General features: G+C 44.5%; 1 long non-coding RNA gene and 1 pseudogene across 5 annotated transcripts; one reads left to right on the top strand and one right to left on the bottom strand.

The window, feature by feature from the left end:
- Positions 1-2,876: 2,876 nt before the first annotated feature.
- Positions 2,877-4,167, top strand: LOC113833427 (annotated as a pseudogene).
- Positions 4,168-37,891: 33,724 nt separating this feature from the next.
- Positions 37,892-141,519, bottom strand: LOC103160117. 5 transcript variants are annotated; one of them, XR_003481101.2, is made up of 6 exons: positions 141,360-141,519; positions 140,446-140,608; positions 125,738-125,798; positions 107,612-107,977; positions 93,899-93,965; positions 37,892-38,927 (listed from the first exon to the last, which is right to left on the bottom strand). It is a non-coding gene; the product is annotated as an uncharacterized LOC103160117 (long non-coding RNA). The 5 variants fall into 5 exon arrangements; XR_003481100.2 differs by lacking the exon at positions 37,892-38,927 and adding an exon at positions 91,696-93,797; XR_003481098.2 differs by lacking the exon at positions 37,892-38,927 and having other exon boundaries at positions 91,696-93,965; positions 141,360-141,516.
- Between the last annotated feature and the right edge of the window lie 2,660 nt (positions 141,520-144,179).

The following is a 144,179-nucleotide window of genomic DNA, read 5'->3' as shown; positions in this document are numbered from 1 at the left end:
ACCTTATGTATCTCAGCTGTCACAAATCAAATTTGGTCTGATAGCAAGCAGCACGTAGGTGACAACTTTGGGTCCTCCTGACCCAGAAGCTCTTGTAGTTTGAAGAGCCTGTCTCATATTTGTCCCTTTGCCACTCTCTTTTGTGGAATTCTTATGCTATGATAATGACTTAATCATCATCATCATATCATCATCATCATCATCATCATCATCATCATGAGAAAGTCTCCCAATTAGGGGGGGGGCAACTGAATTTCCTCTCTGATGATGAGCTCATCCTACAACCAAGAAATAAAAGCCATAAAAGAATTGCTTTTTTCTGCTATCGTTAAACTGCCTGGGTCAGGCTTCCAGACTAAGCATGAGTTCTGGGGACAACACTTGGGTAAGAACCCATGTGCAGTCTATGAAGGAACTCGTGGTGGCAGGAGGGGGTGGTGACAGCTCAAGCTCATTCTGCTGACAGCCTAGACTATCAGGAACATCCACTGGAAGGCTCTGGAACTGTGTTCTGGGCTAATGAGATGTCCACTGGTCAGCCATCTATCATTAGCCTAAGTAACCTACATCTGAGCACAAGCAATCCAGATGACCATGTCATAGTCTTCAGGATGGCACAGAAAAGTTTCAGGGTGATTAGTGGCAATGCTAACTTTAACTGAGTCTTCACATCACGCCTGGAGTTAACTGTGGCACAGTTAAGTCAGTCAATGTTCAGGCCATGCCACCCAGAGAAGGTAGGGGTGTGGAGATCTGATTCATCAAGACATGCTCAGGTCTATACAGTCTATACACCAAAAAGCAGCAAGACACCTCCAAGGACTCTCATGAGGCATTCTGTTATTCTCAGAAGGTCCGCTGACACCTCACTAAGGATGGATGCAAGGATGTTTTTTTTTTTCCCTAATAAATACTTGTGAAGATCAACAGTAGAATACAAGGTTCACTTTCTCCAGTACAGCTAAGCAGTGGTACCCAAGCCAGCCTACACAGCAGAATCACTCAGTTGGCTTTATTGGTTTGGGGTGTGTGTGTGTTTAACTGCAATGATGCACAAGAAATGAATTCAGAGACCCTGATTAAATGAGTCAAGGGTGAATCCTAAGAACTGACTTTTTTTTTCTTTTTCTAAACATTTGCCAGGAGAGTCAAATGTCAAATGTACTGTTAGGATTCAGGACTGTTTCGGGGTTGGAGAGTTGGTCCATCGGGAACAGGCACCTGCCAGAGGGCATCAGCATGACCCTTGAGAGCCACAAGGAGAGAATCAGTCCCTCAGGTTGCCCTTTGACCTCCACATGGCTGTCATGGTGCCTGCACATGGGCACACAGGCACCAAATGAAATGTTTTTGAAAAAATACTTTAACATACAGACTGAAAAAGCCATGCTCCTCTGAAGAGAGGGAGAGATCCAGGTTCATTTGCTAAAGGTTGTGTAACAAAAGGCCATAGATTAGGTTGCTCAGAGAACAAAGCTTACTTCCATTCATTCTGAAAACTGAAGTCCAAGTGGGTTGGTTTCCTGTGAAGTATCCCTCTGTGTATAGACCCAACTAGAGTGCCTCTCTTGCTTTAAAGACACAGTTGTATCTGATTTGGGGGCCGTCCTAATAACAGCCTTGTGTAACTTAATCATCCCTTTCATGATCTTGTTTCCAAAAGTGACCACATCCTGAGTCACCGAAACTTCCATATTTGAATCTAAGGCATCTCAGACTACAACAAAGAACTATCAACTCCTGCCCCACTCAGTTCGCTCTCGACACCTCCTCCTCCCATCAATTCAATGCAACAGACTCACATGCATCTGCTTGTACATATATTCCTCTACTCTAGAACCATCTATTATCCTCAGTGCATGAAGAAGGATGTCTTAACTCCTTAGCCTGGCAAAGCAGACTCCCCCTCTCTGCCACCCAAGCCCTTCATCCAGTCTCACATCTGTCTTCCTCCCTGATGGTCTCTCATGCCTTCCAAGCTGAGCTGTTCTCCTGAAACTCAAGTGTAAGGATAAATCTTCCTGCCAGCCACCTGCTTCCACCACTATGTGGGCACCCAAAATAATAATACACAGAGTCTTATATTAGGCACAGTGCTGCTGGACAATGACTAGGATTTCTTTCTTGCTATCTGTCTTAATTATCAACCATAACCATAGTCTATATATTTTATAACACTAATCGGACGCCAGCAGCAGGTGTCTTCTCTTATGGAGGATGCTGGCGGAATGCATCCTGTCTTCCTGGGATCACATGGTGGCTCCACAGAGAGGAGGAGGAAGAGGGAGAGATTTCCTACTTGTCCCTGCTTATATTCTGAGTCAGTCTACTATGTCACTTCCTGCCTGGATCACAAGACCTCTTTTTACTGCATTTCCCAGAATCCTCCTCGACTCCTAGTCCCACCTATATTTCTGCCTCATTGGCCCAGCAGTGGTTTATTCAACAACCAATAAGATAAATATACACAGAAGGACGTCCCCCATCACTCAAGTTTCTTATATTCTGCAAAACAGTCTAGCCTGGCTCCTTTGTTCCAAATTCTCAGCCACTAGATGGTTCATCAAGATACTTAAGACTACTCACACCATGACACCGACGCCCTAGCTGCAGCGCCACCTGCAGAGCACTGGGCAGAATCATGGGGGACTTCACCATCTTCACCGTCATGTTCCTGCTGGCACTGGTGGGAGTGGTGCTGTACCTCTACCCAAGATGGTAACCTTTCACACATTGTGAACAGTGGAAGTTTGCATGAGTTCCTGGTTAATTTGCATGAAAGATATGGGCCTGCAGCCTCTTTCTGGTTTGGCAGATCACTTGTGGTCAGCTTGGGCACTGCCAACATACTGAAGCAGCACTTTAACCCCAATAAGACTTCTGACCCATTTGAAACCATGTTTAAGTCATTAATAGGGTATCACTCTGGTGGCAGGAGTGTGAGTGAAGACCACATGAGGAGGAAACTGTATGGAAATGCCATGACGGCTGCTTTGCAGAGTAACTTTGCTCTCCTGGTAAAGCTTTCAGAAGAATTGTTGGATAAATGGCTGTCTTGCCCAAAGACCCAGCATGTACCCCTGAGCCAGCATGTACTTGGTTTTGCTTTGAAGTCTGTCACATGGATGGCACTGGGTAGCATGTTTGAAGAGGAGCAGGAAATCATCCATTTCCAAAAGATTCATGGCACTGTTTGGTCTGAGATTGGAAAAGGCTTTCTAGATGGGTCACTTGATAAAAATGCCACTTAGAAAAACCTGTATGAAGATGCCCTCACGTAGCTGGAATCTATTTTAAAGAAAATCATAAAGGAACAAAAAGGAAGGAACTTCAGTCAACACATCTTCATCGACTCCTTAATGCAAGAAAACCTTAATGAGGGGGCTGGAGAGATGGCTCAGAGGTTAAGAACACTGACTACTCTTCCAGAGGTCCTGAGTTCAATTCCCAGCAACCACATGGTGGCTCACAACCATCCGTTATGAGATCTGGTGCCCTCTTCTGGTGTGCAGATATACATGGAAGCAGTATGTTGTATACTTATTAAATAAATAAATAAATAAACCTTAATGATCAGCAGATCCTAAAAGACAGTATGATATTTTCTCTGGCCAGTTGCATAATAACTGCAAAGTTGTATACCTGGGCAATCTGTTTTCTGATGACATCTGGAGAAGTTCAGAAGAAGCTATATAAGGAGATAGACCAAGTTTTGGGGAAGGGTCCTATTACTTCAGAGAAAACTGAACAGTTAATATTACCAGCAAGTGCTTTGTGAAACTGCTCCGACTGCCAGACTAAGCCCAGTTTCTGCCCGGCTTCAAGACATTGAGGGAAAAGTTAGCCCATTTGTTACTCCTAAGGAGACCCTCATCCTTTATGCCCTCAGTGTGGTTCTTCAGGACCCCAGCACTTGGCCATCACAAGTTTGATCCAGATCGCTTTGCTGATGAATCAGTGATGAAAGTGTTTTCCTCACTTGGCTTTTCAGGCACATGGGAATGCCCAGAACTGAGGTTTGCTTACACAGTGGCCACAGTGCTAGTGAGCATGCTGGTGAGATTATGCCTGCTTGCTGTGGAGGGACAAGTTTTGGGGACGAAGTATGAACTGGTCACATCATCAAGGGACTCAAAGCCATTCGCCTTTGCCCCATCAGTTGTCTAGAAACGTACTGACTTAGTTATGAAGATGCTATATAAGCCAAAGTTCAAAGCCATCTCTCTGAGAACTATTCATTTTCTGGGTTCATCTGTGTCTTTATGAAATGCATATGCTTCCCCCAGAACAGCTGGTGACAAGTTACCAGCCATAGTACCCACGACTGTATAAACTGACTACATGCCCTCTCCACGGTACGGTTAAGATGAAGATCTTATTGTAGATATGAGAGAGAGAACATGGCCAGCAAGCAGACTAGACCTGGCTAGGGTTATCTGCCAGAGAGGGGAGAACAGCCAGGGGATGGAATAGAGAAAACACAGTAAGAGAAACGGGAGCAGAGCATAAGAGAGACCAGTGAAAATAGCAGGGTTATAAGGAGGAGTAGCTGCAGGGAAGGAAGCCCTTGGGCTGGAGGGATTTTACAGTAGAGGAGGTGGGAAGGGCTGGGATGCAGGTGTGGACTTTGAAATGTGTATCCAGTACCTGTGATCCCGAGGGAGCTGGGAGGCCAGCATGATACACTCACAGGTGCCATAGGTAAGCCATGTGTGCCTTCTGCCAGAGGTAAGGAAAATGCCTCCTTTTCCTTTTGGTAGAGAGGAACCAGCTTCACAAGTTCCTGAGGAGTGTTGGCATCTACCTAACCACAAGAAACTCTCCTATAGTCCAGGTTGAGCTCATTTCTGGACATTTAGACTGCCTTTTGGAGTTTGGGAAGTTGGAGCGTCCTTTGGGCCTGACAACGACATGCTAAAAATCAGTCACAGTGGATATTCAACTCTAAGCTGCTCCCCGACCTGCCCTGAAATGTGTTCTTGTTCCATTACACACTGTGATCTGTGTTGTTTCTGCTTTCAGAAGCTAAGGACAAAAAAAGAATGGGAGGAGGTTTGCTGTCTAATCCTGAAGCAAAGCCGAAGATGCTGAATACTGTAGGGAGCCGTCCCTGCATTCTCCATTACAAGATGGCGCCTGCATCCGGCAGGCACCGAATGTAAACAAGATTATTGCGCAGGCGCTGGGTAAATTTCCATTCCTTGATCTCTGCCTATTCCGTGGCGTCATATGGCCGGATGAGCTACAGCCAATCATAGGGTGACACGTCCCAGGCGGCGGCTGCCAGCCTTTATTAGGGGACGGGATTCTTGGTTCAGGGTCTCCGCTCTGGTAAGCTTATGCTCTCCTCTCAAGACGCATTAAAGCTTTCCTGCAGAAGGATCCGAGTGTCCTGCGTATGATTTCTTGCTGGCGAGAAATACAGAGCGTGCGCGGGACATATGGTGCCGAAACCCGGGAACATGTGAACATTTCCAGCACCTCGGAGACCCCTCTAACGAGGCGGATTCAGAACTGCAGGGTGGTAAATTCGGAGAGGTATGATTTTTCTGGACTTTGGCTTGGGAATGTTGCTATTGTGGGAGGTTAATATAGAGGCTTCTATGCTTTTACTAGGAGCTATTTTGACTTTTCTCACTGTTGTAGCAATCTTAAAGAAGTCCAGAATTACATATCAGAAACCGAATGTGGTGAGAGATGGGGCGCGCCTAACAATAAAATATAAGAAAAAAGGACCTCCCGGGATGTCTAGTGACAAGGGAGTGAATAATTTGTTAACAGAAAAAACAACAAATAAGAAAAAAGGACCTCCTGGAATGTCTACTGACAAGGGAGTGAATAATTTGTTAGATGATTCTGTAAATAAGTTTAAAGCTTTAAATCTTGATAGCTCTAATGACTCTAAAAGCTCAAGAGATAAAGTTTTAGAGGAAACAGCTCAGCTAGGTGAAAAAGAAACAAAAAAGGAGGGAGAGAAAATAGGGAATAACCGGTCACACCCCGGTAAATTTAAGAGAAATAAAGACTCAAAACCTAGCCTCTTCCCTGCAACGAAACTGGAAGCCTTGGAGCTGAGCAGCTCAGACTCTGAGATTTTAGACTCTAGCAAGGAAGCAGAGCTAGAGAAAGAAGCAGCACGATACCACCCCGATAGATATCGGCTGCCAAAAATGCCAGCGGGTGTGCTTCCATCAGCACCCCCACTATTTGGTACCGACTCCTTTTTACCATCAAAGGAGCGGAAAAAATTACAGATGGCTTTCCCAGTCTTTGATAGGGGAAAAGGCCGTGCATGTTATTCAACACTGCTTGGAGGCCTGGGATGCCTGGAAAAAGCCTCATATCCTAAAGTTGCTCAAGTAATTTATGTATGCTTGTTTTAAAATGTTCTATTTCCTGGTACGGCCATTTTGTAGCTGGTCACATGACTGACGGTAGCCATTTTGCTAAAGTTAAAAAAAGGATACTTAAACCGCCATCTTGACTAAAGGTGACCACATGGAAATCAGAGGTACCATCTTAGAAACAAGTTTTTCAGTTAAGATTTAAAATGTTAATGCTTCTATATATTACAGAAAGACCTTAAGGGAATTTAAATTTCTTTTTAAAACCAGTTTTTCAAATGTTTGATTTTATTAATGTTTATACTTAAAGAGCTTCAATTTAGAATTTTTAAGCAAAGCCTGACAATGTAAAGTTCTTGTTTTGTAAAAGATGCTAATCTATTATGTTGGTAGCACACACCTTTAAGCTCAGGGTGTTGGTGACACACGCCTTTAAGTTGAGGGCGTTGGCGGCATACGCCTTTAATCCCAGCACTCGGGAGTAAGAGACAGATGGATCTTTATGAGTTCAAGGCCTGCCTGGTCCGGCAGATCGAATTCCAGGACAGGCTCCAAAGTCAGAGAAAAACCCTGCCTCAGAAAGAAGTTAAGCTACTGTTTAAGGAAGTTCAGCTGTATTACAGAAATAAGACTTTACCTAGCCACCTATGTGCTTCTTAAAAACAGATAATGGGCCGGCTTATACCTCTCAAAAGTTCCAGCACTTCTACAGATGGAAATTACCCATCTAACTGGCCTACCTTATACAAGGCATTATGGAACGTGCCCATCGCACACTTAAGTCTTATTTAATCAAACAAAAGGAGGGAATGGGAGCATCCTTACCCTCGGTGCCAAGAGTTACAATATCCATGGCACTCTTTACCCTTAATTTTCTAAACACCGACGCTCAGGGCCATACAGCGGCCAAGCGTCATACCTCAGAGGAGATGGTAAAATGGAAAGATGTCTTAACTGGTCTTTGGAGAGGCCCGGATCCTATTCTCATAAGATCCAGGGGAGCGATATTGTGTTTTCTCACAGGATGAAGAAAATCCCCTGTGGATCCCGGAAAGACTCAACCTGAAGAGCCTCTTCGGACCTTCAAAAGTCGGAACTCCACCCTTCCCCCGGGAGTTGAGAGCCGCTATTGTTATCCAGATTAACTCCTGTCCTTGGCGGAGAGATTGTCACTGCTTAAGGGGTGGGGGTGGGATTGTTTGGTGCAGCCGTTTGCGGATTGATGTTACTTTTGGCTGGCATGTAAGCTCAGGGCTCAAACTAAGAGAGACAAGGTGGTTATCGCCCAAGCGCTTGTAGCTTTGGAACAAGGAAGCAATAGGCCGCTGGCCAGACAGCTCTTGCACACCCGGAGCCTAGGCTCATTGCACAGGGTAGAGTGCCTGGCTTGAGCAGCCCATGAGGGATGTCGAGCAAGGCATCGCACAGAGAGTTGCACAATATGCAGGCTTCTCTGGGAGGCATGTTGTCCTGCATAAGGGTTGCCTGCCCTAGTCTCCCTTTCCCAGAAAAACGGCAGAGGACAGGTCGAGAGTGCTTCGGGTCAAGCTAACAGCCTAGTTGCGACTCCCGTACACAGTCTTAATGTTTGATTTTGGGAAGGTTCAACCTCTGCCTCTATCCCTCAACATATGGGTGACCTATTTGCTTGTAAAAATATAAAGCCTTATCATTAATTAATAAAAAAAGGGGGATCTGTAGGGAGCCGTCCCTGCATTCTCCATTACAAGATGGCGCCTGCATCCGGCAGGCACCGAATGTAAACAAGATTATTGCGCAGGCGCTGGGTAAATTTCCATTCCTTGATCTCTGCCTATTCCGTGGCGTCATATGGCCGGATGAGCTACAGCCAATCATGGGGTGACACGTCCCAGGCGGCGGCTGCCAGCCTTTATTAGGGGACGGGATTCTTGGCTCAGGGTCTCCGCTCTGGTAAGCTTATGCTCTCCTCTCAAGACGCATTAAAGCTTTCCTGCAGAAGGATCCGAGTGTCCTGCGTATGATTTCTTGCTGGCGAGAAATACAGAGCGTGCGCGGGACAGAATACAGGAACACAAACCCTGGATGGAACAGGCGACTCTAGACAAGCTGATGGGCAGTAGTGACTGATTGAAAATGGAAACCCCATCGCAGCAGTCCTCAGATGCATTAGAGGGAGCACCACTACCCCCATGGTAGGCTGTTATTGTTGTTTTAATGCATTTTATTAACTGAGAGCTGCATGTAGGCATCCGATGCATTTTGATTATTTCCACCCTAACTCCTGCCCTGCCGGAGTCCATGACCTCTTATTTTTAGAACGACTGAGTTCAACTTGCGCTACCATATACTCACGGATGTGGGGCCACCCACTGGAGCATGTAGACCTACCAGAGGCCACACCGTTAAAGAATTGACTCTCCTGCCACCCATCAATTGTCAACAGATCCTTAGTGAAGGGGTGCCATAGCATCTATTTAAGCCATTCTGCCAAAAGGGTGCTTCCATGAGGCTAGGGGGCCAGAGAACACTGTGTATATATGTGTGTGCATGTATAATTCATATATGTCAAGGTATATAAAAGTTCATATTTGAAATAGCTTTTGATAACTGAATGTGGTTAATTGATTCAATGTGTATTGAACATTTATCTCAATTCCCACCAAACAGAGCTCATCAGAAGTCCTACTTTAATGAAAAAGGTGGGAAGAGTATCTTAGTCGGTTTCAGGATTCCTTTCAGAGGCAGGAAGTGCTCTTACAGAGAACAATGCACTAAGGCAAAGTCAAAGCCCTATGGGCCTCGGCTGTACTAAACCATTTTTTAAGAGAGGAACTTAACCTTCGAGGTATCACTCATAGGTAGTCAGGGCAGGCTGGCCAGAGAGCAGTGTTCTTTTCAAACTGGGGCCTCACCCCAATGTAGGCCCCTGGAGGAATGTCACACATAACAGGAGGAAGAAGGCAAAGGTGATGGTACTGACTGAAGGGCAGGGCATTCCTCTTTATAGACAGAGAGAGGTGTTTCCTTTGCCATGATACTGCATATTCTGATTCAGCCCATGGGAGAAAAGGGAGAGACCATCCTGGAGAGAATAGCCAGTGGTGGTGGCACATGCCTTTAATCCCAGCACTTGGGAGGCAGAGGCAGGCAGATCTCTGTGAGTTCGAGGTCAGCCCGATCTACAGAGAGAGTTCCAGGACAGCCAAGGCTACACTGAGAAACTTGTCTTGAAAAAAGAGAGAGAGAGAGAGAGAGAGAAACATGAGAGAAAAAAGTAGACTAAGAATTCCACCTTTGGCCGCTCAGTTGGTGGAATGCTTGCCTGGATTTACGAAGCCTGGTTTGATCTCCAGCACCACCAAGTAAACCAGTGCCCACCTACAATCCCAGCCCTCAAGAAGGAGAGGCAAGAGGATTAGAAATTCAAAACCATTCTTGGCTATGCTGCAAGTTCAAGGCCAACCTGGACTACATGAGACTCTGTCTGTCTCAAAGGATCAAAACAACTCCATTTGAAAATTACAAAATGTCTCTGAGGGGATGACAAACACTGACTTGTGAGGGACAAGAATGTTTGGGACTAAAGGTCAGTTGGCTGACAACTCAGGGAGTACAATAAAACCTTGAAACGTTCTGCCCCAAAACTTGTTACCGATGCGTAATGGAATTTAGTGATAAGAAATAAAGAAACTGCACGGCTTTCCATTCTCTGCTGGCATGAAATTTCTGACAGCTCCTCTTAGTGTCTGGACCTCACGAGTCACTTAAGGAAACACCGGTTGTCTAATACAGGAAATGTCGCAGTAATAGTTTCACTCTGAACCAAGAGTCAAAAGAAATAGATGTGAGCTGACAATCTGCTCTCCCCTCAAAGTAGTTTCCAAGACAAAACCACACCGTGCAACGGAATTCTTCGTCCACATAAGCCGTGTCTGTTATTTGGGTGAAACCAGGAGGCTGTGCTCAGAGTGAACTGAGCTCCAATCAGTTCAGAGCTTCCAGAATCTTCCAGCTCCTGTCACTTCCATTTAGCTTAACAATTACAAGTGTGATTTAAGCATGTCACCCCTCTAGCTTGATGGGCAAAAATCATGCCACTTCCCTGGAGGCGGGGAAACCTACAGTGATTAAGAGGAAGACAAAAAGGTGGGCTTGAATTCTCTGATGCAGCATTCAAAGATACACACCATGGGACTCTTCGACAGTTAGTTCATTGTGGGGAAGGGAGAGGATCAGGGCCACTGCCCTTTGTAGAGAGACTCCTGGTTTTTAATGGTTATTGGGGGAGGCAGTGTCATCTTCAGTGGTGTTGCCACTGATAAGTTACCTTTGTTCCATGAAGTAACTCATGAGGCTACACACAAAAAGCAGACATGAAAGTTAGGAGGGGGCTAGAGAAGGGTTCTAGCAGGAGAGGGAGGGGGAATGAAGGAGGGTAATGAGGGTAAAATGACCATTGTGTGATGGGGAATGTACTTCTGTGTATGTTTTTTATTGATTGTTGAATAAAGCACCGTTTGGCCAATGAAGAAGCAAGTTAGGCGGGACTAGGAGTCAAGGAGTATTCTGAGAAACGTAGTAGAGATCCAGACAGGAAGTGACATAGATGGGAGACTCCTATATAAGCAAGGACAAGAAGGAAGTAGCCCCTTTTCTCTTGCTCTTCCTTCCTGGTCTCTGCTCTGGAGTCCGCCGGCAAGAGAGGACACCAGTGGAAGGTATCCTCGATAAGATAAGTCTTATAAAATATATAGATTTATGATAATTAGATTGAGCTAGCAGATGAGAAATCCTAGTCATTGGTCAAGCAGCATCTGTACCTAATATAAGTCTCTGTATGTTACTTGGGACCTTAACGTGGCAGCAGGCAGAACTCGGGTGGCCTGGTGGAAAGTGTCCATGTGGCAGCAGGGCTCAGATGGCTGCGGCAAAAAGACTTATCATTACAATTGTGTGATGAAATTTAGCAATAAAAATAAAGAAACCATGGTCCCTCGCATGCTTGATTCAGCCTCTCCACCTAGACAGCTCTCCCACATTCTTCTCCAGGGTCTAGGCCTGTGAGTCTCCCTGACCCTCCCTATCCATGTCCTCTTCCCAAACTACCAGATCTGGCTCAGGTCCCACCTCCAATCCAATGGGGCCAGGAAGCAAGCAGACATCACTACCCTACTATCTGACAAAATAGACTTCAAACTGAAACTAATCAGAAAAGATACAGAGGGACTCTTCATGAACCTAGAAGATGTTACCATCCTAACACAGAGGCAACAGACAATGGTTTAATAGACTCTGCACTTCAGGAGCTTATTTGGTAGAATGCTTTTCCAGCATGCACAAAGCCTTCTCCAGTGCCTTGTAGACAGGCATGGCGGCAGCACCTAGAATCCTGGAAATCAGGAGGTGTAAACTGCAAGATTAGTAGTCCAAGGCCATCTTCAGCTGCAGAGGAAACTCAAGGGCAGCCTGGGCTACGTGAGACCCTGCCTTGAAAAAAGAAAGAATGGAAGGAAGGGAGGGAGGGAGGGAAGAGAAGGAAAAGAAAAGCCCACATTCCACACTATTATCTATTTATCTGCCTGTCCATTGCTCCTCCCTTTTAACTCTTCATCTAGCTGCAAAGAAGAATGTTGAGATAAATTTTTAAAAACTAAAAAGTAAAAACCACCATGTTCTCCTTTGCCACCATTCTTGGAAAAGTCAAGAGAACTAGTTGAACAAAGAAAATGCTGTCAAAGGAAGACTCTATTAGTTCCAGGACCCTAAAACTAAGAAAGGTTTGAGGAACAAGAAAAGGGCCTATGAGGTTACTTAGAGAGCAAAGACCAAGCCTGGCAACCTAAGTTAGATGCCTGGATCCCACATGGCAGAGAGAAGTGACTCCTGTAAGTTGTCCTCTGACCTTCACACATGCACCACAGAGAGAGAGAGAGAGAGAGAGAGAGAGAGAGACAGAGAGAGACAGAGAGAGACAGAGAGACAGAGAGACAGAGAGACAGACAGAGAGAGAAAGAGAGAGAGAGAGAGAGAGAGAGAGAGAAAGAGAGAGAGAAGTTTATCCAACATTTGTACCTTTTTGGTCTACTTACTCTCTTGGCCAGTCTCTCGGCTCAGTCTTCCCCTCTTGGTGGGCAGCTGCTCTCCCGGAAACCCCAAATGGCTCAGGGTCATGTCCACCCTGGACCCACCCATGTACCTCTGCCTCTGGCTATGTTTTCCCTTTTCTCTACAATAGACTTGTTCCTCCACCTTACCTAGGAGCAGTCGTGTCCTTCTCTCTTTTATTGCTTTTTTTGTTTCATTTATACACCTACTTGGATAGTTACAACTCAGAGAGCAGCCTTCCCACCCCAACACCTGATGGGGAGGACAGTACCCACTGCAGCTACCAGGTCCTCTGCCACCAGCTTCTAAACACACCTAAGCCCTGGCCACCTTTTGTCAAGCCCTGGCAACAGGCAGCATAGCAAGGTTGTGAAGCAAAGAGGGGGCTGACCGATTTGAAGAGGAATTGGCAGGTGCTGATGCGATTGCGAGCTCGTTATAAAGCATCAACCTTGAGCTGTCAGCTTTCTCCTCTCCCTGAGCTCAGTGTGGGCTGCTGGGGCTTCACACAGGCATCATCTAGAATGCTTCCTGCAGGGTGGAAGAGCTCAGGCAGTTCTAATACGTTCCTGAACGGTTTCAAAGATGAGCCTACATTTTCCCTCTTATTTTTCTTTCTTCACAAATATAATACCAGAAATAAAAAAACCTCACTCATCCTGTTTCCCAAACTTGGCAGTTATGACAGTTTCATTGCCATGTCTTATTAAAAGTATAGCCATACATTTACATAATTAACCCAAATCTGCTCTCCCCTGCATCTACAGCTGTCAGTCATGGTGGTTTGCATAGGATTCCAGCTTTGGCTCCCAGGGAACACCTGGAGACCTGGATGCTGTCGGCTGAGATACCAGCAGTCTCTGATGGGACACATAATGAGTTTGATCATGCATAGAGATAAATGTACCCAGGCTTCTCACATGAAGCTGCTGGCCTTTTTTTTTTTTTTTTTTTTTTTTACATTGCATCATAGAGCTATTAAGGGACCCTGAAACACACCTAAGACAAAGGCTAAAAGCCAGGGGTTTGGGACAGATTTGGTCCAAGTTACTTTTATTTTAAGGTAGAGTCTAGATCCTAGACTGGCCTCAAAGTCCTTCTGTAGTTAATGATGACCCTAAACTCCTGATCCTCCTGTCCCTGCCTCCCAAGTGCCATAACTGCAGGTGTATACCACCATGCCTGGCTCGATGTGTTGCTGGGGATAGATCTCAGAGCTTCATGCATGCTACCAAATGAGCAATGTCCCCAGCCCCTGCATGTTTTTTAATTGGACCTTTTTTATGTATGTGTTTTTCATTTCAATGAGATAATGTTAGATTAAATTGAAGAATTTATATAAAAGTCAAAATTTGGAGCTGAAGATAACTCGGTGGGTAAAGGACTTTGTAGCCAACCCTGACAACCTGAGGTCAATTCCCAGGACCTACATGTGAAAGGTGAGAACTGGCTTCCACAAGTTGTCCACACACACTAGATGAATAAATGTAATCTTTTAAAAAGTATATTGAAGATTTCCTAAAATAAAATAAAACCAAACACATTATTGTGGGCCACTCCAGGCCTCCATGTCATACATTCCAGCCATTAGCCTTGGGTGACAGGCAGCTGTCCTGCTGGGCACAGATCTGTGGCTGCTTGCAGTTCCCACTCCCTTTAATCCATGTCAAGCAACGGTACACATACATACAAACATTTCATATTCCGTAAAAAGTTGACTTGTAAACTTCTTCACACTCCAGGTGAAAAAGAGCTACTCAGCTAGTCCAGGTTTTCTGCCTCTGAACAGTAAAATCCCTTGCTTGAGCTGCCCAAAGACCTGAATTCTCAGTTCAGCTCCATTCCTCAATCCTGTGGCACTGAGGCACAAGGTAGAATTCCTCTAAGCCATACATTTCCATATCAGTATGTCTACCTCATGATAATTCAAATATTCACTTACTATTACTGTCATTTCCAGGGTGGTGATGTCAACTCATGGTTTCAAACGTCCTCATACTATTAACTAATAAGTGCAACCCTCAATTCACCTGGGTGACTATTTTTCAACATCATTCATGCACCCAAGCGTATATGCTAATGCAAAGAGATACAAAAGGAGATGAGCTAATAACACCTTCGTGAAGTGACTAGTTGAATAATCTGCAGGCTGTTGAACTAACACAGGATGGTTCCCAGAACAACATTCCCACCTTCACAATGCAGTGTAATCCTCTCGGAAGTCTCAGATTTGAATCTTTGCAGCCTAGTCTGCATTCTAACAGCACCACAGCACCCATCACTGTGCCCTCACCACTGTACCCAGCACCCAGCAAAGCCCTACCTGGATTGTCTTAGCCTCTCGCCAGCCTCATGGGGTGGGCATCTCTTCTTCATTCTACTTTTCCAGCTGAGAAAATTGAAACATACAGAAGTCAAACAATTTGTCCAAGGTCACACAGCTTGTCAGCAACAGAGCTAGCCATCTGACCCACACTGACACACAGGAATGTATTGCTCCCCTCTCTCCTTACTATGAACCAAGCTCCTGATAACACTGTTTTTCAATCCTGTATACGTGTGTGTGTGTGTGCGTGTGTGTGTGTGTGTGTGTGTGTGTGTGTGTGTGTGTGCGCGTGCGTGCGTGCGTGCGTGCGTGCGTGCGTGCGTGCGTGCGTGCGTGCGTGTGTGTGTGTGTGTGTGTGTGTGTATGCATGCACACACACCAGGTCTCTTGAGCTTATTTCATTGATATTTTTAACAGCACCCCCCACACACAGACAGCCTTCTCCTTCCCTTTTCAGCATCCCCTCTGGATCTCCTGTTACAGTCAAGCAAGCCTTGCTAGGAATACTTTCCCTCCTGCCTGGACCAAATTGTTATCATTGCAAAGATGATTGTTTACTCATGGTCCTTGCCACACTAATGCTGATTAAGCTCGTATTATTGCTGCAAGGGAGTGTGGCTCCATCTTCAGTGAGTCGTTAAGTGCAGCCAACACTCATCAAAGGGATGGTAAATTGATAGCTGTGATAATCCTCCTAATTAAGAGTTGCTTTTTTTTTTTTTGATGACCTCCTTGCTATCAGCAAGGATGGTGAGCAGTTATGAGACAGTAATAGTCCCCTGCTGGCGAGCTAACATCAACTCCCAAAGAGAGTGTGGGCACGATCAAGCTTATACCCATACAGGTATCGATTTGAGTTCCATCTTGTCTCTGTTATGATTAAATAAAGTGCAGAACAAAAACAGAGGACTGTAAAGTTGGACTGAGAATAATAAAGCAGAAAGTACATGTGTACATGTGTTGCCTCTGGCCACAGATTCAGTTCTTAAACTTTTAGGGGCTTACTGTGAAATAGTAGTAGCTTGATTATTGATTTAAAAAAATTGTTAGAGGGGAAATTAATATAGACAAGACAAGAGGATTTTACCTGGGAAATCCTTAACAAGGGACAATAGAATGTATATAAACAATGACCTCAGTGGTACCCTCGGAACACTCGCCAGAGAAAGATGAATTGGCCTTCATTGCAGAGGGTGGTAGCAGAGCCAGGCAGTGCCTCTGAGAGTAAAACCTTCCATCTTGATAGAAAACTTGGTAAGACATGGGATGTTGAGAAGTGAAACAATTGAATTTTTTAGGGCAGGGTATTCACACGGAGGTTAAATATAGGATGCTTGTACTAAGGCCTTTTGCAGGAAGGTCTTAAAACAGGAAGTAAACAACTCCAAATAGCTTCAGGGTGTCCCTAAAACTGACTAGACCCACTGGGCCCTTTCCTCTCTAAGTGTATATAAATAATAAAGACTGCTGAGAGTCATTCTCAGACCAGATTGGAAGCCTGAAAGAAACAGAGACCAGACAATCTGCTTGGAGATATTCAGACCAACTGAACCCCATGGGAGGAGTATTTTCCAACCTGATAAGCTACCTATGGACTGTGTATACCTGCACAGATAAAAACTGACAATGTCCAGCATATGTCTCCACAAAAATGGAACAGTTCTTCAAATATTATAACATAAAGCATGTCATAGGTATACCACACAATCCTACAGGACAAGCAGTTGTTGAGAGGTCTAATAGGACACTTGAGATGCTCCATAGGCAAGCTGGTAAGTCAAAACCCCCCAAACATAGGTTGCATAATGCTTTCTTTATTGGCACTAAACTTTCTTAATGCCAATGACAAAGGACAAACAGCTGCGGAAAGACACTGGACTACAGAAAAACTGCTGAACTGAATCAACCAGTGTACTTCAAAGATGTACTGACCTCGGTATGGAAACCCGGACATGTGTTACGTTGGGGTAAGGGTTTTGCATTTGTTTCCACAGGAGAAGAAAAACTTTGGATACCATCAAAATTGATCAAGATTTGAGTTGAAAAAGACAACCCTCCTGACAAGGATGACTGACAGGTATTTACTGAGGTATATCTCATGAACTAAATGAAAGCCTCCCAAAGAAATTGGAAGTGCTTTGTTTTTATCTTCACAGAAAAACTCACTTCCAGAAGTCAAAGGACACTACATGGGTAGATACTTAAAGGAAAGAAGGTAGCTATAACCATCAAACAAAAGGAACATGCCATACGGTAAACTTTACAGCTGTCTCTCAAATAACTCTATTTCTCTTCATTTCCTAGTCCCTATTCAATTAAATCAATGCTGGATTTAGAGTTAAATTTGGCTTTCCTCCCCTAAAATCCAAGCATGTTATTTAACTAAATTTGAGAGTTTCTATGTTATATCAAGAAACCAATTGATGTAATACAGAATAAATGAAGAATTTGAGGATTATCTTGTGTCTTTTCTTGGCTCTTTCTTTCAAGGCCTACACCCTCTCATAATTGTCGTTTTTCAATGGTTGCCTTTCCCAGTACACATACATGTGCAAGCAAACATTTCTCTGCTGACACTTATGTTTGAGTCCCATACAGCCAATGAAGACCCACCTGACAACAATCCCTAGATGCTCCGGAAAAGGAATTGGGCCATACCTCTTCGACTGCACTGGATCCAACTTATACTGATACTCCGACCAGAGCCTCGAGTACTGACTTCAATCAAGTTGAGGATTTCAACCTAGATCTTCAATCAAGCGAATCCCATCTAACATGGACTGGAGATAACCCATTAGAGACGTTCCCTGTACTAACATTTTTCCCCCCCATAGGACCCCACAAGGCTACAATCGTCCCATTTCAGCAGGAAGTAACTTAGAAGATGCTACGCCCCCACTCCCCATTATTGTTTATTAGGGTAGTGTAAGCCTAGTTAGGAATAACTTACTTATTGTTTAGAGTTGGGAATGGAAGGAGGTGTTCAAGTTAGACACCCTTTCCACATAACTTTAGGGCTTAGCTGGAATAGACATAGTTAGGATGCACAGTAGCAGATTATTGTATTTTCTTGTATTTCACCTTTATGATTGTTAATTTTGAATGTTTTACACTATTAAGTTTTAATCCTCTTTTAGACTAAAAGGGGAATTGTAGGGAGACACTGTAGCCCCGCCTCCTAGTAGCCCAGACAGATGTGCTTGGACACGCCTGTGAGTGCATGGTCAGGGGAGGTCCATGATGACGCAGGGACAATTCTTAAGGGACCGGGCACACGTTGAAAGGCCCTTCTCTCTGGCCACACTAGCTTGCAACCTGTGGTCACACTCTGGCTTGTGCTTGGCTGGTATTTATCTGAATAAAGGTATCTTGAATCTACAAGCCTTCTCTGTCACCATCACACCATGACCAAAGCAACTTGAGAAAGAAAGGGTTTATCTGGCTTACACTTCCATATCACTGCTCATCATTGAAAGAAATTAGGAGATGAATTCAAGCATGGAAGAATCCTGAAGTTAGGAGCTGAGGCAGAGGCCACAGAGGATGCTGTTTACTGGATAGTTCACTGTGGTTTGCTCAGCGAGCTTTCTTATAGAACCCAAGACCACCAGCCCAGGTGATCCCACCCACAATGGGCTGGGCCCTCCACCATCAATCACTAATTAAGAAAATATCCTACAGGCTTGCCTACAGCCCAATTTTTTTTTATTAGTTCAAATTAGAAACAAGCTTGCATCACATGTCAATCACTTCTCCCTCTCCCTCTCCCTCCCCTCTCCCCCATCCCCCCACCCCCACCTCATCCCCCCTCTGCTCCCCAGGGAGGGTGAGGCCCTCCATGGGGGTTCCCCAAAGTCTGTCATATCATCCTGGGCAGGGCCTAGGCCCTCCCCCATGTGTCCAGGCTGAGAGAGCATCCCTCCATGTGGTGTGGGTTCTCAAAGTCCCTTCTTACAACAGGGATAAATATTGATCCACTACCAGGGGCCCCATAGAGTGCCAAGGCCTCCTCATTGACATCCACGTTCACGGGTCTGGATCAGTCCCGTGCTGGCCTCCAAGACATCAGTGCTCCCTCTTGTTCAGGTCAACTGTTTCTGTGGGTTTCACCAACCTGGTCCCAACCCCTTGTTCTTCATTCCTCCCTCTCTGCAACTGGGTTCCAGAGTTCAGTTCAGTGTATATCTGTGGGTGCCTGCCTCTGCTTCCATCAGCCACTGGATGAGGGCTCTAGGATGGCATATAAAATAGTCATCAGTCTCATTATAGGGGAAGGGCATTTAGGGTATGCTCCTCTGCACCATTGCCTAGATTGTCAGTTCGTGTCATCCTTGTACATCTCTGGAAATCTTCCTAGTGCCAGGTCTCTCCTCGGGCCTATAATGGCTCCCTCTGTTATGGTATCTCTCATCCTGCTCTCCTCTATTCATCCCCTGATTCAACCTTTCTGCTCCTCCATTTCCTCCTCGAACCTCCTCTTCTCCCCCTCTCATTCTGCCAGCTCCCTCTCCCCTACCCTCATGCTCCCAATTAGCTCAGGAGATCCTGCCCCTTCCTATTCTCCAGGGTCTATGAATTTTTCTCTTAGAGTCCTTCTTATTTCCTAGTTTCTTTGGTGAAGAGGATTATAGGCTGGTAATCCTTTGCTCTATGTCTAAAATTCATATATGAGTGAGTACATACCATGTTTGTCTTTTTGTGACTGGGTTACCTCACTCAGGATGGTTTCCTCTAGTTCCATCCATTTGCCTGCAAATTTCAAGATCCCATTGCTTTTTTCCGCTGAGTAGCACTCCATCGGCCTACCGCACAATCTTATGGGGGCATTTTCTCAGTTGAGATTCCCTTCTCTCAGATAACTCTAGCCTGTGTCAAGTTCACATAAAATTAGGCAGCACATTCACCAAGTTGGACATTGGTGCAATAATTACTTTGGTCCATGTGGGTTCCCTTTCTGGAGTGAGTACATATGTATGTGTTATGTTTCCCCAGGAAAAATCTGTCACACAACAAATGGGCACAATACAAAAGAGTGACTCTGGGTAGACAAAAGGAAGGATTAAGATGAAAAACATTTTTTTTAAAAATGAACTTAAATATGTCCAGAGACTGAAGATTAATTAAGAGTCTCCCTCCCCAGGTTCAGACTGGCGAACATCAGAAAGAACAAACCTAGAAAACAAAACAGATATTATCCATTACAGCCAACACTCAGTGGAGGTGGAGTTCGAATCTCAAACCAGGAAGTCCCATGTTCCTTTCTATAAAGGATTTGTGACGTTGTGGGATTTCTATAGACAAAGGATGCTTTTATCACACCGTCTTGGGACTATTTGTCATTTTGCTGCTTTTGGTTACTCTATGGAATTCTACCTCAGACAGTTCTGTGTGTCCTCTGACTAAAAAAAAATAGCCATTGGTTAGGAGTTCTGTGGGTTCAGTATCCATACAGCCATTAAGATTGTGGTCATTAATCTCAGGTTATTTCATGATTGACCTCTCAATTATATTTTAAGTCCTGGAGCACCATAGGTGAGCGTCTCATTTGCTGGAGAAAACAGAACTTCAGCTCGGTTAGTAATGTCTGTAGTGTCTCCAACATTAAACGGGCAAAGCAGGTCAAGAAGCAAGTCCACTGGGGCATCGCATCTTCCCACCAACCCCAAGGGACACTGATGTCTTCTTGGCTCTGTTGATTTTCCAGTATAATGTTGATTCTCAAATGTTCCTCTTCTGCCCAAACCTTCCCACGCTTCCTCGAAGCCAACCTCCTCATTAACATTTTCACCTGGCCACCCCAAGGGCATCTCAAATTCTGCTTATTCTAACAGAACTCATTATCTATGCTCTCATCTGAGTTACCCTGCCGAATTTTCTGGTGATGTCTGTATACTCCACGAAGTAAGCAGGCAACTCACACTTAACTCCTGATTCCTTTGTCTCCTTTAACCCAGCCATCAAAGACCCTGTTAGTTTTACTTGCAGATTGTTTCCTTTCCTAGTCATCCCTAAACATTACCCTAACTTGACTAACTGTTCCACGGCCCTTTGATTTGTTCTCACTCCACACCAGGAAGCAAGAAGTGCTTAAAAAAAACAGAAAGCACACATCATTCCCTGAGCCCTCAGCATGCCCGGGCACTGTGCTAGGTGCCTGTGCTCTGTGATCACAGCTCATAAGGCATCCTGATTCTACAGACAAGGACACTAAAACACATTCCAAGTGCATATGAAGGCTGGAGTTGCATTTAAAAGGCAACCGGAGCCACTGCCTAAGGCAACAGACACCCAAGTCTATGATACCCCTAAGCCCTAGGCACACAGAAGAGAAACATTTCCAGTACCCTGCAGAGAAAACCATCTGTACAGAAAAGGCCTTTGGCCAGTGCGGTGACCTTCAGGAGAGGCAGCCAAACACAACAAACTGGTAAGGAGAAAACTGGAAGGATAAAGAACCAACTGGTCAAATCCACCTGGAAATTGAAAGCCATGGAACTCATCAGTGGAGTCTTTGAGTCACCCTCCCCAGGCCCAGTACAGGGCAGCTATAGGAAGAGCAAAGCTGCAGAGAAAAATCGGATCCTTATCTGTATGACCAGCACTCGACAGAGGCGGGGCTTGAACCTAACACCAGGTGGTTCCACATGCCTTGCTATCAATGTCTGAGTTTATAATAGTGTGAGGTTTCTGTGGAGAGAGACTATTTCTGTCACAGTAGAAACCTGTGAGTGATATCAGACAGAATCTAATTTCACAGACCAAGTCAACAGAGCCCACCCTGGAAGCTTTATAAACTGAGGTACTGTTAATCCCAAAGATGGGAAGAGAAAGACCACTGACCCAAATCATTATGGCTAAATAAAGTGAAACAGGCAATTAATTAAAGCAGTCTTTTTTTATTCTTTGGGGGAGGCAGGTACATGATCTGCCTCCCCCAAAGGCAGAGTTTGAGAGGTCAGTATTGGATGTGAACAATACAAGGGTTTTATAGCTCAGGGATAGTGGGTTTTCAAATGGGGGATTTGGAAGACAAAAGACTAACAAATTAGTCATAAAGACCTTCTGAAACAAAGATACAAGGTAGTCATAATAACAGACAGCCATAACAATGTAACCATACCAGCCCTTTTGAAACAAAATGATTAACTTTTCGAAACAAGGATATAATTGTCATTCCTTAAACAGACAGTACAAAACCATTTGTAGTAAAGGTTACAGGTGAGGCATAGCCTAATCCTTGAGAAACAGAAGTTCAATCATTAACAGGAATGAACCTAGTTTGTCTTTGCTATAACATAGATCTTAAGCCAAAGATGGAGGCAGGGTGGTTCTTCAATGCATACACACACACACACACACACACACACACACACACACACACACCTCTCCCTGTCTTAAACTACTCTTTCACCAAGATCATATTTTTTTCCTGTTGGTCTAGACAGTAAATCTTCTTAGTATATGAGCTCCATAGGACCTGCCACTACTCCCTGACTTTTGTGATTACAAAGTGAGAACTGCCCTTGACAACACAATAAATGAGCATACTGTGTGCCAACACAACAGCAATAGTGGACTTTGAAATTCTAATTTTATATAACTTCATGTGTCACATAGCAGTCTTCTAGCAATTTTTTAAACTGTTTTAATCCAAGTGGGGGAAGGACAAGAGTGATGGCTCAACAGTTAAGACCACTCAAAGTTCTTCAAAAGAAGCAACATTCGGTTCCCAGAACCCATGTCAAGTAACTCTGTCTCCAGAGAGATTGAATGCCCTCTTCTGGCAGCTTCTAATACCTGTACTCAGGAACACATACACACTTGCAGCGAAATGTACATATACCATAGTTAAAAATAAAAGATGATGTGTGGCACACACCTTTAGTCCCAGCACTCAGGAGGCAGAGTCAGGTGGATCTCAGTGAGTTCGAGACCAGCCTGGTATACAAATCAAGTTACAGGACAGGCAGGGTTGTTACAATGTCTCAGAAAAAGAGAGAGAAAGAGATCATGTAATATGTTGGACAGACTTCATATAAGAGAGATCATGTAATATGTTGGCCTTTGTTCTCCTTTTGTTTCTCATTCTCTTCAGGTGTCTGAAGAAGACTGATGTGGCGAAACGGAGTTACAGATGTTTGTGAGCCACCGTGTGGGTTCTGGGAACTGAACCTGGCTGGGTACTCTGCAAGAACTACAAGTGCTCTGAACACCTGAGCCACTGCTCCAGCCCTGAACTGTACACTTTACATGATATTATTGTTCATGTGTGAATTACATCTCCATGAAACTGTTGTTGTTTTTAAGATAATGGCTTTGGTGGCAATCACCCTTGTACAGGGACTCTTAAAGCTCCCCTCAGTTATCTGGGAAGCGCAGGTATCCTAACAAACAGGGCAGAAGAAGCACATTAGTCCCTTAAGTCTCCTTTGTAGCCTGTGCCAGGAGCCCAGCAGCAGTTTATTGGTCCCAAGCAAGCTGCCTTTCCCCTCAGCCACCATCAGTCTGCTACTGAGGACAGTTTTTATTAGTTCTATCTTGGGGCCCTCAAGTACCTCCTTTTGAAAGAGGTTCACTACTCATGTGCAACAACAGGTAATTATTAAGTTAATTAATAATCAAAACTAATATTCAAATTCTCGTTACTGCACGGGAAAATGGTCACAGACTAATCCTTAACTGAACGCTTGACTCAATATGAGTCTGACGTCATCTTTTTCTCTTTCTGACAACAACTCCAATATGCCGCCATCTGCAGAACACCCCTATCTCCCCACAGACAAGTCCCTGCCTAGATAACACAGTCAGTGAAAAGCTGGGTGGAGCGCCATATGTCACGCGGAATGACAACTGCTGTGGGGAAAGAGGAACACTTCCCTTCTGTTAGTGGGCGTAGACACTAATGCAGCCACTACAGAAGCCCGTGTGAAGGCTTCTCAACAAACCGAAACTAGATCTACCATACCACCCTGCTATTCCACTCCTGAGCATAAGCACCAAGGAGTCTATGCTCTATCACAGTGACACTGCCACACCCATGCTTTCTGCTGCTCTTTCACAATATCAGGGAAAGCTAGCAGGCTGCTAGATGTCTACCAATAGATGACCAGATAATAAGGACTTTACATAAGTATATATGTGTGTGTGAGAGAGAGAATTTTATTCAGCCATAAAGAAAAATTAAATTCAGAAATTTTCAGGAAAAAAATGAATGGAATTTGAACATAATATATTCAGCACAAAGTAATCTAGTTTAAGAAAGACAAAGACTGCATGGTCTCTCCCATGTGCAGGTCTCTAGCCTCTGTTAAAAATGTACCAGTGGAGGTACAGACAGATAAAGGCCAGGAAACTTGAAAGGGGCCCAGGAGAGGCTTAAGGGAGGAGAGTGGAAAAGACAATAAACAGAGTGGAAGGCAAAATATTCCGGGCCAAAGGACAGTGGGAAGGAAGGACCAGAGAGGTGAGGAAGGAATGGGGGGTGACACGAGGATCACCAAAATAAAATATGTACAAAAACCTTATACAGAAGCCTATTACTCTGTATTGCTCGCATTTAATCCCAGCACTCAGGAGGCAGAGGCAGTAGGATCTCTTTGAGTTCAAGACCAGCCTAGTCTACAAGAGCTAGTTCCAGGACAGCCTCCAAAGCCACACAGAAACCCTGTCTTGAAAAATCAAAAAAAAAAAAAAAAAAGAATCATTAAATTAATTTTGGCTTGGGCCAGAATTTCCAAGATGGCTCTAAACATGCTTTAGTCATCTTGTGCTGTGTGTGGATTAAATGCATCCATGATTAACTCTGAGTCACCAACGTTGCATTAAGGAGAGAAACAAAAGCACTTCCCTTTGGACTCATTTAACCAAGAGAGTCCAGGCTTGAATTCTCTCCTTTATGTTCCTTGTGCCCTCTGTCCCATGTGTGTTGCGTGAGTCTGAACTGTGCCTGCCTGGAGGCTGGCTTGTGAATCTGTCCCTGTGTTTGTCTCTTCTGTCTGTATGTCTGCCCCTAACAGGAGGCTTTGCTCTGTATTTATTGAACTACAGAGAAAGCATTTGCGGGGAAGGAATGTGAAAACTTTAACGGAAGTTTACAAAGGATTAAATTGCTGGCTCCAGCAGATCCCAACTGACCCAGACAGCAAACAGTACTACAAACATCATTGTTTATCTACCAATATCCATAAATTGATATTCATTTTAGATGGTTGCTCTCAACCTCTGTATTTGCTGCTTTCAGCAAATGATACATATGCATTGTTGGGACATGGAGACACATGGAGAGCATATGTCTTAAGATTGCATAGCTTAAGATTGCAGCTATGCATGAGCTTAGGTTGTAAAGGCTGACTACATGGGAAGTCCAAGTCAAGTAAAGTTGATTACTATGTTGTTCTCTTAAAGGCACTTAACGGCTGATCCATTTCTCCAGCCCACCCAGCTTTGTGACATGGGTTCTGTGGATAAAATTCAGGTCCTCATGCTTGTATGACAAGCATTTCACCGAGTATCTCACCAGCCCCAAATTTCAATTTTTATGTTAAAAAAACACACACACATATCTCATTAGTATGAGATTTGCTCTTGACTTCAATCAATAGTAAAAGCATATGTATGCCAAAAATAGTTTTAAAATACATTTCCTTGTAATTTACTATAAGTAAGTATTTGATTGACATGACTGCCTCCATATCTATATCCAAGGTCATATGAAAATTTGAAGAAAAGGCATCACAGGTGGAAAATAGTCTAAGAATCCCTAATCTAGAGTTAAAGTTTGGTCCATGGTCCTCTTTGATTTGTACCTACACCAAATATCAGTTCTAAATTTATAATGCCAGGTCTTGCCAACGATGTTAGCCAAAACCTGAAGCTATTCAGCCATCTGAGAGATGCAGGCTAGAAGGAGCTAGCCAGTATCTTTTTCTCACAGTGACATTCCACATCCAGAAAACAAGGCCCCACAGAGATGCTCTGTCTTCCAAGTCTCATCCTTAATACCCAATAAATGCCTTCCTTTTGCAAGCTACAGATCCCCAGCTAATCACAGTGTTTTGCTGATTAACCTTTGAAATAGACATTTTCTCCCCCCCATCCCACCCCTTCCTGATAGTTTGAGGCCAGGCTTTCCTTAAAGGTCAGGAGCCTCACACCTAATCTGACTTCTAATTACCTTTGTAAACGTTTCAGAAGGAATAAAAGCCAACATAATTAAGCACATTCCCTATTACCTGCTCAATCCGCACCAACAGAGAGCCTGTACAATTGGCACTCCAGGCTCCCTACACTTCCTTGTAACCACTTGTTTAATCTATCTAAATCAGTTTCCCAGGCTTGATTGACAGCTATGACAAGCCAAGAATCCCCTGGAAATTGCAGACACATATTCTCAAGCCTTGTCAGAGACTCCCAATGTCTTTCTTTCAGATGGAATGTAGGAATTGATGTTTTTGTTACCCTTCCAAGTAACTCTGATGTAAAACCGAGTTTAAAAACTAACTGTTGGGAACTAAAGATCTAGACGGCTCAGAGGTTAAGAGCACAGGCTGCTTCCAGAGGTCCTGAGTTCAATTCTCGGCAATGACATGGTGGCTCACAACCATCTATAATGTTATCTGGTATCCTTTTCTGGCCTGCAGGCAGAACCCTGTACACATAAATAAATAAATAAATAAATAAGTAAATAAATAAATAAATAAACAAACTAACAGTTGGGCTGGTGAGAGGGCTCAGTGGGTAAAGATGCTTGCTGCCAGGGCTGAAAACCTAAATTTTATTCCCCAAACCCATATGGCAGAAATAGAAAACAAACTGACTACTGTAAGTGGTCCTCTGACCTCTATACAAACAACATGGCACACGTGTACATACACACACGTTAAATTATAAAGTAAAACACTTATTTAGATCATTTTTCCCTCAGCGTGAACCCCTCTCTACTCCTCTGCCCATCCCCTGGAGACTCTTACGACATTTTCCCTCCTATGAACTGGCACCAACCTAACTGCTTCCTATAGGCCCCGCCTCTCCAACCTGCTACACTGGGGATTAAGATTCTACCCGAGGGTTTAGGAGATGACTCCATCAGTTAAGTGTAAGAGGATCTATGTTTAATCCCCAAAACCCACATGAAAGTGCCTAGTTTAAAATTCATAAACTGCCTGGGAGTCCATCACCACAAGGCAGGACACACTTGTGGTCCCAGCACTGAGAGGCAGAGTCAGGGGGATCCTGGGACTCCCAGGCCAGCCAGCCTAGCCTACTTTGTGAGCCCTGTCTCAAAGGAGGGAGATGGTGTTTCTGAGGCTCACATTTGAGGCTGTCCTTTGGCCTCCATATACATGTGCACACACATGTATCTGCCAGCACGTGAACACATACATACATACATGCATACACACACACACACACACACACACACACACAGGCATAAAAATACTTTCTTAAGATTCACTGTGATTCTGAATAGTTTCCAGACATTCATATCAACCCAAGGTATTACAGTCTCTACTTCTCCCCAGTGGGGCTTCCCATTCTACCTGCCTACATTTGCAGGGTTCCCAATCTGGCCCATACGATTCCCCTAACTGGTATTCACAGGCGTGGGGAAAGGGGGTTGGTGCTCATATGAGAATGTCCTGAATCTTGGTAGCATGATTTTATGCAGTGAACAAGATACCCCTGCACAAGAAAAACCTGTCCCATCCCCCCCAAAAAAAATGCCATTAGCCCACACACTACAAAATTGGAATTCCTCACAGTCTGTGCCACACAACCCAGTCCTTAATTACGGCTTTGTCAGGAGAACTTACTGTGGCATTGTTCAGGTAGCAAGAGCCTCATAACAACCTAAAAGGCCCTTGATAAGGGGCTATTAAATAAAGTGTGGCACATTCACATGAAAGAATTCCATTACAGAGAGAGAGGGAAAGCAATGTACGGTGATGCGATGGAATCCCAGACAGTTTATGAATTTTAAAAGGCAAAGTGTAGGAGAGAACTACAGTGTGTCTTGTTTAGCATTTTGATTAAAAGGAAGGAGCCATACATAGCTATACATTTGCATATAGAATCTCTCTGAAGTTTCTAAGACACTGACTAACGATGGACAACAATCTGTAGAGAGAAGTGGGGGACAGGGTAGTTCCACCTCTAGAACATCTGAGTTTTATATTATGGGAAGTTTACTTTTGAAATATGAATACCATCTTGTTTGCTGCTGTGGCTGTGTGCGCGATGTCTCACCCCCTGCATCTTCCTCAAGGGCAGAGATGTTTCCCCCAGGGTGCCAAGCAAAGAGCAGGTGCTTCCTACGTGTCTATTATAAACTAATGAGTCTCTAAAAGAACTCAAGCTGGGCAAATAATTCTTTTGAAAACCAAACTACCTGCCCAGAAAGACAGAACATTTGGGGATGCTTTTCCATCCTGAAATGTCATGCCTACCCCCTGATCAGAGGGTCCACAATGAAAGTGATTATAAAGCTGGACACGATGACACATACCTGTATTCCCAGCACCCAAGAGGCTGAGGCAGAAAGTTGAGTTTAAAGTTTAAAGCCAGTTGCATCATGGCATTCATCTTTGGATCTGAGTCACAGTAGAAACTGTCAATATGTTCCCTGTTCATCTTCTTCCTCTTCTCATGCTACTACAGTCTCCCTCATAAAATTTAATTTAAAAGGACAGCACTCTCCATTCAAACATGGCCAATTTGAAGGTTACTAATATCCACCTTGGTGCTGTAAAATACCATGACCTGATCCATTCTTTGTAAAGTTATTGCAATGTAAACGGCTTTCCTGGGGATGTCAACAGCCAACTATCTGATTGCTTCTGCACAGTGGTTGGTCTACTAAGCCAGGTGTGACCGACCCCTCCAGTACAGGAAACTATAACGGGCAACTAATTGCTCTTGATCACCATATTGGTAGTGATGACTACAGTAAGGAAATAAACACATCCTCCAAAACAGTCACTTCAACTTGGGAAGTACAGTTTTGGCATGCAAATGTTCACATTATTGGCAGTGTCGTTACCTCTGTAATGATGGAAGTGATGGCAACAAGATGGCAGACCAGGATCAGGAACACACACACACACACACACACACACACACACACACACACACACAGAGAGAGAGAGAGAGAGAGAGAGAGTGAGAGAGAGAGAGAGAGATCCTCATAGCGATAATAATTTGGCACCTGTCCTTAGACAAAGGAACCTTTGTGGAAACTTTAGGACACAGATGGAGGGGCCAAGTTTAAGCAAAGATTAGAGTCCAGGGAGCCAGCTTGCTGACCCCATCACAGACAGGATTATTTCTCCATCACTCTGAGGACTTGGCTATAGTCGGTTTTGCTCTCCCACTAGCATTATCCACGGAGCAACCGGAAAAGAGCCTAGAAGAAACAGGATAATATATTAAAAGAGCTGAAAATGGGCAGAGGAGAGGCAGCTCAAGTGGTAGATTGTGTACCTACCATGCGCAGATCCCTGGGTTTGCTCCCCACTACACAAACCTAGTGTAGCATCACATGGCTGTGAGCCCAGCACTCAGGAAGTAGAGGCAGGAGGATTAGGAGCTCAAGGTCATCCTTGACTATACAGAGAGTTTTTGAGACCTGACTGAACTAATGGCCTTATCTTTAAAAAAAAAAATCTGAATAGATAAATCTCACAAGAAGATGGCCAATGGGTATATGGGAAAGGTGCTTTTAAAAAAATCACTATTGTGCAAGGAAATGCAAATCAAAACTCCAATAAATTATCACATCATACCCAATGGAATGGCTATGATCGGAAGCAGGAAAGATGTGTGCAGAGGAAAGGGAGGGTTCACGTCGGTTGGTGTGAACTGGTAGCAGTGTAAATTGGTGGGGTGGAAATAGAAAACAGTATGGAGGGCCCTCAAAGGAAAAAAAAAAAAAAAAAACAATAGGGACCTAATGGCTCCATGGTTAAGAGAACATATTGCTCTTGCAGAGGACCCAAGCTCAGTTATCAGCACCCCTAGTCACCTATAATCCAGCTCCAGGGGCTCTGACACCATCTTCTGGACTTACTCAGGAGCACTTTCACTCATACGCATGCATACCACACACACACACACACACACACACACACACAATTAAAAAATAAAAATGCATCTAAAAAGTTAAAAACTGGAACTGCTGTTTCAATTCAGCAATTCTACTGCTTGGTTTTATACACTAAAAGGAAATGAAATCACCCAAGAGAATGAAGAGATGTTTACATTCCCATGTTCTTTGCAGCATAACTGAAAATAGCCAGTCAAGGAAAACAATCTAAACATCTGTCGACAGATGAACAAATTGAAAAAAGTGGGGTATGAGATATTCGACTCAATGGAATAATATCCATATATAAAAATGAAGAAAATTCCACCACGTTTAATGGCATAGATTAATGTGGGAGACATTATGCTAGGTGGAATATGCCAGACTGCTAGAGAAGTACAAACACTGTCTGTATGACCTCATGTGTGAAATCTAAATATAACATAGGAACAGAGTAAAACGGAAGTCCCCCAGGACCTGGAGAAAGGGGCACGGTATGCAAAAGACAGTAAGGAGAGACTGGTCAGAGAGTGAAAACGTTCAGTCATAAAATGGACAAGTGTTGGCTGACAGCGTAGATCTGTGGTAGAGTGCTTGCTTGATATGCAAAGGCCCTGGTTTCAATTCCTAGTATCACACACACACACACACACACACACACACACACACACACACAATAAGTTCTGGAAGTCGATACACTACAGAGTCACTGACCACAATTAATAATGCTATGTGGTGTAGTTGAAATTAGCCAAAAGATTAGGTCTTAAATGTTACACACACATAAGATACATATCTATACATATATCTGATATACAGGGCACAGGTTCCTATAGATATGATGTGCAGCACATGGATCCATTCAATCCCATCATCTTTACAGGCAAGGATTATCTTTTTAAAAATAATTTATTTATTTTTATGTGTATTGGTGTTTTGCCTGCATGTGCATCTGTGTGAGAGTGTCAGATCTTGGAGTTATAGACAATTGTTAGCTGCCATGTGTGTGCTGAGACTTGATCCTGGGTCCTCTGGAAGAGCAGTTGGTGCTCTTAACCGCTGAGCCATCTCTCCAGCTCCTCTTTTTGTTGTTGTTGTTGTTGTTTCAGGGAGTTTTGTTGTTTGTTTGTTTGTTTTTTCAAGACAGTGTTTCTCTGTGTAACGGTCCTGGCTGTCCTGGAACTCTCACTATAGATCAGGCTGGTCTTAAACTCACGGAGATCTGCCTGCCTCTGACTTCCTAGTGTAGGGACTAAAGGTGTGTACCACCACTGCCCGGCTCTTCTTTCTTTTTAAAGACAGGGACTCAAAGTCATCCAGGCTGATCTATGTAGCCCAGATGACCTTGAACTTCTGGTAATCCTTTCCCTTTCCTCCTTGTCCCAATTTGCATCACATAACTATGTAATGTAACTAATGTATTGATTAGCTTGGCTACAGTAATCATTTTCCAATGTGTAGACACATAAAATCATCATGTTGTCCTCCCTAAAAATGATGCAATGTTACTTGCCAACTCTACCTCGACAAAGCCGGGTTGGGAGGCATCTAGTTGTACTCAATCTCCAGATGTGACTAAAATTCCTGCATCTCTTAAGAACTTTTGCAACCAAAGGATAGAAACATACAACCCTCTGCTGGGAAGGAATCTAGTAAGGTCACACAGTTCGCCCATTCTTCTGGCTTTAAGAAAAACTGAAGAGATATGACCTCAGACATATAGATACATATCATTTTAAAAAACAGCAAAATTGCCCAATATAAGTTTTCTAGATGTGAAAATTTACTCCTATCCATCAGCCTCTGAACCACCTCCTCAGCTTGTCATCCTAAGTGCCCAGAGCTTGTCCTACCCCTCACATTCTGAGGCCATTGGCTGCAGCTGGGATCTGGGAGTTGGATGGCTGTGGCTGTTTTGCTGTGGTTTGTTGGTTTCTAACTGGTTGGTTGGTGGCTTACTTCCACTCTTTGGCTATTGTGATTTTCTTGGCTATTTAAGCATATGTCTAAGAAATTGGTTTTGTTTAGGATTTGTTTGGTTTGGTTTGGGGTCTAATTATGCAACCCTGGCTTGCCTCCCTCTGGCCATCTTTCCTGGACCTCCTGGGTGCTGGGGTTACGCACCATCGCACCATCAATCTAGTCCACCTTTCTCCTCATCAGCTCCTGTTACCTCACTGTTCCCCCACGTGTCCGCAGAACGGAACACCTCTGATTATCTTCAAGGGACTCACATGTCTAATGGTTTTGCTCAGCTGCGTGTTCTTACACCTGTCAGTGATCTGTTTTTTTCATAACCAAGATACAGCTTCACATTCACAGCTTATTATTCATTTTAAATTTTTAACTGCGTTTTATTTATTTGGGAAATGGGGGATTCCACATACCACAACATATGTGTGGAGGTCAGAGGACAACTTTTGGGGGTCTGTTTCCTCCTCCTACCACCTCAGGCCCAGCAGCAAGCACCTATACCTACTGAACCATCTCACCAGCCCAGCTTATTCTTTATTCTGAATGAGAGCAGTGCCTTCCACACAACAGCCTGGGGACAGAGCATCTCGACAACACTAAGACTGCTGAAGCACTCACTATAGTGGTGCCACCACCGCCTCCAACAGCCTTCCCGTCCTCTTCTCACCTATCCACCAAGCTCTTAAGCTAACCATGTCATCCCCATAAAAATCAGACTCTTTCTTCAGATGACAAATGGGCCTCCAATACACAAACCAACCATGTTTCCTGACTTACTTATTTCAAATGCTGTGGTAGCACACGCCTTTAATCCCAGTACTCAGGAGACAGAGGCAGGCAGATCTCTGAGTTCGAGGCCAGCCTGGTCTACAGAGCTAGTTCCAGGACAGCCAGGGCTCCATAGAGAAACCCTGTCTCGAAAAATACCTCACATAAATTACCTCATTGCATGCACATGATCACTCTGCAGGAGACATATTCTGATCCCCATTTTACAGATTAAACAAAGTGAAGTTTGTATAGCATATACAACATAGCCAAGTACACAGGTTGAGTAAGTCATTGTATGGGTTGGAGATACACACACACACACACACACACACACACACACACACACACACACACACACGAACTTAAGACAGCTCCAAAATAGTAACGACAGAAGACTCACCCCTGAGAGCTGACAATCTGGCAATTTCTCGGTCCTTGAGGTCTGTGTCTCAGAGTCCTGGTGGGCTCACAATGGCTGTCTTTCACTGGGGCAGGCCCAACAATGGCTAGTTGCCCAGTCCACAAGGCTGGGTAGCTCAGCAGTCCACAAGGCTGGGCAGCAGCAACTCAGCAGCCCCAGTCTGGTCCTGGAAGACTGGAGCTTCCTGGAGAGCCACTGCTTCCCAGTCCAGGATGGAAGCTCAGAACCGCTGGTTCTGCTGTCAGCAAAGGAATCTGCAGTAGCAGTATCGGCTTAGAGACACAGTTCTGCTATCAGCTCAGAGGCAAGAAGGAGGTCATGCAAGCAGCAGGGAAGAAACCCTCCTCCACCAGTGGGTCTTCCTGCCTAGATTACCACAATCAGGACTGTTCTTCAGACGCGAGGCTCCCTACTCAGGTGATTTTAATTTGTGGCACTCTGACATCAAAACCAACCACACCAGTCAATGATCCAACCAGGTCATCTGGCTGTCTGCCTCCATACTCTTCTCCTTAAGTAATCAAGGAAATAAATATATGCATGATAACACCATCATGGAGTAAGTAGTTAGTGGATAATAACAGAATTATTATGGTACAATAGGCTGCACCAAAACTGCACCAGGGTCTAGGCCAGGCCTGTGACATATAGAATTGGCCAGGGCAAACTGGCCCTGCCTTTGCCCGGTTTACTGTCAGGTAAACGATGGATACATTCATTGAATGTAAGATCGAATTCTACTGTTACAACATGCAAGGTACCGTGAAGGAAAGTCGTTCCATGCCATGAGCAACTGTGAATTCCAGGAGCAGCTTAGTCTTGGGGAAGAAACTCTGGAGTCAGGAGTAGTAGCAAGGCTTCCCTTCCTGGGGAGGAGGCACACCTAACTGGCTGTGTTTCTCAACAGTGCTGGCCAGGTGGGCTTCTGGCTCACCACTCTGCATTGCTGGCCTTTCTCTTCTCCCCTAGTTGGTGCCTTGAGGGTGTCTCCTACGCTGGTCCTTATTTGCCTTCATGCCACATGCCTGGCTATATATTCAGCACCACAGTCACGGAGATATGATCCCACGGAAACCAACACCATTCATAGAGGAGAATTGGCCCAAATGATTAGGACACGCGTTGGACCCTATTTGGCAGGTTTTACTCCGGAAGATTTAGAGACTATTATTCCCTGGGGAAGAGGAGATCGGTGGAGGAGGGTGGACAAGCGCGCCGTTATGCAGGCACCAAAATTGCAGCAATATTGAAGCTGTTTTGAACTGAGCAGTGAGATGAGAGCCTGCGGCCCACGAGCCTTGCCTTTTCTGCCATCTGCTGGTCACTCTGGGAAATGCTCTATATCGTATCCAGAGAACTGAGGAGCAGGCCTGGATTCACTTGGAAATGGGTTGGTGTCAATCCCTCTAAGAGGGGGCTGAGTTTTCCCAGCCTCTTGGACTGTTCAGTGATCAGTCACTCATTTAACACCCCACTACAGTTCCTCGGGGGCCTTCCTTAATCCCCACAACCCCAGCAAGCAGCTCAGTGACTGACACAATTGTTGCTAATATTCTGAAACCACCTAAACTGGCCCTGCATAGGCCATATCCTGGCTAGTTTTATGTCAACTTGACACAATATGGTTATTTGAAAGGAGGGAATCTCAACTGAGAAAATGCTTCCATACGATCCAGCTGTAGGGCATTTTCTTAATTAGTGATTGACAGGAGAGGGTCCAGTCAATTTGTGGTGCCATCCCTGGGCTCATGGTCTTGGGTTCTATAAGAAAGAAGGCTGAGTCGTGCGTTGGTGGTGCATGCCTTTAATCCCAGCAGTGGGGAGGCAGAGGCAGGCGGATCTCTGTGAGTTCGAGACCAGCCTGGTCTATAGAGCGAGTTGCCAAAGCTACACAGAGAAACCCTGTCTCAAAAAAACAAAAACAAACAAACAAACAAAAAGCAGGCTTAGCAAGCCCCAGGGAACAAGGCAGTAAGCAGCACCCCTCCATGGCCTCTGCATCAGCTCCTGACTCCAGGTTCCTGCCCTGTTTGAATTCCTGTCCTGACTTCCTTCGTCCATGAACTGTGATGTGGAAGTTTAAGCCAAATCAACCCTTTCCTCCCAAGTTGGTTTGGTGATGGTCTTTCACCTCAGCAATAGGAACCCTAAGACAAGGCTCAAAGCTTGTAAACATCCAAAAGGCAAACCAAGAGAAAAGGGAGGAATATGACGTCACACCTGTCACTTTCATTCTCCACAGCTGTCCCTGCTCTCTTGTCCTAGTGACTTCTTGTCAGAAGTTCACAGTGGGGACAGAGGCCCCAGGCCTGACCTCCAGGCCTCCACATTCATATGTCAGATGGGACCTTTGTCTGACAGACACCAAAGCCTCACCCAGAGACCCAGCGGGCCAGCAACTGCCAGTTGTCTCCAGACCAGATCTGCATTTACCCTCTGCTCTAAGTAGGTCATTTGGCTGACTGCCCTCCAAGAAAGCCACTGTCTATCATCAAAAAGTCACAGTTCCTCTGCTGCTTAGCAGTCCAGTAGCAGATACAGATGGGGCTAAGGGAGACTCATCCCATCAAAGCTCCTATACACACCTCTCTTCAGTGTGTCCTTCTCCCTGCTTCAGGCAGCCTGACCACCCCTCCCCCCCACCCCGGATACCTCATCCTCTTGTGCACTGAGCACTGGTCCAAGAGACACTTAACTAACTCATGGTTCATTGCAGAGGTCCTTGCCCAGAGCTGCAGAGTATGTTCAGACACTGTCCTTGTCCTTAACGTGATGACTCAGAATACAAGCTATTGAATCAAATCCCAGATGCAGTGACTTTAGACAAACATTTATTTAAATACAGAAAACACAAGGGCCCAGGGGATATCTGGATTGGTAAGGTACTTGCCCTACAAGCAAGGAGACCTGACTTGGATGACCAGAACCCATATTCTAAAAATGGGAGTGGTGGTACACACTTCTAATCCCAACCACTGGAATGCAGAGACAGGTGGATCCTCAGGGTTTGCTGGACAGCCGCCCTGAGTGAATCAGTGAACCCCAAGTCAGTGGTGGACCCTGTCTCAAAAAAAATAGGAAGGAAGGGAGGGAGGGAGGGAGGGAGGGAGGGAGGGAGGAGGGAGGGAGGGAGAGAAGAAGGGAGGGAGGGAGACAGGAAAGGGGATTGATAGGTTCGACCCCAAGGGACAGCATCTGAGGTTGCTGCACCCACACATGTGTGCACACACATCCTCTGTTCCTGTATCCTTTCTGTGAGTGTGATAAAAACACTCTAACCAAAAGCTACTTAATTGTGTGTGTGTGGGGGGGGGGTTATTGGGGTTATACTTTCAGGTCAGAATCCATTGCTGAGGGGAGTCAGAGCAGTTACTCAAGCAGAAACCATGGAAGAATTCTGCTTGCTGACTTGCTCACTAGCTCTCACTAAGGCTCAGGCTCAGCTTATATAGCCCAGGACCACCTGCCTGGGGAATGGTATCACCCTCAGTGGGTTGGGGATTTATGTCAATTATCAATAAAGACAATTCCTCACAGACATGTCCACAGTTTAACCTGGCAAAGACAGTCACTCAGTTGAGGATCCATTTTTGAAAGCTCTTATTTAAGATTTACGTGTTATTTTACGTGTGTGGGTGTGTTTGGCCTGAATATTGTCTATGCACTGTGTGTATGCAATGTTCTCAACGACCAGGAGAGGGCGTCAAATGCCCTGGAACTGGAGTTAAAAGATGTTTGTAAACCTCCATGTGGGTGCTGGGAATCAAACCCACCTCTCCAGCCCTGTTAGTCCCTTTTGGGGTGACTCTAGACCGTCTGAAGTTCACTGTTAACGCTAACCAGGTCACCCTAACTCAAATGTACAGCCTCACGCACAAATATGCAATCAATCAATAAGAGGAAACAGTAACATCTACTTGAGGGGGCTGAATATTTCTAAAGCACTTGGCAAAATGATACATATGGCAGATAAACAGAAGAATGGGTGTGGGGGGGAGTTATTGTTGCACACGCTGCCATTAGCTCTCCTGTGGGAAATGATTCAAACATTAACAGCCCTGGCCCTAGTAAGAGCAGACTCAAAAGTACAGGGCTGCGGTGGCTCCTGGGGAACACGGACACCCAGCCCCAGGGTACCCTTAAATGTGGAGGTGCCACAGCTCCGTCCCCAGATAGATCACAGCATTGCAAACACTGGACTCAGGCCAGGATTTCAAACCCTCGCAACAATAAGAGACAAAGGGGAACTTTCTCAGCAGCCTCCAGTCCGCTCTGAGGAAATACCGCTCTTTTTTTTTTTTTTTTTTTTACCTCCCAAGAAAGCAGTTTTCTGGAAAACCAGATAGCAGGAGGGGAGGTTTGGCAGTCTTTGGAGATTTACCGCCATCTAGAGGATGAAGAGCCGAAGTGCAGGACAAACGTGACCGAGAACAGTCTCTGCAGAGGGTTCCGGCCTCCCAGGGTGCTGCAGCCTCCAGTGGGCGTCTTGCCAAGAATTGACAGCTGCGCACCATGGGGGGGGGGGGAAGACGATGCTATTTAGGCAACTCCCGTTTTAAAACATCAAGATAGAATCCCACGTCTTCTCTTTCTGAATGTATGGTTTTCTTTCCGAGGCTTTTGGCCTTGTTAGTTTCTTGGAAATTATGTTAGAGATTCCCACACGCAGGGTGACCACGACGTGGGAGACGGCGTCCGAATTGTGAGCTACTATAACCTGATACAGCACACGCGTTCCTCTTCTTCAGCTGACCCTTGAATCCTTAGTTCCTGGAAACCTCCACCCCCACCCCTCGTCACCATTCGGTGTTCTCTCTAGTCTGCCCCAGAGCATAACTTCACCTAACTTTGAAACCCTCTCCCGCTTCCTGACTCTTCTACCTGACTTTCCCCGTCCTCCGTGCTAAGCCCCCACCCTCCCCCCACCACTTAGATCTTAATTGGGTCTGGCTTTTGAACCCAGGTCTTCCAAGGTTGCTATGCATCAGTACTATCTGGAGCACCTGTGCTTTGGGAAAGCCCCCAGGAGACTGAGATGAACCAAAAGAAGAGCACCAATGAGCAGTGGGGGGAGGCGTGGTGGTGAGAGCATCATCTCCGAGGAAGCTTTGCTCGCTCCGCAGCCACCCATGCTGACAGTTCCTCCTCCTGCATCACGAGGTTTCTTGCTATTTCTTACCCATTCCTGACAACACAGAACCCAGCGTATTGGTTATCTTTTTGTTGTTGTTGCTGTGACAGGACACCCGACCAAAGGGCCTTAAGGGAGGATTTATTTGGGCTCCTGGTTCAGGAGTACAGCCCTCGTGGGGGGAGGCGTGGTGATGAGAGCATCATCTCTGGCCATGATGACAGGAATACGAGGCAGCAGGTCACATTGTCTCTGCAGTCAGGAAGCACAGAGAGAGGAACGCTGGCGCTCAGCACAATTGCTTCTTTTTATTCATCCCTGGGCCCGGGTCCATGGGATGTTGCCAGCCACATTCAGGGTGGGTCTCCCTTCCTCAGTTGAACCTGTCTGGAAAATCCCTCACAATTTCTCAGAGGTCTGTCTCCCGTGTGATTCTAAGTCCAGTCACACTGACAACCAACATTACCCATCATGCCTAGCAAAGCTACTTCCAAGTTCTTCGAGAGTCTTCCAGAAGCTCCCACACATGTCCATAGACCCAGACATCCCGTAGACCTTCAGCCGCCATGTTAGCCTCAGTTTCCCCCTTCATTTTCAGCTCTTTTCATTCTTTGAGTGTTGTTGTGTTCTCCAGGCACCCTGCTGCGGAACACTACCATCTCTTCCTTCTCAACCAGTGAGGGACACCAATGCTAACTGAGGAGTGGGCAAAACTAGTGCTCAAGCTGGTGAGATTGCTCAGTGGGTAAAGGGCATGCTGCCAATCCAGACCACTGGAGTTCTATCTCTGGTACCTGCAAAGTGGAAAAGGAGAATTGCAAATTTTCCTGTGACTTCCACACATGCTCCATGGAATACATGCACTCACACACATATACAAACACTCAAACAAACAAAAAGTTCACTAATTACTTTCCACTGGCAGCAAAACTTACCTAAAGTGAATTCGCCTTAAAATTTACCTGAAACCTAAGTGCTCAATGGTCAACACGCCTAATGAATTACATATATATTTTTCCTAAGATCCTGAATTAGGAACTGGAGCTTTGGTGTTTAACAGCACTTGCTGCTCTTCCAAAGAAGAAGCCCAGTGGGTTTCCAGCACCCATTTGGAGCATCTCACAGTCATCTGTCTAACTCCAGCTCTAGTGGTCCGATGCCCACTTCTAGACTCCTCAGACACCTGCATCCATGTAAATATACAGGCATACATAGACACACACACAAGTAAACATATATACACATAACATACATACATAGCACATACACACACATAAACACATGTAAACATATACACACAACACACACTTTTTTTTAAAATCCTGAATTAATGGTCATAAATTAAGAGGTTTTTTTTAGTAACCAATATCCCTTACAACACTTTGTCCCTAATTTTAGATTTTTATAAGTATGCATTAATTTTCAGAATATGACTATTTTATGCATTTTACATATTTTAAAGGCCTTTGGACCTATATCCTTTTCTCAGTTTCTTTTTAAATTGCCACCTCTATTAATAAATATATGAAATTTGAAATATGTTAAGAAAAATTTTATTCCATTCACACAGTGTATTTCTCTTGTTCCGTTTTGCCTTTCATTCACTCTGTGTGACATACTAACATCTGTGTGTATACTAACCACACAGCATATCTAGTCTCTAAAAGCATTTGGTAACAGGAACATGGAGGAACCTTCAGCAAGGTATGGCCATGCATTCACACACAAATGTTCACAGCAAACAGCAGCTGGAACAACCGCCACTAGAAACAAATGAACCACAAATGAACCACCAACCAACAGGTATGTGGAGTACAACTGAACACAAAAAAGGAGGCGAATTCTGCTGCAATACAGACAAATCTCAAAAAGTTCATAATAAGAAAAAAAAGATTCAGACAGAAACTTGGCATGTCTTTAACCACAGCACTCCGGAGAACAAGGAAGCAGAACTCTATGAGTTCAGAGGCCAGCCTGGTCTACACAGCGAGTTCCAAGCCAGGGCTGAGTCATCTTGGGACCCTGTCTCAGAAGAAAATGTCAGATGTGCAAAGGGCCGATTGTACTTATGAGAGACCCTCGGAAAGAATGATAACAGAAAGCAAGTAAGTGCCTCCCTGAGACCAGTGGAGGGAAATTGACTGGGGAAAAAAAAATCACTGTTGAGAAACTGAGATGTAAAAAGATTTAGATGTGGGTCCGTTTCCACTCGGCTGGCTCCGAGTCTGGGTTCTGTTTTCACGAACTCAAATATGGAGCCTTCCTGCACTGCCTACGCACACACTCCGGGTAAGTAAGAATGGATCACTTTGTACCATAGAAGCTTGAAGTGCAGATGGTTCTGAACCATAAGAATGCAGGCAGCAGACAGTAACCCCAGCTGTTTTGGGGAAACCCTCTTCCCTAATTCCACATGGTTCTGATGGCGCCGTCACGATGCCTACCCTGCCCCTGGTTTCCAGCGTAACTGAGTCATATGACCTCAGCTGACCAATCGCATGTCTTTAAACCTCCAGCCTCTGTGGTTGGCCCCACATCTGGACATAAGATAATAGCTTGGAGAATCAGAAATCACTATTGGCTTTTTAAGCATGATCACTGAAAGAAATTCCCTATTTCATATCAGTAATTGTAAGACTAATCTTAAAGCCTAAGACAAGGGCATGTGTGGGATATTTTGAAGTGTGTCTTACAAATGCTTGCTATCCGGCATCCCTTCCCCTTCTGTATGTATATAGTGGGCCTTTGTTCTATGACTATGTCAAACACACACACGCGCGCGCGCGCGCGTACACACACACACACACACACACACACACACACACACACTGCTTTACAAGGGAGAGAAATACTGAATAAAAACTTTACACTAAAATACAAAAGTACGAATGGTGCAATAAACTGTCCACTTCCAACAAAGGGGGCAACATGATAAAATACTCTAACAGGAAACTTAGGGGACAAAGGGTTTATTTAATTCACGGTTCCCAAGGGATATAATCCATCCCAGTGGGGGTGTCGTGTCCTGTCCACAAGAGCAGGGATTAACAGAAAGTGGGCCAGCCTATAAAGCTTCAAAGCCTGCCCCCAGTGACCCATTTCCTCCAGCAAGCTCCATCTTCCAAGGGCTCCACTTCCTTTCCAAGAGCATCGTTGCTGGGGACCACGTGTTCAAGCACAAGAGACTATGCGGGACATAGTTCAAACCACAATGGAGGGTTGGTTTCAGAAGTAATATTTAATGTAAGAGAATGAATCTCTCTGACAGTAGGATTTTGAAGCTCAAATCATGTAGGGTGGGAAAAAAGAAAAAAGAAACTATGTTGGGCTGAGATTTCTACTTACTTCCTCGAAAATCACACCACATAAATAATTTTGTATTAAATTTACAGTCCAACCACTTTCAGCTCCTGGAAGAGGAGCAGCTCTAAATAGAAAGCCATTCATTAACCTGAATATCATCGGAAGGCTGTATGTAATTCACTCCTTTCCGTCGTGTGCTGAGAACTGCGGCTAATCACTTCATGTTCTATTTATAGGGGCTGTTGACCAGTTTGTCTTCTCGTTCTTCATATATCAGGAGCCCTTGTCGAGTTACAGGGTATATGCTTCAGGAAAAGCTAGATGCTTTGTGTAAACTGATATTTCAATCATTGAATTCCTTTGGAAAATGATTAAAAAAAAAATCCCAGCTGCCTCACATACATGGAATCTCATGCCTTGTGACTAGATACATACAAGTGGCCAGACCCTAAAAAGAAATCTGAATGTGCTATATTGGTCAGACAACCGTGTCCAGCTCAGCACCTGCCGTCCACACATGCCTGGGATGCACACACTGCCCCACACACCTGCTGCTGGCGTCTTAGACCAAAGCTACATACTCTCCCAGCTGACTAACAACAAGACAGTACTGACTGAAGAGGCTCTAGTGGCTTCTTGCATGTCATCCATGGTAACAAAGGTGCTTAAAAAAAAAAAAAAAAAGTCAGAGACAACTGGACTGGTTCCAAGGATTCCTCTGCACAAATGTCTGTTGTCGCTGTTCTGCTCATTGCTGCGGGTCTGTTCAGGTACCTGCCCTTGACTGAGGGACACTGTTCACATTCCCAGAGAGAGCAACCTGGAGCTCACAGGAGCGGTGCAGCTAACGTAGCCTTCCCGGCAAAAAGGCAGGTATTCTGAAGAGACAGTTGTGGCCTTCCTTTGGTTATGGGGTTATGAAACAATGGCCCACACAATTAGAATTTCCTGAGGAACTTCATGGGGGAAACGGAAAAGGCTGGTGCCAACCAGGGAAAGAGCTCGCTTTCATTGCTATTTATTTTTCTAACTGTCCTCTTGAAGATAGGTGGTGAGCCCAGGTCAATAAGACTGCCAGGGCCTCAGTCTCTGACCCTAACAGCTAAGGGCAAACAAGCAGACCAGACTCCTTGACAAAAGCATCCCTGGCTTCACAGTATAACCTGAAAGACTCACGTGGGACACCCCCCATCCCCAAGTATCCTACCAGTAAATATTAGTGTTCATTGAAATTAGTTTGTTGTTTACCTTTTTCCGCTTTAGAAAAATTCAGCTAAGGTTACAAACTGATACAGAAGACTGGAAGCCTGAAAGACATGTGACAGACTCGGCACCATTTCCAGCCAATTAACAAATCTATTCAGAGCTTACATCACGCAGGGGAGTATGAACTACAGCATACAATAAGATATATGCAACACCAATGCAGTCATTTGCTACTGAAAAGCTAGTTTCACATAAGAGCCACAATACTGGTTACTGCTGACTGTAGGTGTGCCCAACACTCATATTGTTCCATGAGCCACCATCCTGGCTACTATTGACAGTAGGTGTGCCCAGCTCTCACATATTATTCCATATACATTGTCCATCTGCATATACTTCTGATCCCAAAGAGGTTATGCTTACCAACCCCGTGTATAAATGAGGAGTCCCTCAGTCCAGCTGCTCCACAGGGTTTCTCCCTCGTGGTTCTAGGAGTCCTCTGGGCATCTCTCAAACACTCTCTCAACTGGCCCTTTTGACTATTCCGTGAGATCTGCTACCTCCCTAATTTTCTAATCAGTCACTGTGTCTTCCACTGCAAATAGCCACTGTTTGCCTAAACTCTGATGAATCCATTACTTAGTTTGACCAAGAGGTTCTTTTCATCTATATGTTGTCATGTGGAGAAGGCAGACAGCTTTGTCCAAAATGGCATCCCTTGCGATTGGCTGCTGATGCTGGCTGTCAGGGTAGAAGCCCTGGTTCTTGTCTCCATCAGAGGCTCAGGCTTTCACACAGCGTGAGGCCTGGATTCCAACAGAACTGTTCTGAGCAGCACAATTAGACATTTCAGGGTTTCTGAAGCCCAGCCTCTGATGTTGAGCACCAATATTTTGTAGCATTCTGTGGGTCAAAGCAAGTCAAAGGACTGATGGAAATGGTAAAAGAGTGTTGAATTCTCTGCAGTCATTGTAGCCAAAGCATGCAAACCGTGCCACAGCTGTGTCATTTAACACAAGACATAGCATCTACGTCATATTATTTTTACTAGGTAATGATGTGTTACATTTGTTTATGCTATGGAATATTACTTCAACTGTGTAAAGGTGTGTCGCTTTTGTTTGTGCTGCATTTCCTTAACGACGTAAGGATGTGTTACATTTGTTTCACCTTGCCTGCCTAAGGCACCTGGTTGGTCTAATAAAGAGCTGAATGGTCAATAGATAGGCAGAGAAAGGATAGGCAGGGCTGACAGGCAGAAAAAAATAAATAGGAGAAATCTAGGCTCAGGAGGAATAAGAGAAAAGAGAACAAGGGACACACCCAGAGCAAGAAGCCAGGCAGCCCCAGCCAGCCAGACATAGAGACAGCAAGAAAGTAAGAAAAATAAAAAAGCCTCAAAACAAAATGTTGATGAAGAGAAACAGGTTACGTTCTAAGAGCTAGCAAAAAAGAGCTAAGCTATGTCCGTTCATTCAAAACTAATAATTAGTCTCCGTGTCATGATTTGGAAGCCGGTTGGTGGCCTAAAAGAAAAAGCCTGGTACACACTTCATAATGATGCAGCTAATGCCTGTGTGTCTCACTATGCTAACACAGCACTATTACCCTGGAACACTTGTACAAAGACAATGTCCCCATTACCCATCACTGTCGAGACTATCAAAATGAGTGGTACCCAACGTCTATATCCTCATTGTTCAAACAAGCTTTTTCTTTTAATATTATTATTAATTAAGACTTTCATATGATGTATTTTAACCATATTTAAACCAACTCCTCCCAGGCATACCCACCAACTTCATATCTTCTTTTTAATAATCCATAGATTCCAATTTGTACTGTCCATATACTCCTGGGTGTGAGGCCATCCACTGGAGCATGGTCAACCTACCAGGAGCCACTCCCTTAAAGAAAACTCTCTTTGTTCCCAAGAGGCCATCCACTCGCCATAGCTCCTCGGTTAAGAGTCAGGGCACAAGCACCAGGCTGAGCTCTGGAAGTCCAGTCAAAGAGAGGGAGGGGGGATTATACCAGCAAGGGGAATCAAGAGCATGAAGGGAAAACACACAGAGACAGATGACCTGAACTTGTGGGAGCTCGCAGACTCTAGACCAACAGCTTGGGGAGCCTGCATGGGACCTAACTAGGCCTTCTGCATGTGGGTGACAGTTGTGTAGTCTGGTCTGTTTGTGGGACCCTTGGCAGTGGGACCAGGATCTATCCCTGGTGCATGAGGTGGCTTTCTGGAGTCCATTCCATATGGTGGGATGCCTTGCTCAGCCTTGATGCTGGAAGGAGGGGCTTGATACTGTCTCAACTGAATGTGCCAGGCTTTGTTGACTCCCCATGGAGGCCTTACCCATTCTGAGAAGTGGATGGGGGTGGGTTGGGGGGAAGTGAGAGGGAGAGCGAGAGGGAGTAGTGAGGAGTGGGAACTGTGGTTGGTATGTAAAATGAATAAAAATATTTTTTAAAAAAGAAGAGTCAGCGCTCATGACCCCCCTCCCACTGCATGGGGATTGCTGACTGGCTTGACCTATGCAGATCTTATACAGGTAACCTCAGTGGCGTTAAGGTCATGGTCCTGCCACATCCAGAAGACACTTCCGCTCTAGTCTTCCACAACCCCTGGCTCTCAGCCTTTCTACCCCCTCTTCCACAATGGCCCCTGATCCTTGGAAAAGATAGATATTATAGATGTCCCACTGGGGACTGAGCTCTCTACAGGCACTTTCAGCACTTTGACCACTGTCGCTGCACAAAGAAACTTTTCTGAGGTCTGAGGGTGGCACTAATGTATGAGTAGAGAGATGTAAACTTAGTGGGAAGCCAGACAAGGTTTTGATGAAACTCCTCCAGAAACTACATTCAGATTACACCCATAATCCATAAGTCATGTTTTCAGTGGACCAGCATCTGAGGATGTAACACAGCATCAGGCTGGAGGGACTAGCACAGTGCTTAGCTGTTGTGGAATATTAGTTGAAGATGTGTTACACTTGTTTGTGCTGTGGAACATTTGTTTAATGATGCAAAGATGTGTTGTATCCTTTTGCATGCCATTTGTTTAACTCTGTGAAGCTGTATTATTTTGCCTGTCAAAAACACCTGATTGGTCTAGTAAAGAATTGAATGGCCAATAGCCAGGCAGGAGAAAGGATAGGCGGGGCTGGCAGGCAGAGAGAATAAATAGGAGAACTATGGAAGAGAAGATTGAGGGAATGGAAAAAAGGAGATGAGGACGTCAGGGGCCAGCCACCCAGCTACACAGCAAGCCATGGAGTAAGAAGGTATAGAGAAATAGAGAAAGATAAAAGCCCAGAGGCACCTGGGTTCAATTCCCAGCACCCACATGGCAGCTCACAACTATCTTTAACTCTAGTTCCAGAGGATCCAGCACCCTCACACAGACATGCAGGCAAAACAACAATGCACATAAAATAAGAATAAATCTTAAAAGCCCAGAGGCTAAAGGCAGATGGGAAAATTTAAGAAAAGCTGGGTAGAAATAAGCCAAGCTTATTGAGCATTCATAAGAAAAAATACATCTCTGTGTATTTATTTGGGAGCTGGGTGGTGAGCCAAAAGAGCAAAGAGAAAAACAACAAAAACAAACAAACAAACAAAACACCACTACACCTAGCCTCAGAATCAACCCTCTTCTGCTCCTTGGACCAGACCTAAGTTACTCATTTCTAACATCTTTGGAGATGAGTTGGCATCTTACGACTCTGACTTCTGAAGGATGCCCCCAGTTCAACTTCCATGAATGGCTGAGCTGCAGCACATGCTTATCTAGACATGCAAGGACCACTGCTACACACAGAGGCACGGTGCTTGGGGGCCTGAACCATTGAGAAGAAGTGATGACTCTTTCAGAACAATTGTATTCTAGCAACACCAGACATGTTTTGTGGGTTTGTGGGTAGTTGTGTTCATGCATGTGTGTATGTATGTTCATGCATGTGTGGGTGCATGTCTGCATGAGAGACAGTGTGTGGTATGCGGGGTGTGGTGGTGGTGGTGGTGGTGGTGGTGTGTGTGTGTGTGTTATGTGTGTGTGTCCATAGAGGCCAAAGGTCACTGCTCGGTGTTTCCCTCAATTGCCAGCTCGCTTCTGGGATCCCACCTCCATTTCCTAAGCACCGGGATACAGGCGGATCACGATGCCTACCCAGCTTCTCTGTGTGGGTACTGGGGGCCTGAATGCCAGTCTTCATACCTGCACAAGCGCTGCATTCACTAAGTCATCTATCTCCCAGCCCCACCAGAGATTGGGATTTTTAAGATTTGTTTACTCTTATTTTTACACATTTGAGGGTTTTGGCTGCACTTATGTCCATGTGTGTCCATGTCCAAGGGGGACAGAAGAGGGTATCAGACCCTCTGGAACTGTAGTTACAGATGACTGAGGGCTGTCATATGTGATAGGAATCAAACCTAGTTCTTCAAGTGCAGCAACTGCTCTTACCCACTGAGCCATCGCTCCGGCTCAAAATATTTCATTAATATCTTTAAAGTATGCAGATGGGGAGGTGGGTTCAGATGCCTGTGGAGGCCACATGAGGGCATCAGATGCCCTGGAGGTGAGTTACAGGCAGTTATAAAGTGATATGTATGCTGGGAACGGACCTTGGGTCCTCTGGAGGAGCAGTGTGTGCTCTTAACCCCTGAGCCGCCCCTTGAGCCCCTCACCAGATATCTTTACTTGTCACTTTCTCTCAATGAATAAAGCTAGGGCAGGTTCATTGTTGGCAATGGGTGTCCCTGAGGTGGAACTCAGACAGGGACAGACAGGGAAGTGTGACGGGACATGCTGCCTGAGACACTCAGGCATATGCTAACCACCAAGCCTTAAGCTTCCCAATCGTCCAACACATATTGACTGAGGTAATCCCCACAAGCCTAGGAGGTAGGTGAAAAATGACAGGTGAACTCATTCAGAATCACAGGCTTAAGTCATTTGTCCAAGGTACTAAGCCGGCTTCCCTCCCAGGCCCGTGTGACTGTCATGGCAGAGACCTGTAACCACATCCTAGGCTCTCCCCAAGGAATGCCTTTAGCACTTCCCAGCCACTCACTCCACATAGTCTTCACAGACTCGGCGGCCACTGATGATGACCAGTGACAGTCAATGCCAGCCTCAATGACAGCTTGATACCATTTCATCGAGTTCCACCTCAGGGACACCCATTGCCAACAATGAACCTGCCCTAGCTTTATTCATTGAGAGAAATAGAATTCTGAAAAAAAAAAAAAAGCTGGGCAAGGAAACTCAAAAGATACCCTAGTAGATGAAAAATACTATCTCCCTGTGGTAGTAAACATGCAAGCCATTCTCCACTGAGGAGTCACTGTTGGTCTCTCTCTCTCTCTGTTTGTCAGCCAAAACAACAAACCCATATAGTGACATGACCCTGAAAATGTCAGATTTTCCCCTTCAGAAATGAAGAGAGTGATGTGAACGCCAGCACCACTCCTGGCATCTGACTTTCTCCTGGCAGAGCTTGGCTCAGGCCTAATGATGAGCTCATGTTTCAGATTGCTTCCAGGAGATAAATGGTTAAAGACTCCTTGGGGGAAAAAATAAAAAATAAAAAAGACTCCTTTGGGTTTTTGTTTTTTGCTTTTTTTTATTTTTTTTTAACAGACCCAGAGAGTAAAGAAGTTTCTAGGAAAAAAGAACTGCATGCCCTCTAAATGACTGTAATTTAGCATGAAATTATTTTTAATTACTTCCTAATCCTTGAAATATGTATTTGAGAAGCACAATGAGATATGTGTGGAAGAAACACAGCAAATCATATTTTACAGGCAGTAAAGAAGATCCAGAGGACTGATTTATATCATATTACAGGGAGAGTCTGAAATTTGAACTCAAGGCTGTCAACACCCAGTTTTGTGATTACTTGCTTGAAAATGATGCTCGTCGCCAGCCAGCATCCTAGCCTGGTCCTAAATTCACTCCTGCCAGAGTGTCTAAATGGACTGAACCATCTATATCCATTCCGAAGTTTAAATACAGGTGTTTTGCTGTCAGAGTATTAACCCTGGCGTGATTCATGGACTCCATCAAATGAAGTACCAATTTCTGTCTTGTTCCAGATTCAGTGCATCACAGCTGTCAACCAAAGCTGTTAAAGCACAAATATGAACCAAAGAGGGGTTCACTGGTCAACACAAGCTTTTATCTAACACTAACTTTTCAGACACAGAAACCATTTCATTTTTGGAGACACAGAATCTAATTTAATTCTGTGAAGGTAAGGGCAAAATATTTTGCTCTGTCTAGGAGCTTTTGGGCTTGAAACATCTAAACTATTCCCGACTCCATAAAAAAAAAATCCACATTATAGCAAAATTCACATAAAGGAAAATCTATGCAACTAATACATTTGTTTTATCTTTCCTAGCAGCAGGCCAAAGACAGAGAGACAAGCAACCCTCCATTTTCAGATACTAGAACAATGTCCTTAACACATGCTGAGCAGGCCTCTCTGGTGCCAATCACACAAGATCACCAAGCAGATAGCAGGGGTGGGGGGGACCCTTTTTCACTTCACAAACTGGCTGCAAAATACTCCCCAAATCCAGTGCTTGAGACAGGTATGATTGGAAGCAATAGGAGTGTAAACACTAAGAGAAGAAAATGATAATAAATGATCATCCCTTACGGTGAATAATTCTATATGTGTGTGGAGAATGCATCGGATGCTCTGTAAAGCAAACACATCTTACAGTCCTCAACTCAGTAGATTCCAGAATTAGATCCTTTTTATTAATGAGAAAACAGAAGTTCAGAGACATTAACTGACTAAAGTTAATCAGGTAAGGGCTGAATGTTGTACTGTACAAGGAAAGAAATAGAAACTGTAGTTTTCCCCCATTGAGTACAGTAACCCCCCACCCTGACCACAGTTAGAATACCCCAGAATGTGGTCCCATGATTCAGGTTTTACTGGCCCTGGGTAAGGCACATGGACTTTGGATTTGCTTTGATTAGGGTCTGCTAGTGGGCCTAGTATGTAGCCCCATACCACACTCATCTCTCAAACTTTTTACAAAGTTTATTTCACTTTTAATTTTGTGTCCCTGTATAGGGATGTGCACGTGGTGTGGGTGTTCTCGGAGGTCAGGGATTTCAGATCCTCTGGTGCTAAAGTCACAGGCAGTGTAAGCTGCCTGACATGGGTGCTAGACCTGAACTTGATCCTCCAGAAGAGGTGTGTAATGGTTATTCTTGCTAATACAAGCATCGAGGGCTCTTAACCACTAAACCATTTTTCCAGCCCTGGTCCTCAAACTTCTGCATGTGGGGTTTTTGACCTGTGTGGGGTTTTTTAATTATTTATTTATGTGTATGCCTGTATATGTATGTGACATGCTATGGATGTCGTGGGACAGCTTAAGAACAGTGGTTCTCTTCCTCTACCATGTAGGACCCAGGTATTGAACTCAGGGCACTGATTTGGCCCTAACCACCTTTACACACTGAGCCATCTCACTGCCTGTAATATGCATGTCTAACATGTTTTCAGACATGGTTGCTGTCAGATGACAGATACATGGTCAAAACAGGGCCAGACATTGCAAAATTCAAACCTACACTCACCTACCAAACCCCTATCTGACTACACTTCCCAGATCCCCTTATATCTGGATAAGACTATGTGACAAATTCTCACCTAGTCTATGAATGAACTAGTCTATGAGGCACTTCGAGTCTGAGGCAATTGAAAGCAAATGTGTCTTAATCCTTTCTATACCATACAATCCAAGCACTAGGAGATAAGGCTGTGAAAAACATAGTGGTAGGCTTGCATTTGACAATCATGGAATTAAAAATAAATAAGATCCGCCTTGTGTAGGGGAAGCTGTAGCCACGCCTACTTAGGGGCTGGCTACAGGTGTGCCTGACCACGCTTTCGAAGGCATGGTTAGGGTGACGTAGAGTGACTGCGTTTTCTCTTTCGGTTTTACTTTGGTACTTGCTGGACAGACTGCTGCCATGCCGGCTGTCTAGGTCGCTCTGTAAGTAAGGCTTTTCCCTATTAAATACCCTTATATTTCCACTTGGCTTCGTATTGGTAATCTCCCACTATATCTGGTGTCAGAAGTGGTGCTGGCTACAGCTTCCCCTACAGCCTTGGTCTTACTTCCAAATGAGAAGACCATGTACACAGTGCATTTTGGAAATGGCCAGGTTCAAGATAAAGATATGGATGGCAGTCACACTAAAATAAAGATATGGGTGGTAGTCACACCGAAAGTTTCTTCATTGATGTTTTCTACATTTTTTTTTTCAGGTACATGCTTGATTTTTTTTTCTTTTAAGACAAGGTTACATGTAGCTCAGGCCAACCTACAACTCATTATGTAACCAAGGATGACCTTGAATTTCTGTAATCCTGAGTGCTGGGATTACAGATATAGGTCATCACACCCAGTTAGATCAAAATCTTAGATAAGTGTGGAAGTCTGCATATGAGTGCCCCCCCCCCCGTAAGCTCCCATATTTGAATGTTTGGTTCCCAGTTGGTGGAATTGTTTAGGAAGGATTAGGAGATGTAGCCTGATTGAAGGAAGTAACATACACAGGGTGGGCTTTGAGATTTTAAAAGTCCACACCAGATCCAGTCTCCCTCCCCTCTCTGCCTCCAACTTTCAAATCAGATGTAGGCTCTCAGCATCTGCTCCAACACCATACCTGCCTGTCTGCGGCTATGCTCCCCACCATGATGGTCATGGACTCCCCCTCTGAAACTGTAAGCAAGCCCAAATTAAATGCTTTCTTTTACAAGTTGCCTTGGTTGTAATTATCTCCTCACGCAACAGAACAGTGACTAAGACAGGTGACCATATGGTTTCATGTACGCGTGCCAAAAACTGGCAATAGCAAATGGGGCAAGATGGGAATGCAACACGCTTAGGCAAGGGTGCCGTTGACAATTGCTCCAGTTCAGAGGGAACAGGGTGGGGAGCGTCTAAGAAGTTGTTACTGCTGTGAGGTAGGGGAACTCCATACCAGAGACTGGGTGAGGCAGCCCAAAGAGCCATGTGAGGGAAGAGGCTGGCATTCGAAGGCAGGTGCCATCAAAGAGGGACAAGATAGAGTAGGTGTCAAAGAGTGGGCCGTATATGCACTGACCAGGTGGAGAGACCAGAGCATAATTTCATCAGGTTAAATGCTGAGGTTGCAAATTCAGGAAACTAGAAAGGCTTCTCTGGAGATGTGCTGATATCTAAGCCTTCCTCTCATGGTACCCAACTATTCTCCTAGGGAAAGGGATGCCCAGGAAGCTCTTACTAGAGAAGGATACATTAGCATCTCAACCACACACACATTTTTTTAAGTCAACAATTTACCACAAATAGTTCTTCCCTGGGTATCATTCTACGGTGTTTGAAAGGATGAGGAATTCTTAAGCAGAAACTACTCTCACAGCAAAAATAAATCAGTAATGGTATCACTCCTGCCCTCTACCAGCTGACTATGGCATGGCTGTGGTGCTGCTGAACTCTCACCGGCTAGTCTCTTTCCTCCTGGGACTCGGGCAGCCGTGATTGAGTTCATTCTGTTTGTGATAGAGGGCAACCTCAAGAGCATAGACATTACGGCTCCTAATTCTCTGTTCATAACTCCACACTGGCTCAGCCACTCGTATTTTATCCACCAAAAATAAGTCCATGGTTCAGTCTGACATCGCTGAGATGGAGAAGACTGCAGGAGTCACAGGGCACCAGGAAGGGTATATAGTCCTCTTACCCAGAAGAGTTATTGAGAACGATAATTCAGTCTCCCACTAGAGGCCTGGAAAGATGGGATTATGGCCCTAACGATGAGAAATCTGAACTTCACGTTGATCCAGCTTGGATCCTGAACAGAAGAATTAGCTAAAAGAGACCACCAGGTAATGTGAACAGTCAAGACTGAGTCACTCCTAAACTCCACTCCAGTCTAAGGCTACTAACTTGTTTACAGAGAGGAAAATAACAAGGTTTTTTGAGAAAGTTAACTCCACTGTACATAAAAGAGATATGTGCAAAATTAAAGGCTTTGCCTGGTCTCCTGGGGAAGCAAGAACAGAAACAGCTAAGACAAAAAGTTAAGGTAGGGTTGGTTAGCAAGGCTATCCAGAACTGAAAGATGAGAGGCAACAGCAAGAATCACAGTTTCATTATATGAACTTAAAGTGAACGTGTGGCAGGGAGATGGCCAGCCTCCCCCCTTGAACTACTGGAGATTGCTTTTATCTTCACCCACCGTTCATAGTTGGATGGTCAGTGACCACAGCTGTAGGCAGCAGGGGGGGGGGCAGAAAGAAAGGAGGAGACACCCGTCTACAAAAGCCCCAGCCTCCAGAAAGACAGAAACAGAAGCAGTGTGCTGAAAGCCCACGAAATGAAGACTGATGCCTCACCTGTGTGGGGTGTGACTCCTCTGGTTGTCAGTGTACTACATCATGGAGAAATGTACCAGCCAGGGCTGTGGCGCCTAGGCCACTGTATCTCTACCAGGTGATTCCAGGTTCATCTAAGGTCCAGAGCACTAGTCCACAAGATCTAGACCCACCTGAGGGACAAGCCTCTGGAAGTGGCATAAAGGATTATTTGATTATGTTCACTGATGTGGAAAGACACATCTAATTGGTGTTATCACCCCCTGGCTTGCACCCTATGACTGTATGCACCCAGAAAGTTAATAGCAAAACTTTTGGGTAGCTGAGTCCTTCCCCAGAGGGACCTGGCCTCCCCTCCATTCCTGGCTCTCTGCTTCTCGATGGTAGGTGCAATGTCACCAGGTCCTGTGACTGTGACTTTCCTGCCACAGTGTACTATAACCTGGAACTATACCACAATGAGCCCTTTCTCCCTGAAGTTTTTCTGGCCAGGGTATCCTATGACAACAGGAAGAGAAACTGGGGAAGTACCCACCCTCCAGAGCTGGCTTCTCGGGAGCTGCCAACACTGCCACACCACTCCTGTGGGAATAGAATGATGCAGAGTTGGAGAGTGGCACAGCATTCCGACTTGAAAGGCTCCCAACTTACACCTTGCTATGCTACTAACGGAAGACAGTAAGCTAGCAGGAGGATTATTACTACAATAATAGGCGAATCTCACATCCCTTTATAGACAGTCACACAGAATGACAAAGAGAAAAGCCGGGACTCTGGAAACAACTGTCCACAGATAATGTGTTTAAATTCTCTAACCCTGAATGCATCTCAGATGAAGTAAGGATAAAAATGGCAGTCTTCTAGATAGGACTTCTTTATGTAATCCGCAGAGTTCAGTACAAAATGAGAAATTACTTAAAATTTTAGTGATTAGGCTCTTTGCTCAAAAACCAAACTTTCTTTTTATTTATTTCTTGTGTCTTTCACATCATGGATCTCAATCCCATTCATCTGCCTTCGTATCTCCCCACTGCCCTTGCAACCTCCCCCTCCAAAATAAAAATAAAATAAAATGTAAGAGAAAATAAAAGGAGAGACAGCGAGAGAGAAGAAAAATGAAAAAAAATCTCATCGTGGATGCTTTAGTGTGATACAGTGAGTCACGCAGTAAACCCTTTAGTCTATACAACTTTACTTGCAAGTGTTCATTGCCAAGAGTCAATGGTCTGGTTTGGGCCTCTGGTTTCTGCTACACTATCCATGCTGGGCTCTCACTGGGGCTCCTCTTGGATGTCCTGTTGTTGTCCTGTGTCCTGGATACCCTGCAGCTTTGGATCTACAGATGTGCCCCTTCACGTGCTCCAGCAAATCACAGATGGAGTGATTGTGGGGTGGGCCAACTCATAACCCTGGGCCTTCGTGGTTAGAGGGTTGTTCAGCTGGCCAGCTCCCCAGAGTCCTCACCACCAGGGTGAGCTCTGCAGCACTGGCCCTGCTAGCTCACCCTATGCAGCAATGAGCACAGGCGGGCACTTTACCCACTGAGTTACCCCACCAGTCCTCAGCTTGAAGCCTTGTACAACAGCATAGAACACAGCAGTGTGTTGTGCCCTACTTCCAGGGTGTAGACAGTATAGCCACACTTGTGCAAAGTACTCGAAGGCACTTATACGAGGATGATGGTTTAAAATTTCCTTAGCAGGTCCTTGTTCTTTCCACTTTGGAATCTTTTTTTGTCATTAAAATGGAAAGGAATGGCTTAATGGCTTCAAGAAATACTTGAATGAGTGAAACTTAAATAGATTTTTAAGATGGAAAATAATAGCTAACTTATTTTTTTTAAAACCAAGAACTGTTTCCAACTGGGCAGTGGTGGTGCATGCCTTTAATCCCAGCACTTGGGAGGCAGAGGCAGGCAGATCTCTGTGAGTTCGAGACCAGCCTGGTCTACAGAGTAAGTTCCAGGACAGCCAGTACATACATACATGCAGACAAAACACCCATACACATAAAATAAAAATAAATAAAGGAAGGAAAAATTATATACTCTTAGCAAGCATTTATTGAGTCAATACCACCGTTTGTTTATGGGAGCAACACCAGTATAACCATTTCCCAAGACAGACAAGTATTGAACCAAGCAGGCCACCATCCTTGCTAGCCCCAGCAACCCCTGCACACAAGCCTCTGTTCCTTTCCAGTTCATTCTCCACTCTGCAATCAGCATAATTTTTCTAAAACCTGTCACTCATCTAATTAAATTCTTTCTTTGGCTTCCCACTAATCCAAAACAACAATATGCAAAAGGTTTACATGGCAAAAGCCACCAGCTATTCCTCTTATCTTTCTTTACCTCTAGCATCACTCTTGTGTGTGCTGTTTCTGAAAGAGACCTGTGTCTTCCTGTCACATACTTCCAAACAAAGAACTGAATCTTTAAGTCAGCCCCGTCTCTGAGATTTACAATGTTGTGTTCTCTCTCTCTCTCTCTCTCTCTCTCTCTCTCTCTCTCTCTCTCTCTCTTGTGTGTGTGTGTGTGTGTGTGTGTGTGTGTGTGTGTGTGTGTGAGTGTAGCTGGGGTTGGGTCTGCAAACACTAAAACCACCTGAACATTTGGATGCCATCTAAATTGAAACCAGAGCAAACAAACAATTCACGGTGTGCAGCAGTCCTACCTACAGAATGCACTTGACACCATATACTCCTTTTTCCTTCTAAGTATCACTTCTTACTCTTCATGTTGAAATTTAAGCATCACTCCCCAAAACAGATTATCTCTCTCAATCATGAGCTACAACAGACCTGCCATGCTTCTTCAACCAAGGAACACATCATCCTTGTTCGGTCTGGTTTATCTCTTTTACTACATTAAGAGCTGAGAAAAGAAAGTTCACAATCCCACTAGAGAGAAGAGAGAAGGAGGGGGGAGAGCGAGAACATGTGTGTACCTGAGGGTATCTTGCTCACCACTTTGAGTCCAATGATGATTACACATTAGTGATACACGGTCAAGGAGGGCTTAGTAGATACGCACTTAGTGAATCAGAGACAAAATCTGATGGAGTCCCAGCGGGAGGAGCCATTGATTGTCTGGCGTTAAGATTAGGAATGAATTGTGCCAGGCAGCAGGCTGGCTCCGAGACTTGACATCTAGTCTTCTCTGGTTTCTGCTGACAGTGGTGAACACCAAGACAGAATGAACAGAGACCGGATGAGATCTATTTCTTTCTCTGAAGGGGAGGGAGTCTCAGAGCTTTGAGTCTGGGAAGTGAATTATCATTTCAGACGAGATACATTTGTATTTCAAAGACCTCAGTTCCAGATAAGAGAGGAGGCAAAAGAGAAAGTTGAGGAGAGAAGACTTTTATCTTACAAAGCTTCTTGGTTCTGCCTTACATAAGCATTTAGCTTGAATGATCTTAGCCAGGGGAGCATCACTGTTTCCCATTCTCTACTGAGAATTCCCTTTTCATCAAAATACCAACAGTGAGGAAGTCATAATAGCCGGCATCTAATCTTTTTAAAGTTAGATTTATATGTGCTCTCAGAGTCACCACCAATATTATTTATCAAAGCAAAACAGGAAACAAATAGGCCACCCAGGGCCATGCACCTCTGATAAGGTACAGCCTGTAGTAACTCAGTAGGGAAGTCATTGCCAATACCAAGCCACTTCCTAGTACAACAGACACATCCTAACAGGAGTCCCCTCTTCGGGCCTTCTTGCCTGGACACAAAATGAGTTGCTATGGTCTCCAGTCCCATTCTATATCTGCTTCGTGATGAGAAAAGAAATGCATTGATGGTGCCCTTAATATTGATTTTTATTTTTTTATTTTACAAAATAATGTTTTTCATTATGACATTTCCATACGTGCACATCATGGTACTTTGCTTATGCTCATTGCCCATCATCTTTCTTTGCCCACCACTCTTCACACTGCTCCTTTCTATCCCTCTATATCACACGTGTGTGCAAAGGTTGGAAGAGGACATCCAGTGTCCTGCGCAACCACTCTCTGCTGTGTTCTCTTGAGACAGGTGTAAGGATTCGGGCATCATGCCGGCCTGCCCCTGTCACCTGGCAGAATGCACTCAGGCAGTACCCTGGTCAGCTCAGGGTTCCATGGCTGCTACGTGCACAAAGATGCAAAGGACCCTTTAAAAGAAAAAGCCCACCCACTTCCTCTCTCTTTCTGGATGTTCCTCTGAAGGGGCACACAGGACTTTTCCTGCCTCCTCTCTCTCTCTCTCTCTCTCTCTCTCTCTCTCTCTCTCTCTCTCTCTCTCTCTCTTCCCCAACTCTCTCCCTCTCTTTCTCTTCTCTCCCCCTTCTCCCTTCCGTTTCTCCATTCCCTTCCCTTTCTAATAAAACTTCTCACTTAAGCTCTGTCTGCCCACCATGGAATCGGCCAAGCTCCTCCGTGGGCAATGTTCCTAACAACAGCGTCTCTCACTGAACCTGGAGCTAGGCTGGCAGCCAGCAAGCTCTAGCAATCTTCCCTCCGGTTTCTCCCCTCCACAGTGCTGGGGTTATCAGTGCATAGAGCCACACCCAACATTTCACATGCATCCTGCGGATTCTAGCCCAGGTCCTCACGCTTGCACACTCTCTACAGCTGAGTAATACTCTTTGATGGACATAGCCACACTTTCTTTAGCCCGATCATCTCCGGTGGTTCCCAACCTTCCTAATGCTGCCACTCTTTAATACAGTTCCTCTTGTTGTGGTGACCCCCAGCCATAAAATTATCTCATTACTACTTCAGAACTGTAATTCTGCTACTGTTATGAATCATAATGTATTTACATTATGATATGCAGGATATCTGATATGTGACTCCCAAAATGGATCACGACCCACGGGTTGAGAACCACTGATATAGACTGATAGAATACAATGCTCTCTTTACTGGAAGACCTCTAGAAGACAAAAAGACTCCATTATCATTCCCAGCTCCCTCTCCTCATCCAAAGCCTTCAATGCTGTGCTTGCCTAAGAGTCAGACGCCTCAGAGAAGCCGCCCTGAAGCTTGAATCGAGGCCCCGGGCATAAATGAGATTGACAGCCATCTACACGGTGCATGATGGTTCATCTTAATTGTCAACTTCACATGGATCTAAAATCAGCTAAGAGACACACCAGGTCTACAAGGGCATCTCCAGGAAGGATTAAGGGGGCAGGGGGTGGAGGATGACCCTACCTCAAACCTCCAAGCAGGTGGCCCAGATCTAAAGGAGTATGAGGGGAAATTAATGCTGTTTGTTTGATCACCTTCACTTCTTGCTAATGAATGCATCTGTCCTGTTGTTGGCAGTGATGCTCATGCTGATGCTGTTGCAGCTGCATCTTTAGATGGTATCAGAGTCCAGCTTCTTTAGCATTTCAATTGGGACTGCTGAGGTATATCCATGGGCTAAGAAACAACCAGATTCTTAGCCTCTGCAGCCACAGTTAGATGATTCAACCCTGAACATGGAGATCTCCTTTTATAATATATAGTGAACATTCTATCAGTTCTGTTCCCCTAGAAAACCCTACCTAGTAGAGTGTGGGACCTGAGAAGACAAGCCTCTGGCTTCTGGAAACTCTCTCCATGGCATTTGTGCTAGGGCTGAAAATTCTACCCCCACAACCACCATTTAAAGGAGGCGGGTATTTTAGAAATCACAGTGTGGGGTGGCATCGAAACACAAAGTATTTCCTGGCCAGCTCCATATGACCTCTTCAAGCTGCCAACTGCCAATTCTCCCCACCCCCACCCCCACTTCTCAAAGCAAGCTTAAATCTCCTTGAGCATCCTGACAACCATGTGGACAAATAATAGGGCTTTGGGGAGGGGGGCCCGGGTATGTCAGTCAAGGTCAAGTATAGAACAAAAGGCATTCTGTGGTTTCCAAGTCCGGAGAGTTTAATGCAAGGAATTACAGTAGCTGAAAGATCTGTGGGACTAAAAGTCAGAGGTCATGGTCAAGATCTCAGCCTACAGCACAGACTTGCATACTTTAAAAGACACTCAAGATTGTTTGGGGCTCCCCATCTTCATCTGCCCTCGAGGCTCCTGAGAAAAGCAACAGCTCCTCCCACTTCTACAGTCTCCTCTCCCACAGAGTGCAGAAGAGGAAAGAGAATTCTGGGGAACCCGGCTTCTGTACCCTGCTAAAGAGGCCACATGGAGACAGAGCTGGTTCCAACTTGACAACAGACAATCAATCAAGCAGGAAGGGCAGAATCCTGGGCCGTGTCTACTTATCCCCTTCTTCAAAAGCATGTGTAATGGAAAGTACCTTCACCCGTGGCTTTTTTTTTCTCTGAATCTCAAACGATGACCTTTGAAAGCCACCTCCCAGAGGGAGCTGACATCACCTCATCTTTGGCAAAGCTGATGAGAAAGTCCTCGGCTTTCTTTGCAGTCAAGATAAACATTTATAGATGATAGCGCCCCCAAACCACCATTTAAATTAAATCCTGGCTGTAAATCCCAAGCTGGAAATGGAGTGTTTGTGGGAAGTGGGCCCATCCTGGATCGCTTTCATTAGCAAAGAGGTTCCTCCGAAATCACGAAATTCAAACCATGAATATCAAATACCCTTTGATGTCTTTGGTTTTCATGATTGAAAAAATTCTGTGCCTTTTCTGCTACATTAAAAATGGAAAGTGAAGTGGTTGGATGAATGGCGGCATGAAATTTCTTTTAACTCAGCACGAACCCACAGATACCCAGAAACGTATTAAGTTCATCAGTTTTAAAAGGGACTGAACTCATTAATGGGTCGCTGAGAGACTGGCTAACTCGAAATTAACCTCTTAGCTCTTGCAAGATAGCAGCACACCCTACAGGGTCTGCTTTAAGACATATCCCTTCCTACGTGGGATGTTTTTCAAATCAAAGTATATAATGTATGCCATAGAAACAAGGACATCTTCTTGCTGTTGTGTAGCTCTGATTTAACAATGGCTCAGAACAGGGCAGAGAGTAATTAAGCTCATGCCTGGAAGATGGACAGCAGAAACACAGATGATCCACGAAACACAAACACCAGATATGCTGGAAAAAATGGAAAGCTGGATTAAATAATCCAGCATTTAATCTGTAAAGAGTCCTCTAATTCATACACACACACACACACACACACAGAGAGAGAGAGAGAGAGAGAGAGAGAGAGAGAGAGAGAGAGAGAGAGAAGGCATCACTCCTATATGAACTCTCTCCTCTTCCTTCCCCTCAAATAGGTAGTATCATAGGATGGTAATTAAAGCTGGACTTCCTGCAGTCTGCTACCTGCCTCTGGTGTTCTATGCCCACACTCCTCTTTTTCTGAATGAGAATGTTCACTGTAAGCAGCAGCCAACTGATCCAGTAGGTCCATTCAACAAGTTTCTGCTGGCTGCTCCTCTGATGCTGGTCCTTGTGTTGGGCTTTGAGGGCACAGGTCAAATAAAACCCAGCCTTATTTCACAAAGCAAAAGAGGAAGCCTGAATTACTGCCCACAAGAATCTTAACCTCCTGGGAACAGTAACACTGCTTATACATCCAGAAAGTTCGGGGGCAAAGAATGCTGCTTAGTTAGCAGAGTGTTTGACTGGATGTACAAAGACCCAAGAACACCTATAATCTCAGCACTCACGAAGTAAATGAAAAAAGAAAAAACTTGGAAAATGTTCCTCTCCTCTCTACCACATGGTTGAAAAAGCTCTTCTATGGTCTGGTGAATCTTATACCTCTGGCAGTCTATTGATCCTGGAATTCTGGACACCTAGTCGACCCAAACCAACCAACAACATTGTCTCTGTGGTCTTCCCAATGACAGTGAAAAACTCCACCCCTTCCTGAGAAGAAAAGTTGTCAAATATTTCTTGAACTACCAATAGCCACATTTCCCAATGCAGCCAGGAATGGTGAGAAAAAAAAAAATAAGTCACACTGGTAAAGAAATATTGGCTGGGGAGACAGAGAGAGAGAGGCATGGTCTTATGAGACCTTGGTGTCTGTCTGTCTGTCTGTTTGCTCATTCTAAGGCTTTTAACTCCGGAGTGTGTGCTTCAAGGCAATGACTGGGGGTAGCACAAAAGTCCTTATGTCTCAGCTAGGGCTTGCCTTGTCTTATCTGGTAGGGAAGCAAGACCCATTCAGAAGGGAAGGTGTACCACAGCATTCCATACCTGCAGCTCAAGCCTGAGAGGAAGAGTGTTTCCCTGTCCACTCTGCAGCTAACTCTTTGTGCCTGTTACTACAGCTTGATTATCAGCAGAGCTCACATTAACACTTTTGGTCCTGCTATGCATTTGGTCTTCTAACCCTTTGGTTTTTAGCAACTCATTGCTAAGTCTACACCAACAGATACAGCTGGTAAACTGCAGAAGTAGGTTATGTCCCCATGATGATGGTAAAGATACCTTATGCCCACCTGATTATCACTTAGCCTGTAATCACTAGCATAACTGACATTTTTTTCTCTCAAGCAACACTGCTTGCAAATACACCTTCAGCACTCCTTCCCACCCACTCAGCATCCTCTTTCTTCCAACTAGAAATTCGCCTCTGGGTAGAAAATCTGGAACTAAAAAGAAACAAGAGCTTCTTCTCAGTGTAGAGTCTGGGGCTGGGGAGATGGCTCCGTGGGCAAAGAGCTGCTGTGGGAGTGTGAGGACCAGTCTCCGAAGCCAGCACTGTCATCTAGCATCCCGGCACCCCTGGGGCAAGGTGACAGCAACAAGAATCCTCAGAACCCTAAACACCAACAAGCCTGGTGTGAACAATAGAGAGACTGCCTCAAAGAGAGCAGAAGGTGGGCCCCCATCCCCAGTGTTGCCCTTTGACCTCCTCCTTTTTAAACGAATCTGATACCTACATAATACCTTCATTGATCTCTGTGTCCATTAACACGTGAATAGATAAAGCATGGCTGGGCTGGGGCTGTAGCTCAGTGGTGCAGCATTTGACTAGCATGAATGAAGGAATCTGGGCTTGAAATCAGCACTCTTGGAAAAGTTTGTGAATAACCTTTTATACCCATTGTTGTGAAGAGACACCACGACCACAGCAACTCTTATAAAGAAACATTTAACTGGGGCTAGCTTACAGTGCAGAGGTTTAAGTCCATTGTAGTCATGGCAGGAAACGCGGCAGCACTTAGACCGACATGGTGCTGGAGAGGTAGTTGAGAGTTCTACAACCAGACAGGCAGGCAGCAGGAAGAGACTGAAACACTGCCCCTGGCTTGAGCATATGAAACCTCAAAGCCCACTGCCTGTGACACTTCCTCCAACAAGGCCACACATCCAACGATGTCCTATGAGCCTCTGGGAGCCATTTTCATTCAAACCACCACACACATTCTATCTCCATCAGTATTATTAGCCACAGTGCAACACTGGGTAGGACGTCAGCAATCTATCCCATCATTCAACCCTTACTATGAAGACGCATAGAGTACACTTTATAAATTATTGTGCTTTTCCTGTAATCCAGTACAGTCCCCCTCCCAGTCCTAAACTGTGCATCCGCAGTGCCTCAGGGATAAACTCAGGCTGGAAACAGAAAGCCACACCCAGCACTGGCTCTAGCAGCTTCCGCCTCCTGGCCAGCCCCCCCTCCCCCCGCCCGCCTCCTCCCTCCCTATGGGAGAGCCATTCCGGGTAAGGTGTCTCTTGGCTCAGCCTCTTGACTTTTTTCCCAGGGCTACAAAGAAACAGTCCCAGCTCCTGCTGGCATCCAGCCTTGCCTTCTCCTTCCTGTCTCACTTTCTAGGCACATCTTTTTTAAATTATTACCCCTAGGAATGACTGAAAATTCATACAAACGTGACTTATATAAAATGTGAACTGAAATTTAGTGTACAGCAGCTTACTCCAGGGAGTTAGGGGGAGATTCATAAGATTCCAGAGGTAAACAGAATACTCCGTGTCTGGCAGGGACACAGATTTTGTGAGTGCTCATGAGGAGGCAGGCTTTTCACTGGTGTAGCTGCTCCTCTAAGGAAGCCTTCACCCACCCTCTTGCAAGTGACCTCAATAAAATTCTTCAGTTCAGAGATGGCTCAAAGGTTAAGAAGAGCACTGACTGCTCTTTCAGGGGTCCTGAGTTCAGTTCCCAGCACCCAGATGGTGTCTCACAACCATCTATAATGAGATATGGTATTCTCTTCTGGCCTTCGGGTATATATGCAGACAGAACAGTGTCTATGTAATAAAAATAAAAAAATAATTAAAAAAAAAACTCTTCAGTTCACTAAGTTGGACTTTGGCACAATCATTACTTTGGTCTGTCATGTGGTGTGTGTGGGGGTGTGTGTGTGGGTGTGTGTGGGTGTGTGTGGGTGTGTGTGGGTGTGGGTGTGGGTGTGTGTGTGTGTGTGTGTGTCCAGAAGAAGGCATCAGATCCTCTAGAACTGGAGTTACAGATGATTGTGAATCTCCATGTAGGTGCTAGGATTTGAACCTGAGTCCACTGAAAGTCGAACAAATACTCTTAACTCATCCAACCTCCAGGCAGTGAACTTTTAGGATGGAAACATCTCTCATGGTCACTGCCTTTACTGGGATGATCCCAATGCTCCTTGCTAAGAACCAGACTATCTGACCTGATGATAGGTGTCACGTTGATGATGAGAGTCAAAGGAGTCGTCAGGTTCTCCTGAAAGCATAGGCTAAGTTCCCAATACTTCCCTTCTGATGCCTAATTTTAGAGTAACTTTTCAAATCAGACACAGTCACTACTCTTTATAAGTTCAAAAAGTTCCCCCATTGGCCAATAAGAGCCTTTCAATTTAGCATGAGTATGAGTGTTTCCCTGACTCTCCAGCTCAACAATCCAACCCTTCACTCAGTCTTCTTCCTGCCCCCAATTAGAATCAGCCATTTCCCTAAGGAGTCCCACAGAATCTGTGCATCTTCTACTTCTCAAATAAAAATATAATTAAGTGTCCCCCAAAGCAATCAAAACCAGATAACACCTTTAACAGAGTATAGCAAATAATGTTCTAGTTCATTAATTAAAGCCTTGGTTGGATGTTTCTATTATCAAGAATAAATGTTTGAACTAATACGTTTCATCGTCACTGAAATCATGGCTCCCAGAGGAATCAAGCAAATGATGGATGAGTAAATCCAGGCCTCCAAAACTTGCTGTTCATGGGAAAGAGCCAGGCTCAGTTCATAACTTCATGGGCAATGAAAACAGTCTTGGCTTACCTAACAGTCTTTCCCAGAGGACATATAAATGAATTTTAATTCATTAACTTACTAATTGCTCTTTGCCCTTGCCACTGCTAAATCAAGACATACTGATTACATCAACATTCCTAAATCCTAATAGGAGTTTATGCTAAGCCTGCTCTATGCCCAACATATGGCTACTATAAAAATAAAGTACAGGATGACAAGATGGTTCAATAGATAGAGGCAATTGCAACTAAGACTGACAACCTGAGTTCGATCCCCAGCACTCATGGTGGAAGGAGAAAACCAACTCCTACAAGTTGTCCTTAGGTCTCCACACATTCCCTTGACATAGGTACATATATGCATGAGTGTGGGTGCCCTCTGTACACCAGTGGTGTCTATTCCTCTGCAGCGTCCATCACTTCTATCCCACCCCCTCAGCCCCATGTTGGGTGCCAAAATGAAGGCGAGGATGTAATGACTTCACTAGACCCAAGATGAATGATAAATGGTGTTAATTATTGGGGAACACTTACACAGAAAAAATACAAAGAACTACAGGAGTATTTCTCTGCCCTTCCTCCGGGATCGCCTGACCCACCAGAAAGACCTTGCACTTCCGTCTGCCTGGGGCCATGCCCAAGAGGGTGTGGCCACCATTACAAGTTCACTGCAAGACTGCTTCACGAGTGTATGTACATACACTATAAATACATAAATAGCAATAAAAAATTTTAAAGTGGGCAAGTCACATGAACCAGAAATTCCAACTCTACTTCAAAGTAAGGTTTCCATAAATCCCAAGGAATTTCCCAGAAAACAGTCTTCCATATTCTTCAAAACTACCACCATAATATCTCAGAGTGAGTCCACTTTGGCATTTAGAAAGTCACTATTGCCTAGTGTGATGGCACACACCTTCACCACCCAGCACTCAGGAAGCAGAGGCAGGTGGATGCCTGTGAGTTTGGTCTACAGAGTGAGTTTAGGACAGCCACGGCTATATAGTGAGATCCTGCCTCAAAACAGAAAGAAATTTTAAAAGGTGGGTGGGGGGTAATGGAGAGAGCAAAGGAGGAAGGGAGGGAGATATGGAGGGAGGGAAGAAGTTACAATCCTGAAAGACGTCAGGAAGTACTTGAACTCTGACAACAGTTCTTCTGGAGGTTTGAATCCAGAACTTAACAAACTGAGCCCTAGGCTGAGTGGTCAAATCCCCATACACTTAGGCTGTTGGGATGGTCCATCAGGTAAAAGCACTCATCTCTCAATCCTGATGACCTCAGCTCCATCCCCAGAACCCACCTAACAAGTCAGATGCAAGGCCAGGCATAGTCCAGGTTCTGCTACTATCACGTTGGGGAGACGGTGTAAGAGAGATGCTGATCCACTAGCAACCTGTGGGATCTGAAAGCTTTGCCAAGTTCAATCCCAGATCTGCCCTGTACTAGTTTGAACTTAATCAAGTTACTTGAGATTTGTGTGCCTCTTGGAGTTTAAATATGCTAATAAAAATAGAGAGCCTCAAGGATAGCACCAGGTCAATAGTGTTAGCTGCTTTTCATAGTGTGAGCATTATTATAGGTAGCATCGCTATTATCAATCCGTTAGGAGAGACCTAAGATTGTAGGAAATCAGTGTGCAGGGAAGATTGAGACATACATGGTTGGTGGGGTGTAACAGAGATAGAGGGATAGCCAAAGGTTGGTGTTATTTAAGGGAAAGTTTGAGGTCAGAGCTCTCAGCTAAGGCATGAATAGAACAATAGTCATGAATGAAGACTGCAGAGACAATGGGCCATTCATCCCCTGGCCCGTGACGGCTGCATGACTCATGGGCTATATACATGTCTGTCCAGGCACAGGGAGGCACCACCTCTGAATTCAGACCTTCTCTGCAGTTACATGCCCTCAAAGCCTAAGCCCTGGGATTGTTCTGTGTTTATGATGTTCATGGTTCAGGATGGCCCCTCATCGACCCCTGATTACTTCATGTGACTAAACTGGGATTCCTAAAGGACCTGCACGGGTCAGATTTCAGCTGGTGAACGATGAGACTCAAGTTACTGGTGGGGAGTAAGTCACATGGTTTAGGATTGCATCGAAGCCCTACATACACACACACACACACACACACACACACACACACACACACACACCTCCTCTCAGAGTATATGCCCTGCTCAGAGTTCCTCAATCTCAGTCAGCACTGTTTCCGACATCTGTACTGAACAGTTCTTTGCTATGGGAGACACTTATTCAAACATTTGGATATCCCCTCCACTCACTGCAAACAAGATTACTCCCAACCCAACTGTGACACCCCAAAACATCAACCGACATTGCCTGTCTTCTGTGGAGCCAAATTGCCCCCAGGATCCAAACTATTACTGCAACTGATTACAAACTTATTTTTTTTCCATTCAATGATGAACTCACTTAATATTAAAACACAGGCTTTGGCGGGGGCGGGGGGGGGGGGTGGCGGGGTGAGTAGGAAAGATGGCTCAGCAGTTAAAATCACTGGTGGCTTTCGCAAAGGACTCAGAGTTCAGTTCCCAGAAGCCACATGAGAGCACACAACCATCTATAACTCCGGAGAATCTGATGCCCTTTTCTGCCCTCCACAGGCACCAGGCATACACACGGTGCACTGACATACATACAGGCAAAAAAAAACTCACACACATAAGAATAAATACATTTTTAAAATGTTAAAGGAATAGAATTGGATATTTTTCCACTTGGCTAATGATCATATACTGAATTTTATCTGTCTCTCCATTGGAAATGGAATTAGCAATAAGTACATGAAATCATAAGCCCATTTTATAACCAATGACTTCAGTGGCTCAACTATGCCTTCTGAGGTATCCATCAGAAAAGACTACTCAGACACGGGTGTAAGCCAATAGAAAGTCTTTGTTATCCAGTCATTGGCCACGTTGCATGTCCAGGACCCCAATGTAATTCTGAACCTTTCTTGGAGTCAACTTTTAACCACACAAACCATATGCTGGATTGACACGCCTCAGTTAGCAAGAACAGTTATCCTGAAGCAGAACTACAAAAGCCAAAAAGCAAGGTTGGTACAGTAGGGACTTTCCCAGAACTATGGACTTTGATGGATTAGAGCTTTGTTCTTGTTTTCTCAGGTGGTGCTGTCTATATGCTGAGTTTTACAGCCCGAATGGCACTTCCATCATGGAGTCAGTTGTGTTAAGGTCTGGGGGGCTTGTAACATAAAATTATTTATTTATTTATTTTTGGTTTTTCGAGACAGGGTTTCTCGGTTTAGCTTTGGAGCCTATCCCAGAACTTGAACTGTAGACCAGGCTGGCCTCCCAAGAGCTGGGATTAAAGTCATGTGCCACCACCGCCCGGCAACATCCTCCTCCTTAACAGACACCCACAAGACAAGGGCAGAGAATTGTAAGGCGATGTGAGACAGGAGGGAAAATGGCCTCTGAGGGACCTAAGTAAAGGACCTGCATTAAGCACGAGCCCTTTCCCTATCCTCAAATTTCTTAGTAATTCTGAAAGTATCTGGCCAACCATCAACGCCTGTGAAAACAAAGGGGAAGCTATTACATAAGCACAAAGACTGTATCCCAGCCACTAATGAGGCGGTTCTCAGCCTTCCTAACGCTTCGACCCTTTAATACAGTTCCTCAAGTTGTGGTGACCCCCAACCATAAAATTATTTCATTGCTACTTCACAATTGTAATTTTGCTACTTTTATGAATTGTAATATATGTATCTGTATCTTCCGATGGTCTTAGGCAGCCCCTGTGAAAGGGTCATTCACCTCCAAAGGGGTCACAACCCAGAGGTTGAGAGCCACTGTTCTAGTGGGGTTGCTTCTACCTGAAAAGGCCTTTCTTTGGACCACAATCTTTTAGTGTTGGTAATCAACACACTTTATCTTGCTGAGATGAAATATTGTACAGGAGTTAAACTTTGGACCAGCTCTTATTTTTATTTTTGACCCTGAGCAGGGGAAATATTGCTTGTTACATTCTCATTTAAGTTTTGTTTACCTTTTTTTGGAATTATTTTATGGGGAAAACTTGGGCTGGAGAGATGGCTCAATGGTTAAAAGCACTGGCTGCTCTTCCTAGGGGTCCTGAGTTCAATTCCCAGCACCCACAAGGTGGCTCACAACCATCTGTAATGAGGTCTGACTCCCCATGCTGGCATGCAGGCATACACACCACAGACAGAACACTATATACAAAATAAATAAATCTTTAAAAAAAACTGGGAAAAGAAAAAAACAGAATTATTTTATGTATATGAGCAAGCCACCATGTAGGTGCTAGGAACTGAACCCAGATCTTCTGCAAGAGCAGCAAATGTTCTTAACCACTGAGCAATCTCTCCAGCTCCTTTTGGGATTTGGGTATTTTAATATTTCGTGTGTGTGTGTGTGTGCGTGTGCGTGTGCGTGTGCGTGTGCGTGTGCGTGTGTGTGTGTGTGTGTGTGTGTGTGTGTGTGTGAATGCTGCATGTGTGTAGGTGCCCGAGGAGGCCAGAAGGGGCATTGACTCCCTGGTGGTTATGAGGTGTGAATGTGGGTGTTGGGAACCACACTTTGTTCCTCTAGAAGAGTAGCAAGCACTTTGTAATCACTCTCCAGCCCTAACTTGGGTTGCATTATTTGCTTCTTGATTTCATTACAGCAAACGTTACAATTTTACAACGAAAAATGAAAGAAGAAAAACATAATTTTGAAGCAAGACTTCTGCTATTATATTCGTTTCTATGAAGTATGCCTTGTGGCCATCTGCATTTTGGGGTGAAAGCACTTGGTGATGTGATCACTATTTACCTAGTATATTTTATTATGCAGAAAAAATGAAATTCTAATAAGAAACCACATTCCTTGAAAAGGGAGAAAATGATGGAGACTGTGACATCTGATAGTCATTCTGTGTGTGACTCTGTGTGTGTGTGTGTGTGTGTGTGTGTGTGTGTGTGTGTGTGTGTCTGTCTGTCTGTCTGTCTGTCTGTCTATCTGTCTGTCTGTACATTTGTATAAATGTTCATATAAAGTTCAGAGAACAAACCCAGGTGTCACTCCTTGGGAGCTACACATTTATTTTTTGGGAAAGGCTCTCTCTCTCACTGGCCTAGAACTCAACAGGGATCTGCTGTCTCCACCTCCCCAATACTGAGAATACAAGCATGCATCATATTGAGATCCCCAGGGAAATACCAATTTCTTGGGGTATGTTGCTTCTGGAGGTCAAACTCTGGTTCATGTTTGCATGGCAAGCACTTCACTGACTGAGCTATTTCCCCACCTGATACTCACTTCTAAGTTAACTCAGTATTTAACTCAGTATTCAAACTGCACAGAGCAACTAGTAGAATAGAACAATGCCACTCCCAACTGTAAATGAAAACGGTGGTAAACAGGTTCTAACCAGGTTTGTTTAAATCAGGGGCTAGAGGTATACAAAGCTAAGCAGTACTGGTCAAGACATGGCCCAGGCCTCTGGCTGGCACCAGGCTCCCAGCTTTTCCCTTTACCCAGCAGGAGACTCCTGGGAAAATCCCGGTTTCTAGGGGGTACGTTGATTCAGTGGTCTGATAGCTGAAGAGAGGACCCCAAGAATGTTTCTTTAGAATATCTTCATTTCTGCCGCAACAGGTGCAAGAGGAGAAATGCTGTCCACAAGCCAACTCATGACCTATTCAAATGGTTAAGAGAAAATAGATATAGAAATAGAAACTACTTCCTCCCCAAACCCTGGCGTGGCTGATCATGTCTTTGGCATTATTATGTGGATCTATAGACTAGTATGTTTGTTTTTTATCTACTTTAAAATTTGCACCAAGCTAACCTTAAACAGCAAAGTAAGTAGTACTAGAGGTCATTTATATTCAAGGAGACCAGGGAGAGAGAGAGAGAGAGAGAGAGAGAGAGAGAGAGAGAGAGAGAGAGAGAGAGAGAGAGAGAGAGAGAGAGAGAGAGAGAGAGAGAGAGAGAGAGAGAGAGAGAGAGAGAGAGCTCTGCTGGGGGTGTGGGTTTTAACTTGCCCTCCATGGCACAGTGAACAATTATGAAGAAAACCCAATGCAGGAAATCATAGCCTTGGAGGATTTTTTTTGCGAGTTGAGTGACTTATTAATGGAGATCAATTTTTTCAGCCTCTGGCTGTCCCAATAGCATATGAAACGAAAGACAAAGTTAGTGTGATTAGCAAACGTCATGAGATTTGGGCAATGCTGAAATGCTCTAATGCAATTGGGAATAATACTCAGGGTCTGCCAGTAGGGGGCGCGCAAACCAAATTTAGCAAGCGTTTCAGTTTATGGAACACAGAAAAATGAAGAAAGCACAGTCAAATATTCAGGGTAAAGCTTCGGTCGGTGCAAGAGCACTGACCTCAAATGCTCAAAAAGAAATGTCTGTAGCCTGTGGTAGGGGCAGCTGCATGTAGAAGCAAGACGATCTATCTAACGCCTGTATCATTATTTATCCCCTTATTTCTACAACCCATTTTGCTTGTTTTGTTGTTGTTTGCTTTGTTTGCTTTTCATGCAATGCTGGGTATCTGTCTAAATTGCCAGCTAATCAGGACGTTCCTCATTTCTCCCATACACCTGATCCAAGTTTCATGATTCCTAGAACTCTTTGGCCTCTGTCCCCTACCTGGCCCCAACCTAATGTTGAAAATGATTAACTCATATGCATGTTTACTTTTTTTCTGAGGCAAGGTCTCATGAGCTGTGGGATAGCTTCCAAGAATGGCCCCGAATTTCTAACTCTCCGGCCTTCGCCTCCACAGTGTTCAAGTGTTTGGATTACAGGCTTCACCACACGTGGTTAGAGCCTAGAGCTTTGCGCATGCTCTGTGAACATTCACCTGAGTTACAACCCACCCGCACTCAGGCAGAACTTAAAAAACATCTTTTGCTACCCAAATCATTTAAGTTTCACAGTGAGTGAGACGTGATGTTTCACTCTGTTAGTCAAGTGTAGCTTTCCTTCCCTTGAGATCGTCAAACTTCAATTTCGTTTTTTTAAAAAAAGACAAGACCTCTTCCTCTGTCTACAAGTCACAAATCCCTGTTTTCAACAGAATCTTTCAAAATTCTGCACCAGCTTTTCTCCCAAAAAACAACAGGTCTCGGTCTCTTAAAATAGTCTTGGACGTGAGGGATGAGCATACCAAATGCTGCTTTTGAAAACGCTCTCTTTTGTATAATTGAGAAAACAATTTTAAGAACTGATGCTCTTTGAAATACTGCCGTAGTTATTTGTCTATAGTCAAGCCACAGAGAAAAGCCCTTTATAGTGGCTTAGGAGGCAGAGGTAGGTAGATCTCTGAATCCCAGGACAGCCCAGAGCTACACAGGGAAACCCTGAAAAAAAAAAAAAAAAAACTTTACAAGAAAAAACTTGAGACTTGAGACTCAGAGCACTGACTGCTCTTACAAAGGACCTCAGTTCCGTTCCCAGGACCCATATCAGGCAGGTGGCCCACAGTCAACTCCAGCGTCAAGCAATCTGCTGCACTCTGCCAGGACTCACACATGTGGCATGCATGCATACAGACATACAGACATACAGACACATAAACTTTAAAAAAAAAAAAAGTCTTGAAAAACATGATGCACTTGAGAAACCATCAAGTTGGCTCATGGGTAAAAGTGCCGAAGCCATGCCAGTCAACCTGAGTTCAATCCTCTGGACCCTCATGATGGAAAGAGAGAACCCACTCCTGCAAGTTGAATTCTGACCTGCACACTCAAACCTCAACACATATGCCCCCCCACACACACACAATTAAAATATTATAATTTAAAACTTTATTAAAGACAATACATTTAATCTAAAATACATAGCCAACACTATTTCCCCATATGGAGAGTGAAAATTCAAAAATTTTGTTGCCCTGAGAGCAAAGACAAGAAACTTGGAGGATCCATGCATGCATCCACCAAGACCAGAACTGCATGACAAGACCTGTAAAGTCAGGGCTGGTCACAGAGGCACACATCTGTATCCCCAGCACTGGGAGGCTGAGGCAGGAAGATGGTAAAATCAGAGGCCAGCAGGACTACATAGTAAGTTCAAGAATATCCTGGGGTTACATAGTAAGATCCTATCTCTACATACATACTTAAATAAATAACACTCATACCCTCCAGAAATTAAAAAAGACTTCAAAGGAATTATGCAGGCTTCCATAAAAGGGATACCTTTCAAAAAACAAATGTTTCATCAGTATCAGACTTCCTCTAGCATTATTAGATGTTAGAAGACGAGCAAAGAAAACATTTTGTGGGGTTGTTTAATTGTTTAAGATTTATTTATTTTTATTTTTATGTGTATGGTTGCTTTGACTTATTTATGTGTATGGTTGTTTTGACTTTACGTATGTCAGTACAACACATCCATGCAGTACTTGCAGAGGCCAAAAGAGGGTGTGAGACCCCCAGGACAGGAACTAGAGATGACTGTGAGCTGCCCTGTACGTGCTGAGAATCAAACCTGGGTCCTCCAGAGAAGCAGCCAGTGCTCTTAACTGCTAAGTCATCTCTCCAGCCTCTTAGCCCCTTGCAGGTTTTTTGATTTTGTCTAAAAAAAAAATTTTTAACTTAAAAAATTCCTTTCTAAGCAAAAACTATCCATCAAACACAGATTCAAAATAGAGGCAGTCAGCCAGGCAAGAACTCAGAAGTTTGAACTCCTGGGAGTCGGTTTGCAAACTGTCCTGTGAGAGCTTAAAACAATAAAACTCCACAAAGAGAATCCAAACAGACGAGGAATGAGCCAGCCCCCAAGGACTGAGGAGATTTTTTCCATCCGGCTAAAGAATAAATTATCCCAGACTAAAAGTGACCATGGAGATGGACCACTAAAAGTGAGAGATGCCATTAGGGCTAAGAGAGAATGCCACTTCACCAACGCATGTGTGGTTAAGAACCAGAATGTAAGGAAGAGTGGTGGTACCACACACCTTTAATCCCAGCACTTGGGAGGCAGAAGCAGGAAGATTTCTGTGAGTTTGAGGCCAGCCTGGTCTTCAGAGCAAATTCTAGAATAGCCAGAGCTGTTACACAGAGAAACCCTATCTCAAAAGGAGGAGGAGGAGGAGGAGGAGGAGGAGGAGGAGGAGGAGGAGGAGGAGGAGAGAGGGGGAAGAAAGAAAGAAAGAAGGAAGAAAGGAAGGAAGGAGAGAGAGAGAGAAGAAAGGAAAAACCAGAACATTCTATCAGGAAGTGGTGGCACATGACTTTCACCCCCACAGATCCCTGAGTTCAAGGTCAGGCCAGTCTACTTACTGAGTTCCAGGACAGCCAGGGCTACACAGAGAAACCCTGTCTCGAAAAACCAAAGGGGGGGTGGGAGAGACAGAGAGACAGACAGGCAGACAGAGAGACAGAGAGACAGAGAGACAGAGAGACAGAGAGAGCCAGAACATTCATAGAGATGAAATAAAGGCATTACGTCTTTCTTATATACAACCCAGAAAAAGAAAGTCAGTTCACAATACCAGAAAAAAAACTGAGCTACTATACAAGGAAGTCATTGAGCAATCAGTCACCAACTCAAACATATTCTTTAATCAATCTATCCTTCAGGGGGAAAAGGAAAGAGATACTAATTGCCCTTTGCCCTTGGGACACTTTTCAATTTACTTACTTTATTACCTTTGTTGTATGTGTGTAGGCATGCCCTGCACAGTGAAGTATGTGGAAAGATTCTCTCCTTCCCCCATGTGGGGCCTGGAAATCTAACTCAGGTGGTGACAAGTGCCCACTGAACCATCTGGAAAGTCAATGTTTTCTTTTCAAATGCTTTTATTGTTGGGCCAACACCTTGGTTCTAGACTGCACAATGTACTGTATGTAACCACATATATGCTTGACAGCTTCAGACTCGTAGAGCTAGCTTACATAAAAAGAATATTAAGTATAATCCATAGAAGAAAATCTAATTACTAACTTTGTAAAACCAAAGGAATGACATAGCTGACAGAGAGCAAAAGTAAGAAGGTGGGACCAGGAAAAGGGTTCTGTGGGAAAAGATACTTACTGGCTTCCAAGACTGATGGCAACCCTTGGGGTCTACATGGTGGAAGGAGAGAACTGACTTCCACACACTACCCTCTAAATTCCACAGGAAAACACTGGGATACATATGCACCCACCCACCTACCCACCCCACACATACATATGTACACAGTAAACAGATACAAATATAACCACATTTTAAAAGAAGAATAGTAAGCCGTAAAGGTGCAGGAAATGTTGCTGGATTCCTCTTACATGACAAGTCACCTTGCCCAGGCATCAAGGGTGAGATCCGCCCCCCTTAAACCGCAGCTGAATTCCCAGGTCTCAGAAACTCATGCCATAGATGCTTGTTATTTCCAGCCTTTAAGTTGTGGACTCATTTGTTATGCAGCAGTAGACCATGAACACAGCCTGATCTCCCAAGAGAAATAAAAGCAACTGACAAACCATCTTTGCAACGCTCAGAAACTGGAAATGGGAACTGAAAAGCCCAAGTTCTAATCTCAGGAACACTCTGGAGACCAGTCCCTCCGATCAGTTAATTGTGTTTTCAATGACCCGGGGTTCAATCTGAATGAATCAGATGGCCCCTCACCCAAGATTTTCTATTCCTCTTTATGGGCCACACCCGGTCCCGGACTCCAATGCTCGAAAGTCTCACATGTCTGCTGTGGTTTGGATATGGCTGGTCCATCAAAGCTCAACCTGGTTCTTAATTTCCCGATGTCACATGCTGTGATACAGGGCCTTTTAAGACAGATTTGTGATCATCTTTCAGGACCAGATAGGTTCACTGGAGAACTAATTCATTCTGGAGAGTTCTGGTCATCATGAAGCAGGCAGCATTTTATCTTTAATACAGTGTTCTTTCCAAATTCCTCTGCCTTCTCTTTTGCTCTCCCAGCATGCACAGAGCCATGTGAGCCCCTCAGCAGAAGCCACAGAGGTACAAGTGTCATGTTCTCAGAGTTACAGAACCACAGCCAAAATAAACCACTTGACATTGGCTTATCTCAGAGGCAAGCACTTGCCTAGCAAGCAAACTGAACCCTGGGTTCAGTCCCAAGCACTGAAAAGAAAAGTTTAAGAGGTAAAATAAACCTCCCTTACCTCTAGAGAAGGGGGAAATAGCAAGGCTGGAGAGATGACTCAGTGGTTAAGAGCATGTACGGATTTTGCCTAGGATCTAAGTTTATTTTCCAGCACGGAAACAGTTGGCTCACAACCCTCTGTAACTCTAGATCCAGGGGATCCAATACCTCTGGTCTTGGCCAGCACTGCCCTCACACACACAGACCCACACACAGACACAGACATATACATGTAATTATCAAAAACAAAAAATCTTTAGGGCCTGGAGAGATGGCTCAGGGGTTAAGAGCACTGACTGCTCTTCCAAAGAACCAGGCAGGGTTCAGTTCCCAGCACCCACATGGCAACTCACAACTGTCTCTAACTCCAAGATCGGACACCCTCAAGTAGACAAGCATGCAGGGAAAACAGCAATGCACATAAAATAAAAATAAGTAAGTAAATAAAATCTTTTTTTAAAAAAAAAGCAAATTAGAGTCGTGGAGAACGTACCTACATCTTTAGATAGATTCAACCAAATTTAGATTGAAAACATTTATGAGAAGCAGACTTCTCCCGAACTGAACAGCACACACCTTTTCTCTCTGACATCATGTCTTAAACAGTATTGTGTAACAGTTATTTATATGGCATTCACATTGTAGTACAAGCAATTAAGAGTGACTAAAAGTAGAGGGCAGGATAGGCACGGTTAAAGTGCCATTTGATGTAAGGCACTTAAGCATCCACAGACTTCTATGGTAAGAAGCAACAGAAAGAAGGAGAGTTTGGTTGGTTGGTGGTTTGAGAGGGCACCCCCCATCGCTGCCGGAGAGGAATGGCAGCAAAAGCAGCTGAGTAATACCACCACAGGATGCTAGCACCCGTCAGGGAGCATAGAGCTGGTATCTAGCTATAAAGCCTTACAGACTATCTCCTCCAGAAACTGGCTTCCTCCAGTGATGACCCACCCTCTTAAAGTCTCCACCAACTCCCACAACAGCGCCACCCTCTGGGGACCAAGTGTTCAAACACATGTGTTTATGAGGCAGGTTTTATACTCAATCCATAAAACCAAGGGAGGTCTTGCCAGCATTCTCCACCAGATACTAAAAGATAGTTGGACCCAGTCTCAGATGCTCTGTATAAGCACATAAAAATGGGCCTTTGCTTGGTTTACCCCCAAAGTAGAGCCAGATCACCACTCTGAAGTAATAGGGTTAACAGTGAAATCCCAAGGTCAAGAGCAAGAGAACTCCATCAACCACGACATCGCATGTACCTCAGGATCCCCACCCCGCCTCACTCTCCCACCCCACCCCCACCCCCGTGGAGGGAAAGAAGCAATTGTCTGCTGGCTTCTCCCACAATGGGCCAAGAGTTGCCCTATGGGGCATTAACTCCCCAGTGCCAAACAGAAGATCACAGGCACAGAAGCTCGGGACAGGAAGTGAGCAGTTCACGGTCCTAGCCTAAGGGTGCTGTCTGGTGAAGGCTGCAAAGCTGCACAAAGCCTGAGAAGAGCTGGCTGCCAATGCTCTGCTTGGAATGCCAGATGAGGCCAACAGGCTTTGAAGTGCTGTGTAAGATGTGTTCCACACAACTCACCAACATGGGCTGCCAAATCCTATTTTACAGTGATAGGGTATCCATTTCCTCTTCTCCATTTTCACAGCCACTTGTCTGGGCGCTCCTTGCCTCTTGCAACAACCCCCTGGGGTGTGTGTGGGGTGTGTGTGTGTGTGTGTGTGTGTGTGTGTGTGTGTGTGTGTGTGTACACATATACATATTCCTGTATGCATGCTTCTGAAGGACTAATGTCAACCACTTTAGGCACCTTGCACATTTTTTGTTTTGAGACAGAATTGCTCATTGGCCTGGAACTTGCCCAGTAAGCTTTGAGGGAGGGCCATTGAGCCAGGAGTAGCTACCTGTCTCTACCTCCCCAGCTCTATGGTTCCAAGCAGCCTTTTAACGAAGTCTCTGGGTGTGAACTCAATTCCTTACGTTCACTTTACAGACCAGGGAATCTCCTCAGTCCTCTAACTAGCATTTCCAGAAGGTGAGATACCCAGTTAGAATGGCTCCCAAAGTTAGTTCTCCTTAGTCAATCCTAATCACTCCGAGTCAGGCAGTAACAATGAGATGGGCATGGTCGGTGGCACACGGCTTTAATCCCAGCACTCAGGAAGCAGAGGCAGGTGAATCTCTGTGAGTTTGAGACCAGCCTGGTCTACAAAGCAAGTTCCAGCACAGCTAGGGCTGCACAGAGAAACCCTGTCTTGAAAAACCAACAGTAACAATAATTAATAATAATAATAATAATAATAATATGAAATTTTAGAAAAGAAAGAAACAGTGGTTGTGCTCCCCACCACATCTCAGTGATGCAGCCCAGAGATATGCTGCTGTGAGGACAAGGGCAAGAAAAGTCATTTTCTCTCCTGGACCAGCCTGCCAAGAGACGGCTGGATTGTCTGTCAGTCTGTCGGTCTGTCTGCCTCCTGCCTTTCCCTTCTGTGGCTACACAGGTAAAACTTTTACACCTCTGGAGCCAGCAGAGAGAGAGAGAGAGAGAGAGAGAGAGAGAGAGAGAGAGAGAGAGAGAGAGAGACTCTTTGATGAATTTGGGTCAAGTAGAGGATAGCTTTCTCTATTCTTCATCTGACTCCAAAAGCATTTTAACATTTCCAAAATGTAATCTACTCTGTAACTTCAAAGTTAATTGATTCCATGATTGGTTCTACCTTGCCTGGGGAAATTCATCCCCTTACATACTTCATGAATTAAAATCCTAAGCAACTACCCATGATGTATTTTAAAAGCTGATGATGGATCATTAAAAAGAATTTTCACAGCAGATTTCTTGGCTCAGTCCTGGCTTATATTATGAACATGTTCACCGACTTGGAGGCAACTAGATTCGGGTTTCTGTGGAGGTTATTCTATGAATACTACAAAGCTCGTGTACCTTAATTACTTGTAATTGGTTGTATTGTAAGCTCATGTCTGTTTAATTCATCCTAATTAGCCTCATCATAAACAGAATGGGTGACTGTTACAGGTTGTCTTGTTACACTGATGGGGAACATCTGGAATGGATAATTAGCTCCAACGACAAATGAATTCGGGCTACAAGCTGCTGTGAGTAATCACTTACTCACCCCCTCGGGAGAAGCCAGAGACCAAGAGCATAACAAACGGTCAGAGAAAAGTCAAGTTGCCTCTTCTGTATAGGTCGATAATAAAAAAAAAAAAAAAATGGAAAAGTTTTTGTCTTACTGGTATTTTCTCTAAAGGGACCGCCTCTCTCTCTCTCTCTCTCTCTCTCTCTCTCTCTCTCTCTCTCTCTCTCTCTTTGTTGTGTGTGTGTGTGTGTGTGTGTGTAAAAACACAGCCATATATACCCATATATATTTACACAGGTGTTATTTGTGACCACACCATTTATCCATTTTAAATTATTATATTTTACCTGTGTGTGTGTGTGTGTGTGTGTGTGTGTGTGTGCGCGCGTGCGCGTGTGTGCGCGCGCGCGCTGTATACATAGATCCACATGTGTACAAATACCCCTGGAGACCAGAAGAGAATACCGGATCCTCCCAGAACTGGAATGACAGGCAGCTCTGGGAATGGAACCCAGATCCTCTGGGAGACGACCTCTTAAGTATTGAGCCATCCCTCCAGAATCATTTCATACATTTTTTAACTCCAGCCATTACCTTTTTAAAAAACATTTTTTAAAGATTTACTTATTACATATACAGTGTTCTGCCTACATGCCAGAAGAAGACACCAGATTGAATTGTAGAGAGTTGTGAGCCACCATGTGGTTGCTGGAAATTGAACTCAGGACCCCTGGAAGAGCAGTCAGTGCTCTTAACCTCTGAGCCATCTCTCCAGCCCCAGCCATTACCTTTATGGACACCAAGCTACACAAAGTTCACTGGTGCAATTAACAAGGAGTTACCAGGCATGGACTAAACCACTAAAGAGGCATTCTTCCCATAACCTTGTGATGAAAGGGGTTAGTTTTATTGTTGTTGTTTCTTCTTCATTTCTGAGAACGATTGTCCTTGGAGGCACAGACTTCCTTTCTGGGTAAATTCTGGCCACTAAAACTCCACACACAGACAGAGAACTTTATAATGTTAAGTGGGAAATTCAGAGCACGAAACTGGACTAACAGTGCAGCCCTGCTATGTAAACAATATGTGGAAAGAATTGCAGCGAAATACGCAAAGCCATGAGAGTACTCACTTCTGAAGTTTTCCTTCAGCCATGGAAATCTTGATTACAGAGAAACTCACGAAAAAAGCCACATTGACGGACAGAAAATGCCAAGGTTATCGTCAAAAACCATTCTTTGTCTCCGGGTGGAAAATTGGAAATTGGATTTGTTTTGTTTTGTTTTGTTTTGTTTTGTTTTTGCAAGACTTTGGCTCAAGAAACTTCAACAGCAGAATCTGAAACCCTATTTGAAAGACAAGGATGCAGAATAAGCGGCTTTGAGCTTCTGCAAACGGTACTTCAGCAATGAGGATGCCATTTCTTATCCGTGAGAAAGTCTTTGAGGGTTCACAGCATAAAAATTTTGTAATGAATTGAGAGTTGAGGGGAGAAAACCTCAGAAAGAGTCCTGCTTTGTGGTGGTAGCAATAATAAACCAGAGCATTTTATAAACTGGAAAATGCTCTTGAAATGTAATGGTAAGGGATACAGGTGTATCACAGACATTTTTATCTAATTTTACAAATTGGAGAAACTAAGGCACACAAAACTTCTGTGATTACATCACTTATCTTGGAAAAAAATGAAACAACCTATATACTCACCATTGACAATAAGCAAGTAAGTTATAAAAAATAAAATGAGGGGCTGGAGGGATGGCTCAATAGTTAGAGCACTTGTTGCTCTTACAGAGGGCCCAGGTTTGGTTTGCAGCTCACAACCATCTGTAACTCCAGTTCCAGAGGATCTGACTCCCTCTTCTGGCAGCCACAGGCACTGCATGCATGTGGTGTATAGACAGACATGTAGGCAACACACTCATAGCCTACATATGAAATAAACTTTTAAAATAAAATACAGTAAAAAGAATTGAGGCTGCAGAGATCAGCAAGAATAATCCTCACAGAGAGAATTTTGTTTTGATTTGCAGTTTTTTTTTTCAGACAGGATTTCATGTAGCCCAGCCAACCCTTGAACTCCTGGCCCTCCTGGCTCCATCTCCCAAGTGCTGGGATCCCAGGCATGTGCCACCATGCCCAACACAAACAGAATCTTGTTCTTGTTGTTGTTGTTGTTTTTGTTTTTGATTTTTTTTTTGAGACAGGGTTTCTTTATAGCTTTGGAAGCTATCCTGGAACTCACTCAGTAGACCAGGCTGGCCTCGAACTCACAGAGATCTACCTGTCTCTTCCTCACAAGTGCTGGGGTTAAAGGCGTGTGCCACACAGAATCTGGAAGCACAAAATGCAGTTATATAACAATGTATAGAGCATATGGTCATGTTTTAAAACATCCAAACAATATGCTATATGTTGCTTTTAGTCAATCAGGAAGCTCTCCATGGGAATCCATGCGCCAGTATTGAATTGTGTTTACCTGTGGGAAGGAAGGAAGGGGCAGAGAGAGGAATGTAGGGAGGAATTCATGTATTCTGCATCAACATGGGTATGAATACACTGTACTGTCCTCTCTGTGCTTTCTCTATATATGAAATACTTAAAATATAATTATGCTGCCTACTTACTTGGTATCAGTTTATTACACCTTGTCCTATCTATCTGTCACCAAAGCCCCCCTAAGAAAAGCCCTGCTACCCTAGTTTCAGCAATGAAGGATCCTACCCAATCCTTCAGTGTCAGGAGCCAGCTCTGGTTAGATATAAAAGTACTCCTCACAAGAGGCCTGGCGACCTCTATGCTCAGCTAACCACCAATTATTCAAGCACCCCACCCCTTAGGTTCCAGGACACCTGCCCTAGCCTGAGAGCAATTAACACCCATTCCTCCGCCACTTTCTCTTTCTTTACTTCCTCCTTTCTCTTTCAAAACCCCTTGTTTATAATCAATAAATTAGACCTTGATAAGGACACTGCTTGGTCTGGCTTCTCTTTCTCGCCCATTTATTTTCAGGATTAGTCCACTTCAGACCCACGAATTACCGGAGCCCTGTGGGCCGGGGCACTTCAGTCACACACCCAAGTTCAGTCAACCAACACTCGACAGAGAATAGCCTAGGATTCACTTCTGTCTGTAGCAATTATGTTTTTCATTGCTCATCAAGAAACAACTTAACAGAGGCGGGGCATATCCGGCACAGTGTTCTAGGGTACAACTCATCACAGCAGGGAAAGCTGCTGGCAGGAGCTGGAGGTGGCTGGTCACATTGTATACACACTCAGGAAGAAGCCCAGGACTGCATGGAATGGTGCCACCTACAGTTTGGGTGGCTCTTCTACCTGGGTCAGTCTAATCTGGAAACTCCCTCATAGAAAGGCCAGAGACCCTGTCGACCATCATCAACCATCACACCATGCCGTAGCACCCCTCTCAAGGCCTCTGTAGCCTATGTGTAGGGAAAGGCACCAGATTGCAACTGGTTTTGTGCAATCACAATTTGTATGAACATATCCAACTCCAATTTCTCTCCTTGAGTACCTTGGAAAGCTCCGAGGCTGTTTCTCCTAGTGTTCTAACATTTTTGCCTTCTCAACGAAGAAGAAAGAAAATCTCAGGTTTCAGCTCATGCTCCCATCAGGCCCAGGCAGCACCCATCACCCCAAGGAATAGGGCATGGCTGTGTCTGTCTAGGAAGTGGCTACTTCTACAGATGGTCACAGCCTCCTCACTTTGTTCAAGGCTCTTTATCACACTACTCCCTGTCTGTGGCTTTGTGTATTTTTGTTTGTTTTGTTTGCTTAGGAGGAAAGAATAACTGGCCTTGAATGAGGGCAGGGGAAGGGAGTGTGGACTGTATGATACAGATCCATGTCTGGTTCATGATCTCAGCCTGGATCATATTGTAACTTGAAGGACACCGGAGTTTAGGAGGCGAAACCATGAAGACAGTCGTTTATATGTCATTCTCCCCCGTTACTTTGGCCAGCAATTCATTGCCCCTTCTAAACCAGAAAGAACAGAGTTAGATTTTATTGCTGCTGCGACATTAGCACATAGAGGAACTATTGTACAAGGATGTCTGCTGAACAGCGAAGCCTGGCTCCTACATAGTTAAGTCTTCTAACCACTTCTGATTTAACATCACTGAAAAGCCACGGCTGGGCCCAGTGTGTTCACAAGCTCCTTAAAAGCTGTGTCTCCAGGTACACACATGTAAAAAGGATGCCCATCACATCACAACCCATCTGTCCTGTGACGGTGCTCTTGGCTCCACCCCCTATAATTAGATAAGTGCACAGTCCCCTGAAGAAAGACACTGAAGAAAAGGAGGCTAGCCCAGGCATCTCTCACACTGACAGCTGAGGGATCTTTGTTGTGTGCTAGGTATCAGGCTGTGTCTTCTGAAACACAGAAAGTGGTTGGAATGAGTGAGTCCATCCAGAACTGGGGAGAGAGACACACGGACATGAATCAGCCTTTGAAAGCAAGTGACCTCTGGAGGTCAAAGTTCAAGAAGGTGTAGTTACTCCATCACTAATGCAATAAGACATGGAATGACCAGTGCCTCAAACATCGTCCCCTGGTGGGACTCAAGAGACATTTTTTTTCTTAATCACGGGCTGATCCAGGAGGCTCATTGCTCCTTAGGTCTCACAGCTGTCAGGAGCCATGCCTCATGGGACGAGAAAGTCCTCTGCCAAAAACACTACCATCACTGTCATTTCTTAGGGACCGATGAGGTGTAGAACTCAGCAGTTTTTACTTGTGTACCTATATGCATGTGTGTGTGACTATGTGTGCATGTAAAAGCCAGAAGACCTTGAGTGCCATTCCTCGGGTGCCATTCACCTTTTCTTTGCTTTTTTTCTTTTGAGATGAGGCCTCTCACTGGCCTAGAACGTGTAAATAGCCTGAGATGGCTCACCAGCAAGCCTCAGATACCCGCCTGTATCTGCCTTCCCAAAAAAGGGATTTCAAACACATACTACACATATATGGGACTGGGGACAGAAATCAGATCCTCACACTCACACAGAAAACACTTGGCCAACTAAGCCAATCACACCCACTTAGCCCTTTATGTTATTTTTAACAATTCATTCCTTTTATCTTATAAGAAGGAAATTGCACTTCTAAGAGACTGGGTGCTGGCTTTGCCAGAAATTACTTTTTCTCTGGGCCCACTCTGTGAAAACAAAGCTGTGGTAAGCATGCCTCTGAGCAACCTCCTCACCAACCACAGGAATCCATCTGGTCCCCTCTGCTTCCCAGGCAGCTCTCACACCTCCCCCCTCGATATTTCCACACCTTCTCTCTTCATCAAGCCCTCCATCCAGGTAACTAAAAACCATTTCTCACTATGCAAAATGTAGACCTTTATTTAACTATACATGCACCATACAGAGAAAGAGAAAAGAAATCATACAAAAAATATGGAAATCAAGCCCGGTGGTGGTAACACACACCTTTAATCCCAGCACTCATGAGGCAGGGGCAGGCAGATCTCTGGGAGTTCAACGCCAGCCTGGGCTGCAGAGCTAGTGACAGGACAGCCTCCAAAGCAATACAGAGAAACCCTGTCTCAAAAAACAAAACAAAAACCATATAAAAAATATGGGCTGGAGATATGGCTCAGTGGTTAAGAGCAGTGGCTGCTCTTCCAGAGGACCCGGGTTCTATTCCCAGCACCCACATGGCAGCTCACACCTGTCTGTAACTCCAGTTCAGGGGAATCTGACATCCTTACACCAATGCACATAAAATAAAGTTAAATAAAGTAAAAAAAAAAAGAAATCAACAATATGATGCAAGTAAGATCTGTTTGACTGTATCATAACAAAAAATCCTTTGGCTATTAGGAACCTATTTTATTTCATTTTTGGCTTTTTCTTTAATTTCCATTTTGATTGTATGTATTCAAAAGACATTGTCTTGTATTAAATAAGGACATTTTCACACAAGTACACATTGTACACTGAACTCATATCCCCTCCCCCTTCCATTGGTCTCCTTTAAGAAACTTATTCTGAAGGCAGGTGGACAGAAGGCCCAGTGGTTAAAAGCATGTACTGCTCTTGCAGAAGACTGGAGTTCGGTTCCCAGCATCTCCATAAGGCAGCTCACAACCACCTGTATTACAACTCCAGTTCTAGAGAATCCATTGTCATCTTCTGGCCTCCACAAGCACCTGCACTTAGGTGTACAAACCCACACACAAGCACACACATAAACACCATTAAAACAAAACTAACAAGTCTTTAAGAACAAATAGTCATGTACCTGAATTAAACAATACAATGCTGTATTATGGAGTGAGACCGACGAGTCACGTGTTTGATTAGGGAAGCCCTTGATAAAATGTTCAGTGATGGAGAATAATATGCCCCTCCTCTTATTTCACATCAACACTTGATTCTTGTAACTCACATAGCAGAGCAGAAGGTAAGGACGGCATTACTGCAGACCCTGTCTTACTTTCCAATTCCATATGCCAAACATTTATAAAATTTTCATCTTTTTTATTTTGTTTTGTTTTTGTTTTTGTTTTGAGACAGGGTTTCTCTGTGTAACAGCTCTGGCTGTCCTGGCACTCACTCTGGAGACCAGGCTGGCCTTGAAACTCACAGAGATCTACCTGCCTCTGCCTCTTGAGTTCTAGGATGAAAGGTGTGCCCACCATTGCCCAGTTTTCAATAAGTTTTGTTTGCTTGCTTGCTTGTTTGGGGGAGGGGTTGTAAATTTTCATCTTTATGTCTCTCAGTCACCTCAAACTAACTGAAAATGGCACATCTCTTTTTAAAACACATATTTTCAATTATGTATATGTATGTGTTTCTGTATAGGGTATATACGTGTGAGTGTAGGTGCCTCTAGAATTGAGAAGAGGGGGGTCAAATTCCCCAGAGCTGAAGTTACAGATGATGTGAGCCACCTGACATGGGTGTTCAGAACTGAATTCAGATTCTCTGAAAGAGCAGCAAGTGCTCTTAACCACTGAGCTATTGTTCCACCCCCTCAATATGTATTTTTAACACACTGACTCATATGATTTGTGAAAGTGTTCATTTGAACAATTACTTCAGGGGCTAGAGATTTTTATAACTGGGGCTGGTGATGTGGCTCAGCTGGGAAAATAAAAGAACCAGAGTAGCTGGGGACACTCAGATGGTAGAGTGTCTGCCTGGTACGCATAAAGCCCTGGGTTCCATACCCAGTATTGTGCAAACCAGACCTAGGGATGCACATTATCGGCCCAGTCCTGGGCCAGAAGGTGTGGAAGAGGAGCTGAGGCAAGAGATCATCTTCAACTACATCTTAAATTCAGGGTCAGCCTGGACTACATGAGACCCAGATCTTAGGGTGTTGGGGGAGTGGGAATATGAGGTAGTTCCATAGGTAACAGCACTTGCCACCAATTCAGACAACCTGATTCTGTCCTCAGAATCTACCCTAGTGACGGTCACACGTGTACGTGGCATGTACACTCACACACATGCACACGCGGGGAAGGAAGGAAGGAAGGAAGGAAGGAAGGAAGGAAGGAAGGAAGGAAGGAAAGAAGGGAGGGATGTTTTCAAGTTTAGGTGCACAGATAGTACGATTTTATTCCTTAAAGGTTTGTTTGTCTGTTCATACTTGTGTGTGAGTGTGCACATGCATGTACACAGGTGTTTGCACACACAGGATGGGGAAGGTGTCAGGCATCTTCCCTACCATTCTGTTTCCATTCAGTATACCATGAGGTAGCTGGTCAATCCTTTTTTTTTTTTTTTTTTTTTTAATGGCTCAATGGATAAAGGTGCTGGCCAAGGGGCTGGAGAGATGACTCAGAGGTTAAGAGCACTGACTGCTCTTCCAGAGGTCCTGAGTTCGGTTCCCAGCAACCACATGGTGGCTCACAACCATCCGTTATGAGATCTGGTGCCCTCTTCTGGTGTGCAGATATACATGGGAGCAGAATGTTGTATACAGAATAAATAAATAAAATCTTGTTTAAAAAAAAAAAAAGGTGTTTGCCAAGAAGCCTAACACAAGAGGGGGGAGAGGGAGAAGAAGGGAGGGAGGGAGGGAGGGAGGGACCACAAAAAACCTCTACACTATTATTTCCAAACAACAGATTTTTTCCTCTTCAATATGCAAATGTACACCTGCTGCTGGAAGAATGAAATGCAAACCAAATGTTGATAACCCATTAACAGGAAAGACTAAAGTTTTGCTTTCAAGTACAACGATGAACATTGAAGGGAACAGAGCCTATTTTGACTAGGAAGCACCAGGCCCTTCTATGGCATTCCTCCTCACAGACTAGAGACATAAGCCAGTCTCCAGGACACTGGAAAAGAAGCCACACTGCTCTCCATGACCTTGTTCCCAAAGAAGCTTGCCTGCACGGGTTCCTATGGGATCCACTCTGTATTGACTCCACTTACCCCCATCCTTTGGAGCCCTCATTGCTACTTACCAGGCATTGAGATATAACCTTCAGAGTCCCAAAAGTCTGGGCTGAGCCCAAAGTTCACATTCCATCCATAAGTGACAGCCGTTTTGTAGGTTGCATTATACACTGGTCCTTTAGGAGACAAAGCCTCCTTCTCCCTATCTAGAGAGCATCTGAATCCAGGGATGCTACTTCTTCTGCCTCCTTTTCACCCACTGAACCATCTCAGTATCCAGCTGCCTCCTCTTCATGTGTGACTTGGGGGTATAGAAAATAAGCCAGCTATTTCTGCATTATGATGATGATGATGATAGCTAAAATCAGCTAGAAATACTCTATCTGGTCTAACCAAGTACATTATTATTATATGATACACTATATGGTCCTTGTCTTCATCCTTGGGGCCAGGATTGTAGTATATTGCCTAATGTTCTGGACATTGGATAAGTCTTTTCTATCAGTCAAGCTGTAGGAAACAGAAGATCCTAAGTGCCAATTTAAGGATTAGACATCGTGGCACTTATGTGGATATCCAGTTAGTCAAAAAGATGGCTACCATTGGGTATCTAGAGAACCCGTAGTAAAGCAGTGGTGTGATCCATTATATAACTGTTCCCAATAAACTGCTACTTTGGGGTGGGCTGTGTATAAATATGCCCTTGAAGTCAGAGGCAGGTACCTCTTTGCTGCCATCTTTTGCTTTCTTCATTCCACCTGTGGGCCAGTCTACATGTATATCTGTGCCTGCCTGTGTGTAGCCCGTATGTGCCAGCATGTGCCTGGGTATCTGCCAGCTCAGCGATGATACAGGGGTTACCTTAATGTGGCAAAGATGGAATGCTATGTGTTTTATCTACAGTTGCAATTGCTGTTTCTCATTCTTCTGGATAGATATCAGAGCAATGAGAGAAGCCAGAAGAAATCAATACCACTGACACTAGCAGTTCTTGCTGTTTTGGGATCCCCCAACAAGAGCTGAGAAGGAAAGTAGTCCCTCAAGTGGAAAAAAAAAAAAAAGGTAATTCTGAGACTCCATACTATTCCTCCCGGGCTTCTCTGACTCTTCTTCCTTCCCTCTCTTGGTTTAATCTCGTATTCAGAGACCAGCTTTCTTGTAGTCTAGGGTGACTTCAAACTGGCTACAAAGCCAAGGATAACCTAGAACCCCCAATTCCCCTGCTTCTAGCTCTCTGGAACTACGCCAATGCTACCATGTCCAGTTTTATGCAGATACTGTGGGTGAAACCCAGGGCTTCATGTACAATGATCAAGCACCCTACCAACTGAGCTGCCCATACTCAACATCTCTGTGGTGGAGAATTACCCTTCCTATCACAATTGGTCTCTGTTCTATAGATTATTATTAAGACATGTTCTCATATTTCTGTCCAGCCAGTTTTCCTGGAAGAACCTGAAGAGCAATCACAGCACTTGACAGTGATCAGCTCCAGTGACACAGGTTTCCTTCTCCTCTGTGGCCCTGTCCCTGATTCCTAAGGCAGGGTTAAGAATATGGGTGTCCTAGGAACGACTACTGAGCAGCTGCTAAACCTTTGCTTAAAAAGCTTTAAGTCTTTGCTTTAGATGGATTGATCTTAAAGTCTTGGCAACAGGACATTTACACAAGACACTTCAGAAGAAAAATTTATCAAAGGACTTGCAGATATGAGAAACCAAGGAACCCAATGACTAAGCCGGAACACTGAGAAACCATTAACCATGCCCAGGACATTTGAGCTGAATCTGCCAGGGAAAAGGCACCAAACCCAAGCTTCTTCCAGAGTGGAAGATTAAAAATAGAACATGCCCCCCATACTCTGCTAGCCAAACTCACATGGAAAATAGCCAGCAGTTAAGACAGTATTGAAGAGGTCAGCCTAGGGCACACAGCCTAGGGCAGGACAGAACACTGAGTGGTAAGAAAGGCAAAAAACAGTGCACAAACCTGGGACCACCAACCAGCCAGGGGCCAATTTTTGATGCTTTCTTGGTTTCTTGGGCCAGTCCTTGTCCATGTCAGAGCCAGAATTCTCCTCATGGTTGGAGGGGTAGGCTACTCTCTCTACTAGCTCTGAAATTTGTACAAAACTGCTTGTTTCCTGTATCCGCTGGGAATTGTTCATGCTTCAACAAACTCATTTTAGCTGTGAAACCTGAAAATATAAACACTATAATACTGGTGGGCTTTTTTTAAACTCTATTTTTTTCCATTTTTGAAATTCACCTACTCCAAAGAAGGAAATGCTTCCAGATTCAATTGCAAAGGTTATTTGTTTAAAACATGAATTATTTTAAGGGGACATCAAAGTAGTATCAAGTACTCAGATGTTGTCAGCTCAATACCACAAACACTTATTGAGCAAGCTATTGACTTTAAGGCATTATGGGAAAATCCAAAGATAAATTACAGATGGTGTCTAGCCCTCCCCCGCAGGGATGCTAAGACAGCTGCCCAAAGACGGACTATGATATATGTTCGCATAAAGATTACTCAATCCTCTGAGATAGCCTCTAGGGGACTTACTAGAATCTGAATATGGGTAGAACTTTGATCAATAGAGTTTTAAGAGGAAGGAGGAGCCAGAGGGGTACTTCATGCTGTGGTCTAAATTTATTTTAAAACTCATATTGACATTTCATTAGCACTGTGACAATATTAGAGATGTACTGGCTAGTTTTTTGTCAACTTGACACAAGCTACTGTCACTGGAGAAGAGGAAGCCTCAATTGAGAAAATGCTTCCATAACATTAGGTAGTAGGCAAGCCTATAGGGTAGTCTCTTAATTAGTAATAGATGTGGGAGGGCCCATTGTGGGTGGGGCCATCCCTGAGTTGGTGGTCCTGGGTTCTATAAGAAAGCAGGCTGAGCAAGCCATGGAGAGCAAGCAAGTAAGCAACACCCCTCCATGGCCTCTGCATCAGCTCCTGCCTCCAGGTTTCTGTCCTGTTTGAGTTCCTGTCTTGACTTCCTTCTGTGATGAACAGTGATGGAAGCATAAGGCAATTCATCTCTTTCCTCCCTTAGTTGCTTGGATCATAGTGTTTTATCACAGTAATAGTCACCCTAACTAGGACAAAGAGGAACCTCTGAGTGATGATTGGCCCACAAGGATCCTGATCATTCAGCAGGAAGACCCTCACCACGTGTTGGTGCCTCGATCTTAGATTTTCCATTCTATGGAACTATGAACTGATAAATTTCCATTAATTACAAGTTATTCATCTGTGGTAGTCTGTGTTGGCTACACAAAATTGGCTAACACTTCAAATACAGGAGAAATCACTTTAGTTAAACCGCCTTTTCAGATCAAGAGTTTGTAAACTCAGTGACTTTAGTAGCAGACTCAGATGTAAAATATCCAACAACCAAAGATGGTGAATACTAACTTACAACAGTGGCAGTATCTATCTCCAAATCTCGAATTAAAGAGCAAGTACCACTTCCCCATCCGAACTGCATTCAAAGCTCAGACTCAGCATTCCTTGTCTAAAGTGTTCCCAGTGCCTATGATTCATAAAAAGTTTTGAGCTGGTTTAAAACTTCTGGGGGGGGCAAAAAAAATCTCTCCAGAAAGACTTTTGCCATTGTGCAAAAAAAAAAGGAGGGGTTGGGGGGAATTGAGCAATTTCATTTGTTTTAGCTCCAGCTCGGCACTGCTCCAGAGGGCAAAATTGCAAAAATAGACAAGATTGAGAATTGAATTTTCCATGATGGTTGTCAATCCTGTCATAAGAATTTATGGGAGAGTAAAAATTATTAAAGCCAAAGGGAGCATTTAGGAGGATGGAGTCTCTTTATTTCAGCATGATATTGCCTTTTCAGAGACAGTACCAAATGCAATGCCAAATGCACAGTAATGAAAATGTAATTTTAAACATTTCTCTTCCGTCTTCAATATTATGATTCCAGAATGTACCCCCAGGCACAGTCCCATCTGAATGGTATCGGTTATTATATTTCCCCTGCTATGCACCAGCCACCATTCTTAAGTGCTTATAAAAATCCATCTCATCACCCACTTAGCTGATGGGGAAACTGAGACACAGAGAAGAAACTTACGTAAGGCCACTTAGCTACTAGGCTGCTAGGATTGACAAACACACACAAACACACACACACACATACACACACACACACACACAACGCCCACATGAATTTAAATTTCACGTAATAACACATAAAATTTTAGAGTAAGCATTTTCCACACAATATTTAGGGAATGCTTATACTAAAAGATGTTTATGTATTATCTAAAATTCAAACTCACCTGGGCAATCTACATTTTTACTTACTAACCCTGAGAAATTGTACCTAGCAACAGACAGACTCAAAGGACACCTAACTAATAGCATCGGGGAGCTCTTGAGGTCACGAATTTAGCAGCGAGTCCTCATGATGGCAAAAAAATGACATTGGTTTATTGAGCACTTTATCATGTGTTCTCAATATAGGTGATCTCCCTCAACCCTTACAAATTGTGAGGATTAATCTCCATTGTCAACTGGATGAAAACTAGAATGGCCTAGGAGGACAATCTCCAGGCATGCCGTGGGAGACTGTCTTGATTAGGTCAGTTGAGTTTGGAAGACTCAAGTGTTCCATTACGGGGAGCACTATCCCCAGGCTGTATGAAAATGAAGTAAGGGTGGGCTTATTGGCACACATCTTTAATCCCAGCACTCGGGAGGCAGAGGCAGTTGAATTTCTGTAAATTTGATGTTGGCTTGGTCAACATGGTGAGTTCCAGGACAGCCAGGATCTTAGAGTGATATCCTGTCTCAAAAAAAAAAAAATTTAAATAGTTAACTCATATTTAAAACAAATTCAAAGAAAATGAAAAAAGAAAAAGATAATTTAGGGCCAAAGAGATGGCTCAATGGTTAAGAGCACTTGCAACTCTTGGAGGAGACCTGAGTTCAGTTCTGAGCTGATGTCTGATTCAAACAGGGGGTGCCGAGGCCAGGGCCCAACAAGCATCCCAGGCCACCTCAATGATATCTGTTCTGTGCTAAGAGGTGGAAGTCCATGTATGTCCAAATAGATATTTTTCAGAGAGCTGACACTCAGTCCTCTTTGATTTAAACCATGAGTTTCTACTAGTATGGTTCTGTTACTAAACCGCTTTTCTCTCTGGGCTGTTTCTTGCTGCCACTTGGCCCACAGGTTGGTTTCCAGCAACCTTTTAAAGCCCCTCTCTACACAGGTCTCCATCCCCTCCCAGGCTCTGCTATGACTCCACTGTTTGCTACTCTTCACTCTTCACAGATAGTCGATGACTCATTCACACTATCCAGCCTTCAAGCTGTCTCAATGATTTCCACAGCACTGTGTTCTCTACATCCAGCCCCATCCTACCCTCTCCCAGGTCTTCTCTCCTTGGTGGTAGCCCTTCAGGACTTTGTTCTTTATGAAGTTTTTGCTTGTTTTTTTTTTGTTTGTTTGTTTGTTTTTTGTTTTTGATGGATTTTTCTGTAAGCTTTGGAGGCTGTCCTGGAACTTGCTCTATAGACCAGGCTGGCCTCAAATTTACAGAGATCTGCCTGCCTCTGCCTCCTGAGTGCTGGGATTAAAGGAGTGCAGCACGACCGCCCAGCTTCTTAATGCAGTCTTTATTCTCCCTTCATTCAATGCCCGTCCCCCAGAAGACTCAGAACTCCGAGTCCTCAGCTCTTAATTATCTCTCCATCTTCTGAAGCTCAAGTACAAAGCAAAACTGTCTTGCATCCACATTCCCAGTTATCCACCAGTCTTTCCATCTTCAGCGGACCAGAAACCTCAGAACTTATTTCTGGCTCTCCTATGTCATCTGTTGGACCAGATCCTGCTGTTTTGCTCCTCCAGATAGTTTGCAGATGCGTTCTCTCCTCTCGTTTCTGTTTTCTTTAAGTTTGTCCTGGCACAAATTACTCGATCAGACTCTTTGCTGGCCTCCTCCCTCTTCGTTTTGTGAGCCGTGAAAAGCCCTCCTCCGAGTAACACGGCTCTTCACCACAGAGCTCACAAGAGCTTCGTCCTGGGACAAAACCTCCTCTGATAATCCTCTGATAAATCGGGGAACTCGCACAGAACATCACAAAATAGTGCAGGGTTCTTGAATAAATGCAAGTTGCTAAAGCCTGGGGGCGGGGGGGGGGAGATCTACGGAGGATGTAGTCATAAGGTCAGGGGTGTTTAGAGCAAGGAAAAACGTCGGCAGTGTGGAGGAAGGCATTCCACACAGGGAGCCAGAATGAGCAAAGACTGGAAACTGTCGGGTATTTTCAAGACACTTGGGGAAGCTGGGCTGGCAAAGACAGAGAAGAGCAAGAAACTAAGAAGTTACCTGATGGGCTTGGAGAAGAAGTCCATGAGTCTAAACCATGGAGGGTGAAAAAGAGTACTCGAAGATGAAGTTGGCAATTTGGATGGGGTATCAGAGGTTCATAGGGAGCCACTGAAGACTTTGGAACAACAGAGAGAAGCCAACAAGGTAGTGTTTTAGGGTTCTGAGGCCAAAGAGCAGGCTCAGCGTGCTAACCCAATACAACGTCAGAAGTGGCAAAGCAGCCTGGTTAATGTGGTCCTCATCAGAAGACTCAAAGCACGCTGGTTAATTGTGGTCCTCGACAGGGAGGAACGCGAGGCCCAGGAAACCGCAAATCGGAACAGAGGAGCAAGATGGTAGAAGCCGCACAGACTGCACAGGAAATGGCTCTGACAAAAAGGAGCTTGGCCAGGCCACACCCTCATCAGCACCCAGGCCATTCTCAGATGAGGAGTAGAGACGCGCATACTAATGCTGCTATGACAGTAATATTTCTACTCTAAAATAATCACAGGGCTGGGAGGTTGATCGGTTGGTGGTCTTAGCACGCACATACAAAACCCTGTGTTCATCCTCCAGCATCACGGGACTCCAACTTGATAGCAAACACCTGAAATCACATCACTCAGTAAGTAGAGGCAGGAATACCGAAACGTGGGTTAGTTTTCTCTTGGTGGCTTCCAAAGGAAGGAGGGTTTTATTTTGACTCACAGTCTCAGGGTGCAGTCCACCGTGGTGGGGAAGACAGGGTGGCAGGAGACGACCGGTCACATTGCATCTGCAGTCAGGAAACCGAGAAAGATGAATACTGGTGTTCAGTTGATTTTCTCCTTTCATTAAATCCAAGACCCCGCCCAGCCCCAAGGATGGTGCCGCCCACATTTAGAGTGGGCCTTCCACCTCAATGAACCCAGTCTAATAAATAAATACAAATTCCTCCCAGGCACGCCCAGAGATTTATTTCCTTGGTGACTTTAAACCTGTCAAGCTGACAATATCAATATCAACTGTCAAAAATCATCAGTTACATAGGGAGCTGGAGGCCAGCCTGGACCACGTGAAACTCTGACTCAAAAATGAAAACGAATAATGACAATCGTAATGGTAACAGAAGCGATCTGGTGTGTCATGAGTTATGCTCCAAGCTTTCTCCATGAGAGCTGTCAGCTGATAAACTACTGAAATTCGCTCATGCATACTGGCAACAGCCAATCCCCATAGCTCTCTTAGAGATCTTTAATGTCCTCTGCCAGAGGCTTCTGTGTGCCCTGCCCTGAAGAGCTAAAAGCACAAAGGGACCTTTTGGACTCCTCTCCAGTATTATAATCTTGTGCCTCTTCTACTCCGCCAATGACCCTACTAAATATTTAAAAGATTACCTCTATGTCATATGTTAGGCTCCTTCCTTCTTACACTGTTCTTGTATTCTGGGAAAAAAGACTAAGACACAAAAATGCCAGAGACTTGACCAAGCTGGTGGAAACAGCATTGTCGGTCTACAGTCTAAGCCTCTGGGGAGATTTTACACTGGAGAGGGTGGGACCAACGTTTGAATAAGCTGGCTACACTAAAGAAATCAATAGGGAAAACAGGATCATAAGAAACCTCCTGTTTTAATATGTCAGAGAACTGTGCTAAGGATGCCAGGCCCTTTAGTGCACAATCCATGCAGAGCTGCTGAGTGTCTGCAGAGAACAGCAAGTCAGAGGTGACATTTAGAGGGGACCACCATGGCTTCATCCTTCAGAAAACTCAGCTCCTTAAATTTAACTGATCCCATCCCAGATGCCATTGTTATTCGCCTCTAGCTTCCAAAACAAGAGTAACCCAGCTAAGCCATCTGTTCCCAAGATGCCGCATAAGAAGGTCAGCCTCCTTCATCGCCTCTGCCCCTCCCACCGGAAAGCCAACAAAACAGAAAGCGGTTCATTCAGTAGAGATTTATTCACCTTCTGGTCACAAAAGCAGGGTCAGAAAGCGGGATTCCATTTAGGTTGTTTCAACATATGACTAAACGTTTAATAAAAAACTTAGAAAAAGAACAACTAAGACCTAATGGAAATAAGAAGGAAGCTGCAGAGATGGCCCAGAGGTTAAAAGCACTGGCTGCTCTTCTAGAGGACCTGGATTCAATCCCCAGCATCTACATAGCTGCTCACAACTGTCTGAAACCCCAGTTGCATACTTCTGGCCTCCAAGGGCTGCAGTGCTCAGACATATATGTAGGCAAAATACCCGTAGTCATTCTCATAAAGTAAAATAATAGTAGTGAAACTTTTAATTTAAAAAAAAAGACGAGACAAAATAAGAAAAAAAGACAGAAGTTAGGGAATTTTTAAAATAAATTGGTAATAAACCTGGCAGCAGTCTATACAGAGACATATAAATAGTGAGGAGGGGGGCAAATGGTCTTTTCATCACTTCAATAAATCAATCTAGAAAATGCTGAGCCGGGCATGGTGGCGCACACCTTTAATCCCAGCACTCGGGAGGCAAAAGCAGGCGGATCTTTGTGAGTTTAGGGCCTGCCTGGTCTACAAAGAGAATTCCAGGACAACCAAAGAGCTACAGAGAAACCCTGTCTTGAAAAGAAAAAAAAAGAAAAGAAAAAGAAGGGAAGTAGGGAGGGGAGAGGGGGAGGGAGGGAACAGAGGACGGGAGGGGCGATGGTCATTGAAGGGACTGACAGGATCCCATTCTTCCCTGAGGATTTATTAGAAGTTCATGTTTGATGAAGAAGGGGGTGAGATTTTTCTTGAGTGGTGTAACTACTGCTAAGGAGTCATGTTCCTGTAAACAGCCATGAAGAAATTCATCGTGTCATTAAAGAGGGAGAGGGAGCAAGATGGCTCAGTGGGTAAAAGCACTGATTTAAGTTCTGCCCTAGAAACCCATGTGGTCGAAGAGAAAACTGACTCCAGTAAGTTGTTCTCTGACCTCCACGAGTGCTCCATGGTGCACACACCCCCAAACTCTAAAATAAGAGTGTGTTGAAAAAAAAAAATCCAAGGACGTGAAAATAGAAGGGAGGGTAGTTGAGAAAAGGAGATCAGTAGAGTGTGAGGGGGACCAGTAATATGATCAAAATACATTGTGTATGTGTATGCACGGGTCAAATGAAACTCATTTTTTTCCTTAAACTTTTGTTTTAATTTTTAAGATTTATTTCTTTCATGTGCATTGGTGTTATTTTGCCTGCATGTATGTCTGTGTGAGGGTGCCGGATCCTCTGGAACTGGAGTTACAGACAGTTGTGGGCTGCCATATGGGTGCTGGCAATTGAACCCAGGTTCTCTGGAAGAGCAGTCAGTGCTGTTAACCACTGGGCCATCTCTCCAGCCCAAAACTCATTTTATGTATGGTTACTATATGCTAAAAAAAAATTTTATGAAATGCTCATGGGGCCATGGTAGCATTTCAAAGGCCTCCAAAAGGCTCTGGAGAAGATGCGGTGTTCATTCTTGCTTTTTCAGATAGATGCTGGTATATGGACAAATAAATAACCAGGAGGCTATTCATCAGAATGGGAGCCATATTTATCTCTGGCTGACAGATTCAGAGACATTTTTTCTTTCATTTTTTTCACTTCCATACTTTTCCTGAATTGTTTGTGATAGGTATTTTTCATTTTTATAGTCAGAATAAAAAAAGCTCTAAAGTCCTTCTCATTTTTCTCTCCCCATAATGATCAAATATGAGATGTATTAATGCACGAAAGGGCTGCATCAGATATGCAAAACAAATCAGAGCTACATTTGCTTCAGGAAACATAAGTGCTATACATCTTGAGCCACCATCAATAGCAAAAGAAGAGAATTTGTGAAGTTACCACTCTTCTCCTATCCAAGTGTGCCCAGTGCTTCATCATTGTGATTCCACAGCCGTCCCACCCCAATAAGTGAGTGAGTTCAGCCGTGTGAGGAGCCAAACCAGAAATCCAAGGTCCCAATTAAAGCTGCAGGAAGCTCTGTCTGGGAGGCTTGACAAAGTTCTGTGGTTTCTGTTCAATCACAAACTGGCAGTCCCAGAGCTGAGTCTGGCCCATGGAAATATGTTGTTTGGTCTGTACTTGGTTTCTGTAAAATTCTTTTAGGAGCTTGCATTTGAATGTCGTGAGCTGGGAATAATGCTGGCTGCAGCAGGTACATGCTTTGCATATTGGAATTCATTAATCCGCTGAGAACATTTGTCAGAAGCTTGCAATATGCCAAGCACTATTTCAAGAACTTTATGTGCATTAAGTCACAAAATGCTTCAACAACCCAACTTCCACATTGTCTCTGAGAAAACCAAGGCAGAAAGCATCGAGTAATCTTCCTCACTGGGGTCCTGCAATCAAGGGCGGAGATCACTCGGTCAATGAAGTGCCTGTCACACAAGCATGAGGGCCTGGATTTGGATCCCCAGCACTCTTGGAAAATCTGAGTGTGGTGGTGTCATCTCTCTAGAGCACTGAGACCTGGGAGAATGGAACCAGTGGTTGCGACAGACTAAAGTCTCACAATAGCCAACTCTGTTCAGAGCATCAGACAATGCAGGAAGCTCCCTGGAGCTCATTGGCCAGCAAGTCTGACCTAAATGTCAAGCCCTAGATCCAGGGGGAACCCCTGTTTCAAAATATACAGTGGAAAACAACCAAGGAAGACACCAGTTGTTGGTTTCTGGCCTCTGTGTACACTCTCACACAACAGCACACACACCTGTAAGCGTGTGTGGACATGCACACAGGTACGTCCACAGCATGAGCTGAGCCTTGAAACTGTCCATTAGCCATCATGTCAGAGTTGCCTCCCCATCACAAAACTGAATCCATACTTCCATATTTCCTTCCCATCCTTGTTATTGTTGAGTACATGCATCATGGTCAGTCCAGGGGTATAAGCAAGTCATTGATGTGAGCATGGGATGTCTGTCTTCTGTTGGGATTTAAACAGCCTCCTTAAGACCAGAAGGTCAGATGTCCTCCCCCACAGTCATCAGAACTCCTCATATCCATGTCTAGTTATTACAGTGGGAAAAGAAGAGGCACCTTGGTCACTGACCCCCGCCACTCACACTCTGAAAGGGTCAATACCTTACTGGACACTCAAAAGGCATTATGCTTTACACAGGCAATGAAAGAAAAAGTTAACGGGGGTCTCATCAAAACTGAAAGGTCTGGGGCTAAGTCTGTAACTCGGTTGGTAAGTGCTTGCCTAGCATGTCCTGGGCTGGTCCCCAGCATTGCACAAACCCAGGATGGGGGCATGTGCCAGCAATTCCAGAACTGGAAGGTAGAACTGGGAAGGTCAGAAGTTCCAGTTAATCCTCAGTTACATAGCAAGTTTGAAGTCAGCCAGAGATACTCCAGGACCTGACTCAAAAAAAAAAAAAATTAATTTCAGCTGAAGAGTATCTTGGGTACCACTATGTCCTTGGCAGCTTCTGATCCTTTCCTGTAGAATGACTCAAAAACTGTAAAAATCTAACTCTGTCACTAAAGTATTCACTAGAGAGCAGTATATCTGAAATGGAATGAGCTGCGGGTTCCTTGGTGACAGAGCAAGGTCATGGGTTATATATTGCTCTATAGTTCTGTCTCTTCAACTGGAGCATTCTGGGTTCTCCCAAGCCCTGAAGTTGGTCCACATTAGGTTAATGGATGCCATGGGAGTCATGACACCATGGAAATATTGGTTTATTAAGAAGGAAATGAGATTCAATACTAGGATGTGTTATTAAGTTGCTGGATGACAGTGGGCAAGCCACTCAACCTCCCTGACCCCCAATTTCCTTCTGTGAAATTAAAAGAATGGGTAAAATACCCTCTGAGATCTCTTTAGCATACTCTAAGTCATTCTATTGTCTTTCTTTTCAGTGCTCTTTCTTTTTGCTTTGGTTTAGTTTTGCTTTGGCTCTTGCTTTTCTTTACCAAATATGTCAGTGAGTAGCCAAATTGAAAGATGCATTTTGGGTTTCTTTGTGGGTGGTTTGTTCTTGTTTTGAGACATGGTCTTTCTTTTTTGTTGTTGTTTTGGTTTTTTTTTGTTTTGTTTTTTTCAAGACAGGGTTTCTCTGTTGCTTTGGAAGCTGTCCTAGCTCTTGTAGGAACTAGCTCTTGTAGACCAGGCTGGTTTCGAACTCACAGAGATCTGCCTGCCTCTGCCTCCCAAGTGCTGGGATTAAAGGCATGTGCCACCACCACCCGGCTTTCTATACAGCCTTGGCTATCCTGTAACTCACTCTGAAGTCCAGCCTGGCCTCAATCTAACAGAGATCCACTTGCCTCTGCCTCCCAAGCACTGAAAATAAAGTGTGTGTGTCACCATGCCTGGGCACGAAGTTTGTATACACTCTATCACTATGACATTCACGCCATCTCACAAAACTAGCTGTTGCTTGCATCTGTGATGCCTGCCACCACTGTCAGATGCATAGGGAAACTCTGATCTCTGTCTTGGCTGATTTGTATACATCATTCCATCCATAAAGGATTTAAGATTACCTAATTCCAGCAGGGCATAGTGATGCACGCCTTTACTCCCAGCACTCAGGAGGCAGAGGCAAGCAGGCCAGCCTGGTCTACAGAGTGAGTTCCAGGACAACCAGGGCTACACAAAGAAACCCTGTCTCAAGAAAAGAAAAGAAAAAAAATTGCCTAATTTCATTCCTAAAAGAATTCAAATTTCTTCTGAACATAGTCTGTGTGTGCATAATCTTATTTTAAGATCAAGGTCTTTTCCAAAAGAAAAAGAAGGAAAAGAAAAGAAAGCCATGCCTAACAATGTTTATCGGAGTATCTTTTCTCTTTTGAAACAGGGCTGTGACATATGTGTGAAGGAGGCTAAAGACATGAAGACAAAATGTAGATGATGTCCAGCCAACTGCTGCCCTTTCTCTCCTGGCTGATGGGCAAGTCACAGAAATCCACCCCAGAGCCATTCTCCCTCGGGGCAGCTCATCTAAGGATGAACTTGCTTTACTTCAGTCATCTTGTTTGGAGAAACCTGAATCCTATCAACAGCAGTTTGAAAACAGAATCCAGAGGAACATAGAGGCAAAAAAAAAAAAAGAAAAGAAAAGAAAGAAAGAAAGAAAGAAAGAAAGAAAGAAAGAAAGAAAACATGGGATCAAAGCCATCTTTCTCCAGTCTAAGCCTAAGAAGGAAGCTCTGAGTATCTGTCAATGGGAGGAAATTCTATTCTTCCATTCAAAAATAATGGAAAGAAAAACAAGCAGTTCAGCAGCATTAGCTGTCTTCAGTTGGGAGTGCACCATGCACTGTGGAACACTCCCTGGTAGGTCTTCAATCACTGGCCAGCTCAGCATCACAGAGGGTTGGCATGTGCCTGACAGATCTACGTTGTCTACCTGGAGTTTTCTTAATATAAATGGGGTTTGTGTTTTGTGAAACTTTACAAATGTAAAGACCTCAGAGTTTTATGGGAATCCATTACATCAACATCAAGATTTTATAGAAAATTTCTTAAATGTATATCCTAATAATTTTTTTTCACATGTATTAATTGTGTGTGTGTGTATGTGTGTGTGTGTGTGTGTGTGTGTGTCTGAGTGAGTGTAGTTACCAGTGCATGCCATAGCACACATGTGGAAGTCAGAGAACAACTTAAGGGAGATGAGCCTTTTATTCTATTTTGTGGGTCCTGGGGATCAAACTCACTGCTGAGCCATCTCACACACCTTTTAAGGGGGTTGGAGACCTCATATAGCCCAGGCTATCCTCAGACTTACTATGTGGCTAAAGATGACCTTGAATTTCTGCTTCTCCTTCACCTGCCTCCCAGGTGCTAGGATTACAGATGTGTGCCAATACGCCTCTCGGTGCTAGCGATCAACTTGAGGCTTCGTGAAGGCTAAGGAAGCATATAGTACCAACTCAGCCACATCCCTATCCCTTATCATAATGTTTCAGAAGTGAAGACTGGAAAGTCAGGTCTATAGACAGGGCAGTGTGAGCGAGGCAGGGCCTGAACCAAACCAAGACCTAAAATGTAAAAATAAAACCCACTAATGTGACTGCCACGTGTATTCATAAGACATGTGATAAGCAACATCTCTTAGAAATTATTCAAGGCGCACCTTTGGTCCCAGCACTTGGGAGGCAGAGGCAGGCAGATCTCTGTGAGTTCGAGGCCAGCCTGATCTACAGATCAAGTTCCAGGACTGTTATACAGAGAAACTCTGTCTCAAAAATATATAAATAAATCAGTAGATTAGTCAAGGCATCGTGGGGGATCATACACTGTGGTTGTATAGACAGTGTTACCAGAGAAACATGAAGGCAATGTCCTGTTTCCTCTGAAAAGACCGGAACAGAGATTGTGGTGACCTGAGAAATAGAAGGGAGATCAAAGCTCTCCTCGTGCCCTACAAGATCAAGCCAAAGCAATCTTTACGAGATCTTGGACCCAGAGATGGATAGTTTAGGCCTCTAGCATTCTCCCAGGAATGTGGCTAGAGGGGCAAGGCTGCCTTACCCTGGGATACACAGGACCTCCACATGAAAAGCCAGTGTTTTACTGTTTACTACAATCTACCAGAAAAATCCCAGGAGTTGGGAGAGGTGATAACTTCAGAGACGCCACTAATAGGATAAAGATGAAGAGAATCAGATGGAGGAGATGGTTCAGTGAGTAAGAATGATTGCTCAACAAGCATGAGGACCTGAGTTCAAATCTCCTGCACCCATGTAAAATGCCAGGCAAGGCTTTGAAAACCTGTAACCCAGCACTGAGGGGTGGAGATAGGCAGATTCCAGAAGCTGGACAGCCAGCCAGCCCAGCCAAAGAGTTAATGAGTTTCGTCTTCTGTCTCATGCCTGTAGGAAATCAAGTGGTAGAAGACAGACAACACCCAGTGTCCTGCAGTGACAGAAGACAGACAACACCCAGTGTCCTGTTCTGTCCTCTGCATACATACTTACGGTAAATATCCACAGACTTAAAAAGAAAGGCAAAATAATCTTCCCTCAGCCTAATCAGGAGAATCTCAAGCCCTTCCCACTTCAGGAGCATGAAGAGATCAGAGCATGAACTGAAAGAAAAGAGGAGCAAGGCCCTTGACGAGGGAGAAAAGCAGGAAGCAGAGAAGGGAGCCCACCTTCTAGAATATTCTGACTTGAACTATGGAAAAAGCTACACACAGGAGGCACAACAACCGGAGATGCTTATGAGTGACCAAGGCATCGATAGCCAAGGACAGGTCATGGATTTTCAGGCAGTCAGGGTCAAATGCCAAGCACAGCCCTCTTGCCTCAGAGTCAAAGAACATGTGGGGAAAAAAAAATAACATTGAAAGGAAAGGGAGGCTTCAAAATACCCTGGAATCACAGACCCAAAGTCAGGATCCCCATGTCCCAGGGTTCTGTGATGCTAATGCCACCAAATGAATCCACAGCTATCCAGTCTAGGAAAGTAGATGATGTCTGTCCCCTAGGACACAACCCCTGCGTAGATGCTGGCTGTGATCCAATCTTATCCCTCCCACATCCCACTCCTACGTTTTTGATAGAATCATCTAAAAATGTTGTCAAAACAAACATTTAAGACATGACTCATACATTTATACAAATATAAAATGCACAGAGGTCACAGACTGCCATGCTCAGAGGATTTATGTCCTTCAAAGTATTTTTGATCACTGTTAGATCACAATTAAAGGCTGTATCCTAAACTGGATAATAGTACAGAACAATGATCTTTAGGGTTTTTTCTCCACTAAGCAAAATGTTTGAAAATAATCTATATGTTAAAATATAACCTCCATACACTTGGAAGCTTTAATTAATAGCAATAACAGTGCTGAACAAGGTTTATTCTCCTGAATGCATAATAAAGTACTCATTTGTTAGGCCTGCTAAATCTAAGCACCATACGATTTTAGGGAGAGTTTTGGTAATCAAATCCAGGACTTTGGGCCTCATGTATCCCAGGTTGGCCCTCAATCTCAATATGTAGCTGAGGATGTTCTTAAACTTGAACTCAGGAATGCACCACTATGCTCCATTGTGGGATGCTGGAGTCTGAACCCAGAGGGCTTCATGAACACTAGACAAGCATACTACTAACTGAGCCACATCTCCAGCCCTGTCCTCTATATGATACAAAAAAAGACATGTTTTCCGTTTTTATCTTATTTCCAAGTTTTAAATATAGTTAAACATCTCAATGCTTTTAATTTTGAAAGAGAGATTGGGAAAACTCACTAATGACATAAGTTAGAGGGATGCATCTCCTAAGTGTTTGGAACCGGGACTTACATACACTGTTCACCTTGGCCTTGACCCATTGGCAAAGAGGAATGGTATGTGAGGGAAGACGGCCTTGCTAGCTGGAAAGGTCATGCAGATGGCAACAGGGAACAGTAAAGTCCCTGCCAACCTCAGCCATCTGTCATCCCGCCAGCATTGCAGACTGTCACAGTGAAGTCTGGTGTTCTCATCCCTCTGGGCCAAATGAGCCACCTGAGTAAAGTTTTCTGGAGTGGGAATCACGGCAAGTAGAAATCCAAAGGCGTCCACTGTGGAAATGGAGCATCCTCAGGTGCCTAAAGGCACAGACTGTCCCTCAGGGGCCTTAAAAAACAACGAGAATCTGGAACAGTTGGTGTGATGGCTAATCTCAGTTGTCAACTTAATGCGATTTAGGGTCACCGTGGAAACAAATCTCAGGGCTATCTGTGAGGGATTACTTAGATCAGGTTAACTGAGGAAGAGGATTCACCCCAAATATGGGCAGTACCATTCTATGGGCTAGAGCCTAAGACAAAATAAAATGGAGAAAGCAGGCTGAGCGCCAGTGTTCATCTGTCTGCCTCCTGACAGTGGTTGCAATGTAACCAACCACACTTGATCCTGCCACAATTCCTCTCCTGCCATGATGGACAGGGTGATTGATGGCTGTTCTTGGTTGTCAACTTGACTTTATCTAGAATGAACTACAATCCAGAAATGGAGGGCACACCTGTGATCCAGACCTTGAGGCAAGAAGACACAGGCTTTTGACCAGGATCTTGAGGTGGGAAGGCACACCCTCAATGTGGGCCACACCTTCTGCTGGAAATCTATATAATGACAAGGAAGAAGGAAGGTTTTGTTTTGCCCTCACCTAGCTAGCACATCCATTCCTTCACTGGCATTGGAGCTTGCTTTTGGGGGATTCCAGCATACACAGAAGACCAGCTGAGATACCCAGCCTCATAGGACTGATCAATTGCTAGATTCTTGGACTTTGCATTCACAGCTAGCCATTATTGGACTAGCTGGACTGCAGCCTGTAAGTCATTCCAATAAATTCTCTTTATACATACATAGAGGGAGATTCACTCCATAAGTTCTTTGACTCTAGAGAACCCTGACTAATACAGGCAGCATTCTCTAGAACCATAAGGAAAAAATAAACCTTTCTTTCTTAAATTACTTTCATCGAGTATTTTATGAAAGCAATGAGACAAGTAACTAAGGTCAACAAGATGGCTCAGGTGGTGAAGGTAAGTCTGACGGCCTGAGTTCGATCTCCAGATGCATGACAGAAGAAGAGAACACACACACACACACACACACACACACACACAAATTTTTTCAAAGACAAGGAACTAATATAATTGGTGTGGTCCTTCAAGAAAGCTTGTCCATGAGGGTGAAGCTGGTGTATCCAGCCCCACACAGGACCAAAAGTAATACCAACCTCACATGCCCCAGAAGGAAGGATACAGCTTCTCATACCCAGTGACAATGAAAGCCATTTCTCTCCTTTAAACTTGACTTTCATATAATTTTTTTTAACATGTGAAAAAATCGTGTCCCCTAAGAGTGAGCAGAGTTACTAACATACTTTTACACAAAGATGCTGTGGTGATGATTTGTTTATGATCTAGCAAATAAAGCTTGCTTGAAGATCAGAATGCAAAGCTAACCACACTAGTTAGCCATAGAGGCCAGGCAGTGGTGGCACACACCTTTAACCCTAGCACTCAGAAGATAGGTCTTTGTTAGTTCAAGGCCACCCTAGGCTACACAAAATCAATCCAGTCTAAAAGAGAAACAGAGTTCACACAAAAGTGATCCCAGCACTTGGAGTGACACACCTTTAATCCCATCACTAAGGAGGTGGAGACGGGAGTGATGGCTGGGCACAGAGAGGAATATAAGGCAGGGGAGACAAGAGAGAGATGCAGTCTGAGGAGCAGTGCAGTCTAAGCAGTCTGAGGATGCAGTTTGAGGACAAGATCACCACTTTGGTAGAGTTGAGAACTGTCTTGTGGCTGGCCTCTTTGCCTCTCTGATCTTTAGCATTAACCCCAATATCCAACTCTGAGTTTTTATTATTAAGAACAATTAGAATTCGTGCTACAGGTGCTAAGTTGGACCCTAGGAATGAATTGAGACTGTCATGAAAGTTAAGTGGTCAGGAGTATAGAGCAGGGGAGTATGATGAGATTGACAGTTTGAGTTCTACTGAAGAATTTATCTACAAATACTTGCTGGCACGGGTGTAGAGATCTTGGAGCGAGTACAAGTTGCTGGCGGTGCAACTGCTATGGGAAATCAGTTGGGTGGTTTCTCAAGAAATTAAACCTAGAACTCCCATGCAACCTAGTAATTCTGCTTCTGGAGTGTATACCCAGCTAAAAGCAGGCATCCAAAAAGGTACTTGTACATAAATATGAATGGTGCTTCTATTCATATAAGCCTATAAACTAAATATATATATCAACAGGGGCTGGAGAGATGGCTCTTCAGGTAAGAGCACTGACTGCTCTTTCAGAGGACTTGGGTTTAATTCCCAGTGCCCACAGGGCAACTTACAACACACAGACATATGTGCAGGCAAAATACCAACACAAATGAAATAAAAGTAAATAAAATTTTTAAAAAATCCATCAACAGGTGAATGGATAGACTGTGATAAACACTTTTTTTGGAGAGAGAGGCAGAGCCTCACTATATAGCCCTGGCAGACCTAGAACTCACTATATAGACCATGCTGGCCTCAAACACCCAGAAATCTATCTGCCTCTGTCTTCTCTGTGTTGAGATTAGAGACATGTGCCACTATGCCCAGCTATATACATGTAATTTAGTGGAATATTATTCAACTATAAAACACAGTGAAGTACCAACACATGCTACAAGATGGATGAACCTTTCAAAACATCATGCTAAAGTGAAAAACCTCAGACATAAAATATCATAGTTTGATCCCATTTATAAGAAATAGCAAAAAGCCGGGCAGTGGTGGTGCACGGCTTTAATCCCAGCACACAGAAGGCAGATCTCTGTGAGTTGGAGGCCAGCACGGTTTACAGAGCAAGTACCAGGACAGGCTCCAAAGCTACACAGAAACCCTATCTTGAAAAACCAAAAGAAAAAAAAAAACTGTCTCAAAAAAAAAAGGGGGGGAAGGAAGGGCGGTAGGGAGGGAGGGAGGAAGGGTGGGAGGGAGGGAGGGAGGAAGGAAAGAAGGAAGGAAGGAAGGAAGGAAGGAAGGAAGGAAGGAAGGAAGGAAGGAGAAAAGTCAATTATTCCACAAATATGGAAAGATAATGGTAGCTCTGCTTGAGGCTGGAAGGGAAAATAGGAGTGGCTTGTTAGGGCAGGGTTTTGACGCTTGACAATGGCAATTGGGAAGATCTTAAATGCCACTGGATGATGCACTCAAAAATGCGTTGATTTTATGCTATGTAAACTTCACCTCAATTTTTTTAAAAAATGAGACGAAAAACATCATCGATGACAATAACAGTACCAGCTTCCCATTGCACTGAGTCCCACCACTACACACTGGTCTTTGAAATGTGACAAAGTCCAGAATAACTCTGTTTGGATAGAAGAGGAAGGAGCAGGAAACACACAGAAATGCAGACTTTATGCAGAAAACAGGTTTGAGAAGCACACTGATTCTGTTTCTAGAATTATGTCATCACGCCTCTTCTTAGATGAGTTCTGTCTCTAAAAATAGAAAAGACTATTTAAAAAAAAAATCCCCAGCAGTAAGGAAGGAGCATAGAAGAGTGAGAATTCACAGATGAAGGCTTGACCCGAATTTAAAGAGCAGAGATTGGGCATTCTCAACCTCACAGGTCAGAGCTGGAGCTAGCAGGAGCCTAGCTGGTGAGGGAATGGTGAGCCCACTGCAATAAAAGCTCTCCTCCCTGTCTTTCTCCCTCCCCGTAAATCTATCTCTTTAAAATCATGTATGTATGCGTGTACACCTAGATGAGTGTATGTGTACCACACCTCAAGGGGCAACTGACCCCCTGAAGCTGGAGTCACAGGAGACTGTAAGCCACCCCTTGTGGGTGCTGAGATCCAACAAGGGTCCTCTGTAAGAGGACCCTTGACCACCGTCCCATCTCCCCGGCCCCTCCAGCTGTATTTTCTATGTCACCATTGTTACTGTTATTATTCCACCACTATTATTATACCTTTCTTCTGGAGTCCCGGCCTATAGCAAATCAGTTCCGCCACCCCTTCCTCAGCTTTTCAGTGTCCACAGTCAAGAAAAATCCAGTTAAAATAGCATTGCTACCAGAAGAGGTAAGAGAAGCACTCCATCCACGCAGCCTGGCATGCCCAGAAGTCAGGAAAGCGAGGACCTCTATCTTGGTTCTGGCTCTGGGAGGTTGTCCTGGGTATCCCCTGATGTCAGTCCCTGGGCCTGAAGTCCTGTGAAGATGCCATCTTGCAGATCACCCCTCCCAGTCATGGCATGCAGCCTTCTGGAGCAGATCAGACTATTTTCTCAGCAACGACCATTCTCTTCGCATCCAAAATTTCCATATGCTACGTTCCTTAAATAACAAACATAAGGAACATCTTAGTTATATTCTCACTTCAGAAGGGAAGAAACCCAGGCCCAGGAAGGTCTAGTCTGGCAGCTGTCCCTCATAGTGAAGTAGTTGAGCCAGGCTGTGAACTCAGCCACCTTTCAGACAGTTCCCTGATCTTTCTTTTGCATCAGGCATCTCTTCAGGGCTCACCACCAGCATGCCCAAAGACTCTGCTCCTAAAGAAACCATTAACTCACCTGGAACAGGCTCACCAAGCTATAGCAGGGGGAAAAAAAAACACCTTCCCAGACCAGAGCTCAACAAGGTCAAGCCTCTTGGCCAAATTCCACCACTGCCTGTTCTTATAAATAAAGTCTTACTGGACCACAGCCACACCACACAGTCATCTATGACTGTATGCCTGAGGGAGTTTACACACTCCCATGGTGGAGTTGAAGAGTTGCAACAGGGATTATATGGTTTATAAAACCTAAAGAATTTAATAGGTAGCCCTTGACAGGAAGTCTGCCCCCTACCTTGGATCCACATTGGACTGGGAAGCATCCCATTAGCCCATGGGTAGTGCTACAACCACTGTGTGTGTGGGGGGGGGGACCATGTTGTTTCTCTAAATGTTCATTCCTTAACACATGTCTGTACCTTGCTTCTTTTCTCACACTAGCCATAATCTTCTTTTCTAGAATATGCTATCCCACCTCAGAGTCACAGTATGCCCTGTTTCAATCTCCTTTGTGGGGATGGGCAATTCCCTCAGCCACCATAAGAGCTGCTGTGAGGACACTGGTTTCTATTTTATCTGCATCCAGGGACATGTCCACTCCCTAGGGAGCAATTAAATTTAGCAGGACTGTAGGTCAAGGTGCCCTGCCCTCCCTCAACCAAAGATGGCAGCTCAGACTCCTTCCCCACAATTCCCTGTCTAGAGTACAGTGATTCACAGGCAGAAGTCCCTAAGAGCTGGTAGACCCTCTAGCTGTGCCTTTGCAGACACTTGCTTTCTGCTCCTCTGGAGATGCCTTTTTCCAAGTGTGGTCTGGACTCCAGGTGGAGATGAAGTCCCTGCTAAATCCCTTTAAAAGTTAGGTTAGCTAAACCGATGTCGACACTTGTAACCAGATCCATCTGACAAGGTGGACCCAGAAAAACCTACAGGCTGGGAGAGCTTGAACCTAAATTATTTTGTTCCTTCTGAACATAATTGGGGCGAGGGGAGGAAGCTCTCAACTGTAAGTATAGCCCTATAGAAATGCAGATCTTAGATGCTGGGGATATGGTTTAGTTAGGAGGGCTCTTGACTGGCATGCACAAAGCCCGGGTTTGATTCCAGCACCATGTAAACTAAAAGGAGGAAGCAGGAAGATGAAGATTGTAAGGTTATCTTCAGTTATGTAGCAAGTTCTAGAGCAGCTGAACAACCAAAGACCACGCCCCCCCAATCTCAAAAGCAGTGCTGAAACATACATACTAAGAGAACAACAGGATCGTATCTCACAGATTTGAAATTAGTGCCCATGACTGGTGTTCCATGGATACTTATTGTTTGTATGACCTTATTTCCAGGATTAGTATCTTTTCCTTCTTTGTGACAATATGCTACCCTTTATCATAAAACATTATTAGCCAACCCCCCCCTGCCCCGGCCACGGCCCCACTCCTTGTGGCTTCTACCTAGGAATATTTGTCAGTCTGTATTGGAAAAGGTACAGGTGAAGTCCTTTAATCTCTCCAACAAGGAATGGACAAGCTATTGAAGCAGAGTTTCTGACCTGGGACCTATCAAGCCAGATGGTACAGTGGACTCCTAGGATCCAGAAGGGCCCTGGAAGTCAAAGAAAACGATACAGGAACTCAGTGGGTATACCACAGCCGCAGATCTCAACATCAAGTTGTCCATCAGGCATGAAAAGGGAATGTTCTCCTAAACAACAGAGAAAATGAAATATACCCCTGCATGGGCAGAACTATAGGTGGGAATCCTTGGGGTCCTTGAGACCATCAGTTATCTGTGAAGAGATCTCCTCCACCATGGACACCACCAGACACCCTGACAAACGGATGACTCTCGATAGTAAACTGAGATGACTCTTGATAGTAAGCTGAATGCCCTCAGTGAACTCCTTACCTCTTGGACAGCTTGCTTCACAATTGGGCTAGTAACAGTCAGAGATCTAGCAAGGCTGACCTGAATGAAGCTGAGATGAGATAGAAAGCTGGGGGAAGGAAGGAAGGAAGGAAGAAGGAAGGAAGGAAGGAGGGAGGGAGGGAGGGAGGGAGGGAGGGAGGAGGAGGAGGGAGGAAGAAAGGAAAACGGGGAAATTAAGGGGACATAAAAAGGGAAAGCAAAAAAAAACAAAAAAACAAAAAAAGTCCTTCAGCCCAGACCTTGTTGTCTTCCCTGCTGAATGGGAGTCAGGAAACTTCAACACAACAATAAAGCCCAAATCGCTACAGAAATGTGTTTTCCGAAAGGCATCTCAAACAAGATGTTAAAAACAACATCTTAGGACCAGAATGCCTATGACTTGTGTCTTACTCATTAGCCCTCCTCTCTCATCCCAGATCTAAACGGTTTGCCTCCTAGAGTTTCATTTACAAAAACCAACTCAGACCCTGAGAGCACTTACCACCCTTGCAGTGAAAGACCCCTGCCCCTTAGCCCTTTCTTTCTCAAGTTTGTCTCCTCTTCCTCCTGTCGGCGGCTTCCCCGATCCCCACCCCCGGCAGCTTCCACTTCCCCCGCCACCAGCCGCACGCCCAGCCCGAGAACGAGCACCAGGTGGGCTGGCCCGAGAACGAGCACCAGGTGGGCCGGCACGAGGGCGAGCACCAGGTGGGCCGGCACGAGAACAAACACCAAGTGAGCCGGCCTGGAGCCCGGCCCCTGAGCCCCCGCCCGATGAGAAACACTCCGTCCCAAGGTCTCCGCCCCCAAGGTCAGCCATCTGGACTCGGAGGGAGGGGGAATTGAGTCTGTTGTACCAGACACCAGACCTTGAGAATATGCTGATCTGGAATGGCTCTGTGTCTCATTTGAACCATCCAATGGAAATGATTCTGTATTTCGCCTCATTTGAAAGACTCTATGTTTCACCTCATTTGAATAACTCTGTACTTTGCCTCATTTGAATAACCCTGTATAGCGCCTCATATACATTGACCAATGGGAATAGCTCTGTACAATGCCTCATTAGAATTATCCAATAGAATCCCTGCTCCTAGCTTGCGCCTTTTTCCCTATATAAGGACCCCTTTCCCTTGGCTCGGCGCGCTTAGCCACACAGAAGCTAAGTCGCCCCGGGTACTCGCGTCTCCAATAAAGCCTCTTGCTTTTGCATCCAAGTTCGTGGCCTCGCTGATTCCTGGGTGCGGGTCTCCTTCTACGAAAGTACCTCTTCGGGGGTCTTTCAGCAGAGGGCTCCAGTTCAGTTCACAGCATCCATGTTGAACAGCACCAACTGCTTGTAACTCCAGCTCCAGGGGATCTGATGCCCTCTTCTGGCCTCCCCTGGCACCCACACACATGTGCACATACACACACACATACAGATAATAAACATAACATAAAATACATCTTTTTTTTAAATCACTTCTACCTTACAATTTCATTTCCAAAATAAAAATCTTTGAGATAGTAAAAGGAAGCCAAGCTACTCATGACACATGCCTTTAAGCCTAGCATTCAGGAGGCAGAGAAAGGAGGATCTCTGTAAGTTCAAGGCCAGTCTGGTCTACAGAGAGAGTTCCAGAACAGCCAGGGCTGTACAGAGAAACTTTCTCTAGAACAGACAAACAAACAAAAAGCAAACAGACAAACAAACAAAAAGCAAGCCAGTTCGAACATTTTTACTTAGCTTTCAAACCTGAACCTGAGTTTCAAGCTTTATATTTAAATTTTGATATAAATTACATTGTTTGAGAAACCGTAACTTGGAAAGCCAAAGATCATATTTATAGCTAACGTAAAGACACCAAAGCAGGCCTCTCCCCTCTGATACCTACACCCACGTCTTGTATCCTTACTCTACGTGACTATCCATCTAAACACGTAAAATCACTGGCTTTGTTTCATTGTGACTCATCCTGGAATTCTTTTCTGCATACTCAAGGATTCAAGCAGGAGTCCCCAAGGAAGAAGGGAATGCCTCAGGCCGCTTCTGCCTGTGCTAGACTGAAGGTTCGTTCCCTGTCGGTGCCAACACTTCTCATGCTTCTCTATGGCCATGCCTTTAATCCATCTTGACCAGTTATCCTATTTCACTGATGTCACATTGACCCCTGACCTAACACCCCCAGGTGCCCCAAATTATCTGTCATGTGACATGAGGGATTTTCATTTCCCTGCCTATAGATGTGTTAATTATGTCCTGGCCAGAAAGAGATAACATTTGGCATCTTTAGTGGCCAGATTAATAAAGAGACTACTTTACATAAGTGTAAGCAGGGTGTGGGGAAACTTAAAAAATTGCACAATTCTGCAAGATACTGCTGCTCTAGACTTAAAGGAGCAGGAAAAGCAGTTAGTGGGGCCTCAGTTAAGAGCACCAGCTGTTCTTCCAGAGAATTCGGGTTCGATTCCCATCACCCGCAAGGTGACCCACAACCAGCTATAGCTCCAGTCCCAGAGAATTTGATGTCTTCGTCTGTCTTCCAGCCTCCTTGGGCACTTTGTGCACAGCCATACAAAGCATAAAATAAAAATGAAGTGAAAAATTAGGGTTGAGTGTGGTGGTGCGTACCTTTAATTCCAGCACCCGGGAGGCAGAAGCAGGTGGATCTCTGTAGTGTCAAGGTCAGAATGCTCTACATAGTGAGCTCCAGAACAGCCAGGGCTACATAGAGAAACTCTGTTTCCAAAAAACAAAAAGTAGAAAAAGAAAGTAGTTAATAGCATGGGGAACTTGGGAGAGGAGGGGACCCTAATAGAAGTCAGGGGCAGGCAGAGGAGTGAGCTGCAAAGAGGTGAGAATGAAAACTCAGTTCAGATTCATTTCATCAACCTGGATCAGGACGTCAGGGAGTCTGAAGACAGGTGGTTTGTTCCCAACAAATTTAAATGTAGCATCATTTGGGGGAAAACTTTCCTGGTGTAATACAATCCCTGGTGTACAAGGAAGCATACTTACATTGAAACTTGACTCGGAGTTCATGTCATTTCTGCCAAGAAGATGGCTACCATCTTCCCTAGAGATAGGCTACCCGTACTAGCTTCAGGGCTCAAGGAAGGGTCTGACGTGGTCTTGGTCACACAGACAGCATAGAAGTCATTTGGGCCATTAGTCACTTCTGGTCCTAGTTGTGGGAGCTTGGGAATCCCTGACTGTACAAGTTATTTAGATGACTAGCTGCCTCCTGTCCTCGTTGGAGGAGCTTGATATGGCCTGGTCTAACAAATAATGCAGGCTATTAATCACCTCAATTCCCAGCTTTCTAGATGGAAGAACAAACGTTTTTACATCTTTTCCATGAGAAGACAATCCTACATGCTAAACCTTTCTGGTTTTCCCAGACCTGGAGATCTGTGGATACAAGGACTTTGGAGGTCACAACAGGGAACACACAGAGCCAGCGGTGCCAAGCAGGAGCTCTGAGCTTCAGGGACATGGGATGGCCTTACAGGAAAAGGGCTGGTGGGGAGGGCAATGCCCATCTCTCACTCTTCTCCTTGACCTTAATCTTCATTGGCCAAATGTAAGAGGAAGCTTAAAGAAAGGGAACCCATTATTGCAACTTGTAATCCAACCCAGAGAGGCGTCCTGTCATGTCTGCCCAGTAAGCATTCTGGTAACAGTGCTCAATTTTCTTCTGGGAACTGCTTTCCCACTCTCCTGCCCTGTGATTTAAAGCAAGGCTGACTGTGCCACTGCCTTCGGGGAAAGTTATGATTCGGGCCTGCCCAAACACAGCCCCTGATTAAAGTCACTGGTGCAGAGATGGACAGCTGGTTAAGGACAACAAGAAGTGAGGGAGGGGCAGGCTAGCTCCTACTCTGAAGAGGAGAGCCTGGAGAAAAAGAGAGTTGATTCAAGGAGAAGAGGAGCCAGGGGAGAAGAAAGCTACACCCCAGTGACACTCTGATCATTATTACATTGTCCTGAAACTCATGATATCAACCCTGGCCTGAAATGGAAAGTATATTGAAAAATATAAGATGCTATACCCAAAAGATGCGCATTCATACAACAAGGACATCTGCTCAACCATGTTCATAGCAGCATTGTTTGTAATAGCCAGAACCTGGATGCAACCTAGATGCCCCTCAACTGAAGAATGGATAGAGAAAATGTGGTACATTCACACAATGGAGTACTACTCAGCAACAACAACAACAACAAAAAAAATGGAATCTTGAAATTTGCAGGCAAATGGATGGAACTAGAAGAAACCATCCTGAGTCAGGTAGGCCAGTCACAAAAAGACAAAAATGGTATGTACTCACTCATATATGGACTTTAGACATAGACAAAGGATTACCAGCCTACAATCCACACCACAGAGAAGCTAGGAAATAAGGAGGACACTAAGAGAGACATACATGGTCCCCTGGAGAAGGGGAAAGGGACAAGATCTCCTGATCTAATAGAGAGCCTGCAGAGAGGGGAGATGGAGCTAGAAGAAAGAGAGGGAGAGAAAAGAAGGGGAGAGGAGGACATGAGAGAGCAGGAAGATATAGTCAGGGGAAGAATTGAGGAGAACAAGAAAAGAGATACCACAACAAAGGGAGCCATTATAGGTTTAGAGAACTAGGGAAATGTCCAGAGATCTACAAGTTTGACCCTAACTACCAATCCAAGCAGTGGTTGAGAGGCTACATTAAATGCCCTTCTTCAATAATGAGATTGATGACTACCTTATATGCCATCCTAGAGCCTTCATCCAGTAACTGATGGACGCAGAGGCAGACACCCACAGCTAAACACTGAGCTGAACTCTGGAATCCAGTTGCAGAGAGGGAGGAGTGATGAGCAAAGGGGTCAGGACCAGACTGGAGAAACCCACAGAAACAGCTGATCTGAATAAGGGGGAGCTCATGGACCCCAGACTGATAGCTGGGAAACCAGCATTGGACTGTTCCAGAACCCCTGATTGTGGATGTCAGTTTGGAGCTCTGGGCAATCTATGGGGCCTCTGGTAGTGGATCAGTGTTTATCCCTAGTATATGAATGGACTTTGGGAGCCCTCGCCACATAGAGGGATACTCTCTCAGCCTAGACACATGGGGGCGGGTCTAGGCCCTGCTCCAAATGATATGACAGACTTTAAGATCCCCCATAGAAGGCCTCACCCTCCCTGGGGACCAGAAAGGAGTTGGAATGGGGGGGGGCAGGGAAGGAGGGGAGGGAGAAGGAATTGGGATTGACATGTAAAAGAAACTTGTTTCTGATTTAAAAAAAAGAAAGAAAGAAAATATAAGATGCTACAAGATAAAAGGTGTTGGAGAGATGGCTCTGCCATTAAGAGCTGCTCTTCCAGAGAGCCCAGGTTCAATTCCCAGTACTCACATTGTAGCTCACAACTGTCTTGTAACTCCAGTTCCAGGGTATCTGACACCCTCACACAAACATATATGCAGGCAAAACCCCAAAACATATAAAATACAAATAAATAAGTTATTTTAAAAAAAAAGATTCTACAAGACAAAGGCCACTGTTAGGGTATAAATAAATTTAAACCCTGGCTCCTTTGTCTTCCAGTCCATTAACGTTGGGAAATCACTTCATAGGAGTCAACTTTAAACCTGAAATTATAATGCCCTGCCAGCCTTTTTGTGACCACTAAGGAATACCACACAGTTAAAGGTCCCTGAAAGGCATTGTGCAAATGTCACAGATTCCTCCTTGGGTCATTCTCACCTTCATACGTACCACCATCAGGACAGCGTGTTCTATAGTTGGGAGCACACAACATTCTAAAATTACATCCAGGGCTGAGTAATGACATATTGAAGAGCAGCTGTCAGGAGGCATGGTCATCTCGACATTGCCAAATTGAAAAAGAAAGGATGAAATTGACAAGATTGGCTTTATTTTAAAGAAACTGGATGGGATTCACATCTAAGAAGTAAAATAATGAGAAAAAAGTTGCTAGATTAAAAACTATACCCGAAACAATGTCAGGGCTAGAAGATAATGGGAAACTCATAAAAGCAGAGGAAAAATAGTCCATGCTGGGAACACTGTGACTCGAGCTGCTACTGTCCCAGCAGGGAAGCTGCAAGAGTCAAATATCAGAGTTGATGAGAAATACAAGAGGGAGTGCTCCCTCCAAGGTAAGGAACTGCTGAAAGAACAGTCATGAAACACTGAGGAAGAAAGGAAGCAAAGAAACCTATAGGAGAGCCATAAGGCCAGCCATAAGGCAGGAATATGGAAGACCCTGGTGCTGACTCTGAGAGCAAACAAGGGGTCAGCACAGTTTACCCAGTGGCCAAATCCCATGTGGAAATTTCAAGACCGGAATAGGAAAAATCTACTGCACTGCTAGGAAAATGCCTTACCACAAGGCAAGGGAGAAGAGCACATGGGCAGAATGCCACAGCATGCTTGTCGGTAGCTTGCCTTTCAGATATGAAACCCAGACTTGGATGGACCACAGGTTTTTTTTTCCTGGTCCAACAATTCAATTATATTACAGACAAAAGCCAAAAAGCAAAGGAAAAAGTATTTTGAATAAACCGTGGGCATGCAGAAAATTCTGAATTTTATCAATGACTGAAAAAACTGAAAGATATATCCAAAGGAAAATAAAAAGATTTCTTGCAAGGTACATGCCTTTAATCCCAGAATGTGGGAGGTAGAGTTTTACAGACTTCCATGAATTCAAGGGCAGACTGGTCTACACAGTGAGTTCCAAGATTATGTAGTGAGACCCTATCTCAAAATAAATAAAGGGGTGGGGTTTTTGTTGTTTTAAGTGAAGGAAAAAAAAAAAAACAGTTCTTAGAAACTGAAAGAACTGCTTGGAGTATCATCAGTATCTGCTAGGATTAAAAATACTGCTGGTGCTCGGTTGAGCAGAAAATGCAAGCAACACCATCATTTTCTTCCCATGGCTAATAATCCAATCAGAACAGAGAATCCCATTGGCCCAAGATAGAACCTAACTCTGTTAAGCTTCCCTCCCGAGGAGAAAAAACGAATTTATAAAACTCGGGAAATGGAATGTACAAGGCCCAGGAAGTAAGCCACATTTACAAGGCTCAGGAAGTTACAGAAAGTTACAAGATTTACAAGTGGACCAGGAGACTCTCCTGCATCTTGATGAAACAGCTGCTTTTAAGTCTCACCTCACCTGTACTTCCATAAACTACCTACATAGGCTCATTGGTTCGCCAAGTAAGTTTTGGATAGAATTGTTTTTTCGGGCTGTTTTGTTGATGTCCTGGGTATAATAAGCAGACACATATTCACATCTCTACAGGGGCAAAAAAAAAAAAAAAAAGCAAAGAGCACATGAAAATTTTCAGGTAAATGAATCCAGCATAGACAGTTCAGGGTGGGAATTTGCTTAATGCAAGTCACAAAGGAGAAAACAGGTAAAAGTTTCTCTGTTGCCTCTAAGTGGCTAGAGGGGGGTATAAATCAACTAGAGAGAATTTGTTGTCACAACCACCTCCTGCCCACCAAGTCCTAACACTTCTCCTCATGGAGTTTTCTCTCTCCTGTGTTGCTATTTCTCCTTCCCTCTTCTGAGCCACCGTAATTTCTCTCCTGGACTGCTCTTGGTTATTGTATAAGCAATCTGTCTCTCTGCGATAGAAACATCTGATAAAAAGCCAGTTGAAGAAGAAAGTAAGTTAATGTTGGCTCACAGTTTGAAGTTCTAGTCCATCGGGGCAGGGAAGGTGTGGCAGAAGGAGCATAAGGCAAGCTGATGACTTTGTGTCCTCATTCGTTAAGCTAAGAGAGATGAATATGCCCAGCCCATTTCCTCCTTTTTGTTCATTTTGGACTGTGGTTCATGGAATGGTTCGGATCACATTTAGAGTGTGTCTTCTCACCTCAGTTAACCTAATCGGGATAACCCCTCTTAGACATATCCACAGCCTGTCCCTTCAGCAATTCTAGATCCACTGAGGTTGATAATCAATACAGACCATCAGATTTGACCTTGAATTCTCATTATCTTTCCCTTACAATCTGTCCTCCATCCCAGAATCCACAAAACAAACTAGATCAAAATCCTTCCAAGGATGCCAAGACTCAAATATCCAATTCCCCAGGACCTGTATCTCTCAGCCTGTGACCACTTCTCATTTCGGGCAGCTGCCCATCTCATTCTTCAGTTGGCGTGTTGCAGCCTCACTGGTCACTAGGTTCTCTAACACTCTGGTCATGCTCTTTAGCACAGAACATTTTTAGCTTCCAGTGTTTGTGGTGGTTTGAATGAGAAATGCCCCCTATGGCCTCAGGTATCTGAAGAATTGATCCTCAGTTGGCGGAGTCATTTGGGAATGTTCTGGAACATTGCTAGGGAAACACCTCACTGTGGAGCAGGATTTGTTATAGTCTCATCTTACTTCCTGTTTACTCTCTCTTGTTCCTGCATGTGGATGATCTCTCAGCTTCCTGTCCCAGCCACCTGTTGCAATGCTTCTCCCACCAGTATGGACTCTCCCTCTGGAACCAGAAGCCAAAATAAACTCCTCCTTCTGCAGTTGATTCTGGTCAAGGTCACGGTGCTTGTACTGGTTAGTTTTATGTAAAATTCACAGAAACTAGAGTCATCAGAGAGGAGGGAGCCTTGGTTTCGAAAATGCCTCTGTAAAATAAGGCATTTTCTTAATTAGTGATCAATGGAGGAGGGTCCAGCCCACTGTGGATGGTGCCATCCCTGGGCTTGTGGTCTTGGGTTCTATCAGAAAGCAGATTGAGCAAGCCATGAGGAGCAAGCCAGTAAGCAACACCCCTCCATGGTCTCTGCATCAGCTCCTGCCTCCAGGTTCCTGCCCTGTTTGAGTTCCTGTCCTGGCTCCCTCGATCACTCCCTCCATGAACAGTGATGTGGAAATGGAAGCCAAAACACTCTTTCCTCCCCCCCCACCCAACCCCCACCCCCATTTGCTTTTCATCATGGTGTTTCCTGACAGCAACAGAAACCCTAAGACAGTGTTTTAGTGCGAGCAACAGAAGAGTAACTAATACACTGTTCAGTCTGTGATGCTCTTCCCTCCAACACTGTACCTTACTCTTCCTCAACCATCAAATCTCTGCATGAGAAACCCTCCCACACAGAAGTCATCCCCCAACCCCTGGTTTCCAATAGAAGTAAGTCCTCATAAATGAGGGCACAGGGCATGGAGAAGTTTACTCCTCAGCTCTCCCTTTTCACAGAGAAACAATCTAAAAATGGTTAGACTTGGAAGTGGTGTGGCTGAGATTTGAACCCAGGCTGACTGACTTCAGGGGCTTGCCCTGGACTGAAAGGCTGTGCCAATTCTCAATGTTCTTTTCATTTCAATCCTTCTTGCAAAATGTGGCCTGGTCTATGGTGATATATTGTTTATGATTTATTAAAGCTTGCCTGAGGATTCAGAAAGCAAAGTCAGCCACAAGTCATGGAAGTCAGGCACACACCTTTAATCCCATCAGCCAGAAGCTGGGAGGTGGTAGAGACGGATGGATCTCTGTGAGTCCAAGCTACCTAGATCTACACAAGAGTGAACCAGTCTAAAAGAGAATTATAGCTTATACCTTTAATCCCAACATTAGAGAAATATATAAGACAGTAGCAAGGTCTCAGAGAGGCATTCTGTCTCCAGCCACATTGAGGAGAGGCAGCAGTTTGAGACTTGGTGAAAAGCTCGTTCATAGATCAGCCCTTTCAGCCTGAGCTACAGATGAGAGCTAGTGGCTGGGTGCTTTGCTTTTCTGATCTTCAGTTTGAAGTTTGAATCCCAATATCAGTCTCTGGGTCTTTTATTTTTTGTGTTATACTGGTCTTTTTTTTTTTTTTTTTTTTTTTTTTTGTCTGTTTGTTTGGGGGGTCGGGTTCTGTTTGGTTTGGTTTGGTTTTTTCAAGACAGGGTTTCTCTGCGTAGTCCTGTCTGACCTGGAACTCTGAAGACCAGACTGATCTTGAACTCAGATATCTGACTGTTTCTGCTCCCAAGTGCTGGGATTAAATACCTATGACACCACCATCCCCAGCAAAATAAAATATTTTAAAGGACATGTGGAGGAGTTAATGGAGGTGTGTGCTATGGGAGGAAAGACTTACACAGGGAGGAAATAAGGGCACATGGGAGAAAACTATCCAAAAGCTACATGGACAGCTACTCCCTTAGAACTCCCCAGCACACCCCTCACAAAAAAAGAAAAAGAAAAAGAAAAAAAGAAAAAAAAATAGAGTGGGAAAAAAACTGCAGACTAAAAAAATTACCTGTCGATCTATCAAATACAAATCCCTTTTGTCCTCACTGCTGTTAGGAGTCGAGAAAATGGGAGCATTCTCTTTGCTTCAAGGTGTATGATGGTCACAGTATTGGTGGTAATAACAGCTGCACTTTACTGAGCTCTTCACAATCACAGACACGGCAATCCACTCCTTAGAGAATGTCTAATGTAATTTAAGAGCCTCTCCATGAAAGGCATTAGACTGTGCACACTGATAAATTGTTGGGATCAGCCTACCTGTTCAAATGTGCCTGGAGAGGGGAGTGAGGATTGAGAAAAAGAGACAAAAAAACAGAAGGTAAAGTCAGGAGGGCTCCCAGTGAATAGAGCAGGTGCCCCAAGTTTCTTAGCCATTATATACCCCAAGCTAAAGGGGAGAGCAAAAGACTTCCTTATCAATGATACGAGAAACAAATAAGCGCAATTACCTCCTTAATACTAAAGACATCTAGTAACCATGCCCTAAGTCAAACATGATGTTGTTTGGCTTGAGAAGCAAGACCTCACATAGCCACACCTTTGGCCAAACATCCTGTTGTTTATCCTTGAGGAGCAAGAATAGGTTTGAATTCTCTGACTTTAAGTCATGATGGAAAGGAGTCAAGAACAGGGGGCCCCAACAACAAAGATAATCAAAAGCTTCGAGAGTCTCCATAGGCCAATAAAGAAGCTGTTAGCTGGATGTGGTGGTGCACTCTGCGATTCCAGAGCTCAAGAAGTAAAAGCTGGAAGATCAGGAGTTCAAAGTCATCCTGAGATACATAAGAGAGTTAGGGGCCGCCTGGGCAACATAAGACTCTATCTCAAGGATTAGAGAGATGGCTGAGCAGTTTTAGATTGCTTACTGCTCTTGCAGAGGACTTGAGTTTGGTTCCCAGCGCCCAGGTCAACAGTTCACAACCACCTATAACTCCAGCTCCAGGGGGATTGGACACTCTCCCGGCCTCTAAGGGCACTGCACTCATGTGAACACACTGTGTGCTGGGAACCACACCCAGGTCCTCTACAAGAGCAGCAAATGCTCTTAATCACAGATCCATCACTCTGGTCCCCCCACACACAAAAAATAAATAAATCTTAAAAAAGACTGTCTCACTAGATCAAATAAAAGCAAGAGAGCAACATTCAGAAGAACGCACATCCTGGCACACTTAAATAGTTCACAATGGGGACAGTGGTGGTGTCTATGCAACAACCTTTGACAACACCGTATAGGTCAGTTGACCTGTTTGTCTGAAATCCCTGAGAGTAGAGGCTAGAAACTCTTCTTATTCTCAGGTCTGGCACAGTGTCAGAAGGCATAATTAATAATAACCACTATTGAGGACAGCAGGAACACTGATGGTTTTCCACTCTTCTTGGAGATATTGTTTTGTTTGTTTGTTTATTTGTTTGTTTGTTTTAAAGCTAATTTTGCACTTCCGAGTCATTTCTAAATCATTCCCTTGGCAGCCAGAGGAGTTGAGCTTCCCTGAGCAAACTAAAGGATGTGTGCAGTCACCATGGTTTTCACCTGACTGTAATGTGGCTTAATATTGTTTTGAAAAGTTTATTTACATCTGCCCTACTTACATTTATTGTGCTAACAGAGAGACCCTCCGTGAAGTCTCAGTTTTCGGAGTTAATTTGGCAAACATCTGCTCTAAGAAAATGGTCCAGATGGTTTCTGACGCTGAGCGATAATAAATAAGTGATCCTTTCCGCACACTGCCTGGTGTTTGCTGTGCTTTCTGCAAAGAGATGAGGCTTTTAAGGGACCAAAAAAATAAAAATAAAAATCGCTCAATTCCATGGCCACCCAAGGCCCATAGAAACACATGTGGCTCATATGTTTAAATGTCCGATCACTATGGGTTCAAAGGGTGTCCTAGTGCTGACCTCGGACCCTTTTTGATATTCTAGTATCACCATGTGCTTTATACAATACTATTTTATTTAGTCTTTTCAACAAGCCTGCATTGAAGGTTATTATTATTATTCTTACATTCTATATGAAGAAATAGTTCAAGGGCTCAGGAATGTGGCCCCATTGGTAGAGAGCTGAACTAGCATGCATGATGCCCTGGGTGCCATCCCCAGTGACAGATAAACTAGGTGTGGAGGCACACATGTAATTCCAGAGCTCAGGAGGTAAAGGCGGGTGAAGCAGAAGTTCAAGATCATTGTAGCTACACAGGGAGTTCGAGGTCAGCCTGAGATATATGAGACCCTGGTGGAAGGGAGGTTGAACAAGGAAAAGAAATTAAGGAAGGGACAGAGGGTCCAAGGAAGGCCTTACCCCTCTGAGGAGTGGAGAGGGTGTAGGAAGGGGAGGGAGGGAGGGATGGGAAAGAGGGAGGGAGGAGAAACTGGGGTTGGTATGTAAAATGAAAAAAATTTTAAATAAAAAAAAGAGTTGTGCTGAAGCAGCCTCCTCTCTCAAACATCAGACAGTGATGAATTTTTTGACCAGCTCACAGAAGAATACAAAAAAAAAAAAAAAACAAGTCTAAAGACTTGAAGCAGCTTTCCACCGCACTCCTGGGCAGGCCCCACACCCAGGAGTCGCTGGCCAATACAAGTTGGGGGAGGTTCTAGAGGATATTGGAGGGAGGAGCAAACACGATCAAAACACATGTTATGAAATTCTCAATCAATAACTCAAAACATAAAAAAGCATAACTAAAGTAGAATCAGATACAGTGAAACATACTTTTAATTCCTCAGAAGACATAAGCAGGTGGGATCTCTGTGAGTTCCAAGCCTGCCAGGATTATATAGTAGAACTCTATAAAAAAAATTAGGTAGATAAATGATAGATGATAGACAGATAGATGGATGGGTAGATGGATAGATGTCTGGTAGATAGACAGATAGACAGGTTATAGATAGATTTTTCATCAAGTTACACCAGTTGGAACAGAAGAAGAGACCATTGTTCTGAGGTGATGTTCTGTCTGCTTTTAGCCTGAGGGAAGAGATGTCCTTTTTCTTATTTATGACAGTGAGCAAGGTCCTCTCTCTCTCCTTGCCTCTCCTCATCATTCTGGCTGCTTTGGGTTCTCTGTCTTCATTTTAGTTCTCCTGGCAGGCATGTTATATATAAACAACAAAAACAATTATCAAATAGAGAGGAATACTTGGAAGACAAAGATCAGTTTCTTTGGAAAGGATCTGCAGAAGAAAGATGAAATAGGCTCAGTTAGACAAAAGATCAGCTCTAGTTCATGTCAGAGGATAAGACCATCCAAAATGGGATACTAAGCCATAAGTAGAGGCACATACCCCTAACCTGACACTTAGGAGGTAGAGGCAGGGGCTTCAGGTGTGTGACATCATTCTTGGCCACATAGCAAGCTGGAGGTCAACCTGGGCTACAGAAGACTTTGCCTTTAAAAAAAAAAAAAAAAAAAGGTGGCATACACCTTTAATCCCAGCACTCAAAGGGAGGAAGAGGCAGGCTGATTTCTGAGAGTTTGAGGCCAGCCTGGTCTACAGAGCGAGTACCAGAATAGGCTCCAAAGCTACACAGAGAAACTCTGTCTCGGAAAACCAAAAAAATAATTTTTTAAAAAAAATTTAAAAAAAAAAGAAAAACCAAAAGAGAGAGGAGGAGGAGGAGGAGGAGGAGGAAGAGGAAGAGGAGGAGGAGGCCTCAGATACTTTTGATGTTAGTGGCATGTATAGGTGGAGTTTTTGTCAGGATCGGCAGCTCCCAAATAACCACACAGAGACTAATTATTAATTATAAGTGCTCAACCAATAGCTTAGACTTGTTTTTAACTAATTCTCATAAATTAACCCATTTATATTTATTTACTTGCTGCCACCTGGCTCATGGCTCGTTACTCCATTTGTACACATCCTGCTTCCTCTAAGTCTGGCTGGAGACTTCTGTGACTCTGCCCTTCCTTCTCCCAGAGTCCTCTCTCCCTGAAAATCCTGCCTAGTTAGAGGCTGTCAGCTCTTTACTAGCCAGTGAGAGTAATATATATTCGTAGTGTACACAAAGATTGTACCATAGTAGGCACGTGTGGCATGAGACATCTCCACAGGCTCCTATCCTGCAAGGCTGGGGCTCAGAGTAGTGGAGGTGGACCCTCTTACAGTTGGCATACACTCTGTCTTGATCCCCTCCTTGTCTTTCCTACACACACACACACACACACACACACACACACACACACACACACACACACACACACACACGCTCTATGAAGCCTAGAGGCTTAATTTTGAGACATATTGCTCTATTCTCCCCAGGCAATAATAATACCTCACTACTTCTGTGATACATATTTTTATGGGTTAATATAACTAAAATTAACATGCAGTTAGCATCCACTGAATCTTATCAACTGCTGTTAACTTGAAATCAAGTTTTTCTAGAGAGAAGCTGAGTTCATTCATCAAATATGGCTCCAAACCATACAGTGACCACCTTAGATTAAACGCTCTCCCTGACCTTTTCTTGAATCATTTGGTAGACTCAGATCCCAGCAACCACAAGAATGTGTTTGTGGTTTCAGTTCAGGGAAGGTTTTTATTTCTGACTCCCATCCAGAGCCATGTTGAAATATTCAAAGTTTCTTTTTGAACTACTTTGCATAGAACCTTTCGCCCCCCCCACACACATTTGCCTTTACACTGGCAGTGCAGCCTTTTTTGGTCTTGTCAACATCAGCTGTTGAATGACTAACACTTGCTAGTCTTGTAGAAGACCTGGGTTCAGTTCGCAGCACCTGTTTCTGATGGCTCACAAGCACCTGTAACTCCAATTCCAGGGGATCTGGTGCCTGTTTCTGGCCTCTAATGGGGTATGTATGTATACATATATATGCACTCAGGCACACATACATTAAATTTGTAAATAAATGAGCTGGCAGTAGTGGCACACCCTTTAATCCCAGCACTTGGGAGGCAGAGGCAAGCCGATCTCTGTGAGTTCGAGGCCAACCTGGTGCACAAAGCGAATTCCAAGACAGCCACGGAGCAGTTACACAGAGAAGCCCTACCTCAATGCCCCCTCCCCACCCCAAAGTAAGTAAAAAGTAAATAAATAAACCTTTCTTTTGTATGTAGAAACTGCACTGGGGATAGAATGTTGCTAGAATGCTTGCCTAGCACACATCGCATCCTGGCTTCAATCCCAAGCATGGCGTAAGCCAGGCATGATGGAGCACACTTCTAATTCCAGAACTAGAGAGGCACGGGGGAGAGGACCAAAAGTTCTAGTTAGCTTCATCAACAGTTCTAGACCAGTTTGGGAATCCATGAGACCCTACATCAAAACAGGAAGGAAATAAAAAAGCAACAAAAGGATGAGACAAGGCCCCCTTCTAACATCCTACTGTTTTGCTCTGGTTAAAGATTAAACTGTTAAACTTACCATTTTCAAGTCCTCGGTATATTAGTCTTCAATTCCATTCTCCTTGCCCTCTGGTGAGATTCTGTCTCACAGGAGAAAGAGAGAATGAGAGAGAGAGAGAAAGAGAGAGAGAGAGAGAGAGAGAGAGAGAGAGAGAGAGAGAGAGAGAACACATTTGAACAACACATGAGATTACTTTCCGCTTTAAGGGCTTGGGAACAATATTTAAAGAGTAGAGGTGTCCTTGAAAGCTTTGACAACCTGAATTTGATTCTGGATCCCACAAGGTGGCAGGAGAGAACCAACCTCCAGGTGCTGTAAAATACACAACTGTACACACACACACACACACACACACACACACACAACGTGCCGCATGCACACTAAACAGGGTGGATGGAGAGAGGGATGGAGAGAGAGAAAGATGGAGAGAGAGAGAAATAAAGAGAGGGAGGAAGAGAAAGATGGAGGGAGAGAAAGAGGGAAGGAGGGAGGAAGGGGGAGAAAGATGGAGAAGAAGAGAGGGAGAGAGATAGAGAGGGGGTGACAAACCAAACACGTCTTTTGATCTATGCAGGCTGGTTCAATGCCCCTCACGCCTCACCTCTCCTGCTGAATTCACCCTCCTCTGCAGCAGCTGGGACTAAAGACACATCTTTACAGGTAAATGTGAACAAGAAAGAGATCACCTACAGGACGGCATAAGGGAGAGTCAGCATGATGTGGCTGAGCACAGCCGGCTGTGAAGGGAAAGTCTGTCCCATCTGTTCCTCTACTGTGAAATAGTCAAATGGGGCAAAACGCTACCCTTTGATAAAGCTGGGTGGCTGTGGAGTAGCCAGCCTTGAAACCAGACCTCCTATGTCAAGCCCACACAGTTCCCTTTCACAGTGGCCCAGATCTCTGTTGCCCTGGAAGAGCAAGTCCAAGAAAAAAGGCTTACATGCTATAAAATAGAGAATCTGGGCAGCCGCAAGCAAGCCCCTGAAACCTTCCTTCTCTGTGAGTCTAGAAATAGATCCCTCAGCCCTGTAGAGCTCTGAGACAATGCGGCCCCATGTGAAACTTGAGTGGAGAACTCCAAGACAGGACACCTGGCCGAACCACTCTGGGCTTCCTGGGCAGCATGGAACTATTCTCATAGAAGACTCTGAAAGAAAGACACTTGCCTGAGTGTAATGGTGCAAGCCTTTAGTTCTAGCTCTCATGAGGCAGAGGCAAGCTAATCTCCATGAGTTCAAGGCCAGTCTGGTCTATATATTGAGCTCCAGACCAACCAGGGATACATAGTGAGACCTGACAGGGATGAGGGTGCCATCAGACAATTATTGAGACAATAGTCTCCCAGGAAGGGAAAAGCTAAAGCCACGATGATGATGATGACGCCACTCAGAAGAGGAAATTGACTTCCAGGAAGAGATTTCACACAGTTCTGATAACTTGTCAGACCAGCTTGCAGGGACCAAGACGGGGATGGGTCAGTGACTAGAACCGCTTCGTTTTGCATACCGCTTGTCCTCTCCTAAGACCTAAACTTCACATCAAGACAAAGACAGACTCAGGGGTCACTGGACCTCTTCTTGACTTGTACCTCTTCCCCATGTGGCCACGGTGAAGAAAACTTTCTCAGCCTTCCAATATCACTTGTCTCTTTAATGGCCTCTAATTGTCACCTGTTTTGGACTGGTAGCCCAGCCTAGCTTGTAGAAGCTGCTAGAAGCCAGGCTTTGACTCTAGAAACTCTGAAGACAGAGACTGTGTAAGCTACTTATTTGTTCTCTGTTCATGCTGTTTGAGACAGTTCGACCCACAGCAATACAGAAGACAGTGAGTGGCTGCATACATATTTGATGCGTTATTCTCCGTTTTCTTCTGACTCTAAAGAATCTCCCAGTGACTGAATCAAGCATCAGGGGCATTTTCCCATGTTGATCATCTGAAGCACAGACAACTTGCACATTCAGAGACCCGTCTGTGAGATGACTCTCAAGATAAATGGTGCCTTCAAAATGAGAACTATAAAGAAGTAATCTGTTCTAAATCAAACTAGTAACACAATGTACTCAAAGATTCCTGGTAAGGGAGCCAAAAGGTGCTACCTCAGAGAACTGGTTAATATTGACAGAAACAAAGAAGGTGGCTGCCAAGGGGGAGGGAGGGGTGCAGGTGAACCTCAACCTTTCCACATGCTGCCACTAGATGGCAATAAAGTTGTATCACGCAATTATTCGATTAACCGGCTAAAGTACTTTCAATGAATGTCACCAAAAAAAAAGGAAGGAAGGAAGGAAGGGAGGGAGGGAGAGAGAGAGAGAGAGAGAGAGAGAGAGAGAGAGAGAGAGAGAGAGAGAGAGAGAGAGAGAGAGAGAGAGAGAGAGAGGAAAAGAAAGCTAAACAAATTCTTACTTAATTGCTTGTTGACATAATTTTTAAATTACTATTTCTGTTTGGGAATTAAAATTAAGTTTAATGTACTAATTTGTGGCCAAAAGTCATTTTTGGAAAAAAGTAAGTTTCAGTATGATCCTTATTTATCTTAAAAATTGACAGCCTAGAGTCAGTGAGATGGTTCAACAGGCATCTTCTGTGCAAGCCTGGTGACCTGAGTTCGATGCCTGGAGTGCACATAAATGTGCAAGTAGAGCTGGGCAGTGGTGGCACTCACCTTTAATCCCAGCATTCGGAGGGGCAGAGGCAGGTGGATCTCTGTGAGTTCAAGACCAGCCTGGTCTACAAGAGCTAGTTTCCAAAGCAATATAGAGAAACCCTGTCTGGAAAAAAAAAAAATCTTAAGCACTGCACTTCATAAGCATTGATCCTGCTACTCATAATCTTTAATTTGGGGGTAATTTTAAATAGAATGAGGCACATTCATTTCAATTTTGAAAGATTGGCACTGATAGATCAAATTAGGAAAGTGCACCCATAATTACAGCTCACTTTTCCTTTCCTCCCAATTTGTCCTGATTATAAGAGGTCATCTAGCTTAATAATTAAGCACACAGGCCTTGGAACTAGATTGGGTAGGTTTAAATCCTATTTCCACTTTGAACTGTATCTCCCTCAAAAATAAATGAATTTTTAAAATGAATTGGTATGCATGGAGTACTTGTTACTTCGGCATTCGGTTTAAATATTGACTATTTTTATTTGCAAACCTACAGTCCCTGTCACCGAGGTATCATGAGCTATGGAAATACATAGTGAAAACTGAAGCATGAACCAATCAACAGAATCAAAGTCCACAGATAAAGAGGCAAACAGAATCAATGGGAATTGGTCCTTACTGTTGACAAAGAGGACACCCTCTCAAAGAATAAACTAGAACGCAGCCTTCAAAAATTCGAAGCCAGTGAACTTTCACCCCCATAATGGCAAATCACTCTTATTTATTGACTGAGGAAACTCCCCCCAACACAAGCAAGTGGCAATATTAACACAGCTGAAACCCTGAACCATTAGCACACACTGTCATCCATCTATTTTATTCTGGTGATTGCCACTCGACCTAAGGAACTCGACCTTCACTACCCTGGAGAAGGAATGACAGCCAAGTTTTGCGGGGGGGGGGGGGGGTTGAAGCTTAGGCTCAGATAGGTTAGAGGAAAAGTCTACAGCTTCCTCTGGCCCAAACAACTCAAAAAACATTTTGCTATTGACAGGAAAACAAGGGGATTTGAAAGAAAAGCACAAAGGGACCATGTTGGTGGCTATCCACCAGTGTGCTCCAGAGAATGGACTCTGAAAATGGATCCCCTTCTTTCCCACTGCTGGGCTCAGAGAAAGGAATAATAAAATAAAACACCCAAGTATACACAGGGCTTCTAGAACAGAATATTCAGCCCCACTGCAGGTGGAAGCTGAAAACTGAAGGTTGTCTCAGTCCAGCAGCTACCAGAGCAGACGGATATCAGCATGGTGTGTGGAGGCAGATGGCTCTGTAAGAGCTCCACAGAAGTTCCTGAAGCCACAAAGTGGTATGATGGCGGCACACGGCTGCCAGAAATACAAGATGAGCCCGGGTCTCTCCCGGTGCAGCTGGTGAAGAAACGGTAGAATTTTCCTGGCAAGTGGATCATGATCGCATCAGAGATGCAGAGAAAAAACAGCAGACAGGGAAAGGCTGAGCCCTGGGAAACAAGGGAGGGTGTGGCTGGGAATACCCTGGAAACTGGGTGTATCCTGCAGGAAGTGGTTTCAGCTGTTTTCAGAAAGATTAACCAGATATAGGAACACTCATTTCCATTACCTAGAAGTTCAAGGCCGTGGGGGCCCCAGCTATGGCCTGGTTTGCTTTTCTGAGATAAACCCCATTGACCAAAAGAAACTTGGGCAAGGAAAGGTTTTCTTTCAGCTTACACTTCCAGGTCCAGTCCATCCCTGAGGGAAGTCCAGGCAGGAACTCAAGCAGAAACTGGAGTAGAGACCATAGAGGAACACTGCTCACTGGCTTGTTGTCAGCTGCCTTTCTTATTGGGCCCAGGCCCATACGCCTAGGGATGGTACCACGCACAGTATCCAGGACCCTCCGACATCAATTAGCAGTCAAAAATATCCCCGTACAGACAAGCCCACAGTCCAATCTGATGCAACGGATTCTTCAGCTGAGGCTCTCTCTTCCCTGGTGTGCAAATTGACAATAAAGCTGCCCTGCTCCAGGACCCCAACTTGTTTTGTTGATGCTTTACTGCCCTGATCCAGAATATTACCCTGTACCCCTTGGGAAACTAATGCCACATCCCCATTACAGTCCGGGAAGAAAGAAGAAGAATGCAAAGCCAAGGGCTGGGTAGGAGTCATTTTATACTATGACCATATATATAGACTTAAAAAAAAAAAAAAGCTGTAGTCCCTTATAAAACCTTAACAGATTTTGATTTTGCAATCATTGCAATACAGTAAGATTTTAATAACATTGTCAGCTACATTTTAAAAATCTTCAGTATTAAAAAGAGATCTGGCACATATATTTATTCTTTTTTATTTCCAAATTCCTATGTAATTTATTCCCCAACTTCTTTCTCCAGATGGTTAAAAAATGGATACAGAGGGCTGGGATGTCGCTCGGTTGGTATAATGCTTGCCTGGCATGCATGTCATCCTGGGTTGAAGCCCCAGCGCTGAATAAACCAGATATGGAGGTGCATACCTGCAATCCCAGCACTTGGGAGGTGGGGGCAGGAAGAGCATCCTTAGTAGCATATCCTGTTCAAGGCCAGCCTGGACTACAGGAGATTGGGTCTCAAAAAATAAAACAAAAGCAAACAGAAGAGAGGTAACAGTCGTGGGTATAGATTCACAAGGGCAGTCAGTCCATAGGCTAGACCGTGTCTATGAGATGGCTTGAAGCAAACACCTTGTCTAAACAAAGACAATGATGATAGATAAAAACTAAATAAATGAGGTTGTCCCCTGTATCCCTTACTTCTCTCTTGCTGGGATAAAACACCATGGCCAAGGCAAGTAAGGAGGAGTTTATGTTGGCTTATGGCTCTAAAGGGTGTGAATTCGCAATAGCATGACAAAGGCAACCAGCAGGCTGCTGCAGCTGGACCAGGATGCTGAGAGCGCTATCCTTGAACTGGAAGCACAAAGCAGAGAGAGACACACTGGGAACAGCGCTCAGCGCAAGGCCTTTGAAACCTCAAAGCCCACCCCCAATGACGTGCTTCCTCCTGCCAAACCACACTTTCTAGACCTCCCTGAAAAGGGCTACCAACTGGCAACCGAGTGTTCAGATGCCAGAGCCCATGTGAGAGATTTCTCCTTTAAACCAATTCCTCCCTCTTAGACATCTGAGCTAGAAATAGACCAGAGAGGATATGGTAGGAGTAGAAAGAGAGAGAGAAGCAAAGGCGATCCCACCATCAGGCTGTGTGTGAGTCAGCAGCCAAGGTCACCAGCAGGCTGCAGACACACAGTAATTCACCCTCTGCTACCCTGTCCTGTTGCAGTGATGTCAGCCAGTTGTCTGTTCTCGCCAGTGAGGGTGAACAAAAGGTCAGGTAAAAGTCAAGGCCGGTGAAATGGACCTCAGGCAAGCCTCCAATCCCTCACACGTTAGCATGGAATTGCTATAGATGGAGGAGTCTGGGGCCTCTGAGTGGGTGAGCATCCCTGCCCAGTGTATATGAGGAAGAAATACATCTGATGTCTAAGTTAAGAATTGGTCTATTGGGGCAGCTAGTGGTTAATTATATAACACAGCAACAAAACACTTTACTGTTTGCATACTGTAATTACTCTCATGATGGTGGCATGGTAACATGCAGTTAAAGAGAACCGGTAAGTCAGGAACTTCTGTTTGTCCCTGATGTTTGCCCTAACCCTGGCATCGCCTGTACCGTCTCATAGGGTAAGTTTTCCACATCTTGCCTCGTTTAAAGGAAAATTACAGATCCTATGCCCTTCAACTTAACCACAAGTAACCGCTCTTAGAAGTATAAAATAGAGAGAGGCCAGAAAGATGGCTCAGTGGGTAAGGGCACTTGTCACAAAGCCTGATGGCCTGAGTCTGAGCCCTTGTACCAACATAGTGGAAAGAAAGAACCAAATCTCACCAAGTCGTCCTCTGACCTACCCATGTGTACATGCATGTGAAATCCTCCCCTCCATATGCACACAAAATAAATAAAGCTCTAATTAAATTTTTAAGTCAAAAATACAAGAAAAAGGGTATAAAATTTTAGCTTTAAAGATTTGCTTTTTTTTTTTAATTTTATGTGTGTGTGTGTTTGCCTCCACATCCATGTGCTCATGGGAAGACGGACGGGGGGGTTGTCCCTGGAGCTAGATGTGAAAGGTTCAGGCTTTAATGCTGATCGGCGATACCTCTTTAAGAGACAGACCCCACCCCCTGACAACAGTCAGGGCACGTACAGGGACGCGCCATCACCATATCACCCACCACACATTTACAGCCTGTGTGAGGACTCTGGGCATGCATGGAACCTCCTCAGTGCACTTGCGCAGTCTTCCCTTTAAAAGTTCCAACTTCCCTGCTTCGGGCTCTCTCTGCTTCTTCTTCGCTCTGTTTGCTTCTGCTTCTCTTCTTTCTCTCTCTATGGTGACCGGCCATGACGGTCAGCCATTAACTCTGTTTCTCTTCTCTCTTAGTCTCCCTACTCTGTCGGGCCTATAATAAAATGATTAAAATGCTCATCTTGTGTCTCCTCTTTTTCTTTATATCTAATTTAAACAAAAACATAACATTTAGCGCCCAACTAACAGTTTGAAGTCACATGTATCCATGAGCCATCAGATATGGGTGCCGGAAACCAAACTCAGGCAAGAGCAGCAAGTGGTCCTACCAGCTAAGCTATCATTCCAGTCCATAAAATGATTTTTTAAGATTAAAGTTGGTGTTGGGAGACAAGATTTTATTTTTATTTGTTTTATGTAAGGGGCCCCATGTGCTATGGAGGTCAAAGGACAACTTGTGGGAGTCGATTCTCATCTTCCATCTTGCTGAGGCAGGATCTCTCTTGCTTTCGCTACTCTGAAGGATACTTCAGGCTGGCTGGCCTGCAAGTTTCTGGGTGATTCTTTTGTCTCTGCCTCCCATCCCTTCTCGTGATAGGAGTGCTAGGATCACAGATACCAGCTACTGCATTGTGCTTTTCTTCTTTCTTTTTTCCTTCCTTCCTTTCTTTTTGTGGAGACAGGGTTTTTCTGTGTCATCCTCGCTGTCCTGGAACTCACTCTGTAGACCAGGCTGGTCTCGAACTCACAGAGATTCGCCTGTCACTGCCTCCTGAGTGCTGGGATAAAGAGGGTGCGGCACCACTGCATCCTGCTTTTTACAGTCTTTGGCTTCCAGGAATCAAGCTCACTAGGGAAAGATTTCTCTTTCTCATCTGCTGTTATTTATTCCCCACAGAAGAATCTATAATGAAAGTCAAGTTAGCAAAAGAAAAGCATACAAGCTGTGTTTCCATTCTCTAGGTCTAAAGAAACAAGGCCTCTTGGGAATTTTCAAGTTTGATGAAGTGGCTGGTGTTGGAGAAATGTGACTGAATAAGCAGGTTTGTCGTGATCCCATGACAACCTTCAGAGAATCTGGTCACACTGGCCCATCTGGACCCTCCTTTCTGTCCTCAGTCATCGGTGATAAGAACAGTCCTGTTCTCTTAAGTACATGGGAGCACCTCATGCAAGGATTTCATGACCTGCTTCAGAGGAAGGTCGCAGAATTCTCTCATGGCTCACCTAGAGATGGGGCGAAGGTCAGAGTGCTTCCCGCTTCTGGTTTTCCCAATGACACCGTGCTGGAGACAGACTTCATCATCAAAACCACTAACTACGTCAACAGATAAGATCCAAGAGGCTTGCTCTACATTGGGAGCAAAAAGATGAGGCTGGGGAGGTTGCCAAGCAGGCTGGGGGAGCTCAGTTATATTCCCAGCTCACACTTATAAAACTGGGCATGCTCGCCTGTAACTCTGGCCCTAGGCTGGCTACTAGGGAGCCTGGATTCCAGTGAGAGTTTGGGCTCAAAAAACAAGGTGGATGTTCTCAACACACACACACACACACACACACACACACACACACACACACACACACACACACACACACACAGTGGGTGGAAGGGCAAGATTAAAAGCTTAAATATGGGAGAGTAAGACAAAATCTAGATGAAGGACAAATTGGTAGTCTTTATAACTTAATTTCTAAGATCAAGGATCAAAGAAAGAATTGTTTGTTTTTCAATTTAAGATTTATTTTATGTGTATGGGTGTTTTGCCTTCATGTATGTCTGTGTACCACATGTGTGCCTGGTTCCTGGAGGAGTCCAGAAGATTGTGTTGGATACCCTGGAACTGGAAGTACAGATGGGTGTGAGCCAACATGTGGGTGCCTGGATCGAACCCAGATCCTCTGGAAGAGCAGCCAGTGCTGTTTCTTAACCCACTGAGCCCAGTTTTTTCACAGCATTTCCATTCAGAAGCGCATCTTGATTCCTAAAAATTAACCATGCCTATTTAGACTTGCAAGTCACTCGGAAAAACTTTAAACAATTGCAGTGTATTTCATGTGCACTGCTGAAATTAAAATCTGCAGTTCATTTTTAAAATATTTATTTTTCACTTGTGTGTGTGTGCCCACGCACGTGCTCATGTGAGTTTATATGTCACGCATATGTGAATACCCACAGAGACCAGTGGGCATGGGATTCTTTGAAACTGGAGTTACAGGATCCCCATGGTGTGGGTGCTAGGAACGAAACCTAGGACCTCCAAAAGAGTAGTGGGCACTCTTAACCTTTGAGCCATCATCTCTCCAGTCCCTAAAGTCTGTGTGTGTGTGTGTGTGTGTGTGTGTGTGTGTGTGTGTGTGTGTGTGTGTGTGTGTGCTTGTGCTTGTGCTACACAGTTGCCTATGTAGGTCAGAGGACAGACAACTTTGGGTATTATGCACTGTCCACCTTGGGCATTATTGTTGATTTTGTGATGCTATGAACCAAATGGGGCCTCACACATGCTAGGCAAGTGACTAGCAATGAGCTACATTCCCAGCACTCTTCTGGTTTTGATCAAGGCTGGATGTCCAGTGAGCTCCAGGGATCCCTCTCTTTCCAGTGCTGTGATGATATCATGTGGTTACCACACATAGTCTTTTTCTTTGTTTTTGTTTTTTTTTCTTTTTTAAAGATGTATTTATTTATCATGTATACAGTGCAGGCCAGAAGAGGGCACCAGATCCCATTACAGATGGTTGTGAGCTACCATGTGGTTGCTGGGAATTGAACTCAGGACCTCTGGAAGAGCGTCAGTGCTCTTTACCCTTGAGCCATCTCTCTAGCCCATACATGGCCTTTTTCTAATGTAGGTTCTAGGAATCAAACATGGGCCCTTGTGCTTCTAGTGCAAGCACTTTACCAACAGAACCATCCCCCAGCCCCAAATTTCATTTCTTGCTTTGTTTAGATTGCTGTTAATATAGATTAAGATTTATTTTTATCTTTGTGTATGTATATATGTGTTAGTTTTTCGTGGATATTTGCTTATGAGTGCAAGTCCGAAGACAATGTTGGAGCTACAGTTACAGACAGTTGTGAGCCACACAATATTGGTGCTAGGAAATAAACTTGGGTCCTCTGGAAGAGCAGCCAATGCTCTTAACCACCGAGCCATCTCTCCAGCCCCTAAACTATTTAGTTTAATGTTCAATTATATATAAAAATAACCGGCCGGGCGTTGGTGGCACAAGCCTTTAATCCCAGCACTTGGGAGGCAGAGGCAGGTGGATTTCTGTGAGTTTGAGGCCTGCCTGGTTTCCAGAGTGAGTGCCAGGATAGGCTCCAAAGCTACACAGAGAAACCCTGTCTCAAAAACCCCAAAAAATAAAATAAAATAATAATAACCTTTATACTTAGTGTTAATCATAACATAAAAGCTACTTTTGCTAAATAAAAATAGAGTCCTGAGGTATAAATATACTCTCTGTTACAGCTGCCTTCCCAAAAACTAAAGCAAGAAATCAAAAGAAATTTAAAAGTTTAACATGGAACTACAAATTATAAGTTATTTCAACCAATAAAAGAACAAGCAACTAACTTCTAGGGCATAACTTGATTTGGAAGCTGAATGTGGGTCAAGTTATTTTCTTGAAAATGAACTCCTAGTGTAGCATTTTTATATTGAAAAATAGGATTGAGCAACCTATAAAGGTTCTATTTTCCCTGCCCATAGTTCTTTGGTTACCGCTTACAACACGTTTTTTATTTTGTTTTGTGGCAAGGTCTCCTGTATCTCAGTGTCTTAGACAGTGTTCTGTTGCTATGAAGAGACACCATGACCAGGGCAACTCTTATAAAAAAGCATTTAATTGGGGCTGGCTTACAGTCTCAGAGGTTTAGTCCATTGTCATCATGGCAGGGAGAAGGATACCACAGAGGCAGGAATGATGCCGGAAAAGCAACTGGAAACTACATCCTGATCCACTGGCTGACCCTGTTCCTCAAAGCCCAGCCCCAGTGACACACTTCCTAATCCTTTCAAATAGTGCCACTCCCTAGTGACCAAACATTCAAATCTATGAGCCTATGAAGACCATTCTTATCAAAACTTACTATATAGCCATGAATGACCTTGGAGTTCTGATCCTCCTGCCATCACCTCCCCAGTGCTGGAATTACTGTCCTTTACTATTACCAGATTTAATGCAGTGTTGGGGATGCAACCCAGGATTTAATGTACTCCAGACATGCACCCTACCACTTGAGCTACCAACCTAAGCTCAGAAATTCTAATCTTCTTAAGGACTATGAAACCCTAACAATCAACCTGCTAGTTGAGTTCTGTCCTCAGACCTACTGTTTGGTTAGGTCCAGGGTTGCTATTGTTATTATTATTATTATTATTATTATTATTATTATTATTATTATTATTATTATTGTCACAGTTAGGGTTTCTATTGCTGCTATGAAACACCATGACCAAAAAGCAAGTTGGGGAGGAAAGGGTTTATTTAACTTAACACTTCCATATCACTGTTTATCACTGAAGGAAGTCAGTACAGGAACTCACATAGGGCAGGAATCTGGAGGCAGGAGCTGATGCAGAGACCATGGTGGAGTACTGCTTACTGGATTGATCTCCATGGCTTGCTCAGCCTGCTTTCCTACAGAACATAGGATCACCAGCTAATATTACTAATTAAGAAAATGTACGGCTAGATCTTATAGAGACATTTTATCAATGGAGATTCCTCCTTTCAGGTGGCTCTAGCTTGTGTCAAGTTGACATACTACTTACTAGCCAGGACACTTACTAATTTTTAAAAGCATAAAAAGAAAAGGAGGTATTCACTCCACCCCAGTGACCATCAATCCCAGTGTCAACTGGCTTGAGCTGTTTCATGTAGGATGAGGATTAGCCATGAATGCTTTCCAACTAAGATGTAAGGTCAAATGTCACTAATGTTCAATAGCTTGCTCCTGCATGGTCTGGAAAGTGCCATTCTGCTCTCTCTCTCTCTCTCTCTCTCTCTCTCTCTCTCTCTCTCTCTCTCTCTCTCCAAACCTCACCAGCTCAGAGAGTGTCAACAAAGAAAAGGCACCAAAAAGCCCAGTTCCGAATTTGCACCAGCTGCCCAAGTGCCCACATAAGCACTCAGCTTTTGACCATACTTGGGCACAAACCCAGCTTGTGGTGAATACATCATCACCACTTACCTGCAATCTATAAAACTTTCCTGCCCTGGCCTGGGTCCTCTATTGTCTGGCCTTGATCTCTGGGACCAGAGAACTCACCCGGGACTTGCTCTGCTCGATATACCTGTTGTTATACTTTTTCAATTAAGCTTGATCAATTACTGCATCAGTGGAGAAACTTATTGGGCAGGGGGACGCAGAAAACTTTTTTTTTTTTTTTTTTTTTTTTTTTTTTTTTTTTTTTTTTTTTAGGTTTTTCAAAACAGGATTTCACTATGTAACAGCCCTGACTGTACTGGGACTCACTTTGTAGACTGTTTTTATCTAAATTGTTCTATTTACCAATAAAGACTCAGAAATCGAAGCAACCAGCTGACTCTCCCTTTTGGGTGGAGACCCAGCAAGAGAACATTTCTCCTTCAGTTTCAAACCAAAAAGGCCTCAGAATCTCTAAGTCCCTCCCTACTCCTTCCTGTGCATCTCTCCATTCTCAGAGTTTCACAGTATAATCAAATATCCTAGCTGGCCTCAAACTCACAGAGATCCACCTGCCTCTGCCTCCCGGGTTAAAGATGTGTGCCACCACCCGGCAAAAACCTATTAATTAATCATGTTCTCTGATTGGCCCATGAGGTCTATAGGGAAGAAAGCCAGACCTTCACACACCCAGTCACCCCAGGAACGTCAAGAATGGATCACACATAGATGGACTGAAGAAGTCACCCCAGGAATGGTGAGGATGAATCACATAGAGATGAAATTGTTAGCTTTCAAATTGGGGACAAATAGCTAACTGAGGTGTCTATTAACATATCAAAGATGACACTGGCCACCAGGTTCTCCCAGCATCCCTCAGTCCCTACTTGTTTCAGGGTTCTCCTGCTGGCATACTCCACCCCTACCCTAAACTTCGGCAGCCCAGGGACTGGGCTGGGCTTTCCCTTCCCCAGCTTCTCTGGGCCCTATATTTCAGCCATTTTGGCTACACCAGTCTCCTGTCCCAATGTTAGACCCCCAGAAAGCTCAAGTATCCGGGGTCCCAGGCCACGACCTCGGTCACCCCAATCACCAGGCAGATTCGAGAGCTTGCTGCAAACTGCATGAGGCTTTATTGTAATTTAACGAGCTAACTCCATGTTAGCTCGGGTCTTTCACCCACCCGCCATGGCGGATGGCTAGCAAAGACGGCTCCTAGGGCCTCCCAAGAGATCTTATAGGACAGCATAAGGGGAGTGTCTAGGGGTACGCACAGGCTCACGATTGGTGTGCCTCCAGGCTTGGAGGGCTTGCCCTGTGTTGATTGGCCAACTGGTTGTTATGGCCCATAGGCCCTCCCAGGGTGGTTGCTATGCTCTCTACGTCATTGCTGTGCGCTTGTCCGTAAAGCACACCCAGAGTCATAAAGCATAGCGCCACCAGCTAACTTCTGATTGGTTCCTTGTCACGAGGCAGGCATCTGACTTTCTAGTGTCTAGGACAAGGTCAGACAAGCAAGTGTTCGGCCATTATGGCTGCCAAAAGGGAAGCTGGTCCCTTCACCAGGCTGCCCCTCTTGGTCAGTGGCTTCTCTCTTGCTCTCCTTGCCCCCCTCTCCTCACATGGCCCAGTTCAGTCTGGTCATGTTCACTCTGGACCTTCCCCAGACGCTTTGTCTATGCCTCTGGCTGTATTCTCCCTTCTACCTATAATAAACCTCTTCCACCATATTTAGGAGCATCATGCCCTCCTATTTCTTTTTTTCCGTTCAGAAATGACTCCTGGAATGGTAAGGATGAGTCTCACACAGATGAGGTCACCCCAGGAATGGTGAGGGTGGCTCTCACGTGGATGAGGTTACCGGAGGAATGGTAAGGACACATCACGAATAGCTGAGGTCACCCTAGGAGTGGTGAGGACGGTTCACACCTAGATGAACTCGACCCAGGGAATGGTGAGGGTGAGTCCCACCATCAGAAGCAGTTTAGAGCATTAGCTGAAAATCCCTGACATGGGGATCAGAGAAAACGGAAAAGGTTAAATACAGAAAAGACCTTCAAAGGTCACCTCCCTCCTTGCATGGGAGAGGAAGCCAAGATCCCAGAAGGCTGGGTATCTCTCACTGAGAGCATTTACAGAGAAACCCAGCCCAAGACTGCAGGCGCCTTCTACTGCAGTAACAGAAATGGGAAGGGAAAAAAAAATCCCACTGAGTGAGTCAGGCGAGTGGGGACACGGTCTCCCTTCCCCCTCCCATGGCGGTGGCAGGCAGCCAACTGGAGCTTGCTGCATATTTAATTTAAACCTTTGTCTGCCCTGGCAAGGACAAAGAACAATCTGTTTTATGTAAAAAGTCTTCCCCGAGGAAAGCCTCAGCCTCCAGCTGCGAAACTGATTGATGTTCTTAAAACCCTAGGAGCCTCTGCTGGGATCCGAGGTTGCAGTTTCCAAAAAAAGAGCTTGAAAAAAAGGAAAGCACTCCAAACAAACAAACAACAACAACAAAAATGTTCTCCCTTTTGTTGGGTTACTCCCAATATGGGAGAATTAGCCTGAAACTAGGGGGAGAAGCATACAAATAAAGCCTGTATCTTACCAGCGGATTTCAGAGCCCCAGCTGGGAGGAGCTGGGAAGGCAAGCTGCTGGGGAGACTGGAGACTTGTCTAGGAGCTTTGTCTAGAAGCACCCTCTGTGTGACACAGCCTTTTCTTAGATGGCCTGATCCGATGGATGGAGATACCAAAATGTCCTAAAGATACTGTAAAGCGAAAGCATTCATGTCAAGGAGTGCCACCGTTGGAAGCCTTCACAAAATGTTTGACGGAGTTTTTTTTTTAAAAAAATCGTCTTATTTTGAGAGTTCTGTAGGGTTCCCGGTAGCCTGTTTTCAGAGATCCTAATTTGGGGAGGGACACATGTCTTGCAAGACCAAGGTTTGTAATGTTGCAACCCAGTTTGGGGTCACCTCCAAGTGTTCCTGGACCTTCTGGACTTGATGCCCTCGTGACCTTGGTATCAGCTGGAGCCCAGTGCCCAAAGGTTAACACCACATGTGAGGAGACCCAAAGGGGGCAGAACCACTCCACTGTTTCAGGTCTAACTCTGCTCCCTCCCACTATCCTCGGCCCCATGTTGGATCGGAAGAAGAGTTGGGTTAAGGGGCAAGGGCCTGCCTTCCCCTTCTGGCTCAGGAGCCAAACTTCATCTTGGAGTCAGAACAAAGCCATGGCCGGATCAGGCTGAGGAGTTCGAGCCTGTTTTGGGACGGAGCCAGGACCCAGAAACCATCGCCATGAGCCACCAGCTGGCTTTGGTCCCAGGAACATGTACAGCTGCTGCACACGCCAGACTAGGCCTGCATACTGTCACCGTGCCAGCCCCTCCATTAGGCCTCCCGGTCTCTGCTCTCACCAGGCTCACACCCAACGCCCTGTGTACTTTGGCACCTTCCTGCCTTGAGGTGTGTCCTGAGATGACTGAGGAGACTTCAGAACCAGCGAGTGACCTACCTCCTCTTATCTTTCTGGGCATTACACCGTTGTTCTCTTAACTCCTTGTCGAGGTCAGGGTAGATGGCTCCAGCCCCCTCTGAAGTTCATTGCTCTGATGCAAATGAGAACTGAATCATTTCCCTTAACTCTGTGTGGTCTAATTTAAGTGCCTGTCATTAGTACTTCTAAGGAGAACACAGGCGCCCTAGCCCTGGAAACAGAAATCCCTCTCCATATGCCCTAATGGTGGGGGCAAAAAAAAAAAAAAAAATCAATGAATGGCCACATTCACAGCTGTCTCCAGAAGTGTTTCCTGGTTTCTTGGGCATTAAGCTTCAGTAATAAAGTTAACAACAGTACAATCGTACTGTGAGGAAAGGTCAAAGAAGGGGAAATCGGTTTTGAAAAAGATCCTACCGTTCCTTTTACACACAGGAGATTATCTCTGCATGCACAGTGTTTTCTCGGGGTAAATGTTCCCACTGACCCACAGTTATACGATCTCAAAGATCTGGCTTTTACACCAATAGTATTTTCTCCCAAGCTTATGAGTCCCTCTTTCCCTTGAGTATCAGCCCCCAGCAATCTGACACACTATAACCTTTTTTTTTTTTTTTTTTTCTGGTATGCATGCCTCTGTGTGTGGTGGTGGTGGTGGTGGTGGAGGGGTGCTGAGCACACACACACATGCCTGTATGTACATGAAGGTGCCAGCTGAGGCCGAAGGGTGCTGGATTTCTTGCAGACGGAGCTGCAGGCAGTGGTGAGCCACCTGACGTGGGTGCTGGGAAATGAACTCTGGTCCTCAACAAGAATTCTTAACCCCTGAGCCATCGAGCCATCTCCCCCAAGGCTGCCTTTAGAATCACTTATCATCAGGCAAAGGTCCACAGGCATTCAGTATGTCTTGATCTTAAGCATACTCCCTGATATAGAATAAAGGGCAGGCTACCACAATGGAGCCAGTGGGATAAATAGTCCCCTGGAGGGAAGCCTAGTAGGGCTGAAGCTCTAAGGACCAGAAAGACAAGGTCTCTCTATGGTCAGGCAACTGGCACTGTAGGGGAGACTAGTGGCTATGTTGCTTAACAAGGTGATAAGCACTTGCTAGCAGTGTGAACCAAGTGCTGTGGGAACCCAAAGGAAGTGATAATTAATTAAGATGGGTATGTGGATTAAAGATCTGGGAATGGTTCCCAGAGAAAGTAACAGTTGAGTTGAAATGTAAAAGCGTAGCAGGAGCCGGCAGTGGTGACTCACACCTTTAATTCCCAGAACTGGGGAGGCAGAGGCAGGTGGATCTCTTGAGTTTGAGGCCAGGCTGGTTCACATAGCGAGTTTCAGGACAGCCAGGGCTACATAGAGAAACTCCACCTTGGAAAAACAAACAAACTGATGAACTGGCTAGCTTTGATCAAGGAAGAAATTAAGTGGGCAGTGGCCGGCAAGATGCATTCAGGAAGAGGCAGGATGCAAAAGCCTTCCAGATAGTGAAATGTGACGGTACATGGCATGTTCCGAGCACAGCAGGTCCTCTGGAATAGCTGGGGTGCAGGAAATAACAGAGGGGTGATTTTGTTTTGTTTTGGTTTGGTTTGGTTTTGGTTTTGAGACCAGGTTTGTCTGTGTAACAGCCATGGCTGTCCTGGAACTCACTCTGTAGACCAGGCTGACCTCGAACTCACAGAGATCAGCCTGCCTCTGCCCACCCCCCACCCCACCCCCAGTACTGGGATTAAAGGCATGCACTATTTAATAGGCTAGATAGTGACTGTCCTGGAGAACAAACTCTCTGGACCTCGTCCTAGAGGCAATAGTGAACTACATGGAGAATCTTAAGCAATGGACTAGGTCAAGGGATTTAAGTTAGCATGTGTGACAAACAAGACTGTCCACAAAGGACTCTGGAGGTCACTTGGCTGCATGAGCAAGCCAAGTGGAACAAAGGCTTTCCCTTCTTCCAGTGGGAGGAGCTGCCCTAAAGGGAGTCTCCTACAGGACTACCAGGTTTTTCCCATCCCAACCAGATAAGCCACAATTCTCCCCAAGCCTCAACGTTCAAATCTTGAGAGCTGAAAAGCCTGCTTTCCCAGACAACCCCTGAAAAACAATTAACACCCAGCTCACAGTCTCCCTGGTACCCTAATGCCCTGTCCCCAGTGGTAATAAACTGTTCCTCACATTCTTTCCGGAGGGAAAGTGATAGATGGCAGAAACCTACCCCTGGAACACAACATCCCATGTTCTAGTAGATGCCTTGGATTAATAAACAAGCTAGACTGTGAAGATTTCTCTTTCTTGAGACATTTGTTTTCTAAATTTCTCTAATAAAGCCTACTTTTAAATCTACCCTCCTAGGATGTTAGAAAATACTTCCTGACTCTGCTACTTTAAAAACATACTGTGTTTTATTTCATGTGCATGCATGTTTTGTTTTCATTGTATGTCTGTGCACCACATATGTGTCTGGTGCTCTCAGAGGATGGAAGAGGGCAATGAAGTCACAGGGAGTTGTGAGCTGCCATGTGGGTCCATGTAGGTCTCCAGCCCTCCCCTTGGTGCTTTTTGACCAAGGTGACCTGTGAAGACACATCCTCTGATTGAACCAAACTAGAATGGCCTGGGAATGGAACAAGGCATTCCCACTTGTTGTAAGGGTCTAGAGACTTGGCTCACCAGTTATGAACAGCATTGCCTACTTAGAAGGCCCTGGGCTTCATCCCCAGACAGGCCAAGGAACACCTCCCAATGTTATTAATACCCCATTTTTCTCTCTCTGTCCATCATATCTAGGACCACCTTTATTGGAAAGTTGATTCTTCTGGTTTTAGGAAAACT

The sequence above is a fragment of the Cricetulus griseus genome, assembly GCF_003668045.3.
Source record: "Cricetulus griseus strain 17A/GY chromosome 1 unlocalized genomic scaffold, alternate assembly CriGri-PICRH-1.0 chr1_0, whole genome shotgun sequence".
NCBI classification, from domain to species: Eukaryota; Metazoa; Chordata; class Mammalia; order Rodentia; family Cricetidae; genus Cricetulus; species Cricetulus griseus.
The sequence above is the reverse complement of the archived record's forward strand: the minus strand, read 5'-3'. Positions and strand labels throughout refer to the sequence as shown.